Here is a 140032-nt window from a genome sequence, read left to right on the forward strand (position 1 = left end):
TGAATTGAATCGGAAGACCCTTTAATCTCTCTGAATGGAATCACAACCCTCTGAATCGATTCAGAGAGATTTGGAAAGATTCAAAGATTTGGACATAGAGACAACTTTAAATGTTTTTTCTACATATGTCTAGCTAACAGGGGCTCGTGAGTGCTGTGATGCTGGGGTGGATGGAGCATCCCACAGAAGCACGGAGCACTTCCAGTCTACTTCTGGGTACACCAGGGAGTGTGCTGTCCCCACCCCCCCGCGCCTCCCCGGCTCAGCAACTGGTGCCTCCTGGGTCTGCAGGTGGGGACACCTGAGGTCCCCCTGTGGCCAATCGCCAAGCCAGGGTGGAGCAGGAGGCCCCTAGCACACTCCCCAGCAGGCCTGGGTTCACCACCAAGCATGTGGAGGGTCTCCACTCCTGTGGGATGCTCCATGCACACCAGCATCACAGCAATCATGAACTGCACCTGCTACCTTGAGGTATGTAGAAAAAACTTTTAAAGCTGTGTCTATGTCCGAATCACTGATTCTCCAACTCAGGATCGCATCTTCAGATTCGGATTTAGCTGAATCAAATCAGGGACAGTGATCTGAATCAATGAATCAAATTAGTGTCCCTGATTTGGGCCATATCTGAATCAAATAGGGCCTGCTTTGCACACTTCTAATAATCTGGCTACAGAGGTAACCTAAACATTGCATGCATGTATGCACTGAAGCAAAACTTTACGCCACAAAGGAGGTAACCAACCATCCTAAATTGAGTAAATGTTTGGTGTTCTTAGCTATCCATAGCTGGGCTGTTTGTTTAATATATATAGTTACAGAGATTCAAGATTTCCCATCATCATCTAAATTATGAGCTTTGTTAGACCCTGACTCCATGTGGCACCCAACGACTAGGGAGATGACGATCTAATTGCTCAGGGATCCAGCTGTTCGGGGAGCAAACAGGGAGCAAACACCAGCAAAAATTGCATGACAACAGCTTTATTCAAAATGGAGACAGCTTTGGACTAGCTCCCAAAGAAACTGGGGAGCCACAGCGAACATTAGTTCTTTCCACATTTATACACCTTGGTTCATACTCATTAACATTTACTCCACCTTTGCCTCTCCTCTGTTCCGCTCATTTCTCCTCCTATCTCAAGCTCTGCCTCTGTTTACTGTTTACTTCATTAGCATGGAATTGCCTATGCATTCACTTATTTACATGCCTTTTTGCTATGAACGCATGCCTAAGACTTTGACCTCTGCTTCCTCTGGTCACTTGCTGGTTCTTTCTGGTTTCTTGCTGACTCGTTCTTCATCTCCAAGGTCTTACTTCTGCTTTATCTTCTGACGATAGCTGGTGGGCTGCATCTTGTTTTCCTTACACAACGGGCTCTATACTTTATAACACTATGGCATTGTTAGAAAACTGCTTGCCTAAGCATTTGCAATGTTACTTTTAATATATCATTCTGCCTTGTGGTCAGCAGCTTTGCTAAAACCACAGATTAAAGCCTTTATACAGCTGCAAATCCAGTGCTCCCCAAGATCCAAATACAGTCATCCTAACAAGCTTATTTTCTGTCATCTGGATTTATTGATAAAGCTATGCTCTATCTCAACCAGACCTTATGGTTTAATACATTTTGCTTATCATCCTAATATATTGAAGCACAGTAGCATGTCTATAATTCAGCCTGCACTGATGACAGTAGCTCAAGCAATGTTGTGATCTATGTTGGAATAAATATGCAGAACTATGACAAGTTAGCCTTTGGATTAATGATATCTAGAATATTTAGCGGTGGTAAATACTAATTGCTAGTTCTTCAGTAAAAAAGGAAGCTATTCAAATGTTCTACTCATGAATCCCCTATGTGAAAATTATGGTTCATCCTTGTAATTTGTATTCCTGTACACTGATATGGCTAAATACTCAGGCTTATATACTTACTCATATTTTTTTAAAATCTGTATGTTTTTGTATGGTCCCTACTGCCAAAGTATCTATGTTCTATGAGCAGTGCAGATACCCAGCATCAGCACTGCATGTGCTGTGCTTGGACTTACATTAATGTGACTACAGTGCTTCAGGTTCAAGAGCTAACTTGTGCAGACCCAACCACGTATGTGCTGTGTGTGCATACCCCAGATCTCCTAATTGGTTTATCCTCACGCAAAACAGCTCAATCCTCCTTCTCTTACTACAGATCACAGTCTGATGCTTGTTCAATCTGCCCTGTCTTCCATTATCTCAAACGCTTCTCAGTCCCTACATTTCATAGATTCATAAATTGTGAGGCTGGAAGGGACCTTGGGGGATCATTGGGTCCAGCCTCTCTGCACCTGGCAGGAAAGACAACTGGGGTCAGGTGACCCCAGAGATATGACTGTCCAGTCTCCCCTTGAAGATTTTCAGGGTAGGCGATTGCACCACATCCGGAGGGAGCTTATTCCACAGTCTGGACACCCTGACTGTGAAGAAGTTTTTCCTAATGTTGAGCCTGAAATGGTCTTCTAGGTGTTTGTGGCCATTACTCCTGGTTTTCCCCAAGGGTGCCCTGGTGAACAGTTGTTCACCAAGTCCTTGATGCATATCCCTGATGTAGCGGTAAGTGGCTATTAAGTCCCCTCTCAGCCTTCTCTTTTTCAGGCTGAAGAGTCCCAGGTTCCTCAGCCTTTCCTCATATGGCTTGACGTGCAAGTCTCTGATCATACTGGTGGCCCTTCTCTGGACTCTTGAGCTTTACCTTGTCCTTGTTGAAGTGCGGAGCCCGGTACTGGACGCAGTACTCCAGCTGCAGTCTTACCGATGCCAAGTAGAGTGGAAGAATCACTGCCCTAATTTTGCTGGAGATGCATCAATTGATGCATGCCAGGGTATTATTTCCCCAGTTAGCTACAGTGTCACACTGCTGGCTCAAATTCATACTGTGGTTTGTTATTATCCCCAGGTTCCTTTCATTTGTGGTGCTGGTCAGTTTGGCATTGCCAAGCCTGTAGGTGTATAGAGACTTTTTTGTCCCCAGATGGAGCACTTTACACTTCTTGACGCTGAACTTCATTTGATTCTGATCCACCCAACTTGTTAGCCTGTCTAGGTCTGACTCTATCTGCAACCTATTTTCAAGAGTGACCATGCGCCCCTATAACTTGGTGTTGTTTGCAAACTTGGCCAGTGAGCTCTTCACTCCCAGATCCAAATCATTGATAAAAATGTTGAAAAGCAGTGGATCAAGCACTGACCCCTGAGGGACACCACTGGCCACTTCTTGGCAAGATGACACAGATCCATTCATTAGAATTCTCCAATTTACTCACAAGACCATAGATCACAGGCCTTTTGGAAGTCAAGGTATACAATGTCAACCTCCTCTCCCTTATCTGGGTGGTGAGTTACCTGATTGTAAAAGGAGATGAGGTTGATAAGACAAGACCTGCCTGTGATGAAGCCATGCTGACTGTCATTCAGAATCCTACTTTCTGCAAGCCTATTGCATATGGACTCCTTGATGAATTTTTCCAGGATCTTCCCTGGGATAGAAGTAGGGTTGATTGGCCTATAGTTACCTGGGTCGTCCCTCCTCCCTTTCCTGAAGATGGGCATAACATTGGCCCTCTTTCAGTCCTCAGGAACCTCTCCGGAGTGCCACAAGTTTTGGAAGTTTCACCAGCGATCCAGCAATGACTTTGGTCAGCTCCTTCAGCACTCTCTGATGAAGTTCATCCGGTCCTGCTGATTTATATATGTCTAATGTTTTCACATGATCACACACCAGTTCTTTGTTAATAGTAGGAAGGCAGTCATTCCTACACTGATCGTTCTGTACCCACTCTGGCATGATTTTGCCTTTGGCCTGGTGAAAGACTGAAGCAAAGTAGTCATTCAGGAGTTCAGTTTTCTCCTGAGTACTGGTAGCCAGCTGTCCTGAGTTGTTGAGCAGTGGCCCCACACCTCCATCTGTTTTCCTCCTGTTCCCTACATACCTAAAGAGGGACTTCTTGTCCTTGACTCCTGTTGATAATTTTAGTTTGGTTGCTGCCTTAGCCCTTCAAATCTGTTCCCTACAAATGCAGACCATTGTTGTATAGTCCTCCCTGGGGCATGCCCCAAGCTTCCATTGTTTGTATAACTCTTTCTTTTTTCTTAAGAGGACCATGAGATCTCTGTTTAGCTAAGAAGGCTTCCCAGCCCTTTTGCTACCTTTCCTCCGCATGGAAATGGACTTCCTTTGTGCTTTGAGGATCATGTCTTTAAGGAACGACCACTCTTCATGCACTTTTTTCACCTTTGGCCTGTGGTCCTGCAGCCTTTTGCCTCCTAAAAGTGACCTGATTTGGTTGAAATTTGTACTTTTGAAGTTCATAACTTCAGTCCTGCTACCTAATTTGTTTGCCTTGTGACGGACAGTGAACATGCTGATTTCATGGTCACTGTCACCCAGGCTACTTTCTATTTTTAAGTTGGTCACCAGGTTGTTCCCCTTGTCCAGGACCAAGTCTAGAATAGCATTACCTCTGGTTGGTTTGTACACCTCCTGAGTCAGGAAAAGCTCTTCAGTGCAGGTCAGGAAGGAATGTGACTGATCCAACTTGGCTGAGTGTTCCTCCCAAGGGATTACTTGGATAATTGAAGTTGCCCATGATGATCATGTCCTGTGCAGCCTCTGCCAGTTCTCGGGTGAACTCTAAATTGAGTTCCTCCCCCTGGTTTGGTCGTCTGTAGTATATGCCTACAGTTAGGTCTCTCTTGTTGCACTTCCCCTTCCCCCCCACACAGTTTGACTCAGAAGGTTTCAGTACCTTTCTGTTTCATGTACCTAAACCTTTGAAACAGTGATTCTCCAGGTGTCATGCTTTTGAAAAAATGGTCAATCCTTTTCTAACATATTACTAAAACTACAGAATCAACCCTGTTGCATGGCTATTAGGCACAGCACCCTAAGCTGCCACAGAGGGACAAGGGTGATCAGTGTCCTGCTGCTGAAAGGGGTTTTAAAATATGCTCAAGAAAGAGGACCATGCCCCTGCTCCAGTACAGAGGACAGCAAACCCCCCTACAGTAGCTGGGTCTACATGAGACGCTGACTGTGCAGTAGCCTGATACATGTGGTATAAACTGTGATAGTTTCATAGTTTGTAGGTGTACCCACCTGGCTTTGAACATCCAGTCACACACCACGTGTCCCTGGATGCTGGGGGTTGTCTGTCTGCCTGTCTGTCCCTGTGGTCCTGCCGAGTCGGTGTCTTCGACCCGGATAGTCTCCCCCCAACCTCTCCTGCCACGACTTTGATCTTATCCCAGTGGTGGGGTTTGACTATTGGCGTCTCTCATGCATAGGACAGCTGGACGATGATCTTCTGCTCCACCTCCCCTCTACCTTGCCCTTACACCCCACCTTGTTGAATCCTGATGATCTTCGGCCAAGCCCCTATGATAGTTGAGGCTTCACACTCTTTACCTAGCAGGCTATATAGCAGTCAGACCAAAGGCCCACTTTGCCCCCTACACTTCACAGCTGACTAGCCATGTCTGTAACTGTAAACTACCTGGGCTCCTCACCCAGCAACCCCTCCAAAAGTGGGCAACGGAAAACCACAAAAAAAGTATCACCAATGAAGAAATATGAGATACTAAGGGATGGCCTTCACCCCCTTTATTGCCTGCTCCCACAGACTGCCCTACTCCAACCGGAACTGGCCCCTAATACCCCTAACAAGCCCTAGACTGAATCCGGATCAGCCTGTTGGCTTCCATGTCCTCCCCTCCACTCTTTATCCAGTCTGAGGATTCACTGGACCCCTGGTGATCCCGCTTGGCACGTCTTCCGCACGTCTCCTGGTGGGGCGGCTCTATACTGCTAGGGCCCGTCTTCCATTGCCCTTCCCGCTGACTGTGCCCTTCAGCCCCCAACCTGAGGTACCTCCTTGAGGCTGCCTGAGCCCTCTACGGTCCCACCTGGTCTGGTGTTCTGGCTTCTGCCGACTCTTCTGACTCTTTGCAGGTAACTCCAGGTCTGAAGTCCCTCCTGCTGTCTTCTGTCCCCAGGGTTCCGGGTCCCGGCTCCTGGTCTGAGTAAGGTGCCTCAGCACTCTCACCCCCTGTGTCACTGCCAGCAGTGTTTTCCCCGCAACAGGCTTTGCTCTCTCCTCCTGTACTGCAGGAGGCAAATCCCCATGCTCCTCCCCTTCATGGAGACTCTGGGAGAGACTTCCCGTCTGGTGCTCCTGCTGGTCTTTCCCTTGCTGTCCCACCAGCAGTTCCTTTTAAGCTCCCTGGCCATTTCTCGCTGCTCCTCTTCTCTGCTGGCCACAGCTGTATAAAGGCGTGGCTAACAAGCTGCCAAGGTCCCACCGCCATTTCCGGCTTCGCCGCAGCTCCTGCTATAGGTAAGAGCTTTTCTGTTTTGTTTTTTTCCCTTTTTTCTTCCCTGGCCAGCTCCTACTCCCAGGGTTCCCCCCTAGCTCCTTGGGGTTTTCCCCCTTGTTTCTCCCCGTGACAGTAGGGTTGGAAGGGACCTGAGCAGATCATCAAGTCTGACCCCCTGCCATGGGCAGGAAAAAATGCCGGGGTCAAATGACCCCAGCAAGGTGTCTATCTAGCTTGACAGGTGCCCTGCAGCTGCAGCAGGGAGCTTGGGCCATGGGGTGGGAGAGGGGCCACTTTTCCCTGGGCTCCTTCCTTTGCCCTCCCCCTCCCCCTCTTACCTGTTTCTGGTGCTGTGCAGTCACATGGTCCCAGGCCAGAAGCCCCTGATAAGACTTCCAGCTGTGCAGGGCAGGGCAGGTCCTGCTGTTGCAGGAGCCTGCTGGGCTTCCCCTAGGTCCTACTGCCCCTTTTTCCTGTCATTTTTACAGGAACCAAGGACAGATCAATATTAATTTTCTAAATTTTTAGGGGCTCCACGGACCAGATAGAATGGCCTCTCAGGCCAGATCCAGCCCGTGGGCTGTATTTTGCCCACACCTGACATAGGGGAACCTTGCTGTACTGTGCATACAATCTGGATAAACAGACTTCAAGCTTCAACTCTGTCAAACCAACATTTTTCAAAGTAGTTTAAAATAGTAATTAGGACTATAGGACTAGAAAGGGCCTTCTGAACCACTGAGCTTAATCCCTGGTATTTGAAGGGAACCTTTTATGCAAGGATCCTCAAAAATCACCTCTTCAAACTTGTATAAACAACTGCTTGGTTCAGTGCTAAAGACACCCTATAATATCCCATAGGTAAAAGCAGGGGAGATGGAGATACTGTTAATGTCCTGCCAATGCAGTGACAGAGAACAAGGTGGCTAATATATCCTTCAAGGTTCTTAGGAAGTGGACATTTTTTCATCCTAAAGAGGAAGCAAACGTCTCCACAGTCTGTGCTAAACTGACCTTGGGGAAGAGTTCCTTCTTGATCTCAGATTTGGAGATTGGTATGAGCCTGAGCAGAAAAGCAAGACTTCACTAGGGACCTCTGAGTTTTCCAAGTACTGGCAGGACTGCTAGGAGTACCAGTACATCCCAGGCAAAAACCACACTCAGCTTTGGCCAGTGTCCAAATACTTCAGAGGAAAGCAGGGAAAGGAGAGAAAACCACTGGAAGCCAATAGCATTCATGAGGTAAAACAAATTCCTTCTTCTATACTGGGGACCTTCTATACTGGGGACCAGCAAAATTCCTGGAACATGGGATTGCTAGATATCAACTGTACTGCAGGAAAGCCATCTCCATACCCAACATGGGGGTTGTAAATACTTGTTTTTACATATTGTACATATGTGGATTGTTGAACCATTAACACCCTGTCCTATCATACTAAAACTCTTCATCTTATCTTTGTTCTTGTCCTAACATCCTCTATCTCAGGGCTGTTTAACTTTTGAGTGGCTGGTGGGGGAGGAGGGGGTCCCAGGCTGGATGCCACATAAGCTGAATGGCACACTGCATAGCTACCTCCCAGCCCCCCACAGCTGCAAGGGAGCCGCACCAGTGCTCCCATATCACATGGGCCCAGGTTCTCCCAATCCTACTGGCCATTCTCTGCCTCAGCCCAGCGGACCATGCTGCTCCACCTCGAAGGCAGAAGGATGAGCCTGCAAACTCCAGAACACCAGCAGGAAAGCAATGCAGTGCGGGGGAGGACAGCACCTGGACCAGAAGCCTGGGAGAGCTGCTGGGTAATCCCGTGGAGGCCAGATGTGGCCTGTGAGCCACCAGTTGGACAGCTCTGCTGTATGTAAAAATGAACTTCAGACAGATTTGTCACTGATTTTTAAGAATCCAGATTTTAGCTTTCAAAAAAGCAGATTTCAATAAATCTAGAGAGGTAAGTAATATCCCCTGTGTGGGAAGTAAGTGTAAGGGAAAAGGCACTCAGGGGAGTCAGCAGTTTCATAATATTTAGAGTATGAAAACAAAGTATCCCAACAGAAAGGTAAGATAGGAAATTTTCCAAGAGGAGGCGGAAATGAAATCATGAGCTCTTCAATGATCTGAACTTCAGGAAGACTGGGAAAGGCTACATGTGGCTCCTACCTTTAAAGATAAGGGAGAAGAGAGAACCCACAGAATTAGACCTGTCAGTCTAACTTTAATTCTCAGAAAAGAATTGGATTAAACTACCTACCAATAATCACCAAGGTGATGAGTAACAACCAACATGACATTATCAAGATCAGGTCGTGTCAAGATATTGTAATTTCCTTCTATGCCAGGATAACAACCTTTGTGAAGCAGAAGCAGATGTGAGGATAATCCCAGCCAACTATGGAACTGTAGTCTAGATGAAAGTACTGTAAGGTGCATGCCCAAATGGTTGGAAAACAGATTCCGAGAACAGTTATCAGTGATTCACTGTCAAACTGAAAAGTGGGGAGGGAAGCATTGTGCAGGGGTTTGTCCTGGATCTGCTATTTTTCTTTATTTTCATTAATAACTTGGGGAGTGACACAGAGAGGTGTCTTAAATCTGCAGATCATACCAACGTGTGTAGGGGAGGCAGGACTGCAAGCACTGGGGAAGTAAGGATTTGTATTAAAAATATTTGTGACAAATTGGAGAACCAGGCTGAAATATATAAGATGAATTTAATAAGGACAAGTTCAAAGTAGGAATAATCAACTCTGCAAATACAAGATGGAGAATGGCTGGTAAAGCTACAGTTCTGCAGAAAAGGATCTGGACATATTATTACGATTATGATTATTATAGTGGGTCAGAACATTAGTAAGATACATAGGTGACTGGTATGGGGTGCATATGCCCCCCTGACAGCCACCACTGATGCTGTCAGTAGGGCTGGTGTCCCCCCCCAACAGAGTTGGTGGCTTCTGTGGGTGCGCCCCCAGATCCAAGAGGCACCAGTCACTCACGGCAAGATAAAGAAGGACTAGGTCTGCATTGTAATTTTACTCTGCCCAGCAACACCATCCTGGAATATACTGATGTTCTGAGCCCTGTTCTGAGCATGTTATGTCCTAAACCAGAAGCAAAGTTTGCTCTTTTATTAGACCAGCTATGGAGTTGGGAGAGATGTTAGGTAAGGTTTTTTGGACATGAAGTGTCTGATACAGCGTATGCTAAATAGTGTATTTTTTGCATAAAATGCACACAGAAATAGAATATGTACCTTGTTTTTGGGATGGCAGAGTAAAGGAAAGGATACTTCCAAAGTTATAGCTGCACAGGTACAGAGCTAAAAAAAACAGTCTGCAAGGCTATGACAGAGAGGGAGAGACCAGGATTAACTAGGAGATAACAAAATGCCGGCTGATTAGCTTGCTTAGTAAAACATCAAGACTATTAAAAAGGCGAGATGATAGTTAACACCTGTAGAGTGAAGAATAATGAGTCACTTGACTCCCTCAGCTGCCTGACAAGAAATGCTAATGCTGCTGCAAAGCACTTGGTTTTGGAGCTTTCCTGCTAGAGATACACACCCCAGTTTTGGGAAGGCAGATTTTTAGGGTTAAAAAAACAACGTGTTCTGCAAGAAAAAACCAGCATACAATTGGTCTAATTAGATGCAAATCTGGTTTCTTGCATGTCTCTTGGACCATCCTGGCTACACTACCACTCTGATCCTAACGAGAAGCAGTGCGGCTGTATGCATGCAGTGCTTTGGATGAGCTAATTAGTCCACCCTAGCTTAATTAACCTGTCTATTAGAAGGCAGCCTTTAGCATGATGGTTTGTTTGTGTGTGCGCACATATGTTCCTAAATGCTAACATATTTTTGGTGGATTCCCTAGATCTTTTAATGTGTTGAAAAGGAGGGCATAGCTGTTATGAGTCTTGCAATGGCTTTTTTTCTGGCTGCCCTGGATTATAGAATTAAGCAACTGGAGAAAATAACAATGGATGATGGGAATAAACAAAACACTAGGGACAGAGCAGCTCCCAATTTACTTGGACCTTGGCCACTGAAAACAATTTCAGATATTGGCAATTTTACATAAACTCCAACAGTCTGGCTCCACAATGGCTGCAATCCTGAGGTTTCAAAAGCTTCAGAAACTTTCTCCATACCGGCTTTCCACCCCCCCTTTATAAAAAATGAGCATTTCAAGTTAAAAAATCCTAGCGAACAACCTGCTAACTATTATTATACACATTTGGCTCATTCATGTTCATTCATGAAACAAACAAAAAAGAATTAATCCTTTAAAATCAAACTTCAACCATATTTTAATTATGAAGTTTTCAAATTAATCATTAGTACAATGTAGTATCTCTGCACATTCTTACCACCTAAATTACACTGAGCGGCATAAATTACGGTTTGCATTGAAAGCTGGGCATTAGTACACCATTAATAAAACACAGACTGAATAAGACTTTTGTGGGCTGGTTCCAATCTCTTTACAGGTTGGATCCAGTCTGTGGGACACAAGCTGCTAACACCTGTCCAAGGTCACTCAGCAGGTTAGTGAAAGAGCTGGCAAGCCACACCGCCCTTTCCCCGTTACCGTCATCCTTTTTAAGGTCTGGTCACCAGAACTGAACAGAACACTTCAGTAATGGCTTCACTAATGCTATAGACCAGGGGTGGGCAAAATATGGTCCACGGGCTGCATCTGGCCTGCAAGGCCATTCTATCTGGCCCGTGGGGCCCCTCAAAATTTAGAAAATTAATACTGATCTGTCCTTGATTCCTGTAAAAAAAAATGACAGAAACCAGACGCAGTGGGACCCAGGGGAAGCCTGGCAGGCTCCTGCAACAGCAGGGACTGCCTGGCCCCACCCTCCCAGCCGAAAGACACAGCAGGGGCTTCTGGCCTGGGACCATGTGACTGCACAGCTCTGGAAACTCAGGTAAGGCGGTTGGGGGAAGGGCAAGGAAAGAGTCCAGGGAAAAGTGTCCCCTCCCCTGCCCAATGGCCCGTGCTCCCTGATGCAACTGCTCGCAGCCTACGCAGGGCTGTTCTGAGCAGGCATAGGCAGCCCCACACAGGCTGTGAGCGGCTGCAGCGTGGGGCACCAGCCACGGGGTGGGTGAGGGGGCCTCTTTTCCTACACTCAGCACCAGTTTGTAAACCAGCCCTGCTGCCAGCCTGGGCCCCACGCTAGCTCCAGGCTCGCCTGTTGGGGCTGCGCACGGTGGCAGCAGCTGTGGCCCCACCCCGCTTGCCCTCCTGGAGCTTGCGTGTTGGGCAGCCCAAAGGCAGTGAGGGGCTCAATCCTTTTTTTCCCTGGAGTCTGTCAGCCTCTCCCACTGCCAAAGGGTGAGCTGCTGGTGGGCCTGAGCTGTGCAATCCAGCAGCAGCTGGTGCAGGCAGGCTCCACTGATGAAAAAAAGAGAAAAAAGTAGCATGGGGCCTTTTTTTCCTCTTAGAGCCTGCCTGCCTCTCCCATGGCTGGGGGTGAGCTGCTGGTGGGATGAGCAGCCCTTGAGCTGGAAGAGACCCTGGTGCTTCCCTTTGTGATGGTAGTGCCCCCCAGGACTGCCTAGGCAGGGTGCTAGTGGGCAGGTGCTACCCAGGGGAGGGGTGCTACTGCTTTGGAGGGCAAGTCTGGGGGCCCCTGTAGTTCAGAACCCACTGGCAGCTTGCCTCCTAGCCATGGGAGAGGTGGGCAGGCTTTGCTGGAAAAAAAAAGAAAAAGTGGGACCTTTGTCACTCCCTCCCCACAGAAGATCCTGTCTGTGCAAGCTGCTGCCAGGTTGTGCAGGCCCTGAGCTGCCAGGAAGGATTGGTGCTTCCTTCCATGACAACGGTGCCCCCCTGCAGCCACCCAGGTGGGCTGCAAGTGGGCGGGTGCTGCCCCAGCCTGCAGGCAGCACCCAGTCTGATCCAACGATGCATGGGCACTGGACACCTGGGCGTACTCGGGGAAGCTTGGGCTTGGCAGGCTTTCAGTGTCTCGTATACCATCATCCCCACTGCCTTCCCACTGCCTGGCACTGCTCAAGAATGGGCTGGCTTGCACCTACGGTAGTGTGGGAAGGTAGCAGGAGGATGGCTGCATGTGCTGGCAGCTGTAGACGGTGGCAAGGATGGTGCATGGGGTGCTGGAAGCCCTCCAAGTCAAGCTTCCCCATATATACCTGGGCTTCCAGCACCCTGTGCACCATCCCTGACGCCTTCTCTAGATATATAATCGCTGCAATTTGTTACATAGCAAACTAAAACACATCTGATGAGTTTTATTTTGCTATGTAACCAAGTCATTTAAAACAAAATACACCACTGCACACGCACAGCAGGACAAAATTAAAACATAATACATCACTGCAAGTGTATATGGTGACTCCATTAAAATGGTACAAAAGGGCAATTAAACTGCTTAAAAGGCCAATTTCATCACATGTACAAGCGCCCTAAAGCATTTGTGTTTGACGTCTCACTAAATAATTTTTTCTCCACGTTAGCTAAAAACCAGATCTGAGGCACTATAACTTCAGGGATGATGTTAAATTACTGTCTCTTTAACCTCTCACAGTTTGAAGGCACAGTAATTCCAACTTTGACAATGTGGAGCCAGATCACCACATTGTTTGAATATAGCACATCTAACCCAAATCAATGGGGAATTCTGCTTAAAAAATGTTGTCCCAATGTCACCCATCTTTATACAGAGTATTGGTAATATTAAGAATTTGAGACCAATTAATGAAGAACAATTCATGTAACAGTTTATTCACAAATAAAAAAAGTAATACAAAACAATTTACATGGTTGTAATTTACAGATTTAAAAAGTATGTCAAATGGCACTGGTGGTATTTGTTTTCTATTGGCATGTACAACATTGCTTGGCACAAGCAATATAAACACATTCAATCTGCTTAAATTAAGAAAAACTATGTTAAAAAAATATATACATAATATACAAATACTTGTAAAAATCGCTATTCTGCATCTTGAATTCTTTTTAAAATTTGTTCTCACTCATTTACAGGAATTTTATATATACACCATAGTTTCTTGCATACCACGTGTCCCCAAATAAAACACACACCTTATTGTGGCAAGGCAGAATATAAAAAAAGCTACTGATAATTCATTAGCAGCTGTGAAAGGGTTAACATAGGATACTGCCTCTGCTTGCTTGCTGTCCCAGAAAGGAGCAGTAACTATTTTGCAGCACAGCCTGGACATGAGTACACAAGATGCTGACTGTGCAGTAGTCAAATAATACTGCGCAGTAGCGTGTTACAGCACGGACTGTGCTAATACGCTACTGCACCATAGTGTGACTTGAAAGATGTTCGCTGGTGATACTGTACAGTTACTCCAGTTACTGTGCACTTATTTAGTACTTGCTAATACAAATACTAAAAAATGTGAATTAATGGCTGCACAGTAGCATCTCACGTAGACACGCCCCTGTCCATGTTTCTAGTTCAGCAAAGAAGATCAGCTTCTCCACTTAAAGCATGCACCCCAATTTCGGAGGACTGCTTTTTGGGCAAAAGGTGTGTGCATACGGTGTATGAGTAAATATAGTAGTTGCTGGACAAAAATGATCAAAGTGAAAATTCCAATGGGAAACATACTTACTGGTGACAGATACTGGCAAAAAGTTTTTGATCATACCATTTCATGGTATTCCTGACAGTTAAAATTTTAATCTCCATACGTACTCTAGCAATATTTTGCAATATACTGAAATGCATATTGGATTTTTTCTATTTATAAAGCATATACAAAAACACCAAACATTTCTTCAAGTAAAAAATGTTGGAAAATAATATTTTGACATGTTTATCTAACGTAAAAAGGATGTGAAAATTAATTTTGCCTGAACTGCATATGTCTTTCAAAGTATTTAACACCTGAACACAAGCATGGCTATTTAGTACAATAATAAGTCAAGGAGTCAATAGTAGCATTTAATATTCAGAGGAAATTTCTTCACTGACCTTGGGCCATATCATGCAAGTGTTATTCATGATGAGTAGCAGTTACTTGAACAAGTTCCACTGTTTTTTGGCAAAGCATCTTGTCATCTTTGCTTTCAGTACTGCATTTAATTATTCTTTTACAGGCCCAAAATTCTGCCGATATGTCACAAGCAAAAGCATCTTTCCTTTAAGGAAAGAGAATATTATGTTACTTGTGCAAACTGTTGTACAATTCATTTACAGGAAGAAAATGTACCATGTATTTGCATCATTTTGCTGATAACTTGTATTTTGCTAAGAGCATACTAAATGCTTTTTAAGAATTCACAATTTCAGAGTTATATCCTGCCTAATGTAACACTTAATGGAGTTCATTGGGACTCCCCCCAGTAGGAAAAAATAGTACCTCTGATAGAAGATTTTTATAGAATAAATGCCACTATAAGATGCAATGTAAGTAATAGATAAGAAATTATAGAGAAAAGTGTCAGAGTTGCGGCCATAAGATAATAAGCTTACTCAGTTTGGGCATCCATGTAATTTTGTGGTTCAGGTGAATGGTATTTTTAAACAACTGCTGTTAACTCACTTTTGTGTGTAGTGAGGAAGGTAGAAAATTTAAGGAGACACTTACAGGAGGTATTGGCATTGATGAAAAAAAAGTCTGTGTAGAATAAAAGGATTAGGTCACCATGGGTACATACACATGTACTAGATTTCTGACAGTTAAGTAACTTAACTTTTTTAAGTTGATTTAACTGTCACAGCATACACGTATATGTGGAGCACAGTTCTCTTAAATGTGGCACAAGGTAATATACCTCCAAGGTGTATTATCTTGAGTCGCATTAATTAAGTTGACTTAAAGTCGACTTAAATGTGTGTGTATGCAAAGTTGATTTAACTTAGCCAAGGGCTACTGCAGGGGAGGGTTCACAAGATTGCTACCATTATGTCAAGGAACTGTATGTGTGTATGCCCGATGTGGTTTAAGTCAGTTTAGTCAAGTCAACTTAGTTAAGTCACCTAATTTTAAATTAACTTAGATGTGTATACACACCCTATGATGTACTGTAGACTAACCCCTAAAAACTGTCCCCTGTTGGCAACCTTTCAGTGACTTTCAGCTGTGTGAATGCTTCATGCTGTATCTGCTGTAATTTGATATTGACATGAGAGTTCATTATTTCAGTGTTATTATTTCAACATTTAGAGTCATATAATATAGCTACAAGTCCAATGTGCTGTCTACACCAAAGCTACATCTAAATTAAGGCTAATGTTCTGGCGTAAGAAAATGGTGATTTTTAAGGGACTTTAAAATACATATTATTGGGGCATGCAAATTCCTTGATTCATTAAAGCAGCTTTTTAGCTAATGTGTAATACAATACAAGCTTCCATTTGCTAATGCATGATCCTTACATAAATGAAATTGTTTATTTTTTAACCCTTACATAAATAGAAATGTGAGTTAAGATTACAGCTAGCCAGGAAAAAAAACTAATGCAAGCTTAAATTTGCAAGCAGAATAACTGGCAAACTTTTGTCCCACACCATCTGACATCTGTAGCTATGTTTAACAGATCAGTCTAAAAACGCTAATGTAATTCTATTTCTTATAGTATTTATACATAGCTGCAAGCTCAATCCATTAAGTTTTTCAAACACCCATGAAGAACAGAAGATTGTTGTTTAGAAGAGCTGCAAAGTATCATGAATCCACCTTCAGTCTTCTCTCCAATTGCTCCTTGAAGTTTCAGTTTACAGCTGTTATGGCTCAGATGCAACTGCCTGAAAGGTCTAAAATGCTGCCAGTTTATTTCAGCTGTTTTTGAAACTAGGAAACATTGAGGACCAGGCCACATTCTATTCACAAGCATTAGCAAAGAAAGAGGAGGCTAGCATGCAGTTCTAGTGCCAGTAGAAATATTTGTGGCTTCCTAGAGAAAGTGATAAAAGAGTAGTTACACTCTCATAAATACCATATGAAATCCTTTATTTTATATAAAACACTGAAAACATCTAACTTAATTCACTCTCCTACTATAAAAAAGAGAAAAAATCCTGAAACTGAATTTCTGTCTTAAATTCAGTCTTGTCTAAATTTAATTATGCATACACATAATTCCAAAATATATTCAAAATTGTTCATCTTATATGAATTCCTTTAGTCAAATCAGCATTTATTTTACATTTTGGTAAAAAAGGCCCCAGGAAAACAATGAAGCCCTCTCTTGTTCTGTGCTGTACAGCCACATACTGAAAAAGCAGTCTCTGCCCCAAAGTGCCAGCAGGCCCTGGGCTTTCTAAACACAAAACAGTATCTTTGTTAGTACAACATCTATTATTAGAAACAATAACAGATCAAAGGAGTTTACACTCTATGACGCTGTATGACCTTTCACACTGAAAACAATTTGCAAACGTCTATAATTAGACTTTTTTAAAATAAAGATGAACTTTACTAAGTGATAATCTAACATACAATGATAAAATAGAAATATATTCTGTTAAAATCTCTCTAGTAAGAGAACTTTACAATTGCATAAATAACCACATGACTGCTTTGTTATGGTGAAAACTATACTTTTCAAATACTCAAAATGGATTTAAAATATGACAATCTGAAATGTCTATTTCTTCTGAGAATATATTCACCTTAGCAATGCTCAGACACAGCCCAAGGATGGACAGAACCTTGCCATCTTTTACTATTTGATTATTTTTTTCAGCGAGGCTGGTGGACACCTTTATCTGTACTCTTTGTCTTTCTCAGGGTTCTTAATGTGAGCAGATGGGTGTACCACAGATTTTGTTTCTTATTTACAGAAATGTATTTTACCTTTTTATCAGTCTATAGAAACATTAACAGTTCTCTCATGCCCTGTCATTGGTTGTTTTTTGGCAGCTGCTGAGTCCTGCATAAATGAAGCATCCATACATGTGCTATGTCTGGAACCTTCAATAGATTCTGCACACTTTTCAGAGTCAGATTTAGCTGAAATAAGTACATCACTTAGATCCTGCTCATTGTCTGAATCTATACTGACTGTGTTTTCAGCCTCTGGTTGGAAGGAATTTGCAGTTCCTCCAGTCAGTTCTGGATAAGATTCACAGAAAGAAATACTATCACAAGAAGTAGGGTTTTTCATAAGAGGCCAAACATCTGACAGATCTCCACAGACAGTATGTGAAAGAGAACCAAGAAAGGCAGGAATCATTTCTCCAACAGAATTTGAAACCCTGCAATGAAATAAAAGGGACAGGTTCAAAATTTTGTCCAAAATGTCAACTGTAAGTACTGAAATAAGAACAAGATTCTATTAAAATGCTACTCCAGAGATAGTATGTGCAATCAAATATTGCTATGGCGACATATCTGTGGCATCACAGGTTTTGCCCATGTATGTAGAGCATTACTACGGTGACATAGTGTCATGGGTAGACATGCCCAGTATCCCTCTACTTTAGACTTCACTGTGCAGCTAACCTTGCAAGTGGTATCTAACATGAAAAAAATGCTTTTTCTCCCTCTCATATTCAGCATACATAACATTAGAGTGGGGACAGGCATTGGACTCCGTTTCCCAGCTGCCCCTGTGCATGGCTGGGGCTGGTCTCCATGGAGCTGCAGCTGTGTGGGAAAGGAGGCTGGGGTTGCCATGGATACCTGCCACAGTCGTGCTGGCAGCATGAGTGGCAGAGCAGGGCAGGGGGCTGGTCCAGAGCCAATGGGAACGTGTGATGGTGGCAGCTTGCTCTGGAGCCAGGGCAGAGCTGCTACCTGTAGCCTGCATGCTCCAGGCAGGGGCAAGCAGGCAGGGGATCACGGCTCTGCCCCTGTTCCAGACCATGCGGTCACCGCTTTAAGGAGCCAGGGCAGAGCTGTGATCCCTAGCTTAGGTGCTCTTCCTCAGAGCGTGCAGGCTACAGATCGCAGTTCTGCCCTGGCTCTGGAACGAGTTGCCCCCATTGCAAGTTCCTAGCACCGTCGGAGCAGTCCCCCGCTCTGCTCTGCCATGTGTGTTGCCAGTGCAGCTGTGGCTGGTTTCCATGGCAACCCCAGCATTGAGATTTCTGTGGCTAGGGTCGCCATGGAGACCAGCCCCAGCCATATGGGCAGGGTCTCTTGGGAAATGGAGTCCGGCTACCAGCCAGATTGGCCATTTTGCTCACCCCTGCATTAGAGTAGTGTCAGCTATTTTAAGAATTTTATTTTTAGGAGGACTATTTTTATTTTGCCTGAGGCAGAAAGCAACTGGAAGCAGTTTCCAGGCAAATCACAATCTTCATTATTGTTAAGATATTTATCACCATAGTATCTAAATGCAAGAGTGCACTATAAATACCCTTACTGAGATCACAACACTGGCTGGGCTTTAGTATAATACAGCATAGTAAGCAATGACAGAAAATAATGTATTCAAAAGTATTACTATTTTAAAGAAATACCTGTAGTATTTTTAGAACCTATACCTAATATGCCTAATATATACTAAGGATACTAAGTTATTATACCTAGTATATACTAAGGATGTGCATAACCAAAACATATCCTGAATTAATGATCCTTACCCTAATATTTATAAAGCCCCATCCCAAAAATATTAAAATGCTTTCCTGGTTCCAGAATACACACAAAATAACACTGAAACATCCTTATAGCTGGAGACCAGCAGCCAGAACACTGAACAACAGCTGAAGGAAAGATAAGTTTTGGCAAAGGGAATTGGGACAAACCCTAATTTGTATGGAAGTCACCATAAGATCTTTCATGTCTGCAAACAGTGGATGTGAGCTCTAGTTTTAAAGTCTAAACCAAAAACCCTGCACTAATTTTATGAAACTCATTCTGTTGATCTAAAAAGAATGGAGGGGGTCGTGTCAACCTTGCCGACATGGAAACATATGCTTTCAGAAAGCTTAGTTTGTTTTTTTAATACATCTGATGCTTATACCACTAAGCTATATTGTATAAACAGCAGCTATTTAAAAGCCACATCTAAAATTTTAGCTACATTTGGCCACAAGAAGAAAACAGCTAGAAGCCAATTTGAGTTTAATATGGAAAATAATTGTGATTAAAAATCCAGCATTGAATGTACAGTTAGGAAATATTAGATAACATCAAAAGCTTTTTATTTTTACATACAGCATGGAATTTGTGATGCATGTCCCACTACTGTGCATATATTCAACCAGACAAAATTGATTAGAAGTAAATAGCTAGCTTAGAACTGTGGGACACATCAACATCACATTTTCCAACAGAAGGCATTTATACCTAAATCAAAAAACGATCTCATAGAATCTCAAAAATACTAGACTTGCTCCTCCAATTCTGGGAATAATTTAAAGTTTGTGAACTTATATATAAAACCTTGAGCTCATGGAAGTTAAAAGCTATGCTGCTGGCTCCTATAACTCTGGTTCCCTGGAAGAACTCCATTCCAGGAAACCAGTAACTGGAATGAGATCACAAAAATCTTGCTAGCTCTGCAGCAAAGAGGGGAGGGCTATCAATTAGGACTGAGAGAGAGGAGGAACATTCATCTGTGTAGAAATGAAGACGCCCTGTGAGGAAAGGTATAATTTTCTCTTACTAGTGCCCAATCTCAAGGCTTGAACGATGTAAATTTTTTTTATTCTGTGTGAAAATGCAGTGCTTATTTCACTTTAATATACATTTTTTTATGACTCTGTAAAAAGATCTGCCAGCAATTCTAATTCTTTATTCAGCTGAATCAGAACTGGTGTATCCTGTATGAATATTAATATGACTACCATGCAAAAGAGTTTGTGTTTGATACAAATCTAAGGAACCAAGTTACCTTTCATGAAGTGTAGTCTGTGAGTGGAAAGTGCAACTGTGACTGCTGTGCTCTATGCTACAGGCTTCATCACAGCACAGTGATGGAATCAAATGAACTGGCCCTGCAAAATAAAAATTTTATTTGAATAGAAGTAAAACATCCTTGTTTATGTTATACCATAAGCTTAAGATTTTTATTCTTTCAAAGGCAGTTTATTCTCTTCCAAATTTTATATTAGACTATGGATTCATGGAGGTGTGATCTATCATGGTAAAATGGGTTCTTTTATTCTTTTAAAATAGTGTTACTTTAAAAAGCCCAAACCTTCAGGAAAATGAAAACATTTGTGCCCTGTTGAGCCATCACATAACACAAAAACCATCACATAACACTCTTTTAATCTTTATAAGCTGATGCTTGCTTTCTATTGTCACATGTTTTAATGAGCAGTGAAGAACTTAGTGTTGCTGATATTAAAGTTTCATCCCTGGCACTGGAGTTGTCACCCTTTGAAAGTGAACAGGCAGCTGACACATCAGAACGTTCTCTCTCCCCAAATGTAGGCAAACATTGTATCATTTTCATACACATTATATATTGCAAGACCAAAACAAGTAGAAACTTGGATTTTGTTAAGAAGTGAAGCATGGGGATTATCAGTTTGCCAATCACACTTGTATGACACATGCCTGGTGAGGCACAGCTAAGATTATTTGTAGAGTAACAAGGCAGGTGTATCGTGCTGGTGTATCGTGGGCTGGTGTATCGTGAGTAGTAATCGTGTGCTGATGCAGGTCAGTTGTGGACACACATTATGTTTGCAGCACTACAAATGCCCCTGTACTGATATAAACAGCGGGTGTACCAACATTCACATTGTTTGTGGCACTATAAAAACGTCACAAGTGTAACAAAAATGGTGCCAGAGCTACAGAAACGTTCCTGTTTGAAATGGAACGTCACTGTAGCACTATTTTGTAAGCCATGTAGCGCTATACAGTGTCTTGGACTACCAGCAACTCACAGTGCTCTGTTTTCCTTCCCCCTCCCCCTCTGGGAAAGCAGTGAAGGGAGAGTAGCTGGCACCCTGACAGCATTCCTAGGCGTGGTGGGCTATCACAGCACCCTGCTGGGACTCTGCTGCCACAATAGTGGGGACCAGAGCTGCTGCTCCTTCCACAGGAACGGCAGCAAGACCTGGTGGCTCCTTGGTGGCAGCAGAAGCAGAAGGAACAGCTGCCACTGCAGGGGTGTCCGCAAGAGCTGGTGTCCCCATTGGCAGCAGTAGCAGCAATGAGAAAAACTGCGGATGAAGGAACAGTCCTCTCCCTGCTGGGATGCAATGGAAGCTGTCAAATACAATCTCCAGCCACCCACAAGTCTGTCTCCGATAGCTGCTGCTGCAGGACAAGGACTAGGATCCAGTTGTGAAGCAGCAGCTGTCAATGACAGTCTGGCCTCTACTGCCCAACCAGCAGTCCCTTATAGCTGGAGAGTGCACCACGTGGTGATAATGTCTCTGTTCCAATATATGTTTACTACATCTGAATAACTTGGAATGTGCAAGCATTGAATGTAGTTTGTGATTAGAAACACTATGAAAATGCTTAAATTGAGGTATACAAATCACACACATGTATTTATATCTCAAAGCATGAACTAAAACTCCTTTTTTTAACGAGTAGCAGAAAACAAACATGTATCTAAACACAAAAATTACTGAAGTAAGGAAACAACTGAAACAAATAATAAGGAAAAGCTTGTCTAAACAGCTGCTTGGAAATTGTAGCCCTCTAAAGAGATGGCCATATTCTTATAACCCACATAAGAACAACCCCAGTTCTACCTTAGAAACCAAGCATAACAACTAAAGGGCTAGATAAATGCTTATGATTCCATGTGTTCATGCTGCTTGGACCCCTTGTTCTCCCAAAATTGCCTAAGACCTAACTTACCACATGTCTGTGATGGGTCTCTTTGGCATTGGCAACATGTTCTGTGATCATATTCATTAAGCCGTGGTCTGTCAAAACATGACAGTTCAGAACCATTGTAATGAATATCTTGTGATCTCATAGACCCTTTGAATAAAATGGGGGAAAAATGTATCAGTAAGAAATATCTTTTTCTACTCGGAGCTTCATTTCACATTCATAAGTTTCAAAGCTAGAAGTGACCATGATAATCCTGTGACCTGATTTCTTGCATCACAAATGATATTCTTGCATCAAGCCAAAGAAACTGTATTTTGAATAGAATCTCTTGAGAATACAACTGATCTAATAGTTAGTCTAATCTCAGTATTAAAAAAAACCCAAACCAAACCCTGTGACATATTTCTAATGTAACTTTTCCTGGCTTCAGCTGATGGAACGTACTTATCTTTGTTAATTAAATTAAATAGCCCTCTACCACCAGTAGCATTCATTTAATCTATGTACATAATAATCAAGACCAAGTCACCTCTCTTACCTTGGTAAGCTAGATGAACTAAACTCTTTAAAATTTCATTTGGGACATTTCCCCAGTCCTGAACAATTCTTATAGCTCTTCTATGAACCCTCTTCAATTTTTCAAGTCCAGTAGTCTTACCCATTCCATATACAGAGGCAATATCATCTTCCTTTTCCTACTTAGCATTTCCCTCTTTAGACATCCAAGACTCATCTTATGTCATTAGGGGATTTTAATTAAGAATAACTTTTAAGATGTAAAGAAAACACAATGTTCTTATTTTAATTTAAATGAAGGGCAAGAAAATATTAATTTAATTTTAAGATACCTGAAAGTTATGTTGAAGAACTGTTGACACAACTGCTAAGTACAAAAAACTGATTTGTCTTTGATTTATCTTATTAAATTATTATGATAAAAATATTACTTTAAAGTAACAATTCTATCATTGTGTCTCTTGTATTAGCTTAAGCAGGTTTACATTCACATTTTAATGCCCAATGTTCCGACTGTGCAAAGAGATTGCCTTGGAGTAAGGTTATGCACAAATTAGTAATGTCTGGTACAATACTGTTGTTTCTAGATGAATATTATTAGTTGGAGACTTACAGCTTGGCTTTTTCTCCATAAATTGTCTCTTACAGTAGATAATACAAAGGATAAGAAGAGCTAAGAGGACTGTAGCCAGTGCACTACATATAACAGCTGCTAGAGCAGTGTCCCGAGGACTGGAAGCAGTTGATGGGATCTTCACAAGGTTCACTTTAGCGGTACCTAAAACATATTTAAATGCATGGTTAAGACATTGTCACTATTCTAGGGATATTAATTCAGGTAAATGGAAAATTCTGCAATATAACTAGAAATGGTCTTGGCAAAGAGAAAAAAGAACATTCTATCTTGCAATATATACATACTTTTAAGACAGTTTATTCTCAAATACCTTAGTATAAACCACGTGGTATTAAATAGTATAGTGTACATAGAGTACAATGTGCTAAACAGATGTGGAACGAACTGTGACTACAAACACAGAAAACATTAGGTCTGTGTGCATAGGGAAGTATTCGATTCAGATTTGGCCGATTTGGAGGACAGTGATTTGATTTGGAGATTTGAATCACTGTCCTGAATTGATTTGGCTGAATCAGCTAAGGAAGATTTGGCGCTAATTTGGAGAGATTCGGTGGTTCAGATCAGCTGGGGGTAGGCAGGCACAGCCAGGGGTGTGAGATGTGGGCGCAGCAGTGCTGGAGCAGGGGCCATGACTTTGCCCCCTTCTGCCCAGAGCAAGCTGCACCTGTATCCTGCCCTCCCTCCTGCCTTGGCTGGGCAAGCGGCAGCAGGGCAGAGCCCCCGCTCCCAGTGCTGTTGTGCCTGTCTCCCGCGCCCCACCCTCCTCCCTAAGTAACATGACCCCCACCCCGGCTCTGATCTCCCCCCCACAACCCCTTTCTTCCCCGCTCCCCCAAACCCAACAGACCTACCAGCTAGAAGCGGCTGTCAGCTGTCTGTTTAGTTTACGGCCGAATCTCTGAATTGGGCATATCTTTTTCTGAAGCTTTTCCGAATCAATTCAGAGCTTTTACTTGGTCTCCCAATTTGATTCAGATTTGGAGATTCGGTTCCTGAATCAGGCCGAATCTCCTCCAAATCAAATCAGCTACTGAAGCTTTGCACAGCCCTAGAAAACATCTTAATTGTCAGTGAAGACTGAGCCAGGAACTTTATCACCAAAATATAGGCTAGGGACAAGCATTCAATACCAGTTCTTCAAATTTATGGAAAACTTACAGCACTGGAAAACATAGAGAGGAAAATGTGCAGGCATTCCAGTCCTCTGACTGGAGAACAACCAAGTCACCCTAGAAGGGAGCTCTCTAGACAAAGGGTGATAGGGAGTTATTCCTTTCCTCTCTTGCCTTCATGGCTAGCAAGCTGTCTTTATCTGATGCCATGGTGTGGGTCAGGGGAGAAGTAGCTTCTGACCACCTGGATAGGGACTGTGACCAGTCCCATACAGCCAACCAGTGCTGTGTTCAGCATGGAGCTGCCGGGGCGCGGGCATGCTGTCCACTCTCTTCCCATTCTTGCAGGCAAACCCAGCTGCTGTGCTGAGACCCTAACTGGTCCCAGAGCTGCAACCAGGGTTTTCAAACATGGCCCACAGCCTCTGGCAGTGGTGATGTGGTATGGGATGTGGCAACCCCTCACCCCTGCAGATGAATTGGGGCTGAGTTCACAGCCTTGGCTGCTGCCCTGGACTTGCCTATCACTGTCACCCTGGTTCTGTGTAAAGGGTGTGGGAGCAGAGGTTGCGGGGCTCAAACTGTCCCAGGAGATTTTGAGTCATGGAGGAATGTTCCCCTCCCTCCCTACTCTTGCCAACCAACTGATGAGTGGGTCTTGGTGAGTGTGGGGAGAGACCCCAAAGGAAATACAGAGGTGTTAGAGTTAGTGGTAGAAAATTTTCTCTCTGGAGAAATTCTTGGTTGGAAATGCTATTATTTTTTTTTGTGGCACAGCTTGTTTTCTTCTATGTTAAGAACCTTTAATGCCTGTACACTTGTTTTTGTGAAGAAAGACATTTCTCCCAGCACAAATGTGACACCTATCAGTTGCAACAGAGACTACTGGGCTGTGCAAAATTTTGATGGGTGTTTCATTTCGAAGCTGTTTTGATGCATTTTGAGCTTGAAACAGCTAAATCAAAATGAAACAAAAGTCTCTGAAACAGCTTCAAAATGAAACAAGGGCACTCAAAATGTTTTGAAAGTTTCAAAACATTTTGAGTTTCGAAGTTGGGCTTGCTGCAGTGTGGGCCCCTGGATCTGCACGTGGGATGACAGCAGGCTCCTGCTGCTGGCTGGGGCCTGCAGCACCACCAGGCTTCCCGGTGCTCGGTACAGGCTATACACAGCGCTGGTCCCAGCTGGCAGCGGCAGTCTGATGTCATTCCACGCACAGATCTGGGGGCCCAGGCTCCCTGGGAAGAGTCTGGCACAGCACCGCAGCCCTCCCAGGGGTCACAGGCACCCAGATTTCCATGCGGGGTGACAGTAGGTTGCCGCTGCCAGCAAGTAATACGAGTTTTGCTTGTCAGAAGTTTGAGGTGCAGTTCTCCAGAAGCCCCTGCACCTATCTCCTTGAAACTTGGAAGGCTTCATGCCCTCAGAAGGGGCTACCATCTCTACAATTTCCATCTGAATCAGGCAAGAAATGACAAAGTTAAAAAGCATTTTCATGATTCCCCATTATTGCCTATGGGCAAAACAGCAAAAGGCATCAAAACAATGAAACACTTTCGACAAAACGAAACAGTGAAACGAAACACTGTCTCTTTAAAACAGTGAAATGGAAGTCAAAATGAAACGTTGCCGCTTTGCACACCCTACTGACTATTAGGTCTAAAGAGAAACTCTTTCCACTTGTTGAGAATTAAGTTCACAGGCAATCAAACTCCATTAGAATCATTATTTGCCAGTGAGTTCCTACACATATCAGAGATGCAGGGAGCAAACTAACAATGGGAATCTTTGCACTTTTGTATCTAGTATAAAAAAGTGTGTGTGTATGTGTGTGTGTACATACACACACACACACACACACATATCTCTCTCTCAAAACTCACACCTTCAGAGAAGCTGTTGGGGTGACAGGCCATGAATTTTGCATGTTTGTTGGTACTGTGTATTGAAACTTTTTCCATTTACTGAAATATTAGCTATAATTATGACACATGGCCTGTCTAGTGTTTGTTTTAGATGGTAGGTTCTATGGCTCTGCTCTCTTGCAGAACTCTATGGCTTGGAAGGGACCTTAAGGGTCATTTATTTCAACCCCTTGACCAGATGGTTGAGAATTTGGGCCTTCAGGTTGAATGTGACAAAGTTTTGAGTACTTTTCAAGATTCAAGAAAGAATGAGAACTTTAGATCTTGAGCTATTTTTACTCCTGTGCCTGACTGCATCGGTACACTCCCAATTACTTTACTAACCATAACTTAAATTTACATATAAAGTTTAAGTATAAACATTTTATTAATCTTACAAATCAAGATTATTCAAAACCTCCATTCATCTGAAGTGACTCTACAGTACCTAGTTCATAGAGATCTCAGAGTTCTTAGCAATTACAGAAATAAAGTGATACGTTTTTTCCACAAATAATCTTGGGGTAAGAAAGAAGAAGAAAACCTCCATTAACCATTCAAAAGTGTGTATATTTTTACATGAATAATCAAATTTCTGTTCTTGCTCATGACTATCATCTATATGGCACTTTGAAGATGAAAAGTATTTTTCAAACAGCTGTAGTGAACAGTTCATTATACTTCTATTATAATAATACTTATTTCTTCTCCAAGAGAGAATAACTAAAAATGGATGAGTATCATATTTACAGCAAGAGGTGAGATACCAGCTTTTGTAGTACCATATATTCAACATAATTCAGGAGCAAATCTTCATAATCTCATTCACACCTCAATCCTACACATTTACTACCCTCAATTCATCAAAGGACTGAAGCATGTGTTTAATTTTAAACCTACACTTAAACTTAAATTGACAGGATTTAAGTATATACTTATGGTTAAACACATGATTAAGTCCTTTTCCAAATTGGCCAATAAGTCCAAAAAATGGAGACGTCATCCTGTAGTGATATTTATGAAATGATATATAATATCACATTATAAAAATAAACTAAAAAGACCCAGACAAAAATACTGTATTTAATTTTCAAAATTCGTAGTTTCAGCGTACTCGGGAAATAGTCAATGTTAGAGAAGAATTTTAGAGTATGTCCTGTACAGATTACTCAAAGTAAAACTAAATAAATGTTCTCCCTTGATTAATCAGTAACTCTTTGCAGTCTCTTTGTATGCAGAGATGTGTTTCTGAACAGTGAATAAGCTTTTTGTTAATCCAGAATGCTTGAAGAGCAATATCTATGGTAATACTAAACATATGAATCCCAGCTGTAGCACTAAAAGGTCTGCCAATAAACAAAAAACCCATAAATTTTTCAGCCATTTTTTGCCAAGCAACTAGGTAGTGGACAAAAAGCAAAGAGACTTCATTTGTCATTTAATTCATATTTATTTTCACAGATTTTCTTCTAAGAACTATGATTTACTTGAATAACTACTTAACTTAGTGGGATTTTTGTAGCAAATTAATCATTTCAAACCAGAATTCAGGACTTTACAATTGCATGTGCTTTTGATGGACATAATAATTACTATCAGCTCCCAGGATGTTAAGGTCAAGAACTCTGCAAATTTTTTGTTTAAGACAAGCAAAATCAGTGTTAACCAATAGGGATTTTAGTTAATAAAACCAACCTAATTAAACTCCAATTTAGGGACAGTTGCCATTTTGGGTAATATGGCACATCCTAAAGATCTGGGTTGAGAACAAGAGCAGAAAATGAACTCAAACTTATCTCAAACAAAATGCCTGGATTATATGGCTGTATGATTGTGTATAAAAATAAAAAACACTTGCATGGCTATAAACATGCGCAAAAGGTTTTGCACTACCTATTCATTCTATGTTTGGTTCAAGGCAATACTATAAACTGGATTAGAATTAATTTTTCAAAATGTTTAATAGATGTGCATACCAAACAAAAAAATGACCATACTGATAGTATATTTCAGTATTACTAATGGTTAATATCTTGGAAAAATTATTAATTCCAACTACATTTCTGAACTTTCACACAGAGAGAAGACTGCATTTCCTTCTCATCTTTGAAGGGAGAAGTAAGAAACATTATTAAACAGGACCATCAGTGACTGTAGTAAATAAACACTGGACAGATTGTCTCAACATTCGCAAAGGAGAAAGCTGAATGCCTGGATTTGATCCAAAAGTTCATCATGTCAGACCACATTTTTCAAATACACACCAACTGCTGACTTTGAAGCTGATGCCCTGTACATTTTTTTAGCATACCAAGAATCCTTGAGGGGGGAGTAAGGGGAAAGATGGGGAAGGGGGATATAACAGATATGTTTGCTGTTATTCCTCATTTGGAAATCTCACATTTGTTTAAAAACAGATAACTAGAACTTTCTTTTTCAAGGTCACTCCTATTACAGTGGCTATCTTTAAATAACTCTAATTGATAAGTGTGATATTTAAAAATGAATTAAGATATTTTTAAAGCTAGGTATAAATAAAACTATCTAAAGTAAAATATGCTTATGAAAATATCTCCGTGGCACAGAGAATGTATAACTATTAATATTTGTGTCACGTAAACACCATTAACTTGGGTTTTGCTTCCTGTAATTTGTTTTGCACCTTTTGAAATCAGAAGATGTTTAATATCCACCATTTTTTAAGAACTGTCATTTTGCCCTACTTTGCTGCTGGGTTCTCATCTCCTGAGTCAAACTCATATCATGTTTGTCCAAGGGCCTGTGAGATTGTCAGAGAGCTGGAAAAACTAATATTCTTCTATTTAATTTCTGAGTTTTGTGTTTGTGGCCAGATTCATTGGGGGGGGGGGGCGGGGGAGAGGGGGGAGTTCAGGGAATAAGGATGTAATATTTTAGGATGTTTTCTGTTCAAACTAAAATATAAAATATAACCCCAGTGCCTGTGTCAGTTTTTTTCTAAATGTATTCAAGGTGTCCAGTAACTCTTCCTTTGGAAAATCTTGCAATTTTATTTTATCTTTCTTGTGTTCTACTGTTAACACAAAGCATTTTTCATTAGTGTTTAGTTTAACTATTTAAAGTCCTAAATGTACTTACAGCAGGTTGCATATTAGCCATTTACATTTTTTGCAGCCACATTTTTTTCTTCCTGTGTTTTCTATTTTATGGTATGACATTGTATACATCTTCTCTTTTTCACAGAAGTTTGTAATGCCCAGGGTAGGCAGTGCCTTTCTATGTCTATTCTTGTATTATCACATTTATACGTTTTATGGACAGATTTGAATTTTATGTGATATGAACAGCACATGACACCATGAGAGAGGGGAAAAAAGTATATTTATCAAAATGTTTTCTTCAGCATTTAATGATACTGGGTTATAAAACATAGGTGTTTTTCCCCCTTAAAACTCCCACTAACATCACAAATATCAATCTAATCAATACTCTACATACACAAGAATAGATAAGGCATTATTAAACCTAGATTAATGATTAATAGGACATAAATAGATTCAAAGTTCTTACAAAACTATAGGCTAAAGATAAGGGCCTTCAGAAATAACTAATATTTATTCTGGTTAATAATAACATACACAGTTGCTACAGTCATAGTTGCAAATAAATTTTCTATTGTTTTGGTTTTTTTTAAAAAAAGGTCATTGGTCTCTATAGGAATTGTTTTCTCTGAGATACATGTGTCTTTGAGATACATTTGGCTTCATGAGTATGTACACTCCCAGTGCAATCAAACCGGACACTTTTAATCAGCAGTACTCTGCTGAATGGCATATGCGTAGGGAACCACTACAATTGTGGTGAGCCAGGTTTTTATGACTTACTTGTGGCATGCAGATGATTTCATGGGGATTTTGTGGTGGCCCTGCCCCATGGCATTGACTGGTGGAGATGCCCCAGTGGGGAGAGGAGGGACAAAGGGGCACCTGCTATCTTGACTTCTGCCCTTCATGCCACTCCACCAGCCAGCGCCTTCCCCTTGTGGATTTCACTGGGGAGCCAGCATTTTATTTTCATTGGTTTTTTTGTTTATTTCACAGATTTCACAAGCAGTCCCAGATTTCAAAGCTTCTGTGAAAACATGAACTAAGTCGATTCCTTTGTTTGTGTAATCCTGCAAGTGCTCTTGTATCTCCAAGTGAGGACATAAAAGGAAATGACCACTTCAGGTAACCTTCTGCTCCTTCACCATCCATAATAAATTCTTCATTAGTGGGAAGGTAAAGTGGTTTGTGGATTATATACATGAACAGAATATCTTGAAGACCCAAGGTTATATGGAAAAATAACCATTGGTTTTTATTTGATTGAGTGTAAACACATATATTCTAGTTTACATGATTATCAAACAGTATTCCCTTAGGTGATGAGAACTTGTAGTCCATTTAAATACAGTGAATGAAAAACTGTCTGCATTAACTCTGAATATTTTGATGATGACATGGGTGGACTACACTGATGCCCTGCAAAGATCCCATTCCTCAGCTGAATCACTAACATGATGCTCCAGGGTAAAAAACAACAATTCTTTCTGGAGATGTTACGTTTGCCTAGTCATCACTAGTCTTGATATATAAGGAACCTGATATATAAGGGATGATAAACAGTTTATCCTCTTACCCTTTTATAATCTTTGTTTCTATTAATCAGATACTTGTTTTTTCATCAGACAGTCTGCAACTAATTTGTACTCCTACTTCTTTCCAATTCATTTTTACCTAAATAACTTTACATAATAGATACTATCTTTTTAAAATACAAATAGTTCACTCTAAAAGATGGCTGATGATTCCCAGTATCTGGGGGAACTATGGTCTTTTGTGTCATTTTTCTTCCCTCTCCCTCAAACCCTGAGATCTCTATTGATTCACTAATTTCAATTAAGAAAAAATCTTGTGTTGATCACATAGGGAGCTGGGATTTCCCAGCAAAAGGATCCAGTCAGCCAGTGGCATAACTATGGAGGGGTGACTGGAGCAACCGCAAGAGGTGCCAACTTTGGGGACAGAAAAAACAAAAAGGGCTGCCACCACAGCCACAGAATCACCCCTGCATGTGGTAGCAACCCCAAGTGCACAGCTACACCACTACACCTCTGCTGTCAGTGGTAACTAAATTGACTGGAGCTGTGAGTTAGCTGGTCCCTCTTTCCTTCTCGGACTAAATTTGAATTACAAAACTGACTGGGCAAGATTAACTTTCAGGAAAATTTCTCTTGTCAGCTGACATTATTAGCTTAATGCTGACACTTTTTTCATTCATCCAAACTTCTCTATTGCATAAATGTGCTCTGCAGCTAAACACAAAACAGGCACAGGCTAAAATATTAAGAATTCTTTCCAAGCTAGTACAATCTCATTTCCAATAGCTAAGTGCAACTGGCTACTGGTAAGAGTACACTGAATGAAAAATCCATAATCAAATTCAGCTTTGGAAGCATTTGATTTATTAAAAGATAAAAGATACTGCAAGGAACAGTTGCATGAAATTTAAGAAAGTCACTCCTGAGGTAAGAGGATACAGGAGAAAGAGGATACACACATCCAATTATTTTCAGATTTGCCTTGATAGGAATCTAAATAGGAGAATCAGCATGTATATAAAACAGCTGTCATCATATGGTGGTTCACATTTCAGATACAGACAAAGGGTCAGATCTAATAAAGAACATAGTGCCTACAAGTTAGTACTCTATCTTTTAGGCACCCTGACCCCCCAGATTGCAATTCAGAACTCTGTTTTAGGCCCTAGGCTTCTTATATAGTACATGGGAGAATCACATGCCTCAGAAAGGAAACCAATACAGCCTCCACACTGAGGCAAGCATCAGCATGCCCAGCATGCAAATTGCTAGAGCTAACCCAGCAGGAGGGGAGCAAGTCTGAAATCTTTATCTGAAGTTGCGTTAGGGTCCTGAACCCTCTCCTGAATGCAGAAGTTTATGCCTCTTTTGTTTTGAAGAACTTTCTTTTAAAAGCAGTGGTGTATGCTACGTTTTAGGTTGTTTTTAAATGCCAAAGGTGATCTCAGAGGTGTTCATGGCTACAACCTACAGATAAGGTTCTTTGCGTGAATCTGATATCTTTTATTAGACCAACTTAAATAGTTGGAAAACAATTATTAAGCAAGCTTTCGGGTTCAAAAACCCTTTGTCAGGCTAAGGTGACCTGTAAAAGGTTGGAGACCACCATCTTAGACCTAGCAAACTATAATTTATTTTCTGAGCAATAGCACAGCTCCACAGGACGAGTAGAGCTCCCCCCCCACCTTGCACAAAATAATCTGTAGTTTACTAGTTAATGCATACTCCTGGATGATGGGAGAGGTGGAGTTGAATTCCTTGACTGTGGGAAAGGTAGAGAACCCAGACTTAACACCACACACCACCTGCAGACCAAATTATGCATTTCTATTAGCGAGGGATTCACAATCCGAAACCCCTGTTTACATCCAAAGCTGTAAGTGAGGAGGACAAGATTGGGACTGCTTATGCTTAATGCATTTTGCATTAAACAGTGATTGGATAAAATTCATAAACAGCATTGGATCAACAATCAAAATCAGAAACATCCTCTTCTCTTCATGGCCCTATAAGCCAGCTTTGGCTGATGCTCTCAGCCTATCAAAACCCACAGACTGGTTAGTAGGGTACCTTCCTTGTAAGTGGGAGATGTGGGTTCAAAATCTTCATGATCAGTTGGGACTAGAAACTGGGTTAGATAGGTTCTCCTCCTTTGTTAGGTACATTCTAGCAAACCTAACAGATTGGGCCCTGTAGGTACTTCAGTGCAGGGAAGCTTAGTCTATGACCTCCAAATGATCTTAATCAAGATTCCGATGATAACATACTGAGCATGTGCAATAATTACGTTTTCAAATGTTGAAGTCTGTTCTCATCTAAATATTAGAATACACAGATCTGCACTAAAATGCCTATGATTTCATGTGTGCCTAAATCCTGAGTAGACTTCGAATCAAAACAATAGGGAAAAGGCACATAGCATACCTATACATGTAACAGACCTCTACTCTGATGTGTCCTAATTAGCATGTGTTGGAGTAGACTCGATTAATTGAATCTGCTGCAAGTCTGCTGGAGCGTGCTTATTATTGCACTCCAGCAGCCTCTACATCACATGTATTCAGCATCCCCACATTTCAAAATGGCAACTGGGGCAGTTTAACTAAAGCTTGTTGACTGAGCTTTAGTTAAAGCGCCCCAGCCACCATTTTGAAACACAAGACTGTAAATACATATGACATTGCAGGCATTTTAATTAGAGAGGCTCCCCCCGTCCACCCCAGACTACGTGTATACACACCCATGAATTCCGACTTAAAAATCAACTAGTGTACCTAAATCCCTTTTTCAATCCAGGCATAGGTACCTAAATTCTGCCTCAGCCCTCTATTGGATCTAACTCACATCCTTTCTTTCCTTAAACGTAGAAATTTCCTTCTCTCCCACAGTCATCCCAAAAATCCCTTTCCTTCATGCACCTCTTACTGTGCATCATCACTGAGCTATTCATTCCTACAGCCCTTCTCTCCTGCAGATTTCAAACACGTATGCACCTGTCCCCTTCCTCTGGGAGCCATTTTACTGTTTATTGGATACATAAACCCAGTCAATCTAACCAAAATGGATTTTAGCTGCACCTCTAATAAAAATCAGATTTATGGCGCCAATAATGTGCATGTAAATTGAGACCCTACAGGTATATCATTCATTCAGTCTGAATTAAGGAATATTATCAATATGTGAACTGGTAAATCTTTCTCTCTTCATTTTAGTTTTCAAATATTATCAAAAGATGCAATAAAAACAAAACTTCAGAAAAAGCCCAATACTATACATAGAAAAACATGACTTGCAAAAGAGAAAAGTGGTCTGAACTCAGTATCAATCAGATCAGCTGCATGGCTAGTTTGATCATGTCTTAAAGTAGTTAAAAAAGTTAACTATTTATGGAAAGCAAAATAATTAAATTGATAGCTCCATCTCTACTCAAGGCTACTATTAGATGCTCTGGGTTTTTTTGCTAATAGATTTGACAGCCTCTGGTTTGCCTATATTAGATATCTGCCTTTGATCTTTATTTTTTTTAAATGTCCAAATATAGTGGCTCAACCATTTCCAAGACAAGGCATTAGGAAAATGTTTGTCTCATGGACAGAACAATGTATGACCGTGTAATTAAAGGCTATCATAAAGTATATGCTTAACTGGGCTAAATTAAAATTGAACAGGAAAACATAATTAGTATTTCCTAACCTTTAAGATTTGGTTTGTATGTAGCATGGTGTGTGTACCTGTGTGCGTGTGTGACAACTAAATCCACCGTATCAAAGTCACTGTTTAAAATAATTTTTATTACGTGCACTTTCAGAAGCTATACTTTTACTACCAACATGTTACAATTATTTTGGTATTTGCAGTATCCTATTTTCTACTGTAAATAAGGGTATATAGTGTAGTTCAACAAACAAGATTTAAAGGCCTCAGGAACAAAGGATTAAAGCCACAACTTGGAAGTCAGATGATAAGAGCTGCTAAATTAAAATGCATGTATCATTTCTATTAGGTGTAGTTTGCAGGCACAATTAAGGATAAGGTTTTCATTGCACTAGGCAATTCACAATCATCCATCTACAATATTTACTCCTGTTACTGTTGTATTTTAGCACCTTGCTTTCTAAGCATACCCTCACAATGCACAGATCCTCAGAAAGGTATTCAGTAGGCTAAAACTCCCAGTTAAATCACTGAGGTTTAGTTCCAATTTTTTGTATTTGTGTTACAATACATCTTTACACGTTCCCATACAATTTTTTTCTACAGGATCCCAGTCTTATTGAGACAGGATAGACAGAGTTGCACAGATGAATCAGAGTTATGTAGAATAGGAGGCTATTGTGTGTAAGCTTCTTGCTTCATTTGTTGTAGAGGCTGAGAGCATGTCCACTGAATGAAGCAAGTGACTGCATAAAGAAAAAGATGATTTCCTAGTTGAGCCAGATGAATGCCACCCTGGAAACCCGGACTTTTTCCCTCCCTTTGTCACAAAAATCTAATGTGATGCTGGTCCGTGGTCAAGTCACTTAAACCAAACTTTTTCCAAGTTGAGGCAGAAAGTGCTATGGAAAAAATGTATGCAACTGAGTAAATAAAAACTGTATTACAATGCATGTGTACAAGGAAGCCAGAATAGGGTAGATTCTGGAACTTTCTAACTTTTGCGTGACTTGACCACTTTATTTTCATGCTCTTAGAATGTGGGCTTTTTTGATATGTAATAACTATTTTATCAAATATGCATAAGGGGTATCTTAACAGAAAAACAAAAGCAAATTTTTATTACATAAATTATTTTCTTTCACCTCAAAGTTATGCAAAAATATAAGGGATGAGGAAGGCCAAATCTTAAAAAGAACAATATAATTATCTGGTGTCAAATATACACTATTTTTGTTATTAATCCTTAAGTGCATGACTCACCATTTTGGATTACTGAATTTCATCCTATTTCTATTCCAGACTTCAAAGTCATTCAGCTCTTGTATGATATCCCAATCCTTCTCTTGTTCCTCAGTATTCTTCATAACGTTACTAAGCTGGGATCCCCAGTGTATGTGGGCCTACTGACTGCTGCTATCCTTATTTAAGGCTAAAAAATGTCACCAAATCATCTGTGCCAGGATGCATCCCACCTATTGATGCTGCTGGACAATAGATGGAGTGTTCTCCTAGGGCTTGGGGGGCCTGGTTCTGGGTGCCCTGGGAATCCCTACATAGGATTAGGCCCCTCAAGTACCTGTCCAGCTTTCCCCACTTATGGAGATCCCAGGGGCAAGTCTCTGTAAGAGGGGAAAGTTTGAGGGGCTCAATACTGCGTGGGAATTCACAGAGCATGCAGGATCAGGCCCCTCAAGCCCTTGGAGCACCTGCCCAGGGCAGCCAGATAATATGGGCAGCTCTGGGCTGTTGGCACTCATGCCATAAAGTATAAAGATGTCTGAACATCTCTCAGACACTGAAACAGTAACACAAGTTGATACCACCTTTGTCATGACCACAAATTTGGGACATTTGTGGCATGACAAGGAATATGGATGTCTCTGTTTGACCTTTGTCCCAATGGTGATAAAAAGTGACACCCGTTTCCATCCACTGAGGAACAGTACTCGGTTCATTGTCACCCTGCAGCTGCCTTGTTTGGTCATATTCACTGGTGTGGGTGAATGTGAAAGGCTAAGTCTTGGAATTTTTTGCAAAATTTTCTCTAGGTCAATTCATTTCATGACAATAACTGAAATTAATATATACTCAGGATAAACACAAGATTAGAAAAAAAGCCATCAAAACTTTTTCAGTGAAGAATACATTTCTGAAAATTAGAAACCAGATAAAAAAATCCTGCACAGAAATCTTACTGCGGTATTATGACCAATTGTTTTTTCCAGGTTATCTCAAACAACATATTACATACTAAAATTATTTTGAAAAAAAATTCTTTAGTTCACTGCAATTAATTTTGAATAACATGAAGGCTGAACTAAGTAACAAGCATGTAGAGCCACTACATGCAATCAGGTTTTTTGTACTGACCTTTAACTGGTGGAAGATTACTCATGAATTATTAAAGAATACTATAGTCTAACATCAAAGCAGTTACATACTTGAATGAATTCGAGTTCTGTAGGTGGAGCAAAGGGTCAAATACATTAATAAGTAAACATATGCGAAAGAATACAGGAATTGGTACTTATTCAATACAGGTCAACTATTAGTTCCTTCTTTGTAACTCAAAAATTTCAAGTTCACTTTAATCTTAGTGAAATTGAGCCAACCACCTACTCCATTAAAAAGTAATGATTAAGTTAAATTTCTTGCAGACATTCTGTACCTAAAACAAACAGTCAGTGTGCCTCTGGCAAAGAAGGATACTAATTATAGGATTGACTCATGAGATGAAAGGTTGCACAAGTTACTACTAGCAACAAAAGTATGGTAAGCTGGTTTGTAAAAATTACTGAAATTCTCATACTCAGTAGCTAAGATGAGGATTCCATTTTACAAGTAAATTCACCGAGTTCAAGAAAAAAGCTAAAATGTTTCCAGACTATTAGGTTTTGTATTAATATAAATTAGAAATATAAACTGTAATTATTAAAGCCATGTTGAATACTTAACTAAATAAAAGAATAAACTTCCAATAATGCAAATATGAGTGTAACTCATAAACAGAATACACAAATAAGGTTCTGAATGTATTTTGGTAACTATAAACTTTTTTAATACAAAAAATAGTTTTTACAAAAGAATATTTAAAGAGTCACTGCAGAGTGAAGCTCCAGGACTTTGGTTCCAAGCATTTAAAGCAATCATAAAAGAAATACGTCATTGAAGCCCCAAACATCTGTGGGGAACGATATGCAAGCTCAAAAATAGTTTTGTATTTCAAACTGAAGTTTCCATTGGGATTAGCAGACAGGATTGTCAGCTGGGAGTTAGAACAAAGATATGAAATTTGGGCTTCTGCCCGATTCATTACTGTACACTGACTTTAACCTTCTGAATGCCAGATAAGCACCACTCATGTAAATTCCCATGAACAGATGCATAATCAGTCACACAGAGTAGATTCATGAAGCAAGAAGTAAAATCTGACCATTTCAGGACCTCTTAATGGACATTCCAATCTGTACTGCAATTTTTAAGTTTACTGCCATTTCTGGGTAAGTATTTTAGTGAGGTACCTTTAAATGAACTTGCTTTGAAATTCTGTGTTTTTATAGGTGTGTGAATATACACATTAGTAAGGCAGATACATGTGGATTACATGCAGCTATCATTAGTTTTATGCAACCTATGCTAAAAAGTATACCTCTGCTCAGGGATATTTTAATTTGAAATATATAACATTTCTTATTCTTTTTTCTCATTCAATTAGTCCTGACTACTTTGAGTTGTGTATAACACAAATGCCTTATAAAACATTTGTTATATGTCTTATATTCCCCTCTTTCTTAATTTATTCCTGGATTTCAGTTTATATTATGTAAAAAACTGATGGTACATGTAATAAATCTGAAAATTGTAATCATATGCTGCTTTTTTCCTGACAAATTCTTTACTAATAAAGGAGAAAGAAAAATTTACAATATTTTAATGGATTTTTAAATTTAAAAAATTTCTGATGGTGCTTTGTGAATGATAAATCTTAAGTTATTAAAAAAACTATGGATTTTTTTCTTCACAATTCTTTCCCTTTAATGTTCAGATTTCCCAACTTTTCTATGTAGATTTAAGGAACAGAAATGCACCCTTTAAAGTCAATAAAGAAAGTGAAGATGCTTATATAACTACACGACTTCAGAAGCTGGGTCTTTAAAATTTACATCATATAAGCATGAGACTTATGGTATTATCTGAATTTACAGTGCTATATGCACATTACTTTTAACAACCAAAATCTATAGAATTGTAACTCCTAGCAGCTACTGGTAATATCTTCATTATGTCTTCCAAAAGTCAAAAAGTTAAACCAAAGAAAAGTTCTCAGTCTTGCACAGCTATAATTGGCTGTAGTACATGATGCTATCTGGGCTCCTTTATGTCCAATTCTTTTCTAAAGAAAGCTAAAAACCTCCTCCCCTAACATTGCAGCTTTGAATTAACCGGAAGAGAGGTGCTATCTTGGCATATCTTGGCATAAGCTGCATGTAGGGAGACTAAGGCTCGCTGGTTTAAGTTCATTAAGAGGCAAATATATATGAGAAGATAATACTTTGAAAACTCTTGAACAATGTACACTACTGGCAGTCTCATCACCTGTACAATAAAAATTACCTCCTAACGATGGGAAGACAAAACTGTAGTTGTGATCTAATCATCTTTGCAAAATAGTAGGGGAGGGACTGGGGGGGGCAGGATGACATTTTTTCTCCAAAGCAAAACTAATCTACCACAAGGGAAAAATTCCTCCACAAATCCAAATGTTTAATGCCATGCATTAAATACAGATCAACACATCAATATGCTCAACAAGTATCCAGCAATCAAAAAAACACTAACAGGTGTTCAACCCAGTAAACCCAGTTTAGTCAAATCCAGATAACACTAGAGCTTAAGTGATGGGAGGCAGAGTGACAGGAAAAGTCTGGAGGTCCATAAGAAATCACTTCCTTTAATTGCTGCAGTTTTCATGGTTTCAAGAACATCTGTGAGGGTCAATCACTATAATGGTGAGATTCAGCCTCACTGGTTCCAGAGAAAGATAAACTTATGACAGACTCCTGTTGGTTCTGAATCACAGGATTATAGAAACTGGAGATGTGAAGGAGGTATTTGGTCTCTGGCTCAGCTGGGTGGGAGAGGAAGAGCTTTCTTATTTATCAGCTGATTAGAAGATGCTCCTCATAGGTTTATCCTTGAATGTCACTGTAAATTGTGATTTTTTGAGGACAGATTAATATGTTTTTAATTATTATACTAAAATTAAAAGGACAGCTTGGTTACATCCTTGTCTACAAATCATTCATTTCAATACATTGGAAGGGGAGCAACTAATTGCTGCTTTTTGGCAAAAACTGGAAAAGACATTTTTTTTTCAGGTGGGACTGGAAATAGGTGCTTTTTAAACTCTGCAGTGACTGAGTAACACTATGATATTGGTTATTTATTTAATTTAGAAGTTAGAAGATAATCATCACCAGCTAACATTTTTAATCTCATTGGTTGGGCTGCACCTCTGTAACTTATCACTTTTCAAGTAAAAGCAAAAACTTAAAGTTTTTCTAAGCCATATTTCAGTTCAGAATGAACTTTCACAGTTGATCGCTAAACATCTGAAAAATAAAGGGTTAGAAAGGAAATGCTGACACAACCCTAATTATGGAAATGTGTATGGAATCACTCTAATAAATTTTGCTGAAGAAAAAAAATCACACACTGTAATTACTACATGTGGTGAGAATGAAAATGAATGAAAAATGAAACAGAGGGGGTGGAAGCCCATCCTTTAGTAGTATCTTCTAAAGAAATAAAAAATTACAAAGAAATATGGAGGAACAAAAGTTGCTTGGCTCTTCCGCTGTCATTGGCAGGGTCTGTGCTAGTAAACCAAAACTTTAGCTGCTATTTGCGACGGTGGACTCATAGGCTAGAAACAGACATTCGTTACGCGGTTTTCTGCAAGTGGTGCAGTTTAAATCGGCAATGAACAGAACACGCTTTCACACTTGGGGGGGAGAAGAGGGGAGAGGCATATCTTAGACCAGGTTCTGCCATTTTTAAACCTGCCTGTGCACCGAACTTCGATTCTGTTATGGGTATAGACCGGTTTTGTGTGCCCAACTTCTCTTCAGTTACAGGTACAGTATAGACCAGTTTCTGATCACTTATAGTTGGTAAAAGTGTAATGTCCATACCTGCTTATAGTCATTTTTTAAGGATACTTGACAATAATGGTTTAAAATTTACATAATATATGTGTGTGTGTGTGTAAAATGTACACACACACACACACTCTCTCTCTCTCTCTCTCTCTCTCTCTCTATGATTAAATGACACTGAATAAAATTAGAATAAGTACTGTACTTCAGAACAAAACTTTTCTAAATGGAAGACTATGAAGAATAGTATTTATTTCTTCAATATAACAGAAAGATATCTTTTTCTCTTGGTGCTTTTGTTTAGTCAGTCAATCTAGTCATTAAAATCTTCCAATGCATACACTGATTGATATCTAGCCAGAATTTAGCCATTGAGGTAATTATGAAAAACAAGAAATGGGAAATCCTGTTGTCCATCTTTCAGATATACACACTTGTTCCCGGAAGCATAGGATTATTTACTGCAGTCCAGTAAGGAATCAGGCATTGCAGTTTTTTTCCTTTGGAAATGATTTTAGTCCAAGACAGTTTACTTTTAGAATAATTTCTTCATAGTCCACTAAAGTAATTTATTCATTTTCATCTCACTACCCATAACCATACTTTGGGGCCACTCTAGCCTATTCCTTTTATTCTTTTCCTGTGAAGTTATCTGTTCTCACTGGACTAGGTGGACTAAATCTTCTTGCTTGCCCTTGCTTGCTCCTAGCTCTGTCCCCTTTCACATACTCTGGGACATCAGGTTTGCTGAAGATAAGAAAGCTTCTTCAATGTTTTGAGATCCATAAGCTTAGCCAGTTATTGCATTCCTGGAAGTAAAAGGAGAGATGGGGGATGGGAGTGGCAAATGGAGATGCTTAAAGAATAGATTTGATGAGTAGAAGCAGACAATCTGGCTAATCCTCCCCGCTCCCTCCCACCCCCAGTTTCTATGAACAGAGACCACAGAAAGCCACAAACTACAACTGGATGGAGCTCAGATAGTTTTTTCTTTTAATTCCCAACCTTCTGGAAGTGTAGCCTTCATCAGTTTATACCTCGTTTCTATTTCAAAATCTGTAGGAATGACTTTCCATTAAGAATCATCTTTGTGTTGGAGTTGTGTTGTAGCTGTGATGGACCAGGAAATGCTCAAGAGGCAAGAATTTTTGTGGGAAATATCTTTTGTTGGACAAAATGTATGGTTCACATAGACTTAGACAAGCTTTCAAATAGAGGGAGACTTGAAGAAGAATGCAGTGAATTTGAAAGCATATCTAAGTCTATCCCAACCATGCAAATTGTCCAATAAAAAATATCATCCAAAACATTTTGTCTATCTTAATTTGCACATTTTTCATCAGCATATCCAACCATCATGAAATACTTTATTATATGGTGTTTTATGTTTTAAAAACTGAACAGATAAAGGAAGAGTCTTATGATTTTCCTTGCAGTATGCAAGAGAGATGATGACTAAAACAAGAGAGAATTTGTGTAAACTGGATAATCACAGTACATTACAACATAAAACTTAAGTAATCATGGAGACAGTTCCACAGAAGAGGTTTAATACTGTTTGTGATGCCTAACTTTCAGATTAGACAAGATTGACTACTTGTCTAATATTGTTGATTCTTAATATCCAACTTGGGTACCTACATCTCCCTGTATGAAGGACAGGGGAGAAGCAGGCATCAAAGAGCAGGCATCAAAGAGCAGGATTATTCTTGGAGCAAGGGGGATGTTCTTGGCAAGCAGGAAACACTGAGAAGAGAGGTAGGATTTAAGCCCTGACTCTGGCATTTAGATGCCTTACTCTGGGGTGGTACTTTCCACTACAGCCCTAAGCACTTAGCTCCAGAAGAGTGTTCCAACTCCAAATGATTGAGCAGGTGTCAGTTCTTCCTTTCATAAGACAGGAGCAGTTATTGTCTAATACTTTGCAATTCTTTGGCACCGTGCCCTTCTGGCTCTTTGACAGTCTGGCTGGCTGGCTGATGGGAGTCAATACTCCTGGAAAACCTAAAAGTCCTGGCTTTGACCGTCTGAATTCCCAAAGTCTCAAAATTCTAGGTAGGTTGTCAGGCACGCTTCCTCAGAGCTGATATGAAGAAACAGTCAGTGGAAAACAGAGGAAAGATTGTAACTCTCTGACTTGCTTTTTTTGTTTTTGATTTGATAAAGAGGGCAGTCCCCAGCATCTGAAACAAACCAGGACGGAAAACTGATGGAGGTGGGGCCCCGCTGAATTTAAATAACACAAGAAACCCTTAACTTTGCCCTAATGTAGCCAGAGCCACTAACCCATGTAGAAGCCAAAGAGAAGGAAATCTTTTAGAAATCCTTTATAGAGATTACCAAAAAACTCCCTTGGGTCTGGTCAAATTAACTTTTTCCCTCAGTTTTGCAAACATATTATTTTGAAGGAGACATTCCAGGACAAGGTGAATGTGCAGTTGTGTTGTGTCTAGTGTTCTGAGAAAATAAGAATGTCTTCCAAATATGAGACTTCAAACAGGTCGAATACATCCATAAAAATATTGTTTATACAAGTCTGAAACTTAACTGGGACATAAGACTGAAAGGCATAACAATGCAGAGGTAGATCAAACTGTATGACCCTTAGGGGGAGTGTATACCAATTCTGAATGGTAACCCACCACAGATCTCACTCTACACAGAACTGCAATGACCTGTCCTTCTTAAAAGAAAATGACTAAAACAGCTGTCAGAGATGAGTGAGTTTGTCTTGGAGGCAGTCTCTCAGAGCTGAAAATTCTGATAGCAGAACTCAGCCTCTGATAGCAAGTTTAGACCACCAAAGGCTACTGGTTTGCTACCCTAGGATGGAAAAATAAAAATAAGTCAATCAGGTAGACACTCTTATCAGAAATCTAAGGCAGAAAGTTTTCCAAAATGCAGTGCTTTATTTTTCTGTGGGAAATTTTCCGTTTCTAAAAATTCATTGTTTCATAAAATTCATTAGTAACAATGAATGGATGCCAATAACAATATTAGGCAAGCTTGGCAGTTTCAAAGTTGTAAATAGTGTTTTACAGGTGATTATCCCTAGGAAGTGTGTAAGAGAATACATATATGTTTTATTGATTTGTAAACATGAGGGTAAATACACTCACATAATAATCCAAACCAAAAATCAAGTTATTATTTCACCTAATTGCTGTGCAGGCCAAATCAAAACCAAAGTGAAAGCAAAACTAAAACTAAAACTGTGATCATTTTTGTTTCACTTTCAGTTCAGCAAACACACACAGCAGTGTCTCATTTCTGTTCTTGAGTTTGGGAAGGTGGAAGTGTTTGCATAAGAGATGTTATTTTTTAGTGCTTTTGGTTTCAAGAAGTCATAATAATGCCTAATTAGAAAAAAAAACTAGTGTGTGGCATCATTCTAGTGAAGTTCAAGCCACTGAAAGAAGGAAGAAAGTTGGTAGAGGTGAATATTGCAGGCAGGAGTATGCTAACAATGCAGCAAGAATGAAGAAGCATTTAGCAACATGTAGAAATTGTCCTGAAAGAGTACAAGCCATATACAGAAAGCTAATATAACAGTTGTGGAACAGCATCATCTGAGAAAAGTCTACTTCAGGAATCCTATGTAAGTAAACAAATTAATATGTTAAACACCACACAGTACAGACTAGCACCTATATTGTTTTAAAACATTATAATTTTAAAAGTTAATGCAACTCTCAACTACTATTTATTTATTAAAAATAATAAAGTATCCTGATTTTCTGCTTGCACTAAGCATCCAAAGTTGCTTAGGCTTAACAATATATATATTTTAAAATTACGTAATAGATAAATAGTTAACTATTTCAATCCAGCAGAGTAAGTTTAGTCCTCTGGCCAATGACAGATGCCAGACTATACTTCCCCTTGGCTTTGCAGTCCCAGGGCAGCTGAACAGCAGTGTTCTTTCTGGCAGGGGGAGGGGAAGCAAGCTCCCTGCCATTTCTCCTTCTTCTGATGGATGAGGGTAGACTAGAATAGGCTAAAATAAATTTTTTCTCCCTTTTGTTGCAGGAACTTGGCAGCTCAAGTGAAATAGCAGATTTGCAAAAAATGAGTGTTGAGCTTTCAGGTCTGGGAGAAGAAGCAGCAGGATCTTCACTTCCAAGATCACTGTCACCAGATATGCAATCCACCATGAGCAGCTGTTCAAGACAGTCAAGCTTTTTATCACGCTTTGTGTACAAAATGTCAAAAGAAGATCAAGAAAAATCAGATGAGACATTATCTCGATCTATATTTGCAAGTGGTACACCTCTTTCCATAACTGAAAATCAATACTAGAAAGACATTACAAAGTAATACACCCATCATATAAGTTACTGTCACGTTATCGCTTATCACATTCTCTCTTAGAAAGTATGACAGAGTTGAAACAATGGTTATTCAAAGGATTGTTCAAACACTAACTCTGATGTCAGATGGATGGACTGACATACAAGGAAATCCTTTATTGAACATTATGTTAGCAACACCTGAACCAATATTCTTGAAAGCAATTGCTACCAAATCTTCTTGTCATACAGGTGAATACATAGCCAAATTACTGAGTGAATCGATAGAAAGTGCAGGTCCCTCAAGGGTACAAACCCTTGTAATTGATAATGCGAGTAACATGAATGCTGCATGGTAAGTATTAAAGGCAAAATATCCTCATTTAATAGCATTTGGCTGTCTTACTCATGGGTTGAATCTTCTGGCAAAAGACATAGTAAGTGTGAATACAATGAAGACAATAATGGCAAACTGCAAAGCAATTGTGAAGGTATTGAACAATCATCATGTTGCTAATCAGTCTTTGAAGAAATTACAGAAAGAGAAGCAGGGGAAGAAAAGTGCACTTTTATTGCCAAGAGAAACTAGATGGGGCTCGGCTACAAAGTGTTTACATAGTTTGCTGTGCACAAAGAACTGTTTGCATTGTGCTTCAATAGATAACATAGGATCCCAGATTATTCCTGTGAACATTTGGAAGCAGATTCTTGGTAACAATATGTTCTGGGTTCCAGTTCAAGGAGCATTCAATTTGCTACTATCAGTTTCAGTGGCTATCGAGAAACTTGAAGGAGATACACCGAGCCTTTCAAATATTACAGAGATTCAGACAACTGAAGGAAAATCTAATTCAGCTTTTGTTTTCTTCACCTCAATCCAAAAAAGAAGTAGTAGTAGTAGTAAAATAAATGTTTACTAAGAGATCTGAGTTTTGCTCTCATACAGTTCATCTGGCACAAACATTTTGGATCATCAGTGCAGAGGACAACATTTATCAGAAGATGAATTATCTACTGCTCTGGATACAATTATGGAAGTAGCTAAGAATGCCCCCAACATTGACAAAGCAATTGTTATGACAGACATTGCTGAGTACTGTGCAAAACAAAAACTCTGGAGCAAAGACATTATTTGGCAGGCAGCAGAGAATACGTCTCCTCTCACGTGGTGGTAGGGATACTTTAACACCCGACTGCTGTCCAGGTTTGCTCTAAGGATCCTAAGTGTTCCACCAACAGCAGCTTCTTGTGAATAGAACTGGAAGACTTTCAGCTCAATCAAGACACAAAAGAGGAATAGACTAACAAATGAATGCACTGCTAAGCTTGTTTCTACTTCTCAAAATCTCTTGCTTCTGGAGAATCAGTCAGAAGCACAATTAGTGAAGAAGATGCAGTGTGATGATAAAGTTGCTCTTGCCCATAGACTCACTGGTAAAACCATTCTTTAATGAAAGAGAATGTGGTTCAAGTAGTTCTGAATCAGATTTGCCTCAATCTGATTCAGAAATGGAACTAATAATCAATGCAAGTGATTCTACAGATGGTGACAGTGAAATTGGAGGTGCCACAATGACCTCAGTGGAAGAGTTAAACTCTGTTGACGTAGATGAGTGGACAACCATGGCATATCCTGCACAGTTCTTTGGGTGTGCTAAAATTAGTGTGCCAACAGTTTTCAGTACCTTTTTTTTCTCTTAAATTTAAACAAACAATGTAAGGGAAGTACGTGTATTGTTTTTAAATTTTTACAAGTATTCCAATTTAAATAATTTATTTCTACTATAAAACTTTGAATTTGTTTGAATATAACATTTAAACCACATTAAGTGCGCTCTATTTTTTTTCCTAATCAAATATTTGAGTTCAAATACTTGTGGCTATTGGGACATAAAATTAACATTGGGGTAGTTTTTTAGTTTTGTTTACTAAATATAAATCAAATAAACATGCTAAATTGGATCACACTCTATTTAGGGCATTGGAAAATTTTCTGGAAAACCCACATCGCTGACTCTTATTGAACAAATGGAAACCCACCCCACTACTACTCAGCTGGTGGTACTGCAGTGGGTTTCACACTGCCTGACTCTGCAAGATATGGGAAAAGTTGTTGGAGTGTTGTGTGGTGTGTTGCAGCCACTTTGGAGGTTCCTGACACATTGGGACCAAATGCCATGGAGTCAGGGACCTACCTCCCTTGCAGCCACACCTTACTAGGTTAGTTTTGGAAGTAGTATTCCAAATAAGGCTGGATTCTTTCAGAGTACCACTGGATGGTAGAGCTATGTAGGGCAAGCCAAGAAGTAATAAGTATAGTGGATCAAACCAAAACTGTAACAATTTACAATAGATTCAGAAAGTAGCCTCAAAAAGAGCCAACTTGAATGTAATAGGTCCACAGGTTTGCCTCGGGAATGCCCTTATGCTGAACTAGGATCCAGGTGGCTTTAGCAAATTCCAAAACCACAAAATTAACAAAGCTGTGGAATCTACAACAGCAATAGGGGTAATGATTTCCATAGTGTAAATGGAGTGAAAAGCTACAAGGGAGCTAGAAAAAAGATGCAGATACAGGAATGACAGTAAGATGTTTATGGATGCAGAGTTGGAGGTACAATGTTCAGCCAAATGGGTTACCTTCCTCAAGAGGTCAGACCTAGACAGAAATCCCTGATACAGCCCAAATCTGGTCTTCAGTAGGCAATTCATGGCACAAAGGCTGGGCCCACCACAACACCTCCTATGCAACAGCGGTTCTTTTTCTTTTCTGTCAAGTGCTTCAGCTCACCTCGTTCTGTCTGGAGGCCAGTCGTGATTAGAAACAGGTCAACATCAAACACCCAGAATCATGAAGCTGTAAACCAAGTTGCAGTTAGGATGCCAGAGATCACATCCTAATCAGGAAGCTAAAGAAACAGGACAGCATCAAAGGCCCACAGATCAGTAGCTCAGTAGCAGTTAGGAGCAAGCCAAAGTTAAGAAGCTATATATGGATACCAAGTATGCAGCAAGAGGGAGCAAGAGCAGGGACAAAAATCAAGGCAAGGTACCAGGATGGTCTACAAGGTCACCAAAAGACTTGCTTACAGACAGTCTGCCATGCTGGTTTTTAAGGCTGTGCTTGGGACAGGGCTGGCTTCCTGCCAGCATAGCAGCCAATGACTGCCTACCACAGGGATGGCTCATTCCAGTTGTAACAATGACCCATTGCACAAGGCAGCAAGAGTGTTCAGCCGCACAAGCAAAGAAACAAGCCCTGTCCAAAGAAACAAGCCCGTCCAAGCCCTGTTGTGTGCATGGCAATCCCGGAAATGGGTTGATAAGGATTATCTGCGAACACCCCAAGCCACCACTCTTGAACACACGGGAAACAGGTCTTGAAGTCAGTGCCAGTCTCTATGCATCTCCCCCTCTCCCCAGGAAATCCTAACCACCTTACTTCTTGAATTGATATGTACAGAACACAAACTGCCCTTCCTCGCATCTAGACCAACATGGCAACAACACAACACTACCAAAACATAGTAGATATTGAAATTCACCATTTAAAATGGAAAATTCACAGCATGAAGAAAAAAAGGAGCTAAACTAATAAGAAACATCAACTTCTAAAGTTTATACAGAACTCCCCCTCCCCCCATCATCACCAGAGTATTTACCATCTGCAGCTGTTGGACTAAACAAAAGTAATTGTTTTACCAGGCACTTAGCTTAGGTTGTATCTGCTTCTTCTCCGACTTGAGCAAGAACATTTTGTGCCCAAAAGCTTGTCTACCACCTCTCTCAACTATGTAGTTGGCCCAATAAAAGAGATTACCAAACAAGATAGTTTTCCAGTGAGTTTTTCACTGTTAAGCAAATACATGAGTGCTTCTCTCTCTCTCTGAAAGATTGTCTTACCTACATTATTCCAAGCAATGACAATGTTGAATACTATGGAAACTCAACAATAATGAAACCAGCTAAAGCCCAATTCTCTCTCAAGAGAAAGATCATTAATATTTTGGATAGTTTTCCTTTTCATTTGTTAATTATCAAACATTTCTCTTCAAATGAGAGTCCCAATCTCTGTGAAATGTGCACAAACATATGCCCTTATGGCTCTTCAGTTCTTTAATGATAAATGTGGCATTCTCAAATCATTTCTACAAGCTTTAATTACAGGACAAAGCAGATTACTCCACTGCCAGGGGTGACCAGGAATAACAGTCACAAGCTGGCAGAGGGTAGATTCAGACTAGATATCAGGAGGCGTTACTTCACGGTCAGGGCGGCTAGGATCTGGAACCAACTTGGGCGGCTAGGATGCTGGCTCCCACCCTAGGGGTCTTTAAGAGGAGGCTAGATGTACACCTTGCTGGGGTCGTTTGACCCCAGTACTCTTTCCTGCCATGGCAGGGGGCCGGACTAGATGATCTGCTCAGGTCCCTTCTGACCCTAGAAACTATGAAACTATGAATAAAACCCCAAAGGCACATTTAATGCAAAAGCAGCAGTAAAGAAAAATGTGTTTATGGTAAAAGTCTACCTTAGTCTGATAGGGTTTCAAATGGAAAAATATAGGGTTGTTTAACTGTATTTGATGCATTTTCTTCCTATTTTTCCTTTATTTCACCTAATATTTAGTAAATCTTAAAACTAGCCAGAATTGTTATATTTATTCTAAGTCATCATTTCTCTTCTGGAGAGGTAGCAGGATAGTCCTACCCTACCTTTCTCTTCAAGTTTTACAGTTGTGTTTGTTTTGTTTTAAAAAGATAGACAAGAAATACTGGTGCCATTCACTCAATTGCCATGAATATTGATGACTTCATCTCATTTATAAAGTGAATTTATGCAGACATTCCAAAAATACACTGGTCACTCCTAATCTGATGTCTGGATGCTTTACCAAGGTCTAGAAGCAAGTATTTATACCTTATTTGAATTCAATATTTAAAAATGTTATGTCTGCATATAAGTAATTTTCTATTCCACTAAATACAGAGAATTAATTGTCTTCTCTTTATCTACATAGAGAGAACAATTTTCTTAGTCTTTAAGGCTTTATTTTTCCATTACAGAATTCTTTCAACATTGTCTTTAACAATCCACAATCTGTTTTTTCATGAGTAAATATTTAAACCAGATCTGTTTTAAAATGTCTGCAGAAAGACAGAAGATGAAAGCAAGTATTTAGATTTATAGCTAACTGGATAATAATCAACTACTACCAGTCCTCACCCATGTCTCAGACTTACCATGAACCTTTAGCCTAGGAAGTTCATGACCCAATGGTAGTGTTTGTAAGCAAATAAAAACTTGCCAAAGCCCCTCACAAGACAGTTAATTTATTGGGGTAAGACATTTAAACTTTTCCTTTTCATCTAAAATGGCTCTGAGTTAGCTGCACAAATATTTGTCTTTATTTTACTTTAAAAGGCAAAAGGGATAGGAAAGGTAGAGTATTGGTAGTTAGCTCTACCCATTAATAATTTTTTATACCTTTCTAAAGAAGTGAGTGTTTCCACACAGTTCAATGAATGTAAGTAAAAAAAGAAAATAATGCACTAATTAAATATCTAAAGCTAAACAATATTAAGCATCAGGGAGTAAAAAAACCCCCAAAACCCACCAAACACAAGGTTTCATGCTTTTGTATTTACACTTCCCAGTACAGCTGTATTTTATCATTAGAAGATTTAAGACAGATATTTATTTTCAATTCCTGAAACAAAAGAAGTGTATATATCAAATTGCTTATCTGGGCCCAAATTAAACCTTGAAATGTCTTGTGCAATTCTGCTGTATTGAAGATAGCTGTTTTAAGTAAGTCAGAACAGAATTAGGTCCCTCATGCCCAGTTGGTCTCATTATAGTGAAAGCTACACTTAACAGAAAGCATGTTAATAGATTGAATGCTTGACCCTATAAAACTAATTGAAAAACAATCCAACTTTCTTGACATACATCATAACTGGAGGGAAATTATTATAGAGACTATAACAAGGTGATTGATTTATTATGGCCATTAGAGAAACCTAACTAAATAATTTCAAATTTTGCAGTCTTGAATAAAAACTGAACTATTCCAACACAGAACATTGCCCTCAAACAACAGCAGAAATCCAAGAAAAGCTATGTTCCAAAATCTTTTCTCTTCAAAAGAAACTATCTGAATACTTTATTTAATCAGGAAAAATGATCTAGTCTACAATTTTTGCAAGAAAAATCCATGAAATTCAAATAGCAGCATGATTACAAAATCCTATGGGTAGGCAGAGAAGAGTCTGCCTGACTGATACATTATCTATTGGGAGCCCAGGATCCTCAGTATTAGACCCACTTATATGCCTGGTATGTTAAATTAAATCCATCCTTGCATCTGTTTTCGTTCTTCCACATGTCATGATCAAGAACTTATTTTCTTGTTAAGGAAATATGATTAAATAAGAATCACATGGCTCAGTTTCAGCAACAAAATTACAGCTTTTCTTAGCTTTCACACTAAGGTATTAAAAACAAAATAAAAAAGGCAAAAGTTAATCCAGTTCCAATTGGAGATAAAACAGCACTTACAGTGAGGTTCATAGGGAGGAGGGGGATCACCACAAGGAACACACTCCATGTCCTGAAAGCCTCCAAGCTTAGTCTTCCTGTAAAATCTAGAAAATAAAGCAACTGCCCATGTCAGTTAATAATAAAATAATTGATTTTTATAATAGTGTCTAAAGACTTGAGTGCTGTGCTTGGGAGCGTACAAACACACTGCATGAAACAAGTCTTTACCCTGAGTTTACCATCTAAACAGGAAATATCAAAGAGGGGAGATAATCTAGTGTTAGCCATTGGGTCCTACTGCAGGGTATCATATTTACACACATACCACGAGCACCCTGTCCCCAAACATCAGCTCTCCAAAACTGAGATGCGTGTCTTAAGCAGGGAAGCTGATTTTTCTTCATTGGAATAGAAGGCATAAAGGAATAGAAGCATGCAAGATGGCTGCCAGCTTTTCTCTGTGACAGTAAATAGGAGGGGTGGAACAGTTAAATAAGCAGCCAAAAAACTGCTGCCAATTTTAGAGTGTCTGTAGAAGAGTTAACACCAGACTCCATTCCTTCTGCTTGCTGTCTGAGAGAAAAACTGGCAGCCATCTTTTAGCACACCCTCTCTATGAAAAAGGCAGCTCTAGGCCATGGTTCTGGAAATCTCACACACATATATACACTCACACACACATCTCTCTCTCTTCAGATATAATATCATCACAGCTCCATCCTGAAATATAATGGGAATGAACTGTGGAATGATGATGTTAAAAAACAAAGATAAAAACAACTAATCCCCACAAAACTTCAAAAGAATATAAAATCACTGGCGAATTGCCCATTAAAAATGATTGCGGGGGGGGGCCCCACGGGGCCATTTTCCCCCTTCACCTTCCGACCAGGGCCGCTCCCTGCCTCCACCTGCCGCTTTGGGATACAGCCAGGGCTGTTACTCCCACCCTGCCACCTGCTTTGGGCTAGGGCTGGAGCCACTCCCTATTCTGCCCCACCACTTGGGGCCTGTGCTGTTTCCCTCCTTCACCTTTGGGCCAGGGCTGGGGCTGGGGCTGCTCCCTGCCTCCCCTGACTGCTTCAGGCCAGGGCCAGTGTTAACCCCTGCTCCCCTGTTTCCCACCACCTCCCCTCCCTGCTGGCTGTTGTGGGGGGGGCACCAGCCCCTGACTCCAAGAAGCCCACCCCCCACTCCGTCCCCTCTGTTATGGCGGCACACTGGTCCCTGTGTCCCCCTTTGCCCCCAAAGAGCAGTAGAGGGGGGTGAGGTCAGGGGGAGGGGGGCAGGGGAATTAGCAGGGGAGGGGGGTGTCCCCCTCTGCCTCCAAGGAGCAGGGGAGTGGCACAGAGCTGGCTTCGCCTCTCTCCGCTCTGGCCCCTCCATCCTCACTGTCATAGCGGTGCTCCACTGTCTGCCTCTGTCTGTGTAGAGCGAATAAAGCATTATGAACAGACAGACAGACAGGCTAAGGCTTTTATAATATTAGAATAGGGTTGGAAAGGACCTCAAGCACCATGTAGACCATTAGGGGCCAACCTTTTTGGCAGGCGTACCACAAATTAGCCCCATCCCTGAATGCCACTCTGATCCTTTTCCTTTACCAGTCTGCTCCTTAGCTTTCTGCTCTCTGCTCCATCTCCTGATCTGCTTTCTGCTTTTTACCCTGTGATCCCTGCCTGATCTGATGCCCTGCTTTCAACGCCCTGTACTATTGGTCATTGTGCTGCCTGCCCCCAGCCCAATCTGCCATGTGCCACACACATAGGCTGCCCTAGACCAACCCCTTGGTACAGATCCGTCTGGCTTGCAAGACAATAGATTTGTGCCATGTGCATTAGTTTGTTAAACAACTGCAGATGTGGTTATAGAGCCCAATTCTTGAGTGACAATCCCTTCTGTACTTATCATATGTGAAGTTTGTATCAAACAGTCCTGAACTTCCCAAGGTTTCTTCTTTTTTCTGCATGTTGGACTCTTTCCCTGAAAGCCTTCATTCCATGCTTAATAGATTGTTTCCAAATGATTCAATCCTCAGCAATCTCCCCTCAGTCATTTGGCTCAGCATTTTTTGCCTTCATTTCTCTCTCGCAAATATCTTTGAAATAGAGATAAGGATGCCCATGTGGTCTTCATCCTGTAAGGAGTTCTCTATACAGAGATCTTTGTGTACACAGTCACTGTACAAGCCAAAGTCAGTGCTGACTAAGAGTGAATGCTCATAATGCTGGCATGTTCCAAGGCTTCAGTGTAGATATTTTTTTCCCCCACCAGTAAATTTTTAGAATGAAGCCATGGAAACATAAAAGTAGAAGTTGTTGAGTCACTGTTCTTGAGTAGAGCATGTGGCCTGGGATTTGCTGCCGCACAAAAGAGTGTTGATGATGCAAGCACAATCTGCTTTAGCCTTAGTCTTAACAGTCAGTTTGTTGTTGTTCCACACATATTTGCTCAGCATACTCATGCTACCTGATGCTTTGCCAATGCAGGTATTCAGTGCAGCCTCAAGTGACAACTTGTTGGTACCAATGGACTCAGGTACATAAATTTACTTACAACATCCAGTACTTTATAAGCCATCATGATTGCTGGTGGTGAATCAATGTTCTGGCTCATAACATTGGTTTTCTTGATGCTGACTATAAAACTGAAATCTTGGTAGGTATAAGCAAAGCAACTGATCAGGCTTTGAAAGTTGCTCTATGTGTGTGCTATTAGTACAGCATCACTTGCAAACAGCAGCTCCCAAATCAAAACTTTTTACACTTTATTCAATGCTTTAAAGTGTGTAAGGTTGAATAATTTTCCATCTGAGCATACGTAGATAGATTCCACTGGTAACAATCCCAATAGCATGCATTGGAAGAAGAGAAAAGAAAATCCTGAACAGGGTTAGAACAAGGACCTAGCCCTGCTCAACTCTGCTTTCAATTTCAAAAGCTTCAGAAGTTGATCCATCAGAGCTGACTGTTCCCAGCATTCCATCATGGAAAGAACAGATTATGCTGTGGAATTTTTGTGGGCAGCTAAATCTTTTCCAACAATGTGAAGAGGCCTTTTCAGCTCACACGGTCAAAGGTCCTGGTCAGGTCAATGAAGGCAATACATAGGTATCTCCTTTGTTCCCAAGAGTTTTCTTGGATTTGCTGGAGTGAGAAGATCATATCTATGATAGACCTACTAACCCTCAAGCTGCATTGTGATTCAGGGTAAACACCACAATATTATGCAGTAATTCCACTGATTTCAATTAAACTACTCACAGTGGGTAAAGTTGTGCAAGTTGTGTAAGTTTTTTGCAGGATCAGGGCTCAGAATTAAGTCTTTGAAGAATGCTTTAAACATGACTGGTTAAAGTTTATCAAACCCCACTGTAGATACTGCCTTAAGCTATACTATACAGAAGGGGAAGATAGGCACAAACAAGATAGGTAAGTAATTATGGCTCCCATCCAAGTCACTGAAATCAACTGGCTTCAAGGGACTAAAAAGCATAGTTCAGTCTCTCACTGTTGTAGCTATTGTTTTTCAACACTGCCTCCGTACACACATTCAAAAGATCTGGGCGAATTCTCCCAGGTTTGTTCTCCTGGTAGAAAAACTTACCCAGAGACGTCTGAACAGACATTTGAATGCTGAGCCTCTGAAGAGCAGAGAGCTTACAGTGTTGGTGCTGTGCACACATTTCAGCATGCTTGGAAGCTTCCTCAGTTTGCCTGGAAACAGATGGCAGCAATGCACAGGGCAGCCATGATTGGCTGACTCAGATCGCTCAGGGTCAACCTGCATTTCCCTGTAGCAAAATGTGGGGATTGTGAAGGGCATGTGTTTTGCTCCCTGCTCAACTGGAGCAGAGTCCAGCAAAAGCAACATACCATCTCCCTGGGGAAAAGGGAGCAGGGCAGGCAAAAGCAAAGCACCCTCAAATGCTGTGGCTTCTCTCAGAAGTGAATATGGACAGACACTTACTTTCCCAGGAGCAACTCTCCCAGGAGTGATTTAACCCTCGCTGTTCCCAGGTTATTTCTCTCCCAAAGCAGGCATTTTTGGTCTGGGAGAACAATCCTGAATATGTATGTGGGTTTTTCTAGGACAGCAGTGACTTTCCCAGAAGAAACTGAATGTCTATATATGGCTATTCTCTCACTTTGTTTCTCCTTGCTGTACATTGCCATGGTGAGCTGTCAGTTCCTTGTGGAAGGGTACAACGCCTTTATTACTTGGTAAAGTACCATATGCATGTATTGTGGTATATAAGAAAATGGCTTAGTTTTATTTCTGCTCCTGGTAAGATTTTCTAATGGACACTTTGAGTAATACAACTTATTCAAATCCTACAGAAAATAGGAAATCTTATTTCTAAAGGCTTTGGGAGTTGGAACTAGAAGTGTATATCAACTTTATATTGTCTAAGAAATATTCAGGCCTAATTCGCTCTCATTTCTATTAAAAACTTTTAGACAACAAAGCAGAGTATGCTGTGAAGAAGCCTATATATATATATATATATATATATATATATATATATATATATATATATATATATATATATATATATATATATATATATATATATATATATATATATATATATATATATATATATATATATATATATATATTCAGAAGACCAAGTTGTGTCCTCAGATGTGGACATCCCATTCAAGTCAAGGAATGCACTGTACTTACTTGCATACTGCATTTACTCATATACTGTGTGTACTTCCCCCCCCTCCACAAAGTCAGGGTGCTCCAAAAATGGGTACACATCTTACTCAGGGAAGCTGATCCTGCTTTGCTAGAACAGAAATAGTGAAGAATAGAAGCGCATGGACACTGCCAAGATGGCTCCTCCATCCCTCTGGCCCCAGTAAGAAGAGGAAGTAGAGTCCTACATTAAATCTCTCACAGCTGCTAAGGAATTTGCAGTAGTTATAGCTGAGCACTGTAGCTTATACCTGGAGTAGCTACTGAGGTGGCTTAAGGCAAGTGGTTTGCCACACATAATCTGTAGTATCTTGATGAGATTTGTGGTGTGGAAACAACATTATTATTGACAGGAATTTATATAAAGAACTATTTACAGCATAGAAGTAACAGTCTTACTACTGTTCTTGTAAAAAAGTCAGAAACTTAGTCTTGTCGCTGTCCTGCTACACCAGGAAGTTCCTGCTGTATCATGCAGACTATCTTCTGAGATGCCACATTTCCTGGACATTTATGTTTCCAGACAGGTTACTTTATGTCCCAAAGTTGGCCATGATACTGCAAAAATTGTTTTCTTGTTATTTTGCCTTCCAAAACAATGTGTACTTCTTATTTGGGAGAGTGTCAGAGATGAGAAAACAGGCAATGTGAATGTTGAGCAGAGAATTTAGTTCATGTGATGCAATACATTTCACAATTAAACATGTATAGTGTTTTTAGAAAAGAAAATATTTTCAGGATTAAGATGGAAAATGATAAGGGTTTCCAAAATAGACAGGTTTAAATTAGACTATAGAATAGTTTGACTTTGCTGTGTTGATAATACATGTGAAAGAGCCTACCAGGATTAAAACTCTATTACGTTTTGGGAGCACTGTATAGATGTTAGGAAATACTCCTATAGAAGAGATGTATTATTATCCCAATTTTACAGATAGAAAGTGAAGCAATGTGCTCAGAGACATACCTAAACTTTTGCAGAGTCCATGACTAAAATTCAAATTAGATTAGAGCAGAATCTAGGACCTTCATATAAATAATCATGGACTCATTTCTCCAAGAAACACCAACTTGCAACCATTAATATTATTATTTTTTTTAATTTTCTTTTATTTCTAGAAATAGACTCACCCTGGTAAGCAGTCCCCACATATTGCATTGCTCATGGCAGAGCAGTTGGTCTTCTGAAATCGGTTAACTAGTGCACAGTCCAGACAAGGCTTGCACTTCTGAAATCCCCAGTCCTCCTTGAATCTGTTTGGCCTGCATGTCATGCACTGTGCATCCTCCCCATATCCAAAGCCACATTCCTGTAGGGATTAACAAGAAATAGCAAGCTATTCAAACACGGAAAGCGTGAATAAGGAGAGACTGCTGGGATAAAATGAAGACCTAGCATAATTATTACTCAGAGTAGGTCTTGAGACAAAGGCCATCCTTTCAGCAAGTTCAAATGCATCTTTCACTGCTAATAATCTCCCTTACTTCTATAAACCATACTTAGTCATCCACTTTATTTGAGAAACCATTGGGCATTTGAATGATAAAGGGCTTCAAGGACTCCCACAGCTTCATTATTACTAGCTTATGGTAGAATTATTGAGCTGTCTGATTTTAATTAAGCTAGTCATGTGAATGTGCAGAAACTGGGATGAGTGCAGTATAAAGGCACTTTATAAAAACAGCAAAGGAACACTTTGATATTAAGGTTCATAGTGAGGGTGAACAAAGTTAATTGCTAAAGAGGGTGCACAGATCTTCAAAGGCTTAGAAGCTGTTACCAAATAAAACACAGAGTTGGTAAATGACTCATCAGAACAAAGCCTGAAAATGATGCTTATGTTTCTAAAATTATTAGTGCATAACCAGCTTAAGTATCACCAACTTAACATAGTTCCTTAAGTTCCAGAAAAGTACTGGACTCTGTCAATCAGGGGAAGGTGATGACACTAATGAGTCTGAATATTACACTTACCACAATATCTAGTTTGTTTAACTTGTTTTTAATTAAGCAAGCTTGAGACTTTTTTTTACATGAGGGAGATACAAAAAAATAAAAGATGATGACATTTGGCATTTATAAGAAAAATGAGTGAAGTTTCACGAGCTGGTACAGAAACATATAAGAAATAGCAATCTGATGTCTTAGGATAGCGCTTCTCAGCCAGGGTGCTGTCTGTGGAAAGGTGCAAGATCCTTTTTAAATGATGTCATGGGGTGATGCACAACATTAGTTCTGTTAGCTGTGCAAACACCTACATGATTCAAAGGATAAACCCAAAAAATTCAGAATGTTTTTAACACTATGGATTCCTATTTGACTTGTTATGGTTGCTCTGAATTCTATGCAGCAGAGGAACTGCTGTTCTATTTTTTCCGCAGTCAAAAAAGAGAGTGAAAACTAAAACCTGGCATTTTCCAAGGAGTGTTGCAAGTCTAACAAGGTGCGTCTCAAGTCTGAAAATCTTGAGAACCACTTTTATGGGCATAACTTGCTAAGCATGTGTCTATAGAGTGCAGTGCAAGCGTAATGAACCATGCTGTGCTCATTTTCCATATGCTGGAAATAAAATGGCTGTGCAAGCAGAGAACAGAGCTTACTGGCAGACATGCAGCACCTTACTGTTATGGCTATATTGCTCCCAGCTTGGGAGCTGAGGCAAGGAAAGCAACACAATTACAATCAAGCAGTATCTTGTTTTTGTACTGCACTGCCTTGTTCCACACAGACATACCCTAATTGCCTCAGGTTAGGAAGAAACTCCTTCCCTAAGCCTGTTGTTAACCTGTCAGAATTGTGCAACACCTTTCTTAGAAGCATCTGATACTTACCATACTTAGACAGTATAACTGAGTGGCACAGACTAAGTCTGAAATGATATGGCAATTATATTTCTCTGTCAGATAACTGTATTAATACAATATTTTATCAGAATAGTTTGGATCTCTCCAACCTCTTTGTGGACATCACTCCTAATATCATTCCCACAAGAAAAATATTGTGGACTTGGAGGTGGAACCTTCATTACCAACCATCTGCCTGCATAGCTTGACAATATTCCCTGGTACACACACTGGAAGATTAGAGGAACCCAACTGCTAACTACATTATCTAGAAATAAAAGAGGGCTGTTTTCTCACAGGAAGAGATGGTTTCCCGGGCCCAGGGGGAAGGCAGATGGGGAGATCCAGCCTGGCTCTCTTTTCTCTCTCCTGTTCCCAGAGTTGAGGAAGGTTTTGCCCTAAAAGGAAACTGGTGATATATAAAAATAGACTGCATAAATCTTAGGCCAGATCTGTAGATTTATTAGGCTTTGGGCAGCCCAGGCCAGCACGCTATAGCTCCAGCTACTGCTGTATGCACTATTCCTGCTTTGATGGTACAAGGAATATAACTTCACTATAGAGCAAACATTTTCCTTATGCATTCAAATGAGAAGGGAAATGGCATCAACACTATCAGCAAAACATTTAGAATACGAGTTCATGGACTAAAATTACACTTATGCAACCTAAGGGGATTTCCTGTTTAAAATATCAAAGGCCTGATATAAACAATGGAGATATGAGAATTTCCCAGAGAAGACTACAAGAATCTTTTAAAATGGAATGTTAGGCAACTGAGACATATGGATTACTACCAGTTTCCCTTACAATATAGAAGCACAAAGGGCTCTGCTTGGCATTCCTATCCATAACATTGACATTAACCCTATAGCCTTACTTCCATCCCTGTTCTTTTCATCTGTTGATCCTGAACTCAGCTGGGACTCCAAGTCTCTGGGCCCCACCCTCCGTTTAAGACAGCAGTGATGCTCACCATCTGTCCCATAGAGTCATGTCATCTGTCCAGTGGGGCTTCCCACAGGTCTGGAAATTTGGCAGCAGGGATATATGACAATTAACACTGCCACTGCTCCCCACACCAAACTGCTAAGTCCTAAGGGCTAGATGACATGCAGGGCTGGGCTGTGGGCACCAACTGGTGAACGGTCTGATCTAGCATGTGGGCGGCCAGGGCCACAGGGACCTAGTTCCATGCACTGGATAGGGCCCATGGACTGGATCCAGCTTACAGATTGACGCTGCACCAGTGATTCAGCCCACAAGGCCAAAAGGTAGGGTCTTGTTCTTCTAAGGGAATAGGCCTTTACTTCAGGGTAGGGCTAGTCCCACCCAAAAGGAACAATGGAAATATACAATAACCAATGTAGCGTATAGATTTATCCCTGTGTTATGTCCCTCATGTATAGGCTCTGCCACAAATGCTGCTGTGTACAAATCTGAGGTTTTAAGGGCTTTGAGCATTAAAAAGGCATAGAGCATCCTCTAGTATTTTGCCATTAGAGCAACTGTAACACTAGATTTGAGATGAAGCTAATGACTACACCTTTCTTAGTCTCTCGAATACTCACTGATAAAACCAAATATGGCAGTACCAAACAACTTAAAAATTTATTCTACTAAAAATTTAAGATTCGAGAGAAAAAAAAAAAAAATCAAGTAGCTCCTTCACTCACATATTTTAAAAAAATTATTCCTCCTTGCCCCCCCCTACAAGCCCACCAAATAGGCAGCATATGGAGAGCATCTGAAAAGAAACTGAGTAATTCAAGAGGAACTTAAAAGATGCTAAAACTTCTTTATGTAGTGAATGGGTATTCCTTCGACCCCAACTACCTGGTAAGGGCATAAAAATCAGAAATTGACCCACCCCCATCACAGAGTGGGGCCTAGGAGCAGCCGCGATCCCACTAGCGCCCCCTACCATGCCAATTAGGCAATTCAGCACCCTCTTATCTCGCCCTCCACGTCTTGTTGTTATATGGTTCTATAAGGGAGGCTGCCTTTGATCCCCTAATACACGGTGTTATGCTTAACTATCCCCCATTCCCTATGAGGTGACTCGGTGTACCCCAGCCTTATGGGCAATGCGTGCCTCCTACCTCCCCTTTAGCACGCCCCAAGCCTCACAGCTCTTCCGGACATTATCAGGTCCAATTGCTACCTGTGCCTTGCCCAGCTCCCTTGGGCCTGGCACGCAACCAATGCCCCTTCCCTGGCGCCCCTGGGCTTGTCACGCAGCTGGCGCCCCTTACAACTGATTAGCCCTACCGGGCTTACTAATGGTATTCTTCCCCACTGGGCCAGCGGCCTAAGCCTTACCTAGCCCCTCTGGGTTTGTACCCCCAATCTGTATCCAAATTAGGCTCAGGCGGCCGGAGCCTTACCTGGCCCCTCTGAGCTCTGGTTAACAATCTGTATCCAATTAGGCTCAGGCGGCTGGAGCCTTACCTGGCCCCTTTGGCCCCTCGAGGTTCTCACTGCAGTGGAGCCTCTCTGGGGCTCCTTCCTGTCCGTAACCTCTCGGGGGGTTGGTCAACCATACGCCCCTCTTCTTGAGGTTTCTTCCTCTACACGTGCCCCGCCTGGGGCCTCTCTTAAATATGTGCCTGCTCCTACGGCTTGTCACCGTCTCTGGGCTCTATATAGCCGCTGACTTGGCCTCACCGGGCTAGTCGCCTTTACAGCACCTACCCTAGGCTTCACTTGTGTGGCTCCCACACCTGAAGCCCAACACAAGCCCCTACAGGCTTCACTCTGGTGCTAGGACCCTTGGCCGGGGTCCTCTGCCCTGCTCGGGCCTCTGACTATTGCCCATACAAGGCTACCCTCTGTGCCGCCTCAACATTGAACAGCTGGGCCTTCCCAAGCACCACTCATGTGCCCACACAAGGCACCAGGAACCTCCAAGCTGCTGGGGAGCCCCTGTGAGGCCTCCTCACACCCCTACAGCCTCACCCGGTCCTCCGGTCTAACAGTAACTAAACAGAACCATAAGCCAAACAGCTGAAATACAACGATAAGCCTCCTGGCTATACCATAAGATCTAAGCCCACCTGGCTCTCTCGCAAAGGCCTCTCAGTCAGGGTCCTCTCCACCCTCACCATGCTATAGCCACTTGGGTGGTCGGGCTGCAACAATCAGTTCTGCTCTGCTCAGCTCTCGTGCAGAGCTCCTGCACCTCAGGCTGCCAGAAGGGAACTGCTAACTAAGGCTCCGGCCTGGGCTGTTTATAAAGGCCTGGCCCTGCCCCCTTCTGGCCATGTGACCAGCCTGGTTGCTCTGGCAACCACCACCTGTGCTGTCTCAGGGAGCTTCAGCAGCCCTTATTCCTTCATAGGAACAGGGCACCTGCGTGACCCTGTGACACCCCCCTCCCAACTTTATGGCTACTTATATTTAAGCCCATCCTCCTCCTCCTGCAAGGCTCTAAACCTATGAAAACTAGTAGCAAATGGGTATAAAAGTATTACTTTGTACTGGAGTTCTCCAATTGTCTTTATTTCTCATAATGTTTCCTATCAAGACATCTTATCAAAATGTCTCATTAGCTAAATTCTACCATCAAAGCTATCCATGATACCACAGTAGAATATACAGGGATACACACACAAGTATAAGTTAGGACATTGGGAAGCGTGGCTGTTGCGGCTCGGACTTCAGGCCTGAGTGTGGTCAAGCAAGGGCCAAAGCTTCCATGTGCTGCGTGCCCAGGAACAGAGCCAGAACCAGACCTGGAACTAGTCAGAGCCAGAGGCATGCAAATAGTAAGCACCAGAATACTGGAGGGGTGGAGGCAGAGGTTGCATAGAAGTAGGTGAGGGGCAGAGGCTGTGGGAGGGGGTGTAGGGATCAAAGGTGACTGCATGCCTACTGATCGCATGCCCCCGCTACAGCTTTCATTGCTGCAGCAATGGGAGGGGGAGGAGGAAGGAGGACAGTGAATTTAAGATTGCAACTCAATAATTAGATTCTATACTTGGAAAATTACAACAAGTTTATAAATTCTACTTGCATATAATCTACTTCCTGGGAAGTCATCTTAAATTCAAAGTCATCTTGGATTTAGGTAAATAAAGTAATCCATCAAGTTCCTCCATGGCTACTGCTAACTCACTAGCTCTTCGCAGTAAATGTCTGGGTGTCTACACAGGCAGCCCTATTAGGCTGCAGTAAACTAATAAACCCCACCATAGGGTAGTACTTGTAAATAGAAGTACTACCCTACGGTGGAGCTTTTTAGTGCACAGCAACACGTGTGAATGGCTGACTGGGGCACAAAGATGCTTCAGTGTGAGGGCTGCCTGCTTGCTAGCCCAACACTGGAGCACCCTCACGCCCCAGTCAGCCCCTCTGCAGCATGCTGAGTCGGACTGGAGCAGACCTGGGCTAGCAGACTGACCCCCAGGTACCCTGACAGCTGGGGCTGCTCCAAACTGGCTCAATGTATGGGAGTTCTGGTTGCATGTTCAAACATGGCACCTGGGAGCAATAAACTCCAGCGTGATATGCACTGGAGTTTATTGCTGCACATTAATAGCATGTATAGACACACCCACTGATTTTCAATGAGCTATTCCTCATTCCACCAGACATGACAAGGAGCAATGGTTTCAAGTTGCAGAAAGGGAAGTTTAGGTTAGATATTAGGAAAAACTCTTACTAGGAAGGTAGTAAACTACTAGAAGAGGTTATTCAGAGAGGTTGTGGAATCTCCATCCTTGGAGGTTTTTAAGATCCAGCTAGACAAAGCCTTGGCTGGGATGATAATAGTTGCGGATGGTCCTTCTTTCAGCAGAAGGTTGGACTAGATGACCTCCAGAGGTCCCTTCCAACCCTAATTTTCTGTTTCTATGAATTTGGCCTAATGCAGCTGATTAAGGCAATATAGATATATTCATGTCTTAATGACCACTACTAACACAGTCCAGTAAAGCTTCTCAGGTGTTTTATAAGCAAATACAAAGAGAAGGTTTCTGCCCAGGAAAATTTACATATCTCTAATTTTTTTCTTACACATCTCTACTAATTTTATGCCAGTGATTTTGTATGTATAATCTCTGACATTCATTTACATGAACATAATTAATGTATACATAGGATCTGGGATAGGTTAATGGCTGGCATGTACAAAAAATAATTAAGCCTGTAATTAGATAGAACTTCAAAACAGCTATCATCCATTCGCATAATTAACTGAATCCCAAAAACTATGGTTACCATATGTCCAGATTTTCCTGGACATGTCCTCTTTTTGGGTCCTTCCATCAATATTTTGGTGTTTTTTTTAAATATCAAGAGATGTCCAGAACTTTGCTCTTTTCAGCCTCAACATTTTCCCTGGCAATTCCTGACTTGCCCCAGCAAGGAGTTGCTTGTGGTGGGGGGAGTAGGGGAGGGTGATTGAAGGATGGGGACATCATGTGCGTCTGTGTGTGCACCCCAGCAGCTGCAGGCAGGTAAGTTTGTGAGGGGGGGGTGGGCTGGAGGGCCAGGGCACTGTTGGGGGGGGAGGGTGCGTGTTGTGTAACGGGATGAATGTGCAAAGGGGGCAGATGTCTGCTAGCACTGGGGTGCAGTAGGGCAGGGAAGCAGGGGAGGTGCCTGCCCCTCCAGTGTTGGAAGGGGCTGGGGAGGTTCTTTGAGTGCAGCAGGGAGCTGCATAGGCAGCAGGGCTGGGGAGGAACAGAGGGTGACAGGTTGGGAGTGAGTGGCACTGGCAGGGCTGGGGGGAGCAGTGGGCTGTGGGTCAGGAATGAGAAGTATCACCAGGCACGGGGGGGGGCTGCAGGTTGGGAGTGAGGGACACTTTCCAAGGCAGGTGGTATGGCTTTCAAGGGAGGTGGTGCTTTCCCCTACTTTGGGGGTCTTCAAGAGGAGACAGGACAAGCACCTAGCTGGGGTCATCTGACCCCAGTGCCCTTTCCTGCCCAGGGCAGGGGGTCGGACTCAATGACCTACTGAGGTCCCTTCTGACCCGAACATCTATGAATCTGTGAACCTGGGTTGGGAGGCTGTGACTTGGGAGTGAGGGGCAGGTCACAGGCATATCACTGCCCCCTCTACCTACAATCATATTACCCTCCCCCACCTCCCCGATAGGTGTCCTCTTTTTCTGAACTGGAAATATGGTAATCCTACAAAAACTGAAAGATACTATTTAGGAGATGGACTGAAAGCCCTTTGAAAAACCCAGTACATTCTCTCTTTGTTGCAATGCTAAATAATAAACAACTAATAGTGCATCTTATATTAATACATATACGTTTTTCATGTGTGCCAACTTACGTTGTGATCTAGAGAGTAACAAAGTTGGCAGGCAACAGGTGTTGTGCTGGCAAAAGCTGCATAATCTCCACCAGCTCTACAGTGTCTCTTATCCCCATATGCTGAAGTCACCTCATGGGATTCAAGATTTCACTCCAGAAAAACGAAATGGAGTCTACAGGAGATTCACTTTTGCTGAGGCAGTAGAACCATGCAGTACTACTTTCTCCAACTACAAAAGGTGCTCTGGAGATACTTCCCATCTCCCTTTTTCACTGCAACCACCAGCAAAAGGGCTGACAAAGATAAATAGCAAAGGGCGATGGGAAGAGAAGGCACTGTCATTAACCTTCCCTTCCCCACAAAAATCTGAAAGAAAGAAAAAAGCCCCTGAAATCAAGGAAATTTGTGCACCCCAATAAAAATAAAATACAAGGCAATCTTCTCAGGTGCTTCTAGGCCCTCACCACCATGGCATCTGAGGACTACAATTTTTAAAGTATTTATTCTCAAAGTAACCCTAGCAGACTTAATACAGATGGGCAAATGAGATGTAGAGAGACTGTTGGACTTGCCTATTAGGGCTGTGTGAAATGGCAATGCTCCATTTTTACTTCCATTTCGAGGTTTTGATGGAACAGTGTTTTGTTTTGAATTTCATTTCGATTTGAAACTACTATTTCGTTTAATCAAAACAATGATGCTGTTTCAAAGTTTTGTCCATAGGCTATAATGGGGAAGCTTGAAACAGCTTCTCACATCCAGCAGGCAGATCAGGGGCCCGCAACCCCGGGAGGGCTGTGGGGGCTGTGCCAGTCCTCCCAGGTTGAAGGTCTCCATTCTGCCTGCCTGATGGGGGAGGGAAGGCTTATTAAAATTTATAAAATGACTTTAAAAATACTTTAAAATATTATAATTATAATAGTATCTCATGACTCCTGGACAAACGCTGCAGTCAGGGAGGAACATCAGAAAATGAAGCAGGCCGTTTCATCATGAATGGTAATCAGAGGTGGAACTTAAAAATTTTGGTGGCCTGAGCAACAGTGGGGGGAGGGAAGGGAAATAAGTGCCTACCTCCTCCTGCTGCCATGTCAATGCAAGCTACTTGGACACAGTCTGTTGTTGTGGCAGCACAAGCTTTTTGGGAGCTGCCTTTCCAACATACCCTCTGAATTGGTGCCTGGAGCTGGGGCTCCAACTCCCCAGCACCCCCTGCCAAAGTTGTGCTACTGACAGTACGAAAACAACATTGTTTGCTCTCCTGGTAAACAGAATGGAAAGAAACACCAAACAAAATGTAATTTAACTGAAACAACCTTTAAATTTTAACTTCATATTGTTAGTAGCATGCACAAGGATTTTTAAATAAAATTAGATAACATTCAAGTCTTGTCTACCTGCCTTGTTCTGCTGGCAGAAGTTATGGCAAGAGACAGCAGCTTCCATGACCAAGCTACCAGTGCACATGTACACCCAAAGGCCTCTGGAACTCTAAAAGAGCTGTGCTAGCAAAGAAAGCGAAGTGCACTCTGGAAGGCAGTCACTCAGGGGTGGGCAATTATTTGGACCTTTGGCCACATAGGAAGTTTTGGGGAGCTGTGGTGGACCAGGTCACCCAAAACAACTCACCAAACCTCCCAGCGTGGGATGGGGCTGCAGGCAAGTGGGGGTGAGAGCTAATATAGGCAGCTCAGCCATGGCCCCCAAATGCCACCAGCACCACCTCCTGCCTACCCTTCTATCCTGAGGGGCTTGGACAAACACCCTGATCTCCAGCAGGAACCTGCCAGTTGCATCCACAGCTGATGCCAATGCCCACCCAGAGCTGCTTCTGGCATACAGGGTAGAATCTGGTGCAAGCTATGGGGACGGACTGTAGGTGTGGGATGGTTTGGGTGGGGAGGGCAGGAAGGAAGGGAAGAGAGGGAAGAGAGGCAGCCCTGGCCACAATGAGTAGTGGAGGCCATTGCTGGGTGCCAGAAAAAAGCAGGACCCAGTAGCAGGTGCACTTGCCACTTCCAGGACTCTTCTGTCTGCAGCCACCCAGAGCCTGTGCCAGGGCTGTGTTGTAGTTCCTGTCCACTGCCACGACCATCACCACCACCACTACTGCCCCATCAGCCACACTGGTGGTGGTGGTGGTGATGGGGAGGACCTTCACTGCAGCCGCAGCCAAAAGGGACCTGGCAGGGGTGAGTGTGCCCGCTACCAGGTCCTGCTTTTTCCCAGTGCCCAGCTCTGGCCATCATCCTTATCAAGGGCAAGGCCACCTCCATACCCTCCCACCCCTGAAGAGTCCTGCACATACAGTAAATCCCCACAGCTTATGCTAGCTCCTGGCCCATACATCACAAGCAGGGCTGGGTAGGCACTGGCATCAGCTGTGGATGCAGCTGACAGGTTCCCGCTGGAGATTGGGGCATCTGCCTGGGTCCGCAGGTGATGCTACTTCATCAGCGTGTCAGCAGTGGTCCTGGGCAGTTGCCCATGCCCCAGTGGGAACCTGCAGGAAGCATCCACAGCTGATGCCAGTGCACACGCAGAGCTGTTTCCAGTGTGTGGCATGGGAGCTGGTGGAAGCTGCAGATGGAGTTGGGATATACCCGCCCACCTGGCACAATGCAACAGTCACAGCAGTCAGCTCCCTGCAGGCCAGAACCTATGACTTTCCAACTTGTGGATCAGTGGCCATATACAATCAGTTGGTGGGCCAGGTCTGGTCTGTGGGCCATATTTTTCTCACCCCTGCACTAGCTGCAGATGAGACTGCTAAAGCTAGCATAGGACCAGAGAGTGATTACACATAATTGTTCTGGCTCCCAAAGGGTGCCAAATCTCACCTAGAAGGGGTGGTGTTATAGTTAGCAAAAAGGCTGTCTTGGCTGGTACAGGGAAGCTTTGAGTGTGGACGCATTCAAAGTATTTCCAGCAAAACCTGATAGTTACCTTGGCAATGCCCAAGGTTAGTTTCCCAAATAGTTGGAATGCATAACAATCAAACAAGCTGATTTGCTGATACATGAGAATGTAAGACTGCAGGTAAAGTTTTGCATTATAGTGTAGGCTTGATGAAGCTGATGTGCATATTGCTTTTTCATTTAAGTAAAAGCCACAGGGGAATGCTGGAGTGATCTGCTGACAGCACTGTGTAAGTGGCCTGGATTGCACGATATTCTCTTTAATTTCTAATAGCCATACTTTGAATTTAAAGTTTTAGGTGGATGGTTTTTGTCCTGATGCAACACTGTCACTAAATGTACTTTGTGTTAAGAGTCACTTGCTACAATTTGAATCATATAAAAGACTAGGTTTATTTAATAAAGTTACCTAGGTAAGTCAAGGAGGGGCTTTAGCTTCCAAGTGCTGCAAGGTGACCTCTTCCACCTTGTGCTTTATCATCCTGCCATGGCTGGTCTCAACCACAAGAATATTTTACAGTAAAGAAGTAAACTGTAAAGAGGTAAACTGTAGATTTCTAGACCCTAGCTCCATCTTTAAGGGAGATGAGATGAGGCCAAATGTTGACATTTGCAACTTTTTGCAGGGAAAAAAAAGTTTGTCAGCTTGCCACCAAAACAGAGATGCATCAATAACTTATTTAGCATAATTCTTTATTTTCTACCAAGTCAGTGACAAACTGATACTTAAATAACACAGAACTACATTTAAAACAATTCCTTTTCAAAAGGCAAGTCACAACCCATTTCAGACACAGAAAACCTCCTGTTGTTTTTCTGCCTTAAGAGTATGGATTTTAAATGTTTGATAAGCGCTAGATAAGTTTTTAGTGGCTTAAGGCTCCACAGGTATCATCAGCCTCAGCAGTATTTTTAATAACCAGAACAAAAAAAACCCAACCAAAACATGTCAACATAAAAAACTACACTTACGAAACACAATGTGAAGAAAAATAATAACAAAAGTCATTATGAAAAGGCTTTAGTTCCTTTTCCCATCTACCCCCGAGATATTAGTGCAAGAATACCAAAAACTACTGAACTTATTTGCTTAAGATGTAAAAAAAAATGTTACTACTAAAAACGGAACCATCAGTATTAAATACTACCATATTTACTCAAATAAAAGACAACCCTGAATATAAGGCTTTTTTTTTTTTTTTTTTATTATTTTTATTATTTTTTTAGTATTATTATTACATTTGTTATAATTTTCCAGGTATAGAATCTAAGCATTGGAAAGTATCTTAAATCCCACCTCCCCACTGATACAGCAGGTAAAGCAGTGGGAGGGGGGTCAGACAGCTCCCTTGTCATGCCCATTTCTTCCCCCTACAGCCTTCCTGCCCTGCTGCCCCCTGCACTCTCCACCCCCACCTCCCCACAACTTCTGCTTTTCTCTCCACCACTCCCCCCAGTCTCTGCCCCTTCCCTTTTCTAACCCCCTCCCCGCCATCATCAGATGCTGCTAGGGGTGCTCCATCTTGGAGCACAGCATACGAAAGCTCAGCCCTTGCATGGCCATGCATCAGTGCCAGCCCTGCTGACTGGCTAGGCAGACGATGCACCAGTGTTGGTGCTGGTGATTGGCTAAGCAAGGAAAGGAGTTTCCTTATGACCCATATCCAAGAAAGACACCAGCAAGAACTGGAGCCAAGCTGTTCTGGACAGTAAGAGGGAGGGAAGTAGGTTGGGCCCAGGGGCAGAAGCTGCAGTGGGGAAGCAGAGGTGGGGTGTAGGAGGCAGCTAAGGGCCTGGTGTGGGCCTGACTCTAGCCCCAACCCAGGCTCAAGGCCAGAGTCAGAGCTGCAGCAGCCACCTGCTCCCCCCTCCACTTTGTATGGGAATATAAGCCGAGGGTCTCCCCACTCCCATGCTGATTGGGGGAACAAACCTTGCCTTATATTTGAGTAAATATAGTAGTTCATACAGTATTTCAAATGTTCCTACTGCCAAAAAGGATGCTATAGGTAGGGCCTGGTTTAAATCATGATTTCACATTTTTCATGAAAACCACAAAATTAAGTGATTTTCACTTCCCCAGCAAGTGGCAATATCATGGCATTTTGTTGCAACAAGATGGCTGCTGCAGGCTGGGGAAAACATTTTGCAGCCAAAAGCAAAAGCCTAGTAACCCAGGGGAGTGGTGAAGGGGGTCATAAAAGGTACAGGGGGAGGAGAGAGCTTGGGGATTGATAAGGGAGGGGCTGTTTGCTGTTGACAAAATTGGGGCATGGGGGTTGGGAGTGCCTGAGGTCTGCCTCAGCAGATGGCGCTGGCACCAGGTACGGGAGGAATTTTTTGCTTTTCCAGGTGGGAAAACTGGGGCACTGGGGGCTGGGATGGAGGGAAAGAACACACATGCAGAGGAGCAAACATGTCTCCCCTATCTGGTGCCAGGGCTACCTGCTGTTCCTGCCTCTTCCAGTCAGGTTGAGGATGGGGAGAGCATGGGCTTTTCCGCAGCAATCAGAGCCCTTGGAAGCAAGGCCTCTGCTACTGCAATTAAACCTGGCCCTAAACCTGCCCCCTCATCCAATCATTGGGCATGGGGGGCAAGAGCAGTACCATGATCTGGGCACAAAAATGGCAGCTCCTGCCATGATAGGGCCACAATATTAGGGATCTGGGCCCATGATTTAAATCAGGCTGTAGCTCAGGGGTGGACAAAATTGGCCCGTGGAGGGCTTTGTCCAGCCTGCAGTAGGACCCTTGGTTCCACCTGGCCCAGGCACTGCCCCCCCTGTAGTGCGTCCTGCCACTTCTTGGACACGGAGCAGGGCAGGGGCAGCTCCACAGCTGGACTGCCTTTCTAGACAAGGCAGTCCCAGGGGGCAGCGGCTCCTTCTGGCTGCTGTCTCCACTGGCCCCAGCCCTGTGATACCAGCCGGGACCCATGCACACAGCCCTGACCTGGCCTACTTCACACTGGCTGACATTGGCTCCAAAGATAAGCCGCTTGAAACCCTCTGGGTCAAGCTACAGGTTAGGGCGGTGGGGAGGCAAGGGAGGTGAGAGAAACCTAACTGTAGGCATTTACTATAGGCCACCAAACCAAGGGGAGGAGCTGGATCTCAAGTTCTCTCAAGAACTGACAGAGGCCACATGTGCAAAGGACATGGTTGTCATGGGTGACCTCAATTACCTGGACATACAATGGGAGGAACACTTGGCTAGGTCAGATCATTCACACAGTTTCCTGACTGTGCTTGAGGAGATTTTTCTGACTGAGGAAGTGCAAGGGCTAACCAGAAGTAACAGTCTCCTAGATTTGGTCTTGGCCGAGATGATTTGGTGTGTGGCTTGAACATTGTGGGTAACCTGGGTGACAGCAACCATGAAATGACCAGGTTCACCGTCTGCTGCAAGGTCAGCAAATCAACCAGCAGGACTGAAGTCCTGGATTTCAAAAATGCTGACTTCGACAGGCTCAGAACATTAGTAGGAGAAGTGATGCGGGACCAGGAAGGGAAGGCAAATGGGGTGCATGAAGAGTGGTCATTGCTCAAGGATACGATCCTCGAAGCACAAAAGAAAACCGTTCCTGCAAAGAGGAAAGGTAGCAGACAGGCTGACTAAATAGGGACATTATGGTCCTCTTAAAAAAGAAAAAAAGAGGTGTATGCACAGTAGAAGCTAGGGATGGTCCTCAAGGAGGACTATACAACAGTGGCCAGCATTTGTAAGGAAGTGATCAAGAAAGCCAAGGCAGTGACGGAGTTTAGGTTAGCTATGGGAGTCAAGGATGATAAGAAGTCCTTCTTTAGGTATGTAGGCAGTAGAATGAAAACAAATGGAGGTGTGGGACCCCTGCTTAACACCTCAGGACAGCTGGTAACCAACATTCAGGAAAAAACTGAACTCCTGAATGCCCACTTTGCTTCAGTATTTCACTGGACCAAGGGGAAAGTCAAGCAAGATTAGGCTCATGGAGGATATGCTGGGACTGACAGCCTCCCCACTGGATTCTGGGTGGGTACAATACCAACTAGAAAAGCTAGACATTTATAAAAGTCAGCAGGACCAGATGGACTTCATCCAAGAGTGCTGAAGGAACTGGCTGAGGTCATCACAGAACCCCTGGCAAAGCTCTTTCAGAATTTGTGGTTCACAGGGGAAATCCCTGACAATTGGACGAGGGCCAACAATGTGCTCATCTTTAAGAAGAGGAAGAGGGAGGACCTGGGCAACTATAAGCCAATCAGCCTAACCTCCATCCCAGGGAAAATCCTGGAAAAGCTCATTAAAGAATCTATGTGGGATATGCTCACAGAAGGTAAGATTCTGAATGACAGCCAACATGGCTTTATTGCAGGTAGACTGTCTTACCAATCTCATCTCCTTCTATGACAAGGTTTCTCACCACCTGGACATGGGAGACGAAGTAGGCGTTATATACCTAGACTTCCAAAAGGCTTTTTGATTTAGTATCCCATGATATCCTTGTAGGAAAACAAAGACTCTGGGCTCAGCTGCTCAACGGTTCAGCGGGTGGGAAACCAGCTACAGGATAGGACCCAGAGAGTTCTCAGGAACATGGATCTGTGTCATCCTGGGGGTCATCATTGACCACAAGATGAACATGAGCCTGCAGTGTGATGCTGCGACTAATAAAGCGACCACGACACTGGCTTGCATCCATAGATGCTTCTCGAGCAAATCCCGGGACGTCATTCTCCCCTTGTACTCGGCCTTGGTGAGGCCGCAGCTGGAGTACTGTGTCCAGTTTTGGGCTCCACAATTCAAAAAGGATGTGGAGAAGCTTGAGAGAGTCCAGAGGAGGGCCACATGCATGATCAGATGTCAGGAAAACAGATCTTACGATGATAGGCTGAGAGCCATGGTACTCTTTAGCCTGGAAAAACGTAGGCTTAGGGGTGATCTGATGGCCACCTATAAGTTTATCAGGGGTGACCACCAGGATCTGGGGGAACGTTTGTTCACCAGAGTGCCCCAAGGGATGACTAGGTCAAACGGTCACAAACTCCTGCAAGACCGTTTCAGGCTGGACATAAGGAAGAATTTCTTTACTGTCCGAGCCCCCAAGGTCTGGAACAGCCTGCCATCGGAGGTGGTTCAAGCACCTACATTGAACACCTTCAAGAGTAAACTGGATGCTTATCTTGCTGGGATCCTCTGACCCCAGCTGACTTCCTGCCCTTTGGGCAGGGGGCTGGACTCGATGATCTCCTGAGGTCCCTTCCAGCCCTGATGTCTATGAAATGAAATCTATGAAATATGAAATCTATGAAATCCTGGCATGAAGTGGCCAGTGGTGTCCCTCAGGGGTCTGTGCTTGAACTGGTGCTTTTCAATTTTATCAATAATTCAATCTTTATCAATGATTTGGATGGGGGAGTGAAAAGCTCTCTGGCCAAGTTCATGGACAACACCAAGTTATGGGGCAGCGTGGTCATGTTAGAAGATAGGTTGCAGATAAAGGCAGACTTGGACAGGCTCAAGAGTTGGGCAGACTGGAACCAGATGAAGTTTAACACTTCCAAGTATAAGGCACTTCATCTGGGGGTAAACAACCCTTAACATACATACAAGCTCAGTGGTGACAGTTTGACTTGCACCATGGCTGAAAGGGACCTAGGGGTAATGATTGACCATCGCATGAATATGAGCCATCAGTGCGAGGCAGTGGTCAGCAGGGCAAACAACACGCTGTCATGCATCAACCGATGCATCTCATGTAAAACTAAGGAAGTGATACTCCCACTGTACTCAGCAGTGGTGAGACCACAATTGAAGTACTGCATCCAGTTCTGGATGCCACACTTCAATAAGAACGTGGAAAAACTTGAGAGGGTCCAGAAAAGAGCCACCCATATGATCAGCGACTTGCAAGACAAGCCATATAAGGAAAGGCTGAGGGACCTGCGTCTCTTTAGACTAAAGAAGAGAAGGTTGAGAGGGGATTTGATAGTGGCTTACAGCTATATCGGAGGTGTGCATCAGGAGTTTGGTGAACAACTGTTCACTAGGGCACCCCCAGGGAAGACAAGGACCAATGGAAGACCGCTTCATGCTTAATACCAGGAAAAACTCCTTCACATTCAGGGTGTCCAGACTGTGGAATAAACTCCCTCCAGAGGTGGTGCACTCACCTTCCCTGGAGGTTTTCAAGAGGAGACTAAACAGTCACTTTGCTGGGGTCACCTAACCCCAGTTGTCTTCCTGCCTAGAGTGGGGGGGCTGGACCAGATGATCTGCAAGGTCCCTTTCAGCCCCTAACAATCTATGAATCTATGAAACACCTGCTCCGGACACATTAGCACTGAGCAGCAGCAGCAGCAGCAATGGCTGCTGGGCAGAAACTATTCTGTGGCACAGGGGAAAAGCAGCCCCTCCCCCTCTCTGCTGCTGGGCCTTTTCTGCTGCAGCTGCCTGAGACTGCGCTGGGCTGCCCTGCCTCTGCTGGGCAGCCAGGAGGTGATGGCAGCGGTGGTGGAGATGCAGGGTAGTCCGGCACGGGGTCCAGCAGGAAAGGTCTGGTAGTGGCAAGGGGAGGGTCTGCTTTCCCCCCCCCCCCCGGAACAGTTTCTGCTCAACAGTCACTGCTGCTCAGCACTGGCAAGTTCAGAGCAGGCATGGGGTGGAGTAGAGCTACCTCTGACACCCTCGACAGCTCACTAAAACTCATTAAATGGCCCTCAAGCCATTTAATGCTTGCAAATAATTGCTTGCCCATGCCCTAACTATCCATACATTTGTAATTGTTGATAAACACTACAATTAGAAAGGAGAAATTACAATATTTTAGCATCCAATTGTTTATTATTTCAGAGCAGGAAAAAAGTATTTAAAAAAAAATCTTGAAAGAACTTTACAAGAGAACATTCTGCTTTTCCCCCTAAGACAGTATTAATCTCAATATGAAGTAACCTTTAGTTATAAAAAAAAAATCACTTCTGCTTTATGTTACAAACTTTGTTTGAAGTTATTGAACATACAATGCATGCAGAAAAGCTGATCTAATGGTCAGGTATGAGGTTGAAACCCAAAAGACCCAGGTAATATTTCCTTTTCCATCACAGACTTTGTGTGATATGGGCAAATTAGTTTCTCTGCACCTCTGTTTCCCAAATATACAGAATGGGAATTATATTATTTCCCTTCCTTAGAGGGCATTATTAGGGTAAAAATATAAACTATTGTGAAATGTTTGAATAGTATGGAAATAAAAACCAGACAGGTGTCTTAGGTTGAGAGACATAAATAAGAAGGCAGTGTAGATTTGCACTTTAGGAGCTCATTTCATCAGATGCTGTGGAAGGATGCACACAGACCATTAAATAAAATGGAGTGAGTGATTTGAATACAAAAGTAAAAAGGGAGGGGGAGATGGGAAGGAAAAACCCGAGAAAGGCAAGATGCAAAGAATCCGTAGGAATAAAGGGGTCACAAAAGCTAATCCAGATAATGGCATAAGAATCCATAGTCCCTGTTTAAACCACTTAACACAGTCCAGTCGGTAGATAATTTCTTGTTCCAAAACTTTTTTTCAGGGAGTCTTCCACACCAAGTACACCTTACAAATAGTATAGGCCTGTGGATTTAATTCCAAGGACAAGATTGCCACAGGCGTGCTCAGTGTTGATTGGCACTGCTCTCCATGAAATCAAACGCTCACCGAAACTGGATTAGACATGAGCCAACTCTGAGAGGCTGTAAGAATCTTCCTGGATATTTGAAGTGAGACCTGAAGGGGTGGTTTCTGGACAGGCTGCAGCAGTTAGGCATAGATAAGGGTGCAAATTCTGGTGACTTACTTAAATGGTCATTAGTGAAGTTGGAGAGCAAGAAAAAACCCATATACAGAAAAACCTACAAAGTTATCAGTAATAAAGCACCATTTGATTGACTGATATGTTGACAGACATGCATGTAATATTTAGTAGCATATGACTAACTTATTTTGATCCAACAAAAGCAGATAGAGAATTCATACATGAATGGTACTTACACAGTATACGGAGCATTTCCCAAGACAGCAGGAATTCATTTGCAAATCATGCTAGCCATCCAAAAACCACAGCATTAATCTCTTTTTGATCTCTTGGGAGTTTCTGATTTCTTTCCACAGAGTTTGGTTTACTAACCTATCATTGGCATCAGCTTTTGAAAGAAACAACATTCTTCCTTCTGCAACTAATACTTCATAATATCAAGAATAAGCAAACTAAAAAAGGAAAACCCATAGACCCACAGGAAAAAACAAAAAAAGTTATTTCTTATAGGTGAGCTATCAGTAAGCATGTAGGAAACATTTAAAACTATTGATACCAAATTATGTACATTCTTAATGTACATCTATCAGACTGAAACATCCAAAATAAAAAGTTTCCTAAGTCTCATTTATGAAGTTTTCCACATGAATATGTTGCACTGGGTACTTGATAGTGAAGAGACTAAATACAGTAAAAGCTGTGTTATCTGGCATGAGTGGGGTAAGGGGGGTGCCAGTTATCTAAAAATTTTGGTTATCTGGGCTTGCACGCAGCAGCGGCCACCACTGCCACATGCAAACTCCTCCCCCACCCCATACAGTCAACCTGGCAGCACCTGTGCGGCCCACAGAGAGGAGCTGCTGTCCTCGACCCCTTCGAACCTGCTAAAGAAATCCTTGATGCACATGCTGGAAATCTGGTTAATAGAATATTCCAGTTAGTAAAATGCCAGTTAACACAGTTTTTACTGTATCTACAAAATCATTTAAGGAAGTGTCCCGAAGAAAATTCGTTCTTGAGCTGGCTTGTAATTAAATACCATATTACTCAAATCCAAGATGAGCCCCCCCCGCCCGCCTCCACCCCCCATTCAGCACAGGGAAAAAGCCCATCATCTTAGATCTGGGTGCAAGGTGGGGGGTACGGGTAGATGGTTGTTGTACGTCTGACTCTGGCCCCGACTTGCAGCCACTGTCACCCACCCCTTCCCCCACACCACTTACAATCAGTTGCGGCTCTGGCTCCATTCTGGCCTGGGGCTTGAAGCATGTCTAGCTCTGGCTCCCTCCTAGCTACACAGAGGAGGGAGCAGCAGCTCTGGCAACCTGGGGCTCAAGCTGCTGCTATTGTAACTGCTCGCCTGCGGCCAGAGCTACCATGTGCTCCAAGCCCCAGGACAGAATGAAGCCAGAGCCAGGAGTGGGGGAAGGGGAATCAGAGACTGTGGGGGAAGGGGGGACAGACAGCAGGAGGGTAGTAGGGGGTACAGGTGCCCAGGAGCTTAGGCACAGGGTGTGGGGGGCAGGCACCAGGGGGCAAGGAGTGTGTGTGTGTGTGTGTGGGGGGGGTCAGGCTGCTTGCCCTTCTATTGCCTGACCTCTGCTGCTTTCCCTGTTGTAGTGGTGGTGGGGGGAAGGGACACATTTAAGATGACCCTCCAATAATTAATTTCTATACTTGGAAAATTATAACAAATTTGTAATTTTTCCACACATAGAATCTAATTATTTCAGGGTCATGTGAAATTCAAAGTTGTCTTGTATTCAGGTAAATATGATAATATCTATCTCCTGTATCTGGAAAAATCCTAAGTAGTCCTATGCAGCAAGCTTCTTCATTCTCCTCCTTCCATTCAGGATGTCTATTTATGACCTCTACCAGCCCTGTTTTCTGAAGTCTCTGTTCCTTCAAACAGCTGAACTGTAATGACACTTTCATCATAAACAGCAGCAACTTACTGGGTTCTAATAATTGTTATCTATGTGTTAAAAGAAAAAAATATGCTTTGGCTCAGACCAGGCGTTAAAAAAAAAGTCTAAGAAAATCTCTTCTGATGTTTTTGAGTCCTGGAAAAGTGATAAAAAAAAAATTCTAGCTGCGTACAGATGTAAAAATCAAAATGGCATTTTACTTTAAATCTGTGCACTCCTGCATTGAATGCAGCACATGCCCAAAAGAGGCAGAGCGTTAGCTGGACCCAATTCATCCAACATCTGTGTAGATCAGAAGCTTCAGTGGGTTTTTTTTGGAGCTTTTATTGAATAGCTAATTGAATCAGCTTTAGATAAAAGAGCCAAAAAGCCCTGCTGAAATGCGCAATCTATATAGATGCTGCAGAGCCAGGTAAAATTAACACACTGCACTGCTTCTTCTGGTAAAGCAATTTTTCCTCCTACTTTTACTTTTAAAACTCAGCACCCACTTCTACCTTTTAAAAGTAAACTTAAAAAATATACTAATTGTCAGCATATTCAAAACCAATTTTCCAATTCAAGTTTTCTTATTAGTTCTCTCTATAGCCCTTGAATATTTTTATTTTTATTTTTATTCCTACATACTAAGTTATAAGACTTGGTTTTGCCCATCCAGGGTAGCAATTGGGTTTAATACTAAAAGATACAGTAAAAAGGAAAAGAAGCTAAAATCACAATTGTCTGAAAATTAACTCACTGTTGCTATACCCTAAATACTGATGGTTACTGTAACTGTAACTAGAAGGGGGGAAAAAAAACCACTTTTTTCATTTATTTACTTGCTGCATTATAAAACCATATCATGCAGCAAATTTGACCATCTTTAAGTTAATGAGAAACTGTAAATGTTAACTATACATATGGCTTCAAATAAGTTTTCATTTTTAACCAGATATTGGACTCTGAAATTAATTAAAAGAGTATATCCATGTCAGTACGGATAGGTTATAGAAACATAATGAAATAAGATAGGAAGGAACCTCAGGGGGTCATCTATATCAACCCCCTGCTTAAAACAGAGCCATACCAGTCTAGAACTTCTCAGACAACTATTTATCTAACCTGCTCTTAAAAACTCCCAATGAAAGACTCCACAGCTGCTCCAGGCAAACTGTTCCAGTGCTAAACCATTCTCTAAGTCGGTAAACTCTTCCCAATCTCTACCCTAGATCTCCCCTATTGCAATTTAAGTCCGTTATTTTTAGTTCTGTCACCTCCAGATACAGATCACTATCATCTTTATAAGAACCCTTTTTCTTTCTAAAAACTTATCAAATACTCTTTCAGTCTCCTCTTCTCCAGACTAAATAACCCTTCCAGGAAGCCCATTTTTTTCCTAACCTTTCCTCATGTCAGAGCTCTGTTTTTGCTGCTCTTCTCTGGATTAATTCTAAATTGTCCATACAGCGTGGTGCCCAAAACTAGGCAGAGTACTCCCATGTGAGATAGCTCTAGAGCTGAACAGAATACAGTAAAAGGTCTGTTATCCAGCATCCATGGGGATGGGGGATGCCAGTTAATCAAATGTGCCAGTTATCTAAGAGTTATCCTTAACTCCAGCCCAGCGGGCTGGAGGTGTCTTTGTCTTGCTACCCCTCCTGCTGCATCTGGTGCACCAGGGCTTTCACCCCCTGGCGTCAGTGTGCCACGGGACAGAGAGGGGGGCCCCCCATGCAGGCTGCTTTGCCCTGGGCCATGGTCCATGAAGAAGTGGAACTCAGCTCGCAGTGGCAAAACCAGATATGCCACAGTGGGACAGATGCTGGTTAATAGAGCATCCCGGATTGTAAAGTGCCGGATAATACAGCTTTTATTGTATATGAATTACTTATTGCAAGTAGTATACCATACTCCTATTAAATATATTCCCAGTATATAGCCGTTTTGCAACATTGTTACATTATTTTTTGTCTTCATTATTGCAGCTTAGCTAGTTATTCCCTATCTTGTATTTGTGCTTCCGATTATTCTTTCAAAGTATAATACTTTGAACTTGTCTTTACTGAATTTCATTCAAGTCATTGTAGACCATAGGTACTCAACCCTCGGCCCCTGGAACTGTCATCTGGCCAGCAGGAGTCCCCATGGATTTGTGGGGAGCTCAGCAGTCTGTGGCCCTGAGTGCTACATCAGGCATTCAGGGTGGCACAGGGCTGGAGCCCAACCCCAGTTGAGCAGAGGTAGCACAGGGGCTGGCCAGAGGTGGCACAGGGCCCAAATCTGGTGTTGGGTCTGATCCAGCCAATGGACTGGCCCCACAACATTTAATCGGACTCATGGGGAGAAAACTGTAAACACAATGGTGCTAGACTCTTACCAATTTCTTATGGTCATTTTAAATCCAAATCTTGTCTTAAGTGTCTACTATACTATATGGCTTAGTGTCATTAGTAAATTTACTAAAGGTACATTCAATCCTTCCCCCAAGTTAGTAATAAAGATGTTGAACAGTACCAGATACAACACTAACTTCTGGGGGAACTCTGTTTTATACCTTCTTCCATTGTGATATTCAGCCACTGAAAACTACTTTTTGGGCGCATCTACATGGTACGCTACATACGCAGTAGATTAATTCTACTATGCATTAGCATGTCACGGCAAAAGCCACGTTAATACACAATAGGATTAGTCTGCTGTGCATTAGCATCATGTAAAAGATGTGTGCCAGCACTACTGTGCAATAGCACCAATTATGGTGCATTAAATTAGTACCTGTTATTACAGGTACTAAAGAATTCACTGTAATTATGACGCATTACTGCATGTGTAGATGTGCCCTTTTATGTCTGATTTCCCAAACCGTTATGCTCTCACCTTATACTTCCTAGATTACTTTTGATACTGTCTTCCATACTGTTCTCAAAACATTTATTAATTAAAGTTGAGGTATATCACATCTACTGCTCCCCAACATCCATGACGACCTTAATAGTGCCATAAAAGAAAATCAGACTGATTAGGCAGCATTGCTCTCGACAAAGCTATGCTGCCTGTTATTTAACACTTAATTATCTTCTAGTGCTTACAAACTGATTATTTGTTTATGTGCTCCAGTACCTCTCCAGTTACAGTGGCCAGACTGTGATTTCTTAGTTCCTCTTGTTCTTAAAAAAAGATGTTAGTATACTTGCTCTTTTCTAGTCTTCTGGGATCTCAGCTGACCTCCATGAATACTCACGCATAACAGTCACTGGATCTGTAATAACTTCAGACAATTCTTTGAGTACTCTAGGATGAATCTCATAAGGATCTTTTGTTCTAAAAGCTTCTTTTGCATCAATAAAGGAAGTGTAATAAGAGATCTGTTTGGCTAGCCAATGAGCTATTCGATAACTTAAAAATAACAAATGAATCTTATAAACTGTGGAAACCGGGACATAAAAAAAAAGGGTCCATGAGGAGCAATCAAATCAGAAACATATTAGAAATAAGCGGTGCAGACAGAAGTGCAGCTCCCTGCTGTAACTGAGAATGCTTTGCCAGGAAGCATTCTGAGTTACAAGGATCCCTTGGACCAAACACAAGTTCACTGTTGGTTCCAAGGGGGAGGGCAATCTAGCTGCTGCCTGCAAGCCTGCAGCTGGTTTTCCCTACCAACAGCCCCTCCTTGCTGCCAGAATGTTTTCAGAATGGGAGAGGGAAAGGGAGCACAGGGAGCTCCTTCTACAGGTTCCCCAGCAGTGCTAGAGGATGGGGTGGGTTAATTATAGCCCCGCTCCATCTTGGGGGACTCCAATACACCTGCCCCACCTTCCAGAGGGAGCTGAAAAAAGCTTTTTGCACAATTGGTCATTTTTTTAAGTGGTCTGCAGCCACGTACTTGTGTTTGGTCATGCCTATAGATTGCTTTCTGTAGCCAGATTGGGCAAAAATTATTGCTTCTGTCTGTGCCTAGAGTTTTAAAATGTTTATATCTTAAAAATCGATGATAGTAAAGAGGCTTCAGTAAGTGTAATGAGTTTTTACCATAAAACCCACCTCCAAAACGCTAACTTAAACGCACTCCTTTCATTAAGATCTATTGCAGGTCATCAAATATTACTTGCTTATAATTAAATTTGACAGCATTTTAATTAGCATGGTTGCTCTGGGCCATAAGAAACTGATCAACTAATTTAGGCTCATCATTCCAAAACCAGAGTTGGAAAACAGAAATTGCCAACCTGGAATGAGGTAGTTTGCTCCCGGTGTCCCTTGCCCAAAGCCTGGGAGAAAAGGAAAAGGAAAAAAGGTCCAGGCTTGCTTAACTGTGTCTCTCCAAAAGGCCCAGCTACTGTCAAAGCAGCAATAGTCTCAGTTAATACAAATATATACTAAGACTCTTGATACTTTCCCCAAAATAATAAATGTACCTTTTCCAAAAAGATAATGTGTACATTAAACGAAACAAACATAATCATAAACAAGTAAATCTTAGCAATGCTTCTTTGGGGGATAACAAAACTGTTTATGCAGGTCTTTAAAACAGCAACAGGAAAGAGACAATATATTATATAATAGGTAAGTGACAACAATGCCACAACACTGAAAAAAGGATAGGGTTAAGAGAGAAGGATGCAAACTCACATAATGATGGTGCATTCAAAATGGAAAATAGACTGTAAGGTTGTTTGTTGTAGCTGTGTTGGTAAGGACACAGGCAGACACGGCTGTTTGGGTAAATATGAGATCTCTTATTAGACCAACTAAATAGTTGGAAAAACTGTTCTTTGCACGTTTTGGGACACGAACACCTTTCTTCGGGAATATTCGAGAGTCTACAGGTGAATTATGTGTTCCCCTGGGTAGAAGCCAAAATGCAGAATGCAGGTATATGAAAATGCAAATGCCTAGCAGTGAGGATCAGAGGGGTGGAAGACAATAGGTATGAGACAGGAAGGGAGGGGGGAAAGGAGGAATATTGAACTAGTTATAGAAGAATGTAGCTTGTAAAATGAAGACATGTTAGCTGTGGTTATCAGGTAGCAGGCAGGTTATAACTCTCTGACACCACCTACTACGAAAAACAAGAGGAAGATCCAACTCCCCTTTTCACTTTAAAACTCAAAACCACCATTACATAAGTTCCATCTAAACTACAAGAGAAACTACAAAACTTGATCCAGCCACTCCCTAATTCAGAGACTTTTTTTATAAGCTCCCTAAAATCCACAAACAAGAGAACCCAGGAAGACCTATCATATCCAACCATGAAACCCTAACTGAGGAATTATCAGGTTTCATCAAATCCATCTTAAAACCTCTTGCCACCCAAAGACCGAATTTTGTCCAAAACATAACAGAATTTCTACGAAAACTTAAAAACAGATCACCTTTCTAGCAACACCCTCCTAACCACCATGAATGTTACCAGCTTATATACCAACATCCCACACCCAGATGGCACCCAAGCCTGCTAACATATCTACAAAAGCAAGATTACAACTCAGAGTACAGACATAAAGACATTAATGACATTACACTTCATCCTCACACACAACAACTTCTGTTTTAACAATCAACGCTTTCTCCACATCATGGGCACATCTATGGGAACCACAACAGCTGCACAATATGCTAACCTTTTCATGGCCGACCTGGAAGAAGAATTTGTCAAGAACTGCACCAAACCCATGCTATGCCTAAGTTGTATAGATTTTCTTCATCATTTGGATCAAGAACCCATAGTCTCTAACTGATTTCCATCACAAATTCAATAACCATCACCCCTCCATCAGACTTTCTCTTAAATACTCCAGCACCAGCATTTCCATTTTAGACACTATGATCAATATCTAGAATGGTAAAACACAAACCACTGTATACAAGACACCCATGGATCAATAACATATTTACACTGAACCAGCAATCACCCTAAACACACCAAGAAAGCTGTAATATACAGCCAAGCCCTCGGATACCGCTGAATTTGCACTGCAGATTCATACAGTGACCCACGATAGTCTCCCTGTAGATCTCAAAAGGCCTTTCACCCAACAAGGACCTCATCCCGAGAGATCACACTTCTGAAAGAGCCACCTGGATACCAGAAGTTGAAGTTGAAGAACTGCTGCTGTATAAAAAGAAAATCCCCACGAATTGCACACCATTAGTTATGGCATACTATGCTTCCCTGGAACTTATGCAGAAAATCCTCAGTTGCAACCTATACTAGAAGACGACCCAATTCTTAAAGAGATCTTTCCAGAACCACCCATTCTAGCCTTTAAACAAGCACCAAACCTCACCAACCTCATCACCAGAAGCAAACTTCCTATGGCTCTGTGGCAGGCCAGTAGGGGGTGCTCCTACACTGAGTCACCCACCTCACTGTGCCCAACCACCTTCCAGGCTCCAAGTGCCTCCCGGGGGGCTCCTCATGTCTGACTGACCCCCTTCCTGGAGCACACCCGCTAGACTGGGGGTAATGACACCACCACCCCAAGTCTGGAGTAATCCAGGCTCTGCGCCCCCTGGGAAACAAAGGCCTAGTAGCCCTTGAGGTTACTTGACCCACTTCAAGAACCTGGGGTGCTTCCTTCAGTCTGAAGTACAAATAGTGGTCTCCCTTAGTCATCCAAACCAAGGGAACCCCAAGGCATAATCTAGACTCACTCCCAATGCTAGGTACAAAGGAGAACTTTATTGGTTACCAGGACTAAGTTTGGAATAGGGTAGAGCAATATTAAAGAATCCCGTAGAGCAAACAGGGTGGCTGGGTAGCCTTTGATCACGCATCTGAGTTACTGCAAGCTATATATCTAGTTAGAGCTCAGGTAGTTTACTCACAAGTATCATCCAGAGGCAGGTGGAGATTCCCTCTGCAGGCAGGCAGTTCATTGGTCATGAGTTTTAAGAGAGAGAACAAGTCTCAGATGGTCCAGCTCTTCTTTCTCTGAGTTTTCATCATGGCTACTGCCCCTCCTCCTGGACAGTCCTTAACTTATATAGCCCTTATGACCTCATTTACCTGGTCCAATGGAGGCCAGCAACTGTTGGCTGCCAGCCAACCAATTTGAAATGCATCACTGGTTGCCAGGTAGACTGGCAGGGTTTCTAGCTCCTTCCCTGTCAGGTTGGCCTCGTTTAGAACAATAGGGAGCGCAAGGCCCCTCACCCAGGTATGTGATGCCAGTCACATAGGCAGAGGGAGCAGGTTTCCCCCGACTTCCACATGAATGTATCCAGCTCAGGGTCACATGGTGCAGAGGAGTGACCATGGTAACCAAATTGTCATGTAGCAGAGCTTTGGAGAGACAGGGATGGTATTCTGCCACAAGCTCAAAGCACACCAAATAGATCCAGACCATGCAGGGACAAGAAATGTAAAACCTGACAACCCATCCACCACCTTCACAATAGATACATCCCCAAAACAGAACCATCAACATCCCTGGATCTTATACCTGCACCTCCAGAAATATATTATATCTCATCCAGTGCAAAAAATGCCCGGCTGGAAAATATGTAGGAGAAACCGGACAACTGCCTACCAGAATGAATGCATACTGAAAATCTATCAAAGAGAAAAATATAGGCAACCCATGCTTAATGTGGTTTTGCTATAGTGCTCATTTAAAATACCTACCTAGCTTCACTGAGCGCTCAGCACATTTCACTATAATGCTCAGAGCAGGAGAGGAGAGAAGCAGTGGTGGCAGCGGTGAGTGGCAGCCAGCAGGATCCCAGGGAGGGGTGGCAGAAGCCCAGGGTCCGCTCCGGCACGTGGTGCTGGAGTGGGCGGGGAGAAGCAGTAGCAGTGAGAAGGGGCGGGTGGGGGGCTGGGTAGCATGAGCTTGGAGCCCAGGCTGGCAGAGCCCAGGGTGGGGTGGCAGGAGTGCAGGGTCCACTCTGGCACGTGGTGCTGGAGCGGCCAGTGGGCAGGGAGGGACGGCGGCGAAAGTAGGGAGGGGCGGGTGGGGAGTATGAGCATGGGCCCTGGGCCAGTGGGGCAGCAGGAGCACGGGGTCCAAGGTCAGGGATGGCAGGAGTGCAGGGCCTGGGCTGGTGGAAGCCAGTGCAAGCTGAGCCCACAGAGCTCCCCTGTCCCAGGCTGCAGCCTGTGCCCTGTTCTGGTCACGCACTCACCTGTGGGGTGCGGACACTGTCCGGAGTCTGCAGCGATCTGGCAGTGATGGCTTGTCCCAGTGCCGCGTGCCCTGGAGGGAGCCCCCGCTGGGCAAAGTGGGGTGTAAGCAGGTGGGTGGCTCCACTGCTTCCCCTGGGCTAGAGCCCTGCTGCCTTCTCACCATAAATCCCTGGGCAGATGGGTCCCTGACTCAGGCCCCACAGGCAGGGTGGCTGGGGCCACACACGGGTCCACTGGTGGCTGGTATTACAGGTTGGTAGGGGCCATCGCGGCAGAGGAAACAATGAGGCCGGGAGGAGCTGATGCCTTTCCTGCCTGGCAGAGCCCACGTGGTACCTTGCCGGAAGCAGCTCAGCCAGGGCTGGCAGGAGCGCAGGGCCCAGGCCAGCAGGGCTCAGGGTGGGGCTGCAGGAGCACAGGATTTGGGTCAGCAGGTGGTGTAGAACCAATTATCTTTGTTTACATTAAATCCTATGGGGAAATGGGTTTTGCTTAGTGCTTAGTTTTTCTGGGGGTTGCCTGTATCCAATTACCTGTGGGTACCCACTTCTCACAAGACAATCACTCCCTCTCCAATCTCGCAGTTTTAATCCTCAAAAGGAATTTACAAAACACCTTTCGTAGATGTGCCTACAAAATTCACTTCATAAGTCTACTGGATACAAAAAATCATGGACTTAATACAGACATTGGATTTATAACACATCACAATCTGCCTGACATCTACTACCCCAGGTAACCTGCCTTCAGCTGATCACTTGCAGTCCTTCACACATCTCCCTCCTCCCCACCCCCCATCTCTACCCATTATCTTCCAAATTTCCACTCATTTGCATTTTCACAGATCTGCATATTGTAATTAGCTTCTTCTCTACCTTGGAGAGCACATAACACCAGCAGAGTCTCCCCATGCTTGACAAAGGATGTTTGTACCCAAAAGCTTGCACAGGTATTTTTTCCAATTATTTAGTTGGTCTAATAAGAGATCTCACATCTACCCAAAGAACTTTGCCTGCCTATGTCCTTAGACCAAGCTGGTTACAACTAAGAACCAGGTAACTTGTCTGCATTTTACAAGTTACATTGTTCTATCACCACTTCAACATTCCCTCTTCCCCCTTCCTGTCTCACACCTATTGTCTTCCACCCCTCTGATCTTCACTACCAGGCATCTGCATTTTCACAGGCCTGCACTTTGTATTTTAGCTTCTATTCTACCCAGGAAAGCACACAATTCACCAGCAGATTCTCAATATACCTGAAGAAGGATGTTTGTGCCCAAAAGCTTGCAAAGAACTATTTTTCCAACTATTTAGTTGGTCTAATAAAAGATATCACATTTACCCAAACAATTTTGTCTCAAAATAGACTGTAGCACTCCCTTTGTACCTATACTTATAATGCACACAAATGAATTACAGACCAGAAAAGCATTCTTCTGCACCTCAGCAGAAACCACTAAGATACACCCAAAAGACACAAGCATGATGATGAACTGCACAATATTAACTCTGAGTGCTTACAGTCCACAGTAGAACGCACCAGCATGTGCTGCAAGGAGCTAACACTTTTCTTAGCAAGGACAATGGCATGCATCTACAAGCATTCATCAGGATAAATGATACTAGATCTCATGACTGGACTGTCATCATTCTACAGATTCAGCCTGCTCATACTATAGGATATGTTGGACAGGCTAACAGTAAACACAAAAGAGCAAATCCCTTCTCTTCTTGGATGATAAACACTAACATTAGCAGTCCAGGTCTGCCTGCAGTCGTTCCCTACCCTCCGGAGTGTGCACATCACCCTGTAATTTAGTACTGTCCAAGTTTGAAGACGATACTAAATTGTGGGGTGAAGTGCGTGCTCCGGAGGGTAGGGAACGATTGCAGGCAGACTGGGACAGGTTAGAAAAGTGGGCAGTACACAATAGGATGCAGTACATCAAGGACAAGTGCAGAGTGCTGCACCTAGGGCACAAAAATTACCAGCACATCTACTGGCTGGGAAGTGACCTTCTCAGCAGCACAGAAGCGGAAAGGGATGTCAGAGTCACAACGGACTCCAAGAGGAACATGAGTTGTCAGCATAATGAAATCATCAGCAAAGCTAATCGCACTTTATCATGCATCAGCAGATGTGTGACAAATAGAACCAAGGAGGTGATACTTCCCCCCTATGAGGCATTGGCCAGACCGCAGTTGGAGTACTGCGTCCAGTCTTGGGTGCTGTACTTCAAGAAGGATGTTGATAGACTCGAGAGGGTCCAGAGGAGGGCCACTCATATGGTCAGGGGCTTACAGCACAAGCCCTATGAGGAGAGATTGAAGGACCTGGACCTCTTCAGCCTCCACAAGAGAAGGCTGAGAGGTGACGTTGTGGCTGCCTACAAATTAATTAGGGGGACACTGCAAGGAATAGGAGATGCTGTGTTCACCAGGGCACCTCTTGGGGTAGCAAGGAACAATGGTCACAAACTAACATAGAGCAGATTTAGGCTAGGTATCAGGAAAAATGTCTTCACAGTAAGGGTGGCCAAAATTTGGAATGGGCTTCCAAGGGACATGGTGCTCTCCCTACCTTGGGGGTCTTTAAGAGAAGGCTGGGTAGGCATCTATTTGGGGACACCTGACCCCAGAACTCTTTCCTGCCTCGGCTAGGGGTCAGACTCAATGATCTGTTGAGGTTCCTTCTGACCCTAGCATCTATGAATCTATGAATTATTTAAATCAGTAGTTCTCAACCTTTTTAGACTTCAGACATCCCTCCTCCAGTTTTCAAAATTTAGCAGCACCCCATTTAAAAATTAAATATAAATATTGTATCACTGTTATAACATTATGTGATTAATGAATGGGCTATTAATTTTATTACTATTATATAATATATAATATAACAGTACAATTCTCTTGGGCTGCTCCCCTCTGGCTCTGCCTGGCCCTCTGAATGTTTGCTCCTAGCATAGCACATGGACTCCCTATACCCAGTCCCCACAGGGACTTTAGGGATGGCAGCATAAGCATCTAGTGAATTTAGATGCCTCCATGATTAGTTGAAAGTTGAAGACCTAAATTTTGGATTGAGAGCTAAAGCCACAAAGGGATTTTACCCTGTGGTATCTCTGTACCACTTCCTCAGCACCTCAGGAAACACCATTCTTGAGCACACCCTAGTCACTCATTTCTACTTCATAGACACCAAACCCCAAAATGAGGTGAAGCTGTTACAGGGCTACCCCAAAAGCAGCAATTCTGAGAGTAGCAGAGGGAGAAAAGGCAGCCCCAAGGCAGCTTCACCACCTCCTTTCTGGGCCTGGCACATAAGGAACAGTGATGGGTGGACAGGACATGCTCAAAAGTGATCCCCCAAGGAGCACTGGGGAAGTGGTGTAGACACGTCTGTTATGGGTCTAGTCTTTTTGAAATAAAGGACTTAAGGACTAACTTGTCTGCATCATATCTTACTGAAATACATATAAAAGTAGAATCGTTTTTAAAAAGCAGTAGCATATAAAGCATTACATTTGTGCTTGCTTCTATAAACTCACAGGAAGGTAACTGCTCATAAATTTAAAATCTGAGACCACTTTTCTGCAAGTAGCCTTAATTAAGACAACTGCTTCAACAAGTTACTCACATAAGCAGCAATTTGCAGGCTCAAATCCTAGTCACACTGTCTCACATGCTAGAAGCATATGGAACATATATGGAATGCCAGGATGGATGTGGACCATGAGGCTTCTGGTGGGTTAGATCCAGTCTGGAGCATGGAGAAGGCTGTTGTGGCTAGTGTGGTGGCTGTGAGTCTTGATGCAGTAAGGAGTCTGGGTGTGGGGGGCTATTGGCAACATGAAGGTTCTGGGGGCAGTCACCATGGCAAGCCAAACTTGTCATGGACAGCCAGGCCAGCAGGGTCTAAGAGCCCTGAATTCCACAGCAGCCTATCCCCCCCAACTTCCAGTGGCCTGCTGGTAAGCTCAGCATGTTGTATGTTTGACACCTTTAATATCCTTAATAAAGTACGAGTTGTCATGGATATTGTAGTTGAATGCAATGAAAATATATATACCATACCAAGAAACTGTGAGAGAGGAATAGAGAAAAGAGAAAAGTATATTTCACGTACAATTTTGTAAGACTGAAATTCTTGAGTAACTTTTAAACTCTAAGGATTCTTTGAGTAAATCCTTTCAAAGCCACAAACCACAACGCTCAACTATACTTTTTTCCAGAGCTGAATATAGTAAGAATGATAAAACTGCCATTGCAAGCTTTCTTTGAGAATAAAAAACAGTAAAGTCTAAAGCTGTTTAATATTTAATTACAAGATCACCCCTTAAAACTACACAAATCACTTGGCCATAAAAAAACCCAAAACTTTAAAATTGCATTTGGTTTCTTCTAAATAAAAAGGCAAATTCTGTTTTTATCCACATTCACTGAAATGTAGGACAATATTTAGCCTACTATATTCAAAGAAGGTAGTAATTGGTATTTAACAGACTGACATGCATCTTACAATTATTTCACTAGGCATGTGTTTATTGAATAATATATTGCAACATAACAGATCTTAATATTTGAATTTCTCCATCCTATAAAAATACAGGAGACCCTCACAATTTGTGGGGGATACAGTCTCATATCCCCCGTGAATGGCAAAATTCACAAATAAGGCACTGCATTCATGAACACAGTGCCCCTGGTGGCTGGGGTAGGGAGTGGGGCATAGCTGTGCCGGTAGCGGTGGGCGTAAGGCGGCGGGAAGCACAAAGCTCCTGAGGGGCTCCTGCAAGTGTATTTAAGATGTAGGTTCAGCATCTGCGAATATTTTAAACCACGAATGCCAAACCCATGAATAGCAAGGGTTTCCTGTATTTGTTTCACAGATCTGTAAAAGGATTCCTCTTTGTCTCGGGGCAAGGGGAGGATATGAGCCCAGAAGGGCTAAAGAGGGATCCTGGGGAACTATACACCCCGGGGAGAACAAGAAGGGAGAAAGAAGTAAAAATACCTTATCGGCGGCAGGAACCGCGGCAGAGCAGGAAGCGACGGCGGGACCCGCACGGCTCGGTAGCTGCAGTTTTTTTAAAGGGGAAGCAGCTGAGGAAGAGGAAAAGGAGAGCCGCCCCGGAAGTATAAGAAGGGGAGGCCACGAGGCAGAAGGGGGGGAGAGGTGGAGAGAGAGAGAGGTATCCCTGGGCTCACTAAGGAGTCAGAGGAACCAGGGAACGCTGCACCTAGTGCAGAGAAGGGGCAAGAGCTGCTTCCGTGGAGAGACGCTGCTGCTAGATCAAAAGGGACCCAGGTATCCCGGTTATATATCACCCTCGGGCCGCGAAGAGACTCGGCGGGAGGAAACCCATCAACTGAGATGGGGACCCACCGGGTCGTTGGAAAAGAGGCAGCTAGTAAAGAGGTCAAGCATAACCCTCATGTCTGGGACGGAGGCTCCCAGGGGAACTCGTCGAGGGAAGAGTCCTGAGCGGAAAGAAGGGGATGTTGAAGGCAGACACGCGTCCGATACACCACATAGTTAGAGGAGGTAGCATTAAGGGGGGGGTAGTTGGTGAAGGGGAGCACTCTGTCACAGGCGCTCCAAGGTAGGGCCCCAGCTAGATTGAAATTAGGAGCACATGCAGGTGATGATAGTTTTTTCTCTCTTTTGTTACTTCTGTTGTTAACTTGTCCTGGGACCCTGGAATAAGAGGAAAGGGGGACGGAGTTTTTCTAGGGCTTAACAGGCAGAGGAACTCCAGTTTCATACCGGTCCCGGGAGGGGGAGCCAGAGGGACCCTGCATAGGAAGAGGTTTGGCCGTGGACAAAACACCAGGAGCACGCTGTCAGGGCTGGGTATAGGGCGAGGTACAGGGGAGGCTGGAGCCTTGCGAAGACCATCACGCTTTGGCCTGGGGTAGCCGAACCCGGATGGTCGGACTCCTCCTCCACTGAGATTCCATCAAGTCATGGCAGGCGGGATTAGGAGGGGATAAGACCGCCCAAGGCAAGAGACTGGAGCACCCCACTTGTGAGGGACAGAGCGGAAGGCTACCACCAAAATCTAGGGCCGGGCAGCGAGGGACCGCATGATCGAGGCCCAACGGGTGCACTCTTGAAATTAAAAAAAAAAAATCTTTCTAAGGAAAAATATTTTAATTAGACCTAGAATTCTGACCAATTCAGCTGTAACACATTTTTTTTCCCTTGTCATAGGTTCATAGGAAAGTAGGGCTGGAAGGAACCTCACCAGATCATCTAGTCCAGACCCTTGCTCAACCATCTCAGTCAGGTGTCTAACCTGCTCTTGAAAACTTCCAAGGATAGAACTGCAGTTTTCCCAGGTAGCCAGTTCCACTGCTCGATCACTCTTATAGTGAGAAAGATCCTCCTCATCTCCAGCTTAAATTGCCCTGTGCTGTAGCTTGAGGCCATTGCTCTTAATTCTGTCCTCTGGCAATGGACAAAAGCCCATCTCCATCCTCTCTCTAAATCACCCTTCAGATATTAAATGACTTATCAAATCCCCTCTCAGCCTTCTCTTTTCTTCTAGGCTAAATATCCCTAGCTCTTTCAGCCTTTCCGAAGTCTTGTCTCCTGGGTCCCTAATCATTTTTGTTTTGTGCTGGACTCTCCCTTCTGTCCACATCCTTTATGAAGTGTGGGGCCCAAAACTGATCACAGTACTCCAGGTACACGAGGCCTTGCCAGCACTGAATAGAGCAAAAGAACAATTTCCCTTAATTTGCAAGTGACACTCCTGTTAATACAGCCTAATATGTCCCTTTCAGCTGGGTGCAGGAATCATTAGATCCAGGGTGTCAAATGCATTTGTTCCTGTAGGCCAGATCTGGACCACAGAGCTTCTCCCACATTTGATCCAGACGCACTTTTGGTGTCAGGGAGAGTGGCAACAGCATTTAATCCCTGCCTTAACTACTGTGTCAGCTGAGGTAGCTGCAGGAGTTAACACTGCATCCCCATTAGGGATCCATACCTGAGATTTGGCAGCAGGGTGAACAAGGGCAGCATTAACACACGCTACTGTGTCAGCTCAGGGAACTGTAGAGGTCTCCACCACTGCCACTTGCACCTCACTCTGTTGCTGAAATCGTGTCCCCTCCAGGAGCCCCATAGACAGATTTCACATCTCCACAGGCTGGATAGCCCACAGGCCAGATGTCTGACACACCACATTATACTATAAAGTGTTACTCCATTTTGGAGCCTCTTTCTCGCCCAACAAATCTTGAACTCCTCACTTCACGGTAGGCCATAGCAGAAATGCTTGTCGCACAGCCATGTCAGATTCTAACAAATCTGTGAATTCTTCTAAATACCTTGTCACAAATACAAGCACATGAGAAGGAAGGACTCCACAGTGACACAGGTTTAATAGGAGGGATGGAGTATACCTCCCTAGAGCCTATATACCTATAGCTAGAATATTTGCTTCTGAAGTAGCTCCCCTCAGGCTGAAATGAAACTAAATATGCGTCTCTGTTACTAGGTAAGTGCTCTCAAAAGATGAATCTGCCCTTAAAAGTTAATATTTTTAAAAAGCAACTTGATATTGATACTTTATAACATCTCCCAATACATAAGAAACTCAAAAAATGCTGCTATATTATTTTTCTAGCTTTGTTAATTACATTTAAGTATTTTAAAAGGTAATACCCAAACAAAAAGCTATGTTAAAACGGAGTGAAGGTTGAGAGTATGCATCAGTTAACTTACAGGGATATTGTAATTATCCCCAATCCAAAGCACTATGAGCCCAGCAGCTTCAGAAACAAGGTTATACCTAACATATCCAAATCTCTTGAGGTAAGAAATACATAATTAAGGCATTCAAAAAAGCCTTTTCTTTGCCAGAATGCTGAGAGGGAAATTTTAGGTGCAGGAAATATGCCTTTTAAATTAAGGTTAATCAAATCAGGGACCATAAATAATAAATTGCCTAAGTTAAAATCGCTTAGTTACTGCAAGACTACACAATTTTCTGACCCAGATATGTTTGGTTTTACATCTAAGAACTAAACATTATTTAGTTTAGAAAAGAAAATGGTTAACAAGAAGTCAAGAATCTTAAAAATAGTTTCATGAAAATATAGATATTTGTTATTTTAAACAAAATATGTAAACAGATTTGTGAAAATAGAGGATAAAATTAAGGTAGTGCTATTTTGCAGTATATCCATAAATATATACCTTTGACAGCTCCATTCCAGGTCCACACTGTTCACAAAGAATACAGTTTCCAGCATGATCCCTAAATTCTTGTTCTCTACAATCTCCCGTCTCACAAGTTGCTCTACTCAACTAAAAACAAACGATAAAAACAAAATCAGCAATCTTTTACATTAAAAGTGGAATTTATATCGAGCCCAAATATTTGATTTCGAACATTGCATTCTTTAACAATTAGTTAAAATAGAATTATTTTCTAACATTTATGATGAAAAAAGAAGTGCTGATTATTTACTTACCAAATATGCTAGCAGAAGCATTAGCATCTTCAGTATTTTATCTAGTCTTTGTAATCCTTCAGTGTCCATTGTTTTATTACAAAACCCCTCTCCCCTATGAAGAACTAAATCAAAAGGAAAGAGGAAAATTGTTTAAAATCTTTAAAGTTGCAAAATTAATTTAAATAAGAACATACTATTTAATACCCACAATTCTATAGGCTTTTGTATGCTGAAACATGCAAAATAAAACTTGGATAGTTGACAGGATTAGGTTTTGTAGCCTTTGCAAAGATGAGGGTTTGTAAACCAGCCAGGGTCACATACAGCTGCAAAGATTTTAAATGGAAGCTATAAAAGACATTCACAATAGAATGATCAAGTGGGTCACTCACATATACTTCAGATCACCACAGAAAAAGACTAATTTTAAAAAAGGAAGAGGGAAGAAAAACCTTAAGCACCTTGCCCATCACATTTTAGGGAGCAGTAAAAAAACTGAACCTAATCAGTTGGAAACGGCAGAGGTCTGGTTACTCCAAAAGCTAGAACAAGTTTATTGTAGACTTCTAACATAAGACCATGATCTGCACAGCTACCCACACTCAAAAAATTTAGTGGAATGTCAACTGGGAACTAACTTCTTATTTCTGAGTTTGGCAGCCAAACAGAAATTCAAACTGAATTTGCGGTGCAAAATATTCTACTATGCTTCAGTTCACAAAATTTAGGAGTATAAAGTCTCTTACTCTGTAAGTAGGAATAGCCAAGAACTGAATACTAATTTGCCCTTCTTGTTTTGTAACACCATTCTTTTAAGCTATAGGAAAAAAAGAATCTTTGCAGAAGAAGTGCCTGACAAATAAAGGGAGGCAGAACAAATTACAGGTGACAGATAGCTGTAAAGTACCATATTTTACTGCATATAACCCCCACCTTTTCTCCCCAAAATCAGCTGGTGAAAAGTGGAGTGCACATTATATTCAAGAAAAACAACTCTCCAAAATTCTGGAAATTTGGTGGCAGCGGAGTGGTAACAGCATTAATCACTGTGGCTCCTACAGCCACAACAATTAACACTGCCACCTCTCATCTGCTGCCAAGTTTCTAGAACTATGGGGAGCCCTCTGCCAGATGACATGACCCTGCATGCCAGACTGGGCTGGTGTGTGGGACTGGTTTGTGTCCCAACCTAGCATATGGCCCTGGACATGGCACATCAGGTCTGACCCAACACATGCCCCCAAAACAGCATGTGGCCCTGAACGTGACCCAGAGGGTCCAACCCAGTGCCTGGCTCTAGAACAAGTGTATAGGGTAGTGCCAACTCTGAACTGGTATGGTGCTAGAGTGATCCTGGACCTGATGTCCAGTCCTGGAACTGACATATCAGGTCCAACCTAGCATGTAACCCCAGAATCAGCATGTGGCCCCGCAGGGACCTGGAGTGCAGTCCTGGACTTGGAGTACTGAAGCCAGCACATGGGGTCAGACTTGATGTATGGACCTGGACAAAGCATGCCAGGTCAGTCTGTGGACCTAAACCAACATGAAGGGCTAGCAGCAGGCTTGGGAGCAGGCTCAACTTCCTATCTGCTGCTACTCAGTTACTAGACATGATGATCTCTTCTCCTTTTTTTCAAGATACCCTTTTACAACAGGTGCATACTATATGCAGGGGGTGTGCTGTATGTGGAAAAAAAATACAGTATGTGTGGTGGTATCAAATTGTTAGGAAAACAGTAGATTATTAAATTGGAGGAGATTATAAAATTCTTGAAAAAATCTATTTAGTAAAATCTAAATGTTTTGATAAAGCATTTGAAAAGATTGCTGTACAATTCACACGCTAATCCTAGGAACGAAGTGGCCCTGTGCAAACGTTACTCCATAGTTTCCAGTTCAGACTCTAGTTCTTATACATGCAAGTGTCTCAGCATACTAGCAGTGGCTCTCAGCACAGAACTGCTGAGTGCCAAGCAGACAAACCCTTAAAGAGCTCAATGTTTAGCTTATTAAATAAATAAATTAAGACAGATTGAGAAGTGACTTGATTTATGTATAAACTCCTTATGACAAGAAAAAACACTGGAGATGAAAGGTATCTTTAACCTATTAAGAAAGACTTAGCAAGAACTATCAGCTAGAAGTTAAAACCAAAATTCAAGTGAAGAAACAAAACCCACCTTTTTTTCCCCCTCCAAACTACGGGAGTAAAAATACTACAGTGGTACAAACTACTAAGGGGTACATTCTTCATATTTAAATGTTGTCAGAATAAGACTGAATACATTTCTGGGAAAATATACTTTAGGAAAATACAAGTTATACTTAAGCAAAAACAAGTTCTTAGGCTCAGTGAAATTTAACAGCCAACAAAATGCAGATCACACTAGAAGATCTAACAGTTGCTCCTGGCCTGAAAGCCACACGCCTTTGCATTTTTTTATTACATAATCAATTTTAAGAATCAAGAAAAAAAGTCTTGTGACGTTTCAGATGGCCAAGATATTCTTGTGAATAGTGAGACTGAAATTGTGGCTGCATTAAAGTTAATGGGAAAACTCCCATTGACTTCAAGAGGGGCAGAACTTCACTGAACGGATTTTTGATACCAGCAAATGGACTTTTTTTCCTGGAAGAGCATGAGATCCCATATATATTTCCTTAATTGCTATAAAAGGAGAAAAACATTAAGTCAGGCAATCAAGAATAATATAAAGTAGGAAACAGGAAAATCGGATGGTTTTATATAGCTTTGAATTCAATACACAATTACTCCAATTATAAATTGTGTGCATTTATATTATTTATTGTATTCCACAATCATTATTTAATGTGTTTCTAGATTGCTAATGTCTATAATCACAAGACTATCCCTAAGTTTAGAAATGACATTTTTCAATTAATGCTGTTTTTCTTAGAGCTAAAAACAGTTATTCTATTTTGGGAGAGTGTTTACTTTTCTCTGACTCTTAATTCAATGTGAATAAAAGTCTGTGACGTGTCAAAACAGAAGTTTAAATAACATAAAATTGTTGTTTTTCCCACATCTATTTAAAATAATCTAAATACCTTGTTAAAGCAGACTAATGACACAAAATATAAACCTGTGGCATAATCTAAACAGTCTGGATAGTCCTGCACAGCAAGCCACTTTAATTTTCTTTATTTCTCATTAATTAAAGAACAGCTTGATTTATTAGCCACCGGATGCAGCACTTGCTATAGGTAACAGTTTAATAGGAGTAAAGCTATATTAAATTTATGCAATGAAACTACATTCATCCCATATGCTTTTTCCAATATGCAATAACCTAAAACTTTAATACAGTTTTAAAGTCAGCTGGCATACATGCAATTTATTAAAACTAGTGCTGAAGTAAAACCAGTAATATGAATATATTTTGATTACTTTAACACTGTTTTTATAACCACATTGGATTAAAAACAAATGCCAGTCCATACCATCAGTCCTTAACAGTCTTTACCATCTTCTGGTTATCAATGCATACAATTTTACTGGTAACTTTTAATTTCTGTTATGTTTCTGATCTTAGTTGTTTAGAGTCACCAAATCCTTTACTAAGTAATCTTACTACACATTAAGCTCAGACTTTTAGAACCTATGAAGTACAGAGAAGTGTACAGTGAACTGAAACAACACATTTTTTGTCGTGTTAAGTGCGGATATGTTTTTCTTATTGCAACTGTGAAATATTTGCTATTGAAAAGAAAAGTTACCAGCTTTATAACTCTAGTGCCAAATCCAACACGTTCAAACATCAGGCATTCCAAAATGCTGAGCCCAACATCAAGTTCTGAAAACAAAATGTTTTTGAGCTGGCATCAAAATTATCAAAGGCTTACATGTTTTAATGTGCCTTACACCGATTATTGGACGTATACATGACACAAACAATCCCTCTGAATTTAACTCAGCTCTGAAACTATGATACATCACCCAAATATGATCTGGGTTTAACCTAGTTTCAACTTCCAAAAGAAACTTGCGAACTTCTGGATCTTAAACTTCAGAAGACTTAGGTAGCTTAATGGCTGCGTGACATGTTCAGAGCTTTTCATCAGACATGGTTTTGTATCATGCAATTACTGTAATTATTGTTCCAAGTCCTAAAAAGAATCCCAGGAGAAATACCAGCTATTACATGAAAAAAAAGATGGGTGGCTGCACAACACAAAGACTTTTTGTACAAGTACACAGAGGATTAAGACTTCACTGTTCCTGATTAACTTTATATTCAAATAAATCAAGGGGCTGAGGCACAGTCATAACTGACTGTCCTGGAAGCAAGTCTTTAGAGAAACAGATCTGTGCCAACTATGTATTTCCTATTTTTGTCTCCAGCTTGAAGGTTCTGGTTAAAAAGTAGCACTTAATAGTTTGCCATTGGGCAAATTTGTTCTCTCCATGTGAACTGGCGGACACAAGGCATTCATTCTACATGTTATTCACAGTAACAAGTAACTAAAGATGTTTTTAAGTCTTGAATGTATGCCCTCACACATTAACTCACCAAACTTTGATAGCTCCCATTCTCCTGTAAATATCATTTATTTATCAAAATGAGGGAATTTGAAAAAAAACCCCTATGTTACATATCTTATCATCCGTAAAGCCATATGAAGATATATGGTGATGTGTTAACCCAAAATATATTAGGAAATATGATAATTGGAGGTCACATAGTCAGTTTGTAGTGTTCCCATGAATATTAACAAGTGTAATCTCAGTTTTAAGGTCATATACAGGCCATATGCAGTTAACTGATTAATTTGCCACTCCTGGAAAAATGAAAATAAATGCATATTATTCACTAGCGACCAAGTATCAGGAGTTGATAATGGGGAATGTTGGCAGGGAATCAGAACAAGGATTAATTAAATAATAGTGGCCCATTATCCACAAAGCAAATTATACATTTACCGTATACCCACATACACAGGCCACCTATACAGAGGTGATACCTTGCAATAAATGCAAGTGGCTCATGATAAGTTATCACGCCTGTTAGACTGCCCAATAACCTACTATCCTCCACATAGTGCAGCTGAAACCTTTGTGCCACACTACATCAGTTGAGAATCAACTGCAATATCCACTTTTGGCTCACTGCTCATGAGTGATGTACATAAACCCTTCCTGCTAAAGCCACTATGTCAGCTCATTGTCTATATTTTTAACCTAAATGGTTCCCGGACTAGCATTTTTAAAGAAAATATTTTTCTGACAAAGCAGAAAGTGGTAGCACTTTACCTATACCAGCATAGACCTCTTTAAGATCAGAGCCTGTAACTCAAGTGCTGACCATCACTGAAATCAGTGGGGCTACTCAGAATAGTAATCATTATTCCAGTTAGTATCAGGGTCAGCTCTGCGGTATGTAATGTTGCTGCACATAATTCACTTTTCTTGTTCTTTAACTTCTAAAAGAAGTGGCTCTGTCGAATGAAGTCCCAGATTAAAAGTTCAACTCTACTTAGGAACGCTCGTCATCCCCCATACACAACTACAATCAAAATGCTCATGTTTGTATTACACTCTTCATTCCATTTACAACACTATACACTACTGGGCTTTTTTGTTTTTAAGATTGTTTTGTGTCCTACACTGTTAACCCACTCTGCACTTAACCTTTTGATACTTGTAAGGGCTGCTTTTATTATTACTGGACTGAGCAGTAACACATTAACATCTCTTTTAAGTAGGCCTCCTGGGAGAACTTTTGGAGACTATTTAATGTTTTAAATAGCACAGAACTGGATTGCTATGAACTTGCAGACCTCTCCTAGACCGGTGCTGAAAAAATGAGTATGGTAAAACAGAGTATGCAGGGAAGGGTTCAACTGCCTGCAGGGCTGTCTCTGGGCCAGAAGAGCAGCAACTCTGCATCTGCATCAGCAGGGCCAGACAGGCAGGGTGACCTTTCCCTGCCTGTTCCCCTGGGGCGGCCACAAATGGGGTGGAGGGGTGGCACACTGAGGTGAAGCCGCAGGAGCTGGGCAGTAGGGACCCGTCCTGAGCGGCTCCGAGAGCTCCCGCCCAGGCGGACAGCGCCCGCCGCCCTCCCGAGCTGCAGAGGCGGCGCCGAGGGGCCGCGGGTGACAGCACCCGGGAGCCGCCCGCGAGGCCCCCGCTAGCCCGCGCCTGGCCCGGGAGCTGCGCTCCTGCCGCAGGCGCCGCCGCCCCTTCCCCCCCGGCGGGAAGCAGCGAGGCCCCGTGTGCCCCGGGGGGAGGGAGGCGCCGCGCGCACCCACCTGCAGTCGGAGAGAGGGAGTCCCGCCTGGCGCCTCTCCGCGCTCCCGTAGCCTGGCAACCACCCGCCGCGCCCCCGCCCCTCGCGCTTCACGTGACCAATGGCAGCCAATCGGCAGCGCCAGCGGCAGAGCAGGCGCGGAGGCGTCAGGGAGGAGACGCGAGGGCGAGGCACTGCTGGCGGTTCCTTCTGGGGTCCGCTGAGTTCCCCTGGGCGCGCCTGCGCAGTGGCTGTAGAACGACCCGCCCACTCCCTGCTATCCGCAGAGGGCAGGAAGAGCCTGGCCTTTTGCTCCCCCCCGCCTCGGCAGTCGTCCTTTTGTTCTGTCACCTGCCCGGCAGCAGGACTGCGGCGACATCCACCTGCCTGGCCAGGTCTGTTTTCCCCGTGCGAAGCACCAAGGGTACCTCTGCAGGTCGTAGCGCGGCTGGGGGAGAACAGAGGCGACAGGCTGCCCCTGCCCATCCGGGTCTTCCCTGCTCTCTGCTTGGTGCCTGCACATGAGCACTGAGGCCGCTCCGACATGTATTGTAGCACGTGGGACTAACCGAGTCTGCTGGAGCATAGTCGTTACTGCACTCCAGCACCTTCCTGCATCCCATGCATTGGCCTCCCCATGCTTCAAAATGGTGCCAGGGCACTTTATCTAAAGCTCATCGAACAAGCTTTAGTTCAAATGCACCCACCACCATGGTGATGCATAAGATGATGCAGTGGTTTAATTAAGAGCAGCTCTCTGAGTCACTCCAATTAAAGTGTCACTCCCTCCACTGCTTGAAAACAGGTAAAAATGCCCAAAGAGTTGATGAAACTACCAAAACGTAAACAACAGAGGGGGGAAGTTCCAGGAAGCGGCCTTAGGCTGTGTTATGATTAGGATGATTCAAAGACAAAGAAATGTGGAAGAGGTGTGTTTCAAGTAAGAGGGCACTTCGCTTACTTTTAAGCTTTGGAGTTCCCAGTACCATAACAAGTCAGGTTTTGGTGGGGGGGTTGATTTGTTTTGTCGTTCCCTAACAGGTTTGACTTCGTGTGGTAAGATACAACTACTGTGATGTGCTATACAGACCTCAAGGACCATCCAGAAGTTGCAGCTGGTGCAGAAAGTGGCAGCTGCCTAATGACAGGAGTTCATTGCTCCTGTGTCTTTTCTGGCTTTCCAGTAGCTTTCTGGGTGCTGGTTTTGGGCTATCCTGCCCTTGGCCCTCCTTGTGTTCCATCATGATCTCTATGGTCACCTGAGAACAACCTCCCACATGGTCTATTTGTGCACTAAGTTCATTTGGCAGAAGTATGTGGGAGGTTGTTCTGAATAGTCACTCCACAGCTTTGAAACTCCCCTCCCCCTCGAGGCCAGCGGAGTCCAGGCCTGGACATTTTTGAGAATTGCTCTAAGAACTTATTTGGGCAGGCTTTTAGCAGACAGTTAAGTTTTGGAGTACTGCTTAGGGGAGTTGTATTATCTTTTATTATTTTATTTTAGTATTTTATCTATTTTTATGAGTGATACTGTTTTTATTGTAAGCCATCCTAAGGCTTTTGGGGGGAGGGAACTATATAAACAAAAAATAAACTCAATGAAAAATGAGAAGATTGGAATAAAATTACTTGGCCCTTAAGAAGCACATGGTTCCAACAAGAAAGCGTTTCTAGTTTTTGTCGCTGAACAAATACAGGTTTAAGTACTGAAAAATGGCCTAATGAAGAATACATTTTAGCACCCTTAACAGAGAGACCTCTAAGAGTGTGGAATTTTTTGAAAGAATGACAAGCTAATGTACAGCCCTAGTACATCTGTTGTAAGTAACAGCTGCTGCAGAGCACTGAGTACTATATCCTCTTGCCATTGACAGACAGCTGTTTTGTGTTGACACCTGTAAATATGTTTCTCTTTGTGGAATGGCCATCTGCAATTCAGATATTTTGTTCAAAATAGTATAACTAGAAAAAAACACCCCGAACCTTAAACATTTGGTACGTGTGTGTGGGTGGGTGGAAAATTACCATTGAAAGGAAAATATTAATACACTTCCTTCACATGGAACTCCCATTGAGGAAGTTACTACTCAGTAGATTGATGGCAAGCACTCAGTGGATTGATGCAGCCTATAGTGTTGAAACTTGTACGGAGCCTGTCATTCACATTTTAGATATCATTGTTTATTTCCTTATTAATAAAGAATGGGTGAATCACTACTTTGCATGTTGCAGAATTTTTGGAAATCGCAAACGTTATTTTAAATGACAGAGTCTTTGATCACTGTTTACAAATATTAGTACCCTTTAGCAATTAAAGACTTAATACACCATCTGTAACCGTACCAAATGTTATAGCAAAAATTAGAGAAATTTCTGAGGAAAGAAAAGAGAAACACTTGGGAAATAGTTTGGGCTGATCCTTTTGACAAGGATAAGTTGCATGACATCTGTTGTGGAAACAGACATCATGAAGCAATAGGAAGTTGTTATCTCTATATCCAAAAACACTTAAGACAGTTCCTTCATCAACTGTTACATGAATGTACGCTTACTATGAGTTGTTGGAAACAGGTATCAGTAAAGCCTTACAGTGTCTTTTGATGTTCTTAACTATTACAAACTTCAGAATATCTTTATGATGTTATCTAAGACAATCTGTTTGGAAATAACTCAATATTTATAATTAAGAATTGCTCAATTCTGTTTAATAAATAAATAATATTTTTACATGTGAGCCCTCCAGATGTGCTTAAAAAAACCTCTGAGAGCTCAACTTCTTTGTGCTGATTAAATCTAAGCATTAATTAATGTTTATACAGTGCTTTGTAAGTGTAAAGTCTTATAAGTGCCAAGAATAATTATTATTAAATCTTTAAAAGTCAGATAGATGAAAGGCTAAACTCATATTGTTGTCTTTAAATAACAACATACAGAAGTTTTTCTTCTGGTTGTCTGATCCCCAAGTGATCTTTCAGTTTAATATTTATTTCATTGTATGCAGGCTTCAGTTCTCCACTTTAAATGGATGCATGTAATGGATATCTAACTATGAGGCAAGATTACTTAAATTCAGGCATCTCTTTCCTTAAGCAAAAAATTGATATATTCTAAATGTAATTTAATGACTTGAATGCTTCAAACAGTTACATATATGAGTAACCTACTCACATGAGCATTCCTTTTGTTTTAGATGGGAGTACTTATGTAAGTGGCTCCTGTCTGTGTGAATATTTGTGGGGACATGCTCTCACAGTTATACTTTATGTGGGTCATAATGCACTGAATAAACTATATTTTTGGTTTCTTGTATGAACTAAAACAAATGAAATACAGTAGTCCTTTTAGAAAGTTAATAATTTTTCTTATGACTTGACAGAAGATAGAAGTAGTTTCCTAAACTAAGGTGATGTAATTCAAGTCAATGAAATAAGAAGGGTGTGGAGAGGAAGAAGGAAGATGACCAAGAAAAGCTAACTGGTAAATAAAATTAAAAACAAAAATAGGACACCCCTTTGCAGGCACATAAAATGACGAACCATTAAGGAAGTATTTTTTCCGCAAGTGAAAATGTATTGCGTTTTTACCCTAGCTATGCCTTTAATAACACCATGTATTATTTATACAATGTTAATTATGTTCTTTATAATATCATGTAAGGAATGGAATCTTTAAAAAGGAATATGAATGAATTGGTTGAGTTGAAAATTCAAGTTGAAATCAGACTTGGTGAATCCATTAGAAAATTAAAATTTGGTTGTCTAAACATATTTACAATGATTTGTCTGTAGACTGATTTCTCTTTTTTTCCAACTTGACATGAAGTAAGTTTGCAAAAAGATTGACTAATGAAGCCTGACTGCATATTTCTAAAAGTGTTGATTAAAATCTCCAGATTTACTAGGTTGTCTGAATTATATGTAACTCATTAGAAATGTATATGTATTACATATTAGAGTACTTTCATATACATTTCATTAAAGTCTAAAAAATCCTTTTTGGTGTGTTGTAAATTGATGACCTATCCCAGTCCTTTTTTAAACAATTACACTTCTTACTGAATGTTCATTATGTCATGTCTTGTGTTGTCTCTGTCTGACAGCTGTAGTTTTGTAGTAAAAAATGTATCTAAAATGTAAATACACTTTTGGATAAAGTTTTCAGATAAACATTTTTGGTCAGCTTTTCCAAGGAGCTCAGTCCATATTAATTGGGCCAGATTTTTAAAAGTATTCATGATACAAGCTGCCAAGCTTTTTTGCAGATCTGGCCTCAGTGATGGGCTCTGTGCTCTGTTGAAGATCTGTCCTGTATTTAAATACCTGAATAGGAACTGAAATCTTTTAAACACCTGGCTTCAACTCTAGGTGCTGAGCCCTTAAAAAGTTGCCCCTGAACTTGTCTGAAAACTTGTCTGAATTTGAATGTTTCTTAAATCTCTTAAGAGATTATTCCTCAATAAGCACTTTATATGAATGACTGGTCATTTTTCATACATACAGTAATTAGTTAGCTAAATTTGGGGGCCTAAATATAACACATTAGCTGTAAAACTTGGCCCCATTAAAATCAATGACAAAACTCCCATTGACGTCAATAGGTCTAAGATTTCACACTAGATATGCTTAAGGATTCCTTAGTACCTTTATTAAAATGCCTTACAGAAAGCCCTTTTATTTAATAAACATATGCTATTAGTACTAACAAGTATGTGAAAGACCCTCCCTAATTTCATTACTAGTTTAAAATGCCTAATTGAACAACTCTGCACTTAAAAGAAAAGGACTATATTTTACAAATCAGGATCTCATGATCATAAAAAGTACTTGCTCTTACAAAAATGCTCTTTAAGTATGCCACTCTTAAAACTCAAAGGACTGTTGAAGAATGCTTTATATATGGACAGAAGCAGACTGTGAGAGAATAATATATACATGTACACAACAGGCATGATTAGTTTTTTCTAATGTGACTTATAAGATTGGTAACGTGCTCTTAACTCCCACCATCTTCATATAAATTAGTCTAATTTTAAAGATTGAACAGAGTAACTACAAATGCTAAGATGTAAAATGTTATATACCAAAAATATTAGTTCAAATTAATTTCTGGTATATATTTTAGTTAGCTTTTTCTTACTACTATTTTACATACCAGATCTGCAAATAAAATTTGAATAAACTACTTACTATATTCGTAGGTAGGACTGTAGCTTTTAAACTGCATATATCATGATGTGTAATTTTGCTAACAAAGCAGCTTGATCATTTTATAAGTAACCCTGCAATGCAAAGTTATAAAGAAATACAAAATTCAGTACCTGCTATCTGCTGAAGTTTTTTCCAATAGTCAACCTTTCTGCAGCTTAATTTTACACTGCCAGCTACTGTATTAAATGCTTTTACCTCCTTTAAAAAAAAGTATGTCAGCACAAGCCCAGACGAAACTCCAAATCCAGGAAAATAAAATTAACCATGCAGATCAAAGGCAGACGAGCACTGAGACCAAATGCCTGTAATCTGATCAGCGATCAGTTGTCATACATCAAAGGCAGTGCTTTGGAGAGGAAAAAGCTCCCTTTCCAGCAGGTAGTTGTCCTTTTAAATTCTGCCTTCAAATTCTTGAGTTCTTCTATTTAAAAATTGATCATTTTAGCTTTTTTCCTCTTCTTTGTGGTGAGAGAATGCACATGATTCTTCCATGCTTAGAGCTGAGTGGCTGTAGTTTTTTCAGTTCCCAAGCTGTGCTGTGGATTGTGTGTTGGAAAGCTTTCCCTAGTGCCAGCGGGTTCCGCTTTATCCCTTTCATCTTGCTGAACTGCAGATCCCATGACATCATTCAATGCTGTGGGACTGGTTAGAGAGCTATAATACAGCCTGTGGGGGAATAAAGCTAAAAAGCAACAAGGGTTTTCATGATTTCTAATCAGCTTAGCCTATTGTCACAAGCACAGGGCTCACTTCAGAGTTCCTATTATATGAAAGTTTCCTACCAAGAAGGAAGAAGAATGAAGTTAGAAGGTTTTTTGCATGATATCCATGATTATTTTGAAATAAATGTATTTTATAGCTTTATTCCTGACAAAAATAAACATTTGCAGAGAAACTTGCATGCCAGACACATGGGTTGATTTATTATAGCTGCCAAGCAATTACAAGAGACTATCCATAGACACTTCTAGAAATGAAAAAGCTACAATATAAAATTATAGTTTTAAGCCGACATAAAGGCTTATCATTTTTTTAATAGCTTGTCTCATTCCTATGACTCCAAAAAGATGATTTATCCTAGTGTAAATTAGCATTTGACTCTTTTGCATTAGTAATGATAAACCAAGAGATTAAAGCATATACTTATTTTTGTGTTCTCTTCCTCAGCTACTTATTGTGTAGCTTCTTACAAGATGTTTATCTGGAATGGATTCATTTCTCCTTCATGGCTCCTTGAGGTAGAGGAATCATAAAGCTGCCATAAGTGTTTCTGAGGAAACTTCCTGCGTGTGAGGCATTTCCTGGCAGGTGTGGAATCAAAGTAGTCACCTTTATGACCTTGGCACAGGAATGCTTGCTGGAGAATGGAGGGATTTGACCAGGGCTTTTCTACAACCAATTGATTCTGGCTCCTTAAAGATTACGGGTAATGAAATGAAAGCTAAGACAGTTCCCAATGCTGCTGAAACTTGTCTCAAAATGAATGGCCAAAAGTATATTTTACTTTTCCCTGATTGCTGAGCTTTGGCATGGGCTTCACTTTGACCATCTCTATAATACATATGTTATCATAAAGGGTGGTTATTAGCAGGGATCCAGGTTTTCCATTTCCCACAGAAAAATGTAATTTTCTCCTTTAAAGGAGAAAATGTGGGAAATCACCACTAGCCTTCCAGCCTGCAAGGAGCTGCTTGGGAGAGGGAGGATGACGAGTGGAGGTGGGGGGCACAATGTGCATGTGCATACACAGACACATGTGACCAGCATACAGCGAGGCAGGGTGGTAAGAGCAGCCCTGGCAGCTGGATACAGGTAGGTCTTTTGGGAGAGGAGATTGGAGGGCCAGGGCTTGGGGACTGTCCAGTGGGGCTGCGTGTGTGTGGTGGGGGATGGACGTGCATGCGGAAGGAATGTGCGTGGTGGGGGCAGATGCCTGCTGGCACTGGAGGGAAAGTGTCTGGTTACCAGGGTTGCGGCAGGGCAGGGGGGTCTGAGGCAGTGCTTGGTGCTACCAGTGAGCCCACCTCCACGCTGTTGCCAGCAGGGCTTCCAAGAGGCACCTGACCCTCCAGTGGGGGTGGGGGCAGGGAGGTCCTTCAGGGGCAGAAGGGCTAAGCCAGCAGTCCTGGGGACCCATGCCCATGCTCTCAGGGCAGGGGCGGGACAGCTAGGAGATGCTGCTGGGGGGGTGGGAGGGTTGCTTAGGTCAGCCTCCTCCTTCCTCCAGCCTGTGCTGGTGCCAGACTTACTCTACCACTGCCTACACAAGCCACAACCATTGCACTCCAGCCTAGGCAGGATGGAGATTGCCTGGAGCCCCTTGCTATCCTTCTGCTACCCACTGCATGGCCTAGGCCAGAGCCAAGCTTGGCTTCATGCTGCTGCTGTGGAGCGCAGCCCAAGCTGGCTGCACAGGGGAGTGTGTTATGGTGTCGCAGCTGCTGCCTATGCTTCTGCTGCACACCCCTCATGCTGGAGGCCATTGCCGCCATGTCCCCACAGACCACCATCCTGTGAGTCTGCGTGGGGCTGGGCCGGGGGGGCAACTGGGAGGCCCCTCTGGCAGGGCTGGGGGGGCAGGGGGCTGCAGGTCAGGAGTGAGTGGTACCAGGGAGCTAAGGCGATGGAGGGCTGTGGGTTGAGAGTGAGGGGCATTGGCAGGGCCAGGGTGCTGTGGGTTGGAAGTGAGGGACACTGGCAGGGATTGGGGACTACAGATTGGGAGTGAGAGGTGTCAGCATAGCTGGAAGGGGGGCAGGGGACTGTGGGTTGAAATTGAGGGGCACTGGCAGCAGTGCGGGGCTGTAGGTTGGGAGTGAGGAGCACCGGGAGGGGAGGGGACTGCAGGTTGGGAGTGAAGAGCACTGGCAGGGATGGGTGGCTGCAGGTTGGGAGTAAGGGGACTGTGGCTCAGGAGTGAGGGGCACCAGCATAATCAGGGCTGCTGCCCACCCAAAAATAGCTGGGGGGATGGCCACAGTTAGACCCACATCCTGGTGAGCAAAGGGGGCAGGGGGAACTGATTTTCCATACTAAAAAAAACAAAATCAAATGCAAAAATATATAGGTAGTTAAATTCTATTTTATTATAATGATTGAGGCACTGGTAGGCTTCCAATTGCCTTTGAATTGTAAATGTATCAATAAAACAGGGATGTGTACAACTAATACCTATATATATATAGTGATGTTTCCTTTTAATCATGGATGTGGATTTTTAATCATATGTGGATTTTGAGGGTTTTAGTCAGAGAATTTGGGATTTTTTTAACAGAGAAAACCAGGATCCCTAGTTATTATAACCAACCCTGCTGAATATCACTGAAGGTAGAAACAGGCATCTTTTGACACTGCATTTGTGCTGCCATAATTTTTTTATGGCAGTACAGATGGTGATCAAATAGATGCTTCTAGGTTTTGTCACACCATATCAGTGGCTATGATAAAATGTTGTGTAAGTAGTGCTGCTTTATTGAGGTGGATGTCTGTTTGCTGTGTGGTGGGAGAGTGCAGGCAGCCGGGAGTTAACTGCGCTCTCCAGCCACCCTGGGGCTCTGGGGCTTTGAGGGGCCTGATCCTGCACACCCTGGGAATTCCCATGCAGTATTGGGAAGCCCCAGGAGCACTTGCCCAGGTTTCTCTGCTTACAGAGACTGCCCTGGAGTATCTCCTGGTGCCTCTCCATAAGTAGGGAAAGTTGGGTTTCCATGTTTAACTAAGACCAGCCCTGGGATCTCTAGGTTCACATCTCCATAAGCAGGGACCCAGGGAATTCCCGGTGCCCTGTACCTCCATGACAGGATCTGTGTGGCCTTGTTCCTCCATATTAGGACCTATTCAGGCTTCCCATGCTTACGGAAATGCACCCCCGGAGAGTCCCTGCTTTCCACCCTGCCTCACACCTCTTTGCTAGGACTCACGCCAACCTGTGCTTCATGCAGAAGTATGGCCTGAAACAGGTTCTGGTGTGGAGACGTAGGGTGCTGGGGATTTCCCCATAGCTCATTCTTCTGCACCACTCCATGGCAGGACCCATGCTGCCCCATGCTTCTACTTCATGCATAGGTCATCATGGGACCTGGTGTGGGTCCCAGGAAGGAAGCATGGGGCAGCAAGGGACGTGGGGAATCCCTGGGCAAGGGGAACATGTCCACATCAGCCATAGCGGAACATGTTTTGCCACAGGTCACCTACTTCATTTGGTGATGACCTTTATTTTTACCCTAATAATGCTGTAGTAAATCTCTCCCTCTGTACTGAGTGCATCATATGCTTGAAGGCAAGTGCTATAAGCACTTCAGAGGTAACCCTCGGTGATTTCCTATAAAAACGTGCACGCTTTGAGTAAATGCAAATTATTAGGGCTAGTAAAAGGAGAAAGAATATAACTTAGTCACAATTTTCTTACTGTTAAAGGTAGAGATAAGCAAAAGCTCCTAACTTGCACCTAAGGCTGTCTAAAACAGGAGAAATGGAGTAAAAGGTTTGTTGGGATCCCTTCATGCTATCTTGCCCAAACACTGCACCCTGGATCTTCCTGTTGTGGCTTGTAGCTGGCTTTGTTCCACCTGTGGTTAGCTCTTCTTTTACCAGGTCTGTATACCCACCTTGTCTTTCTCTCTACTCTCAGTTGTTGGGCTGCTGCTTCTTTCACTCACATTCTCCAGATCTCTCCTAACCACAGTACTTAGTGACCTCATGGCATTCTTCCCTTTTCTGTAGTTGGAGAATATGGAGCCCTCTACTGGCTGGTGCTTTATTGAGATAATATACTAAGATATATATTCAATAATTAGGCAGCTTCATTACAGTGATAGTTTACATTTCCAAACACCTCTGAGGTGCTCTCAAAAAAGTTCTATATAAATTTCTGCTTTTTGGATATAGATGGTCCAAAACAATGTTGTGCCTGGCTAGCTGAGTTTTTGGTGATACATGTAACAGAAAAACTAAAAGAAGCACTAAAAGTATAAAGTATTATGTTACAGCTGTGAATCCATTCCCAAAGAATGCCCCTTAGAAAAAATATGTAGACAAACTGGGAGTCACAGTGCCTTTATCTAATTTCTACTTTTCACTCTTTTTTTGTATCCTGTCACCAAAACTGGTTATTCTTATTTTAACCTTACTTTAGAGCCTCCTTCTCTCTATACGTACACATTTTCTGGAAGATAACCCAGTGACAACTCTATTCATTGTCTCCATAAGTACAAGGCAGCTTGCCTGCACTGGAATGAATTGCGGCAGTGATGTGTACAGAGTTGAAAGAACTCTTCACTGTTCATTTCCAAGGTACATTCCTTTTAGAAATAATGATTGTTTGCAAAAAAGTAGCACCGTCAGTTCTCTTGGATTTAAATAAAAGCAAAAACTGAAAGGTTGTTAGAGGTCTTTGTTCTTTGTTTCATAAGCTTTAAAAAGACAGGGAAGATTAAGGTAGAAAACGTTAAAATACTAATAATAGTAATTGTACTTAACGCTTAAAAATGGTTTTTCATTGTGGAGCCCAACAATCTGAGTATCCCAGCCTCTCTCTCTTCTGTTGCTTCTTTGCAGCTGGATCAGAAGCTGTTATTAAATAGAGAATACTTTGTAATTATAGAGTACATCTCAAAATACTTTTGAAAAGTTGGTAATCATGACTGTTCCTGTTTTACACAAGTGAAAATTGATACGTGCAAAGATTACAAGCCACATCCAGGCAGATGCTTAAATTTTGCATAAATTCTACTTTGATTCTGTAGGCGCTTAAACTGTAAAGAGCAGTCCAGATTGGTCTGCTCCACAAGTAAACAACATTTCATAAGCACATAAGTTCAGGGAGCTCTATAATTCTGAACCAAAAACTTCCTGAGGCCCACAGGCCGGGGCTTCAGAAGCCATCCAGTTTGATCACCTAGGCACCTAAATACTTGCAATCTTGGCTGGTGCTAGAAAGGTGCCTAAGTCCCAGAGAGAGACTCAATCCAGTGTTATTTCTGTTTTTTAGCTAACAACTGTGTAACATAAAATGCCTAGAATTCTGGCCAGAAGGACCTGAACCCAAGCCTCCCCCTCCCAGAGGAATGCAGTAACCGCTAAGCTATAAAGATATGTTCCCTTATTTGTTCTTCCAGCCCTGTGACTCACTCCTGACTGCCCAGTGATTGGCTTCAGCAGGAGGGATAGACAGTGCCCTTACCATCACCCAGTCTATTCTAGCCCCATACTTAAAGCAGCAACTTGAATGGTGAGATGTGGATTTGAATCCCTTCAGGCTAAGGATGGCCTAGAACCCAGATCTCCCACTTCCTGGAGGAGTGCGCTAACCACTAGGATATAGGACAAAAGGGATATCTTCTCTAACCACTAGGATTTTAGGAAGTCAGGTGCCTGCTCTCAAAAAAAAAAGGAGTTGGTGATCTTGATGCAAGTGAATGACAGCATCTATTGCATATCCTCAGTCAGGGTCCTAAGCTTCTGAATGAGGAGTTAAGACTTTCTCTTGTGATTCCTTTGTCCTACTTGTGACCTCTAGGGCTGCCTATAAATGTGCTTGTTGGAGTTCTAATTCGAACGTGTTGGAGCAGATTTCGTTAATCGAGCCAGCTCCGTGTTCTAATAAGAATGCTACAGCATTGCTGCAGTATCACGTTCAGCCTCCGTACGTTTTAAAATGGCTGTGGGTGTTTTAGCTAATCCTTGTCAAATGAGGCTTAGATAAAGCAGGGGCAAGCAAAAATTTAGAAAATTAATATTTATCTGCAGCTGGGAACCAGATGGTGCTGAGCAGCCAGCGGGGGGGAGGGAGGGAGGGATTAATTTTTTAGGGGGCCTGTGGGATGGATAGGATGGTCTCAGGGGTCAGATCTAGCCTGTGGGCTATATTTTGCCCGCCATTGAGATAACGCATTCTGTGGCCATTTTTAAACATGTGGGGGCTTAATACATGCAACTGCGAGGCATTTTAATTAGAGTGGCTGCCTGGGAACTTTTCTAATTAAAACACCCCGCCACCTCTGAGCATGTGTATGGGCAGCCTATATGTCTCCTCTTTAAAAGTGCCTGCTTTTCCTCATTCATCTTGTAGAACACTTCTATTATTCAAAATAAGGGGTAAGGACACCTAAGTTTTCATTATGCTGAAATGTAAGCACCTAGATCTCATGTAAATGTAATCTAGATGTGGCCCTAAATTACCTGTATTCGGTCCTGTAGAAAAGCACTTAAGAACATGTGAGTTATGTTAAACTTGAAATCAGTGGGATGCACACTAGATGCGATTCCACACCATTGAAGTCAATAGCAGTTTAACCATGGATTTTAATTGGAGTCATAGGATGCTACTTTTTTGTTTAAAGTGTGTATTTGATTGGATCAAGGCTGTACAGAATAATTATCCAACTGTCACAATGCAGGGTCCCCAGGGATGGCCGTTATGTTCCTAGGGCTTTGTGACCATGCCGGCTCCACCTTATGGGCGCCTTCTAATCTTGTCTGCCACATCTTGTTGGTAAAAAGAACAAATAAGAAGGCTGCCCTCAAGTTACAGCTCAGTCATGGTCCTTACAGATTCCTCTAAACCCCGGAGGTTATTGGACCCCTTGATGGGCCCCACCCCAAGTAAGTGACTCATGGGACACCCCAAGCCTTATGGGCTAGATACGTGGCTCTAAAACCTCCCCTTTACCATGCCCCATGCCTCACAGGTGGAAATTAAATACTGTCCCTTTTTATGAGGGCTCAATCTAGCTTAGCCTCCTGTCATCACTAGGCCCTGGGCCCCTGGAGCAGTGCCCTTCTTGGCACTGGGGTCTCCACTGCCCCCATAGCAGTGCCCTCTCCGGGAATGGAGTCTCCACAGCCCCTGTAGTGGTGTCCTGGGGTCTCTATGCCCAGTCACTGGGCCTTCTCTGGCACTGGGCTCCCTGCAGCCCTATCTCCATGCCCTCACTGGTGCCGGGCTCACTGCGGCCCTAATGAGGGCTTCTCCTCCCCAAATAGTCTCATCCTGGTCCACTGGTATACAAACAACCACCAAAATATGAGGCCCTGGGCTATAACATAATGCAAACAGTGCAGGGTGCATTCTGTCTCTTTAAAAGAGGCAAACTTCTCGAGCATTAAGTACCTCGCAGCCCAGGGTACCTAATGAGCTCCTGGAGCCCCATTAGTCCTGTAATCAGCATATCAGGTAGCCACAGCCACTCTGGGCAGTTCTTCACTACAGGAGCTTCTTCCCCTGGCAGCTGTTGGGGAACTAGCAGCCTCTAGTCCCAGCCCTGGGACTCATATCTGCCCGGGGCCCTGCCTTCTTCCCGTCAACTGACTGGCTGCAGGTGTAGGGTAATTCCCTCACTAGCCTGCTGACATGGTAACTTGCACCTGTGGGGTTTCTGTCTGGCTCCTAGGGCCCTCTCTCTACGCAGTTTCTGCCCTTAAAGGAGCAGGCACCTTAGTGCCCTGGAACACAAACCTTTAATATAATGACTTTGCATATGCTTGTTAGTAGATAAAAATTAAGTCTTGTACAAAAGTCTTTTTAAAAGTAACTTACAGTGGACATATCTATACAGAGACATTTGTAGCAGCTTGGGGCAAATCAGTCTGTGCAGGGCCCAGACATGGTGGTGAGGGGGGTGGGGGGTGGCATGTGGCCGGACATGAAACCAGTCTGGCTCCACAGGGCCCCCCAAAGTGCAGGGCCCAGGGCAGTTACCCCAATTCACCCCCTCCCCTCCCAAGGGATGACCCTGCATCTACACGTGCAGAAAATTCAGGCTCATTATACTGGTCCCCCTGCGTTAATCTAAACATGTGACTTGGAAGCACATTTGCTCCTGATGGGCACAGTTCAGGTTAGGGCTGCTCCTGCCCTGCTTTGCCTCCTCCAGCAGGCAGGGGTAGCTCCAGGCTCCCCCATGTGCCAGCCCTGTGCTGACAGGGGGCACAGGGGGCTGGTTCCAATCTCTGTGGGGCAGAAGAGTGCTGTTCCAGTTGCTGGGCAGCTGCCACCCAGCCATGTGGAGATCAGGATGGGTTCTGAACTCTATGTGGTTGGGAGGCAGCTGCCCAGCCACTGGGACATCTCTCACAGCCATGTGGAGATCACGCCTGGTCCTGATTTGCTCCCAGTCAGTATCTGTACATGCGCTTTCATGTATTAGTTTAATGTGCTGATTTCTAGTACCTGTATCTATGGGTACTAGAAAATGGTGCATTAGACTAAAGTACTATGCACTAAATGTTGCGCATGTGTAGACACTGACACATTAAGGAGGAATACCCATTCTCATCAATTGGTAAAGAATCAGAGGAAGAGCACTCTGAAGTGCTTTGGGCTAGGTTACAAGGCAGTCAAGGGGAAAGAGACTTAACAGTGGGGGTCTACTACAGACCTCCCAACCAAGGGGAAGAGCTCGACCAGGAATTCTTAGGTCAGCTCACAGAGGTAGTGAAGTCTAAGGATGTGGTAGCCATGGGGGACCTGAACTTCCTGGACATCTGTTGGGAAGAGCAGTCAGCTAGGTCTGACTGCTCACGTAGGTTCTTAGCCAGAATGCAGGACCTCCATCTAACCCAGGAGGTGCACAGCCCCTCCAGGGGAGACGCTTATTTGGACCTGTGCTGGCCTGGTGAGGGGGCTGCGGGTGCTCAACCACCTGGGCAACAGTGATAATCGCCTGCTGGAATTCACCATCCAGCACAAGGTGGTAAAGGCCTCTGCAGCAAGGCAGCAGCCCTAGATTTCAGGAGGGCAAACTTCAATGAGCTAAGGAGAATAGTCGGGGAAGCACTGAGGTCCCAGATGGGAGGGGAGCCAAGTGTCCAAGGAGAGTGCTCACTCCTCAAGGAGACGATCCTCCAAGCCCAAAGGGAGGTAATCCCACCAGGGATCAAAGGGAGAAGGAGGCCACACAAGCCCCCATGGCTCACCAAAAGCATGCGGGAATGTCTCCTAGCTAAAAGGGAGGCGTACACCCAATGGAAAGGAGGGGACATCACCAGGGATGACTATACTGCAGTTGCTTGGGGATGTAGGAAGGCCAAGGCAGAGATGGAACTGGGACTAGCTTCCCAGATTAAGGACAATATGAAGTCCTTCTTTAAATACATAGGGGGTAAAAAGAAGGTTCCGGGTAATGTGGGGCCCCTGCAGGACACGTTAGGAAATTTGGTCATCACACCAGACGACAAAGCCAACATATTTAACGATTTCTTTGCCTCCATCTTCCTAAGCAGGGACCGGAACAGCCACCCCCCCCCCCCCGCTGGGCCCCCCTCAGGCCCCAGGGGAGGCGCACCTAGGCCAAGGGTTAGTGAGGAACTAGTTAGGGAGCTTCTGGAGGGACTGGACATATTCAAGTCAGCCGGTCCAGACAATCTCCACCTTAGAGTACTAAAGGAATTAGCTGAGGTCATTGCGGGATCCCTGGCATGGCTTTACGAGCACTCGTGGTGCTCTGGCGTGGTGCCAGAGGACTAGAAGAGGGCCAACGTGGTTCCCATCTTCAAAAAGGGTAAGACGGAGGGCCTTGGAAACTATAGGCCAGTTAGTCTTACTTCGATCCTAGGCAAGCTGTTCGAGAAAATTATGCTGGCACACATCCGTGAGGGGCCAGCAGGGGATTTCATGCTTAGGGGCAACCAACACGGGTTCATCAGTGGCAGGTCCTGTCAGACCAACCTGGTGGCCTTCTATGATCAGATCACCAAATCCTTAGATGCAGGGGTAGCAGTGGTCATAGTCTTCCTGGCCTTTCGGAAGGCCTTCAACACTGCCTCTCACCCTGTTCTCATTAAGAAACTGGGGGACTGTGGTGTCGACACCCACACAGTCAATTGGGTTGCCAACCGGCTGGAGGGCCACACCCAGAAAGTGGTGGTGGATGGGTCATTTTCAACCTGGAGGGATGCGGGCAGTCGGGTTCCACAGGGCTTGGTCCTGGGGCCCACACTGTTCAACATCTTCATCAGTGACTTGGACGAGGGGGTAAAAAGCACCCTGTTCAAATTTGCTGATGACACTAAGATGTGGGGGGATGTGGGCACGCTAGAAGGGAGAAATAGGCTGCAATCAGACCTAGACAGGTTACAAGGGTGGGCGGATGAGAATAGGATGGGATTCAACACTGACAAGTGCAAATTATGCACCTGGGAAGGAACAACCAGCACCATACCTACAGGTTGGGGAACTCCCTTCTTGTCAGTACAGAAGCAGAAAAGGATCTTGGAGTCATCATTGACTTCAAGATGAACATGGGCCGGCAGTATGGGGATGCAGTCAGGAAGGCCAACCATACCTTGTCATACATCCACATATGCATCTCAAGCAGGTCCAAGGAGGTGATCCTCCCCCTCTATGCGGCACTGGTCAGGCCACAGTTGGAGTACTACGTCCAGTTCTGGGCGCTGCACTTCAAGAGGGATGTGGACAACATGGAGAGGGTCCAGAGGAGGGCCACTCGCATGATCAGGGGGCAGCAGGGCAGGCTTTATGAGGAGAGGCTATGGGACCTGAACCTGTTCAGCCTCCAGAAGAGAAGGCTGAGCGGGGATCTAGTGATCTGTTACAAACTAGTCAGGGGGGACCAGCAGGCACTGGGGAAGTCCCTGTTCCCCCGAGCACTCCCAGGAGTGACCAGGAGTAACGGTCACAAACTGGTAGAGGGTAGATTTAGGCTGGATATCAGCAGGCGCTACTTCCCTGTCAGGGCGGCTAGGATCTGGAGGTCTTTAAGAGGAGGTTAGATGAACACCTTGCTGGGGTCATTTGACCCCAGTAATCTTTCCTGCCATGGTGGGGGGTCGGACTAGATGATCTAGAAACTATGAAACATTACTGTGTGCTAGATTAGTCTAATGCACAGTAAAGCATCCCATGTAAACATACCCAGTGTGTCTCAACAATAAAGGGTTGTTTTTAAAAAAAAATTGTTATGTGCTGTTTCTGAAATACTTAGTATATAAACTAGACATTAGCATACTGGACTGAGAATCACTAAGTTGTGGTTCTATGAAAGTTGTGGTTCTATGCCTAGCTTTGTCACGTGTTTGTGACCTGGGGCAAGTCATTTAACTTTACTAGGCAAGATCCTCAATTTTCTGCCTGTTTAATATTGTGAGGATAATTAAGTTTCTAATAGGGTATTGAACTTTCATTTGTGAGCTCAAATTACCACATAGAAAATATTTATTTCCCAAAACAAACCAGTGCAATGTTTCAAATGCCTCTGAGTTTTTAAGTATACTTTTAAGAGTAATAGGCTTTCCTGGAACCTTAGTATGCTTTTCAGGTGACTAAAAGCAACCTTTGGCTGTGCTCTCATATGCCATCCAAGGAATGCACGAATAGCACTGGAATGCATTCATTCACGGTTGTATTTTATTGCTTAATTAAATAAGAAACTAAAACATCTTCCCATTTAAGATGGGCTTAATGCTCTTGTACTAAGAGAATCTATTGTATCTTGATAGCAGCTAAATCTGTCTGCAGCAGCTTGCAAACCTTAATAATGTAACATTCTTTTCAAAAGTACTGGTACAATTGTCAATGAACGGACTTCCCCAAGGCTATTGGAGCTAGATCAACAATGTTATGGTAGGTAAAATGGGAGGATCAGATAGATTCAAGGTTTTGAAACTTGTAATTCAGGAGCCAAGAGGATGTTTTTAGAACTATTTTTTCTCATCCTACCCTATATAAATGTTATCTTCACAATAGTGTGCCTTTCTGTTAGGAATATTTTAATTATTATTTAATATTTATATTGTTGGAGCACCTATCCTTCACCTGGTTAGGATATATTGTGTAAGGCGCTATGCAAAAATATAATAAATGATGCCTTGGTTCAAAGAGCTTAGGGTTTAAAAGGCAAGATGTAACAATGTGTGGATAAGGCAAAAAAAGAAAATCCAGGCCAGGTACTGTAAGACACATGTGATTAGTTGTGCAGTAGCAGCAATCACTATCAGCTACCTGCCTAGCCATTGTCAGAACATATGCTTATAAATATTTCATTTTGGCAAATTATACTAGCAGAATAATTATATCAAAAATACTTTCAACTAAAAAAATAGTACTTAGACAAAGTGATGTTTACTTTAGGTAGTAATTATTAACTCTAGAGATACCTTAATTACACCTTCAGAAACATGATCCCATCTGTATCTTCAAACAATTTCTCCATTATTTTCCCTGCTGAGTTGAAAATCGCCTCTTTTTTTAAACCTTCCTCTCCTTTCAGTCCATTTTATTCAATTTTGGCTCCTTTTTTCAGTCTATATCATCAAAGTTGGTGTGGAACATTTTCTGTTCATTTTCCTCCGCAAGTTCTGAAATTGGTGACACCAGTGCTTTTTTTAGTGTTACACCTTCTTAGCTTTTCACGTTTTTCACATCTCTTCTAAAATAATTCTTCTTCTGCCATTATTTTTTTAACATTCTATTTCTACATGGTTGGTGATTTGAGATACAGTTTGCATGAAAGCTGCCATGCCATGTAGGACCCCAGTTAAGCATGGTATTTATGCCTAACTTCAAGTATGAGAGAAATCCTACTTCAAGTGGTGGGATTATTTAGGTGCTTAAAATTAGGCCTAACATTGTAAATACAACAGTTGAGATCCTCAGCTGACCTCACGACCTCAGATAATCATAGAATCAGAGAGCAGAAAGAATCTCATGGGTCATCTAAGTCAGCCTTTTGCATAAATACAGGCTGTGCTATTCATAAACCATACCTGACACGTACTTATTCAGCTTCTTAAAAATTTCCAAGTAAATCCTACAACTTCCCTGGGCAGCTTGTTTCATTGTCTTACTATTCTAATAATAACACTTTTTTCTGAGATTTTATCTACATCTGTTTGGCTGCAGTTAAAACCCATTGCTTCATGTCCTGCACTCTGTTTCAAGAGAGAACAGTTGTTCTTCCTCTTCTTTATGGCAACCTTTCAAATATTTGAAAACTGCTATCAGGTCCCCACTTAATCTCCTTTTCTCCAAACTAAACATACTTAGTTCTCTCAACCTTTCCCTGTATGGCTTGCATTCCAATTCCTTTATCATCTTTGTCACTTGTCTCTGGATCCTATCCAGTTTCTGTATATCTTTTTAAAATTGCAGAGCCCAGAACTGCACGCAAGTTCCAGCTGAGACCTAACAAGCATTGGGTAGAATGATATTACCTCCTTTGTCCTACATACAATAAGCCTATTGATGCAGCCTAAAATTGCATGTGTGTTGGTTTGTGACAGCATAACATTGCTGCATTGCTGACTCATGTTCAATCCGTGATCTACCATAATTCCCAGATCCATCCCAGCAACACTACTGCCCAACTGGTTGTCTCCCATCTGTATGTATGCATGTTTGGTTTTAGTTTCCTAGGCATAACATCTTACATGTGTCTTTGTTGAATTTCATTTTCTTGTCTATATTCAGGTTCTCTGATGTGTCAAGATCCTTTTATACCATCGCGTCATGGAAAAAGAGGGCTGCAAGGGACATCAGGAGGTCATCTCCAATCTCTGGCTTAAGACTGGATCATCCCTGTCTAAATCATTTCATCCAGTGTTTATCTAACCTTTTTAAAAAAAACTTCCAAGGATATAAACTCCATAGTCTCTCTAGGTAATCTGTTCCAGTGCTTAACCATAGAAAACTTTCCTAACGTCCACCCTCAATTTCCTATGTTGAAATTTAATCTTATTTCTTGTCCTGTCCTCTACAGCCACAGAGAAGTGTCTTTCACTTCTTTTCTAACCACTTTTCATATATTTGGAGACTGTTATCAAATCCTGATGTTTTCTCTTCCCCGGAATAAATAATGTCTTCCAACATTTCCTTGTAAATCATGTTTCTTAGACCTCTGTTCATTTTTGTTGCTTTCTGCTGGTCTCTTTTCAATTTGCTTTTGTCTTTTTTGAAGTGTGGTGCCTAAAACTGGACTCAATACTGCAGATGAGACCTCACCGCTGCTGAATTTAGCCTATGAATCACTTCCCTTGAGCTGTAGGCAGCACCCTTGCTAATACAATCCAGTATGTTACCAGCTTGTTCCAAAAAAGAAAAAAGAAGAACCTACACTTGACTTATATGCAGCTTGTGGTCCAATATAATGCCCAGGTCCTTTTCTGTAGTACTGCGGCCTAACAGGTCAGTGCCAGTCATTTTAATAAGGAATTGAATTGTTCTGTCATAAATGCAGTACTTTGCATTTGTCCTCCCTCTTCTTATCTCATCCTCCAAAATGTTTGCAGCCCTCCTAATGTTGCATCATCTGCAGATTTGATCAGTATACTCTCTCCCTGCATCCAAGTCATTATTAACATATTAAACAGCACTAGACCAGAACAGCCCCCCGTGGACCCCTGCTTGAAACCTGCCATTTTGACATTGCTCTGTTTATAGTTGTTCTTTGCTTATGGTTATTCAGGCAATCATGGGCGACTGGTGCTGCCTTAGCAAGGTGGGGCATGTGCCTTCCCGCAACCAGTTCCACCAACCGGGGAGGTGGGGGAGGGCGAGTGGTCCCTTGTGGCCAATCTCAGTGCCTGGGGGGATCCTTGTGGTTAATCCTGTGATGGCTGATTGCTGCATCCAGTCACTACAGCTGCTTCCGGGAGTGGTTGCAGCCACTTATGGAAGCAGCTGCAGTGATTGGCCAGTGCATGCAGGGGGGGCACCAGTGCTCCTGCCTCCCCCCTGCCCATCACCTAAGCGGTGAGCATGGCCAGTCACAGGGTGCACCGGTGCTCTCAGGGGGTGCACATGTACCCCCATGCACCTCCTACACGTTGTCACTGCAGGCAATCATGAATCTACCTAACAGTAATTCTGTCTAGCCCACATTTCTCTAGTTTACTGATGACACTAAAATCTAGGTATATTATGTCCACTCTTTCCTTGATCAGTCAAACTGGTTATGCGGTAGAAGAAGGAACTTACATTGACTTGGCATGATTTGTTCTTATTTACACATACCTTTCCCCCAAAACTTAGCCTCCTAAAATTGGGAAAGTTGATTTTCTGCCAGGAACAGAAGCACTCCACTTTGATTCCTTTTTGCAGCAATAGTGGCATTTTTATTCAGGTAGCTCAGGGAGTCAATTTACCTAATAGTTCAGTGTTTTTCACTGCGTAGATGTTAACAATCATCTCTCCTTTTTAATCTTTTCCACTGAACAAGCTAATCTTTCTTAGTGCAATTTCACTATTAGACTGATGGATATGTAATTCCCTAGGTCATCCTTCCCTTCCCCACCCACCTTTTAAAAAAAAATATGGGCACCATGTAATATTTCTTCAGTTCTCTGGGATTTTGTCTGTCACCCATGATTTTGCAAATATTATTACGAGTGTCTCAGATTTCTACAGAAAGTTCTTTCAGGATCCAGAGGCAAAGTTTGTCAGGTCCTGCTGACTTAAATACATTTGTATTTGTTAAAAGCTATTTGACATGTTCTTTTATCATGATCCACAGTCTTTCCCCTTCTTTGTCTATATTAATTTTCATAGATTTCATAGATTTCATAGACATTAGGGCTGGAAGGGACCTCGGGAGATCATCGAGTCCAGCCCCCTGCCCAAAGGGCAGGAAGTCAGCTGGGGTCAGAGGATCCCAGCAAGATAAGCATCCAATTTACTCTTGAAGGTATTCAATGTAGGTGCTTGAACCACCTCCGCTGGCAGACTGTTCCAGACCTTGGGGGCTTGGACAGTAAAGAAATTCTTCCTTATGTCCAGCCTGAAACGGTCTTGCAGGAGTTTGTGACCGTTCGACCTCGTCATCCCTTGGGGCGCTCTGGTGAACAAACGTTCCCCCAGATCCTGGTGGTCACCCTTGATAAACTTATAGGTGGCCATCAGATCACCCCTGAGCCTGCGCTTTTCCAGGCTAAAGAGTCCCATGTCTCTCATCTTGTCATCGTAAGATCTGTTTTCCTGACCTCTGATCATGCGCGTGGCTCTCCTCTGGACTCTCTCAAGCTTCTCCACATCCTTTTTGAATTGTGGAGCCCAAAACTGGACGCAATACTCCAGCTGCGGCCTCACCAAGGCCGAGTACAAGGGGAGAATGACGTCCCGGGATTTGCTCGAGAAGCATCTATGGATGCAAGCCAGCGTCGTGGTCGCTTTATTAGCTGCAGCATCACATTGCAGGCTCATGTTCATCTTGTGGTCAATGATGACCCCCAAGTCTCTTTCTTCTGTAGTGCTAACCAACGTAGCACTGCCGAGCCTATAAGGGTGCTGCAGGTTTTTCCTCCCAAGGTGGAGAACCTTGCATTTTTCGGTGTTAAACACCATCAGGTTCTCGCCTGCCCATTTCCTGAGCTTGTCCAGGTCAGCCTGGAACACCCGCCTGTCTTCTGGCGTGGATGCTTTGCCCCAAAGTTTGGTATCATCGGTGAACTTGGCCAGTCCACTCCTGACTCCAATGTCCACATCATTAATGAAGATGTTGAACAGTATGGGTCCCAGGACAGAGCCTTGAGGGACCCCACTGGTCACAGGGCACCACGATGAGTGACTGCCATCAATCACAACCCTCTGGGTCTGACCACGGAGCCAATTTCCCAGCCAGCGGATCGTGGTGGAGCCAAGGCCACAACTGGCCAGTTTGGCCAAGAGGTGATCATGGGATACCAGATCAAAAGCTTTTTTGAAGTCAAGATATATGACATCAACCTCTTCTCCCTTGTCCATGTGATAGGTCACCTGGTCATAGAAGGAAATGAGATTGGTCAAACAAGACCTACCCGCAACAAACCCATGCTGGCTATCCCTTAGAGTGTTAGCCTGGGCCAGTCCCTCAAGGATGGCCTCCTTAATAAACTTTTCTAAGATCTTCCCCAGGATAGAAGTCAGGCTAATGGGCCTGTAGTTAGCTGGATCCACTCTCCTCCCTTTTTTGAAGATCGGCACCACATTGGCCTTCTTCCAGTCTTCAGGCACTACACCAGAGCGCCAGGAGTTTTCAAAGATCCGTGCCAGGGGCTGGGCTATGACGCTCGCCAGCTCCTTGAGTACCCTGGGGTGCGGATTGTCAGGGCCAGCTGACTTGAAGGTATCCAGCTTCTCAAGATGTTCCTTCACGAGGTCAGCATTGATGGAGGGTAGGGGATCCCCCTCACCCAGATTTCCCTGTCCCATAGCAGGCATGGGCGTCCCATGGGACTGATGAAAGACTGATGCAAAGTACCTATTTAATAGGTTGGCTTTTTCCTGGGCGTCAGTTGCCAGTTGCCCCATCTGGTTTAGCAGGGGTCCAACATTGCCCTTGCTTTTCCTCCAGCTCCCCACATATCTGAAAAAGGACTTTTTGTTGTCCTTTATGCCTGAAGCTAGTTGGAGTTCAGTTGCAGCCTTGGCTTTCCTGGTTTGGTCCCTGCAGGACCGGACCAGCGCGGAGTAATCCTCCTTGGAGGTGAATCCCGTCCTCCATCCTTTGTAGGCTTTCCTTTTTAGCCACAGTAGGTCCGCTAGGTCTCTGGAGAGCCAGGGGGGCTGCTGTGCCTTCTTGCTGCCTTTCCTCCATGTTGGAATAGATTTAGCTTGTGCACTGAGGATTGCTTCCTTGAGAAGCAACCACTCTTCTTGAACTCCCATCTCCCTGGGGTCATGGTCCCTGAGGGCCTGACCGACAAGCCTCTTGAGCTTATCAAAGTTGGCTTTTCGGAAGTCAAGGACTTCTGTGTTGCTAACTGACTTGCCAGCTTTACGGCGGATGGTGAAGGTGATCAGATCGTGGTCGCTGTCACCCAACTTCCCATCAATCACTAGGTCGCCGATTATGTCGTCCCCTGTAGCCAGTACCAGGTCGAGCAGCGCTTTGCCTCTCGTTGGCCCATAGACTTCTTGAGTCAGATAGAGGTCATCCACGCACGAGAGAAAGCTTTGCGACCGCTCGGATTTTGCTGAGTGATCTTCCCAGGAGATGTCCGGGTAATTGAAGTCACCCATGACAACCAAGGTCCTGGAGCAAGCGGCCTCAGTCAGTTCCCGGGCGAACTCCTGGTCAAGCTCGGGACTTTGAGTGGGAGGTCTGTAGTAGACTCCCACCGTTGTGTCCCCTGTGCCGAATTCCCCACGAATTTTTACCCAGAGGGTCTCTAGCTGTCCATGCCAGTCGCCAACATCAGCTTGCAGGGACATGTAGCTTTCCTTGACATAGAGAGCTACACCCCCGCCCCTTTTGTCAACACGATCCCTCCTGTACAGGGTATAACCCTCTATACCCGTAGTCCAGTCATGGGTGGAGTCCCACCAGGTCTCCGTTATCCCAATGACATCATATTTCTTTGCACTGAGCAGGAGGACAAGCTCGTCCTGCTTGTTACCCAGGCTCTTGGCATTAGTGTACAGGCAGGCAAGTGTGCCCTTGGGGGCTCTTGCCTTGCCCACAGATTGTGCCAGGGCTGGGGCAGGGGTGGTCTCCCTTAAGTGCCTTGGTCCGCTGGCTTTGCAAGGGTTGCTCTGCGGGCCAGCAGTGGCAATTGTCCCCCCATCCCCCAGTGGGCTTAGTTTAAAGCCCAGTGGAGCAGGTCAGCCAGCCTGGCTGAGAAGAGCCTCCTCCCCAGGGGAGAGAGGTGGAGGCCATCTCTTCCCAGCAGCTTGCTGCCTCTCTCGCCAAAGAGCGGGCTGTGGTCGTGGAAGCCAAAGCCTTCCCGATGACACCAGCGCTGCAGTCTTTGGTTGACTGCGTGGATCCTCCTCTCCCTCCTCAGCCCATAGCCCGAGACTGGGAGGATGGACGAAAACACCACCTGAGCTCCCAGACCCCTAAGCCCCGCTCCCAGCTCCCTGTAGCACCTCATGACCTGGCTGGGGGTGCTCCGAGCCGTGTCATTGGTGCCCACGTGAATAAGGAGCATGGGGTAGTGGTCTGTGGGCCGGAGGAGCTGCAGGATCCTCTCCGCAATGTCTTGGATGCGGGCCCCTGGGAAGCAGCAGACTTCCTGGGCTAAGGGGTCGGGGCGGCAGATTGCCCCCTCGGTCCCCTGCAGGTTGGAGTCTCCCACAACAAACACCTTTCGCTTTGACTTGGGGAGAGCAGGGGCAGTAGCTGCGGTCGAGCCTGGGTTGCCTGCGGGAGCCAGCAACTGAGCAGGCTCTGCCGGGGCTGCAAGAGGTGCGAACCTGTTGCTAAGCTCCGGCGAGGGAGAGGCCTTGGGGCCCTTGACCACCTTGGTCCATGCCCCTGACTGGGCAGAGCAGGAGGTCCCAGAGTCCTCCTTAGTCATGGAGAGAGACGGAGCTCCCCCCTGTGGCTCCCGGGGGAGAAGGGCCTGGCAGTAGGAGTCTATCTCCTGCTTGCAGTCCCTGATGGCACGCAGTCTCTGGACTGTGGCCTGGAGCTCCTCCAGCTGGCGCACCAGAGACCCCAGTAGGGAGCAGACCCCGCAAGGGGAGGTGGCCATGCTCCCAGGCCCCAGAGCCTGAAAAAGGGACAGGCAGCCCCCGCAGCCAAGAGCCAGGGGCTCCGTCTGCGTGGAGCCCGGAACCATGGGCCCCGTCTGGGTGGCCGTCTCTGAGGTGGCCAATGAAGGGGCCACAGAGCCTGAGGGGACCCTCGGGGTGCGGCGCGTGCCCATCCATGTCATGCCTCTGGTAGGCTGGCTACAGCTGGGGCTGGCTATGGCTGGGGGGGGGGGGGGTCGCAGGCAGGGTCTCGTGCCCTCCCACGCCCTCCCCTGCGCGAACTCCGCGCTAACTCGGGCGCCTGTTTGCGCAGCCTGGGGAGTATTTTGATAGCTGTCTGGTTGCTGTTAGTTTTGTTGTGAAGCCTGAGACAAAGTAGTCATTCAGCAGCTCTGCTTTCTTGGGGGTCTTCTGTTACTAGTTAACTCTTGCTTTGGAGCACTAGACTTAGAGATTTCCTGGTCCTCTTTTTCATCCAATATAAAAAACATATCACCTCAGCCCCTGATTCTAACTTCTCTTGCCAGGTGTATCATTTTTTGCCTTTGTTTTCCTGCTTTGTCCTTGCAAGTTCTTGCTATTCTTTGATGTACATGCTTAGTGACTTGCATTTCCTTGCTGAGAAGCCCTAAGTTATTTGAGCTGTTATTACTCCTCCAAGTTCAACACAGCAAGTTCACGAGTTCAGTAAGTTCATTACATAAAGAGTTCATTACATAAAGTGCCCTCTATATAACTTCTGCATTCCCAAGTACATGTATTACAAGCCAGTCATGGTTCTAAAACTGCTGTTCTGAGCACTTGCAGCTGTCTTTGAGGTGATTCTGTGCTGCCTGTCCTAAAAACATCTGCAGATTGGGCCTTAAGAATTGAAAGCTAATCACTTTAAAAACTGAAGCATTCAAAATTTACAAGGTACTTTTGAAATGTGGACTTCATTATTTATGACATCATATATAAAAGAGGCAGATGTAGGAAGCAACTGGAGACCCCAGTTTAACATGGTAGTTTAGCACATCCTTAAGCCTGTCTCTGTTCAACAAAGCACTTAATCATGCGCTTAATTTCAGCCATGAAAATCAGTGGCACCTAAGGACTCTGACTACCCTGCCTCTGGTCCACTGCAACCATGAAGCCTCCATGCCTCTCATTCCTGTTCTTTTTGCTCTAAACCCCGCTAAACAAGGCAATGTAGCTGCCTTAGATGGTATAGCTCACCCCTTGGTGATCAGACCTTGCTGCTGTGTTCTCCCTAACTTCCTATCTTTTGCCTGCTATGGCCTTAATATAAAATTGATGATCTGTGGGAGGCTGCCTCTAGAGGCCAGAGTAGCCCCTTTTCGTGTCTTCCCTCAAGGCAGTCCTCAAGGCTTTTCTGCCCCCAAAAGCATTCTTGGGGTGTCTCCTTATGGGCACCAATCAGGCCCTAGATGTGGCCTCCCTGCCCTAATAATGCCTTATGGAGCTCTAATCATGACCTCCAGTCTCCTCCATAGCCACACCCATACCTTGCGGCTTTAAGTCTAATTTCATTCACTAGGACTTCTAGCCCTAGCTTCCTCACTCTCTCAGCATCTCTCTCGCCCAGCTGCTGACCTTTGCAGGGTGCACCCTTATTTTCTTTGCCCTTTGTAGGGCTCAAAGCACAGAGTGCCTCCCCAAGACACCTTCATGACTTCCGCTTCTTTGGTAAAACAAAACAAAATCCCAACTGGTTTCCAACTCAGAACACAAACCTCACCTTTAGTCTCTACCTGCTGCAATAACCCTACCCCCAATCTGCTTGCTCCCGCCCAGCCTTCTGGGTATCTTCCTAGGTCTGCAGTTTTCTCTCTTGCTGCCTTCACTGGCAGGAGTTCCTTTTACTCTACAGGTCAGGGCCAGTCCCTCTGCTCTGGCTCAGAAGCTGAGCTTGTATCCCTCCGGGCACAATCTTCCTGCCTTAGATTCTCTACCATACATAAACAGTTCTTAGCCCAATAATCAACCTGCTTCTTCTGCATTGCCATCACTGTCTAATACCCATCTGAAACTCTGCCCTTCTTGCCTACTGTGATGCAAATAGCTTGCAGCCCCATAGCCCCTTATCTTGGCTTTGCTCTTGTTGCATACTGAAATGTAGCTGGCCCTAGCTCAGCTGTTCTTTCCTTCTTAAAGTGATAGGGGCCTTTGCCCCCTGTTATAGATGCTGAGTGCATATCAGCAAACATACTCAAGACACAGAAAGAGACACAGTGGAACTCAGGAGTTTTCCCTAATGACTGGAAAAAGGTGGTTCCCATCTTTAAGAATGGAAAAAGGGACGACCCTGCCAACCAGAAACCGGTCAGTCTGACTTTGGTCCTGGGGAAGATCTTTGGAAAAAAATGTTAAGGAGGCCATCAACCACAAGCTTGCAACTGGTGGGGTACTGAGAAGCAACCGGCATAGCTTTGTAGAGGGGAGATCGTGCCTAACAAACCTGGTGTCCTTTTATGACCAGGTAACTAACCACCTGGACATGGGGCAGGAGGTAAATGTCATCTACTTAGATTTAGCAAGGCTTTTGATACTGTTTCCCATCAGTTAAGTTGGAGAGTACTGGCCTAGACCAGGCTACAGGGAGGTGGGTTGGGAACTTGCTCAGGGGCCGATCCCAACAAGTCATAATTGGTGGGGTGGCCTCATCCTGGAAGGCCATCTCCAGTGGTGTACCCCAGGGGTCAGTGCTCAGGCCCATGCTCTTTAACATCTTTATTAATGACCTGGATGAGGGAGTGAAAATGCAATGATTAAGTTTGCAGATGATACCAAGCTGTGGGGACAAGCAGGCACATCAGAGGACAGGTCAAAGATTCAGGAGGACCATGACAGGCTGGTCCTATGGACTCTGAGCAAAATCATGAGGTTCAACAGGGACAAATGCTGGGTCCTTCATCTGGGTAGGAAGAACCCTCACCATATCTATATGTCCCCAGGAACAATCAGTGGGGAGCAAGAAACCCTCCCCACGGGGGGACCCATGATGGGGGTAACCTGTCCCCAGACAAAAACCCCTGAAATCAGGGGTCACTTACCTATTTTAGACCAGGCACAGGATGAACCACGCTGGGAAGAAACCCCCATGTGGTGCATCAGCCGTGCTTATCTACAGCTGGAGCTGGCACAGGCAGATGACATCATTAACGAATGCCGCTCAGCCAGGCTAAAAGCTGGCACCAATGGAGAGCAAGAGAGGGTGGTGGAGGCAGCTGAGGCTGTGGAAGCTCTCCATGCTGGTAGCAGGCAGTGCCAGCATGAAGGAAAAGATCAGGCTCAAGGAAGAGCTGTGGAGGACCTTGATGGGGGTGGAGACCTGGAGTAGCATCAAGGGACGCACTAAGGCACAGGCACTAGGGCTGTGACAGTGGAAGGGCTAGTTAGCCTGACCTCCCCTCTCTTCCCAGCTTTCCTTTTTTCGTATGTCCTTTCTTTTCCTTTTTGTGCCTGTACCCTTTGATTGTTTTCTTATCCTTTTTTTTTTTTGAGCATTACCCATAGCTCTATTTTGACAGGGTATGGGTGGCACTCCAAGGATAGGAGCAGCCTGCAGACTTGACAGACAGCTGACAGGTGGCCAGAGGGACATCCAGGAGAGTTGGGCACCCAGCCACCCCAGAGCCCAGCAACAAGATAGTAAGAGCAAGACAGTAACCAAGGGGGTGTGAAGAGCAGGGACCAACAAGACTGGAGGGCAAGCCAAATCAAGATTAAGTGGCTCATAGCAGAGGCTGGCATATTGAAGGGGTGTAGAGGAGGTGGAGCCCCATGAATATCCATCAGGAAGTGTGACCAATCCCGAGGGGCCCCCCCAGCGGGAGACCCCACCACTAAGGATCCATTCAAAGTTGTGGCAGGTGAGTTTTGGGGTTTTCCCCGGAGTGATCGAGGACCCCTCCAGAGGTCACATGAAACCCCACCACATCCGACATCAGGTGCATGTGCCAAAGCAGCATGTGAATGGATATTCAAATCCAGACATACAATGGGTGGTGGTTCACTGGCTGGCACTGCATCTGAAAGGGACCTAGGGGTGTCAGTTGACCAGAGGATGAATATGAACCACCAGTGTGACAAAGTCACCAACAAAGCAAATAGAACTCTAGCGTGCATCAGCAGATGTGTTGCCAACACATCCAGAAAGGTGGTTCTCCCCATCTATTGGCATTGGTGAGGCCACAGCTAGAATACTGTGTCCATTTCTGGGCACCGCACTTCAAGAAGGACATGGACAAGCTTGAAAGGGTGCAAAGGGCCACCCACATAATCAAGGGCCTGGGGGACAGGCTTTATGAGAAGAGACTTCAGGATCTGGGTTTGTTTAGCCTGAGCAAAAGAAGGCTGAGAGATGACTTGATAGCCGCCTACAAATATGTCAAAGGAGAACACCAGGATCTAGAAAAACAACTTTTGAGAAAAGTTGTCATTCTTCCCCACCCCCCAGGAAGACACAGACCAAAGGATACTAGCTAGTCAAGAAGTTTTGTTTCGATAAAGGAAAAACTTCTTTTCTGTATGGGTAACTAGAATCTGGAAGACACTCCCAGCAGAGGTGGTACAGTTGCCATCTTTGGTGGTTTTTAAGAGAAGGCTGGACAAATAACTCATTGAGCTCATCTGGGCCCAATTACCTTCTGCCTATGGTGGGAGAACAGACTTGATGATCTTACAGGTCCCATCCAGTCCTTCTTTCTATGATTATTTTGATAATACTGGGCACACTTTCAGCAGTGCTGTGTGGCAGCCATAGTGCCTCATTTTCATGAATTGGCACAAACCAAGTGGGAATAAGTGAGCAAGTCCTGCTTCACTATGGTACTCCTGAGCAGTTTAGACATGTCTAGGCATATGACTGGGAGTTAAGCATATGCACAGATACTTTGAATACAGACTGCTGAATTGCAGACTGATCTGCATGTTGCCTATGGAAATTAGTGTAGGCATAAACAAAACCTTGCTTTCACCAGGAGATGATATTGTAACAGATTCATAAAACTGCACTAGTGTCACTTTTAAATGAGTTTTTCCTTTTGTAGTCAAAGGAAAATTACTTTTCTAACAGGGTTTCTTCCAGCCTCTTTTAAACTCTGGTTCATCCCCAAAATTAATCTGTTCAATTTCAAAGCATAACATGGGTACCCATTTAGGTGTAGTCTCTTCAGTTTTGGGTACATGCCAACATTGTGAACTTTTCTGCCACACACTAGAGGTGCAAAAGCACCATTGTGTGAAATTGGTCAGTTAGCAGTGCATTGGACAATGCTCTTTTAGCTTCTGTGTCTAGGAGCTGCTAAGGTGCTGCACTAAAATGGAGCAAGCTGCCTGGAATATGAGGTTTAAGTGCTGACCAGCTGTATGAAAATTGGGGCAAGTAACAGCACATAGAAAGTCAACAGGTTGAATGTATCTGGTAGCATTGAAGTGATGATTAAAAAACCCCCAAGCTATAAATAATATATATCTATAACACAAGTTCTCATAAGCTGAAGCTCACTTCATCAGATGCTGTGAAAGAACTTACAAAGCACAGAGTATAAGGAGGAAAGAGAAATTAGAATAAAAAAGACAAGGAGGGGAGGAGAAGGGGAAGGGAAGGAGAGTAGCGCAGTTCTGGGAGAGGGAAGCAAAAGCAGTAAACCTACAAGAACAAGAGAGTCACCATAGCTAACCCAGGTAATGGGATAAGAATCCACAGTCCTTGTTTAAATCACACTTTAAAAAAAAAAACCAAAAAAAAACCACACACAGTTTATGGATGATTTTGTGTCATTTTGTCATGCCATGGTTGCTCTAAAGACATTTTTCTTTTCAGCCAGGTTCTTTATATCACTTATTTTTTCCTGTGACCATGCAATTCTTTATTTTTGACCTGAAGAAGAGAAATTGTGAACTTTAGTTGCATTTATCTATTTGATCTTTTCCTTTTGTGAGTAGCATTCAACACTTCCAGTAAGGACTTTGCCTAATCATGGAAAGTCAAAAAACTATAAATGTTAGTTATTTCCCTTTAATTATAAAAAATTCTTCAGGTTAGCTTGTAATTAAAGCTAATGATCATGTTTTTTGATACCTTGTGGGAAGAAGTTTTAAAATTCTATGAACTGAGACGCTGTAGTGGGGAAGGTGGAAACATTCTCTTTCCCTTTTTTTTTTGGTGGTGGAGGGAAGCCACAGATTTTTCAAAGTTGCTCAACAATTTTAAGCTGCATTACCCAAAAGTGATAATGTATGCATGCCAGAGAACCAATACTTTGAAAATGTTGAGAATGCCCCTTGGTTTCCAAAAGACTATTGTTTGAACTCTGCACTCTAAGGGCCACATTTTAAGAGTCCCAAACCTGCCTTCATGTCTGGTTGCAAATTTTCCACCTTCAAATAATTCTGTGTGTTTACAGTAACAGTTAACTGTTACCTGACTGCATGAATAAATAAGGTATTTAGACTACTAACTGTTGTTGTTTTCTTTTTCTTGGAGACTAGAGGTATTTCTAAAAATCCAAGTTTTCTGCATTTCAGAATATGGCATTTCAACCTCATTTAAGACAATAGAAGGAAACAAACTGCAGCAGGTAGTATGTAAGGAAATTAGGACTAAGGTAGAACACAAGGAACAATATTTAGCTATTAGTACATCAGAAACAGGAAGCCAGTGAGACGATTGGTAGGTTTGCTGAGACATCATGGAGGAAAGGCAGCAATTAAGTAGAAAGACATGGCAGATAAGCTAAGTGTTTGGATTTGTTTTTTGGGTCCCCCCCGCCCAGTCCTCAGCACAACAGATACTGGGTTTGCATACTAGGACTGCCTTAATTGACAATACCTCACAGTCAAGGAATGATTGTCTTATCTATAGGTTAAAAATGGCTGATAAGCCTATCTGGGATTGACAGACTCTGTTGCAGCTTGGGTACGTGTTTCCATGTTCTCGATTCGGTCCATGGCACACTGTTTCTGCCACTTCCACTTTTCCACTCCTGTTGTTGTCATCAAGTTTCAAAGTACTCAGAGCCTTGCAGTGGATGCTTCCTCCATTTGGGGTGGTCCTGGGAGATAGTTACCCACAAGTTGATGTCAATACTACATATGCCTTGACTTAGCTGGAGTCAGTCAGACACCTAGAAGAAGTTGATGTTGGATGAACATTGCCTCAATGTTTGTGGTGTTTGCTTGTGAGAAGACACTAATGGTGGTGCATCTGTCTTCACAATGGATTTGAAGGATCTTCTGCAGGCAGCATTGATGGTACTTCTCCAGCAGCTTGAGATGTCTTCTGTATGTTGTCCATATCTCAGCTCCATACAGAAAGGTGGGGATCATGAATGCTTGATAAACCATGAGCTTGGTTTCCCATCTGATGTTGTGATCTTTGAACACAAGTTTCCTCAGGTGTCCAAAGGCTGTATTTGCACATTTATGGTGAAGTTGGATTTCTTCATTGATGTCAGCCTTCTGTGAGAGATGGCTTCTGAGGTACTCAATGTTCTCTGGAATCTCACTGTGAATTTGAATTACCATAGCTGGGGACTGCTCATTAAGAGCTTGTTGATGGAGGACCATAGTCTTCTGAACGTGAATCATCAGGCCCATTTTCTTGTATGCCTCAGTAAAGATGTCAATGATTGCTTGAAGGTCTGTTTCCGAGTGAGAATGCACTGCAGCATCATCAGCGTACTGGAACTCAGTGATTGAGGTCAGAGTAGACTTGGTTTTGGTTCAGAGTCAGCTGAGATTAAACAGCTTACCATTCATTTGGTAGTTTAGTTCCACTCTGACTGGAAGATTGTTGGTGGGTTGTTAGATGTAGCATTGTGGTAAGGAGTAGAGAAGGGTTTTGAAATGATGATGCAGCCTTGCTTAATTCCCATCTTAACTTCAAAGGGATCTGTGATAGATCTGTTATTGAGAACCACCACTCACATACCATTATGGAGCAGGCAAAGAATGATGATGAATTTTGGTGGGCACCCGTAGTTCAGAAGAATCCTTCACAGCTTGGTTGATAGTCAAAAGCTTTTGTAAGGTCAAAGAAGGCCATGTGGACAGGTTTATTTTGTTCCTGACATTTTTCCTGCAGCTGACAAGCAATGAAGATCATGTCAGCTGTGCCTCTTGATGCCCTAAACCCACACTGAGATTTTGGGAGGACCTTTTCAGCAAGTGAAAGGAGGCAAGTTTAGGAGGGTTCTCACAATGGTCTTTCCCATGGGGGATAGCAAGGCAATCCCTCTACAATTTCCAGTCAGACTTGTCTCCTTCTTGAAGATTGTCATAATTATGGTGCCCCTGAGGTCATCTGGGATTTCCTCATCATTCCAGATCCTTAAACTGAGGGCATAGAAGCTGTGATGTGAGCTCTTTTCCCCTTTCCTTGAAGATTTTGGCACGGATTCCATCAGTTCCAGATGCCTTGTCATTCTTTATTTGCTTGATGGCTTTCCTCACCTCATCAAGAGTTGGATGGATTCTGAGATTGTCTCTGATTGCGTGTTGTGGGATGGAGTTGAGAACACTCATCAACAAAAGAGTCTTGTTTGAAAAGGCTTCAGAATGCTCCTTCTAACGGCTCCCCTTTTCTTGATCAGGTCTACTCCGTCCTTAGGTCTCAAGGGGCTTGGTCTCTGAGTACTTGAGCCATAAATTATTTTGGTGGTGCTGAAAAACCTGTCCATATTATGGATGTCAGTGAGATGTTGAATCTCCTTTGCCTCATCTTCCCACCATCCAGGACTATAACGTACTATGGACATATATTTTCCTAGTAATAAAGATGAAGTACAGTCAGAGCTTGAATTATCTTTCATGGAGTTTTTCTTAGTTCCTGATATACCTCAAAATCCATCTCTTGCCTCCTTTACTGCTGTCCAGTCAAGACTCCCAGAGTGCCCCAAGGGATGACAAGGTCGAACAGTCACAAACTCCGCCACGACTGATTCAGGCTGGACATAAGAAAGAACTTCTTCACTGCCCGAGCCCCAAGTTTTGGAATAAACTGCCGCTGGAGGTGGTTTGAGCACCCACTTTAAATGCCTTCAAGACACATTTGGATGCTTATCTTGCTGGGATCCTATGATCCCTGCTGACTTCCTGCCCCTGGGGCAGGGGTCTGGACTCGATGATCCTCTGGGGTCCCTTCCAGACCAAATGTCTATGAAATCTATAAAAAGAGGAAAGGAGGAAAAGAATGATAGCAGCTTTATTTATACCAGTTAATGTTTTCACAAGTATTAGTTAATATATTGCATCATCTCTCAAGCTCTCACAAATTAGCCTCCAATAATGTAGCTGCATGCAAGTCTGTGAAGATGCTTTATATTATCTGCAAAAGAAAAGATCCCTACATACATTGATTAATTTCTGTTTAGCAGAGGGAATATAAGAGTTGACTGACCCCTTTATGTTTGAAGCTACTAATCTCTTTTCCATTTCAGATGTATATTACATTAATATGTCTGTATATAAATTAATCCATTGCAACAGTGTTAATTCTACATCTGGAGTGTACTGAAATACACAGGAAATGACACAAGAGTGAAAAAGAAATTAAAATATTTGGTGCAGTTTTAAGAATGATTGAAAATTAGTTTGTTCTTCTGGTGAAGTTTGACCTTTTCTTTTCCTGAACTTGTAAGATACAGGCTTTACTAAGTTTCAGTGTATTTTGCTGAAGTTATAAATAATAGATTTTCTTACATTATGGCAATATTGTTTCATGACACATATTGCAGACCTGTAGAAATTCTGCCTGTTATGACATTGCTTTATCTACACATTAGCTGTTTTAGAAGGGATTCAATTTGACAGTTCAGTTAATATTTGTATGCACCTTGCATTTTAAACAAATTGGCTTGATTGGGCATTTATACATGTCCTCAGGGTGGGGGGATGGGATACTTTAATTAGAGTGGCTCCAAGAGCTGTCCCAATCAAAGCACCTGGGGTGTATCAGTGTCCCCATGTTGGAAAATGGCAGTAGGGGGCATGTGTAATCGGCATCCCTGTACTGAAAAATGGTAGTGGGGGCACCTTAACTGAAGCTCGTTGAATGAGCTTTAGTTAAAGCGCCCCTGCTGCCATTTTTCACTGTGGGGACACTGATACATGTGATGCTGGAGTCTGCCGGAGTGTAATAATTACCATGCTCCAGTACAGCAGAACTGATTAATTGCATTGTAATAGTGCGCCAGAGCAGCCTCAGTGTATGTGTATAGGCACCTATTGCGATTGGCTCTCTGAGAGTGGTCACAAGTAGGAAGGAAAAGGTAATAAAGATATTCCGTCTTCTCTCTTCTACCAATCACAGTTTCAGTCTTTGCTACTCCTTGGGCACATCTACACATGAAATAAAAGTGAAGCAAGAAATTATGGCACTTATTGCACTGGAATTTATTGCTCCTGGGTGCCACATCTTTATGTATGCTCAGGACTGCAGCCCCAGGGAGCCCCGGGGGTCAGCCTACCACCTTGGGGCTGCTCTGACCCAGCTCAACATGCGGCAGAGGGGCTGGTGCAGACATGAGAGTGCTCCAGTGCAGGGCGAGCTGGCAGAAAGCCTTGCACTGAAGCACCCTTGTGCCCCAGGCAGCCCCATCAGCATTTACATGTGCTGCACACTAAAGAATGTTGCTGCAGGACAGTACTTGCATTTGAAAATACTAACCTGCAGCAGAGTTAATTAGTTCCCTGCAACCTAATAGGACTGCATGTATAGATGTTGAGACTCTACTGTGGAGCTAATTAGGCAGCTCTACAGTACATGCCTCATGTAAATGCACCCCCTAAATACAAAGATCAGGAGAAGTTGAACACTGACTCCAGAGGTTGGACAGAGAACAGTGAACTGACCCAGCACAAGGCATAAGAGCACTCAGCACTCTATCTAAAAAGTGTTTCAGCCTTTTCTTGAATGTTTGCTTCCCTCATTACTCCTATGAGCATTCTGGCAGGATTGGTCAGAATGCTTATGGGGTTCCAGCCAGTTAGACTCCTCTTCTCAGTACCACAGTAAAGTACATCTACACGTGTACTTTACTCAGAATGTAATAAAGTTCTTCAGTAAAGTGTCACCATCTACACATATGCTGGTATTAGGGCACAGTAAACTAATTTACTCTGCCATAAAATAGTACTGTCAGGGACAATACTATTTTATGATGGAGTAATTTTCTGTGCTGAAACTCATGTGTAGACACTGGCTGCAGGCGTTAATTGCACTCAGTCAGTGCAGCCAACTGGGGCCCTGCTCTGCCCTGGCTCAAATTGCTGCTGTCCCAGGTCACATGTAGATATTGTGCTCAGGAACAGTTTACACTGCTCCGGAGTTTTTTTCTTTGCATTACTTGCATGTGTAGATGCACCCAGTATGCAATTAGCAGCCCTGGACACCGGTTTATTAATAAAGGCAGCTTAAATGAAAGAACAACAGAGGTTGTGTCTATACGCAAGTCAGGAGATATGATTGCAGTATTTGGACCCTGTAACAGGTTTGGGGTTAACTAGCTGCAGACCCAGTCTTTACTGTCCTTTTATTAGCTTACAGCCTCTGTTTATCATCCATATTTTGTCAGGCAAGCTTCCTCCTAGCAGGAGTCAGTCAACATAAGCCATATACACAGTCTCTGATGCACTCATGGTCTCTTCATGCCTTACAGTCATCTTCATAATCGCAGGCCAACTCTCAGGATAACAGCACTCCAGGTGGAGTTGCTGGGCTCAGTTATGAGCTGACCCATCAGTCCCCTTCCTCTTAGCTCTCTGGTCTCAGATTCTCTGCTGTCTTCCCACTTCTAGCTCCTTTTCCTAGGAAACGAATTCCCTTCTTTGAGTTCTCTATGAAAGTCTCTCTTTTTGACTCCCCTTCCTGGGAGCTTTTATCTTCCTGCCAGCTAATTGTCCCTCTCAACAGGCCCTGTTGCTTAGGTATCCTACGATCACTCCTTATGACCTTCAGCTGGGCTGTAACCCTTATATACCTGCAGACTGCTCCCAGGCTCCTTGAGCTGGCAGGTTCACTGCTACAGGGCCATACCCAAATTAAATTAACTTAAAACTAGCTAGCTTGGGTGCCAATAGCAATGAAGCCATGGTGGCACAGGTTTCAACTCGAGCTGCACCATCCCCATAGAATCCTTTACACAAGTAGTAACTTGTGTGGCCAGACAGTGCTGTGCTGCCATACTTTTGTTGTTGATATCCCTGGATATCAAATGCTGCAATCAAGGGCTTTAAGAAAGTGGCCAGTAAATACATTTCATAATGTATATCAAAGCCAAAAAAAAAAAAAAAAATTCTAGCAACTGTTTAATTTTTATGTAATGTTATTATTGAGCACTGTGTGGCAGAACACTTAAGGTAATATCTTGCTATCCATGCTGCAGCTATAGAAGGCTCTGCCCGGTACAGAGTCTGTGTGGTATAGAAGAGAGGAAGTGGACAGAGAACTGAGAAACCAAGTTCTACCAGTGCTCTCTGCACTGCTGTTACCCATGTGAGTCAAAGATTCATGGCTTATATGTTCACTGGCAATTTTTCCCTCATGGCTTAAAGTGCCAAAATGAGGGGAACAACTGCAGAGCAGTTCCATCATTGCTTTGTCTCTCGTGGAGGGAGGATTACCTTTGATTGCCATGCACGCCTGAAAGAAGTGCAAGTGAAGGTGTGATGAGAGCTGATGTGGGACCCCATAGTTACACTTTGGCATGCCACCTGTGCATGGCAGGAGACATGATTGTGGGATCCAGCATCAGATCCCACCATGCCTTATTGCTAGTGCAGGGGGAGATTGGGATCATGATCACCAGCAAGTAGCAAGCTCCAGCAGCTGGGAGCCCTGTCAGTGGATGGGGTTCCCAGCCATGGGAGCGCACAATATGCTTCTGTTGCTGGAAGTCCAGTTAGCTGATCCAAGCTCCCAACCATGGGGACTCACGGAATGCAGATGGTGCTCCCCCACCTATTGGCTGATAGGGCTCCCAGCCAAGGGAACACACCATATGCCTTCTAGCTGGGATCCCTGTCAGCTGATGGCACCAACCATGGCTGTGAGCCTCAGCCTGGCCACACATTCAATTAACGGCATGATAGGAACCAGCCACAAAGTTATTACACATTTTTTGTAGGCAATCAACACCGACAAATGCAAAGTGATGCATCTGGGGAGGAACAACCGACACCATACCTACAGGTTGGGGAACTCCCTTCTTGTCAGTACAGAGGCAGAAAAGGATCTTGGAGTCATCATCGACTCCAAGATGAACATGGGCCAGCAGCGTGGGGAAACAGTCAGGAAGGCCAACCATACCTTGTCCTACATCCACAGATGCATCTCAAGCAGGTCCAAGGAGGTGATCCTCCCCCTCTATGCGGCACTGATCAGGCCGCAGCCGGAGTACTGCATCCAGTTCTGGGCGCCACACTTCAGAAGGGACGTGGACAACACGGAGAGGGTCCAGAGGAGGGCCACTCGCATGATCAGGAGGCAGCAGGGCAGGCCTACGAGGAGAAGCTATGGGACCTGAACTTGTTCAGCCTCTACAAGAGAAGGGATCTAGTGGCCTGTTACAAACTAGTCGGGGGGGGGGGGGGGGCGGGGGGGAAAAAATCAGCAGGCACT

The 140032-nt window shown here is 43.1% G+C and overlaps 1 protein-coding gene and 1 long non-coding RNA gene across 6 annotated transcripts; one reads left to right on the forward strand and one right to left on the reverse strand.

Moving 5' to 3' along the window:
• Positions 1-13085: 13085 nt before the first annotated feature.
• On the reverse strand, positions 13086-106698 carry TNFRSF19 (TNF receptor superfamily member 19). Of its 5 annotated transcripts, XM_090028800.1 has the most exons (11): positions 106194-106698; positions 105978-106069; positions 94556-94659; positions 94278-94388; positions 57347-57525; positions 51527-51612; positions 23198-23362; positions 22090-22215; positions 20153-20255; positions 17164-17564; positions 13086-16261 (listed from the first exon to the last, which is right to left on the reverse strand). In XM_090028800.1, the coding sequence occupies exons 2-10, from the start codon at positions 106012-106014 to the stop codon at positions 17171-17173; spliced, it is 1305 nt and encodes a 434-aa protein (XP_089884926.1). In that variant the 5' UTR covers positions 106015-106069; positions 106194-106698; the 3' UTR covers positions 13086-16261; positions 17164-17170. The 5 variants fall into 5 exon arrangements, with proteins under 5 accessions (XP_089884926.1, XP_089884920.1, XP_089884957.1 ...); XM_090028794.1 differs by having other exon boundaries at positions 13086-17564; positions 106194-106693; XM_090028831.1 differs by lacking the exon at positions 105978-106069 and having other exon boundaries at positions 13086-17564; positions 106194-106693.
• On the forward strand, positions 103904-120827 carry LOC149875167 (uncharacterized). Its single transcript, XR_016439303.1, has 3 exons — positions 103904-104268; positions 107166-107424; positions 120424-120827. It is a non-coding gene; the product is annotated as an uncharacterized LOC149875167 (long non-coding RNA).
• Positions 120828-140032: the final 19205 nt, after the last annotated feature.

The sequence above is a fragment of the Crocodylus siamensis genome, chromosome 1 (assembly GCF_052110815.1).
Source record: "Crocodylus siamensis isolate JL-2025a chromosome 1, ASM5211081v1, whole genome shotgun sequence".
NCBI lineage: Eukaryota > Metazoa > Chordata > Crocodylia > Crocodylidae > Crocodylus > Crocodylus siamensis.

Coding starts and splice junctions, on each gene's coding strand:
- TNFRSF19 (XM_090028800.1), bottom strand. CDS start 106,014: ATGCAGTTTAAAAGCTACAGTCCTACCTACGAATATA. Junction 94,660..105,977: donor CAGTCCTACCTACGAATATA/GTAAGTAGTTTA, acceptor CTTTTGATTTAG/TTCTTCATAGGGGAGAGGGG. Junction 17,565..20,152: donor CAGACTACACTTCATGAAAG/GTAACTTGGTTC, acceptor ATTTCATTGCAG/GGTTTCAAATTCTGTTGGAG.